This window comes from Eupeodes corollae, chromosome 3 (assembly GCF_945859685.1).
Source record: "Eupeodes corollae chromosome 3, idEupCoro1.1, whole genome shotgun sequence".
NCBI lineage: Eukaryota > Metazoa > Arthropoda > Insecta > Diptera > Syrphidae > Eupeodes > Eupeodes corollae.
In genome coordinates this window covers 109,849,650-109,993,828 of record NC_079149.1, presented here as the reverse complement: position 1 = coordinate 109,993,828, position 144,179 = coordinate 109,849,650, and the positions used below count along the sequence as shown (strand labels likewise).

General features: G+C 33.5%; 1 protein-coding gene across 2 annotated transcripts; it reads left to right on the top strand.

Moving 5' to 3' along the window:
• The first annotated feature begins 27,729 nt into the window (after positions 1 to 27,729).
• LOC129950350 (protein nubbin) lies at positions 27,730 to 116,968 on the top strand. Of its 2 annotated transcripts, XM_056062260.1 has the most exons (7): positions 27,730 to 28,629; positions 39,300 to 40,425; positions 90,131 to 90,385; positions 110,248 to 110,292; positions 114,754 to 115,867; positions 115,980 to 116,381; positions 116,504 to 116,967. In XM_056062260.1, exons 2-6 carry the CDS (start codon positions 39,468 to 39,470, stop codon positions 116,281 to 116,283), a joined length of 2,676 nt encoding a protein of 891 aa, XP_055918235.1. In that variant the 5' UTR covers positions 27,730 to 28,629; positions 39,300 to 39,467; the 3' UTR covers positions 116,284 to 116,381; positions 116,504 to 116,967. The 2 variants fall into 2 exon arrangements, with proteins under 2 accessions (XP_055918235.1, XP_055918236.1); XM_056062261.1 differs by lacking the exons at positions 27,730 to 28,629; positions 39,300 to 40,425; positions 90,131 to 90,385 and adding an exon at positions 102,459 to 103,076 and having other exon boundaries at positions 116,504 to 116,968.
• Positions 116,969 to 144,179: the final 27,211 nt, after the last annotated feature.

Below are 144,179 nucleotides of genomic sequence, written 5' to 3'. Positions count from 1 at the left end.
GATAGCTTTGAATTAGCATAACCCAACCTCAAATGCTCAGGTTCATATAAAAGCCATTATGTCCTTTTTCAAACTTTAGTCTTGAAAAATTATTAAACCAGTAATTTTCAAAATCCTTAGTACACGAAATAAATTTTATTAAATACTCAAAACAAGGGAAACCATAAGCAACTTCAAGAATAATGGGAAACAATGAATCATTGATCCAAGATGAATCAAACTCTGCTATTACTGCACATCATCATCAGAATCAGCATCATCACCAAATTTCAACAGACCGTTTAGCCCAACATGAGTTCTTAAAACGTCTCGTTCAAGAAGCCGATCATTGTCTTATTCCGGAAAAAATATCAAATCAATCGAAGAATTAGACGAAATGGAGGAGAAACTGCTAATGTTTCTAGACCGAATTTCAGCATTTCATAAGAAAATGCTTATTTACAATGAAATTGAAAAACCTAATAATAGTTTCGAACATAGTGAAATTTTGTATTGTGACGATTTAGCAGTTGGAATGATTTCACGATTGACAACACGTTTAAAAAAATTGCAAAGGAAACAAGAACGTATGCAGAGTTTTGTTGTTAAGGTAATTTCTGAATAAGGAAAAATAAATAACTAAGAAAAACTAAGAATGTATGAATAAATTTGAAAATTAACAGTAAAACAAAAAAAAATCTAAGCCAATAGATTTTGTCACTTTTTTAATGTTTTTCGAACTTAAACAAACAAAGCCTAAGCGGATGATATACTTCATATATTACGGTAAAAGATCTTAAGGAGACCAATTTCTCTATGATGAGTGCAGCTTAGAGGGTATCTTTTTTCCAGTATCGGACCGGGAAAAAAATAATGAGGTTTCATTCATTTTGCATGCTTTCTTGCAACGATATTTTACAGAAAAGTTGGTGCATGCTCCTAACAAAATTATCTGCAGCTGCTTAGAAAAACTCGGCTCTTAAGCTATTTGCTCGAACCGCTTTGTTAGACTTCGACATACATATGGCAACCTCTATTTCGTCTAAGTCGGGAAGACAAGAATATTAGCTTTCGTCGTCTATATTGAGTGGATAATCCCGACTGATAAACGGAACTCGGTTCATCGTCGCCATTATACAGTCTGCAAAAGTGATCCTTCTATATCCTCAGCATTGACTGCGGTTCTGCTATGATGGTTCCACTTTCGTCTTTAGCGTTTTCGGTTCGAGGTTTATGCTGTTGTGAATTTTCTACTTCTGCTTCTGAACCTTGTCCTGCCCGTCGACATTCCTGGTTAAGGAAGGGGTTTATAGTTGGTGGCTTTTTGAAACCCAGAACGCCAGAGACGTTGTTTTTATTTTACTCCTGGCTATGTTACCACTGGGTTATCGATGCATTGTGTCGGCAGCTGAGAACCTTGAGTTTGGTTAGATATGATCTCTTACGTTTGAAGCCGTTTGACGTTTTATCTTGTATCTGCCAGCATCTTCTTATTTTGACTTAGGTCGAAGAATACTACCTTGTCTACTACTACGACGTTAGCTTCTCGGAAAGGACAGAAATCCATTATACTTGAAGCGTGTCTAGCGCCAATAGTAATATGGTCAATTTAGAAGTGATCACTTCCAATAAAGATAAGTGTTTTACAGGCTTCGTAACGTTGTCAGAATTTTGAAGCTGAAAATCCCAATGTCTTCTCAACTACTTATATCACAAGCAGATATTAATAGAGAACACTGCCTTTTCATTAACAATCACTTTATTAACTTCCCATAGGAAGTTATTGTAATGGGTCCGATTTGTCAAATTGAAAATTTTGACATTTCTCGACGTTTCAAGGTCCCTAGAGTCAAAATAAAAGATTTTTAGAAAGATGTCTGTGCGTGCGTGTGTACGTACGTTTGTACGTCCGTACGTTCGCGACGTTTTTTTCGTCGTCCATAGCTCAAGAACCAGAAGAGATATGGACTTCAAATAAATTTTGTTATACAGATAATAAGGCAGAAAGATGCAGCAAGGGCTCTCAAGAAAATTGCGTGGGTGGTTTTTTTACTATAGCAGTTTGAAAAAAGGGTGAAAATTTTGGTTAACCCTAAATATCTTACGAACCAAAAACGCTAGAGACTTGAATTAAATTTTATATAATAGATTGTAACGTGATACCAAACAGGTATATTTTTTAAAAAAATCAATATAACGGTTTTTTTTTTTAAATCAATAAAACTGAAAAAAAAAAATTTGTCACCTCCAAAATTTTACGACTGAAATATGATTTTATCTCTAAAACAATTTTGTGCAACGAAGAATAATGTTTTTGACTTCTGATAAAATTTTGAGAAAAATCTAATTGACAGTTTTTTTTATAAAAAATAAAAATCTAAAAAAAACATTACTCAAAGTTCGTAAAAATTCAATATCGATTCAAATATCTTTTCAAAAACTTGAAATTAAGGCTTCAATTTTATTTTATCTTATAAGAAATATTGTTTTCAACATTCCGAAAAATTTTGAGAAAAATCGAATTGACCGTTTTTTTTACAAAAAATAAAAACCTAAAAAAAAATTTATAAAAGTTGGTAAAAATTGATTTTCGACTCAAATATCTTTTCAAAACTTTGAGATATTGGCTTTAATTTACTTTTATCTTTCAAAAAATCTTGTTGTCAACATACAATTTAAGTTTGAAAAAAATCGAATTGACAGTTTTTTTTACAAAAAATAAAAACAAAAAATTTATAAAAGTTGGTAAAAATTGATTTTCGACTCAAATATCTTTTCAAAACTTTGAGATATTGGCTTTTATTTACTTTTGTCTTTCAAAAAATCTTGTTGTCAACATTCAGTTAAAGTTTGAAAACAATCGAATTGACAGTTTTTTTACATAAAATAAAAACCTAAAAAAAAAAATTATAAAAGTTGGTAAAAACTGATTTTCGACTCAAATATCTCTTCAAAACTTTGAGATATTGGCTTTTATTTACTTTTATCTTTCAAAAAATCTTGTTGTCAACATTCAGTTAAAGTTTGAAAAAAATCGAATTGACAGTTTTTTTATAAAAAAATAAAAACCTAAAAAAAAATATAAAAGTTGGTAAAAAATTGATTTTCGACTCAAATATCTTTTCAAAACTTTGAGATATTGGCTTTAATTTACTTTTATCTTTCAAAAAATCTTGTTGTCAACATTCAGTTAAAGTTTGAAAAAAATCGAATTGACAGTTTTTTTACAAAAAATAAAAACCTAAAAAAAATGTATAAAAGTTGGTAAAAATTGATTTTCGACTCAAATATCTCTTTAAAAATTTTAAGTATTGGCTTTAAAGTAATTTTATCTCATAAGAAATATTGTTGGTAAAATTTTTAAAAAATCGAATTTACAGTTTTTTTTACAAAAAATAAAACTCTAAAAATAAAAACAATACTAAAACTTGGTAAAAATTTACTTTCGGCTCAAATAGCTTTTCAAAACTTAAAACTATTGGCTTGAAACTTATTTTATTTCACAGAAAATATTGTTTTCGATATTCAGTAATTTTCATATAAAAATCCAACAGTCCGTTTTTTCATATAAAAATAAAATCTACAAAAAGAGTAGATTTTTTTTTAGAAATACTTTGGAGAGTGGATACATACCTCCAGAAGGGTTTTTATATGTGGATACACATGGCTACCTATCGAATTCGACAAACATGCTTATCTTAGAAGAGTGACTGACAAAAGAATATTATATGAACATACCAGAAAAATATACTTATAATACTGAACGTCTTGACAGAGATAAATATTGGTGGCTCGACTGGGTTGTAGCTGATACTTAGGTTAAGCGGGGCTGGATTAAGTTCGCAGTTTTCACTTCTCTGATTTATTATGATATTTATTATTTATTTTAAAAAAAAAAAACAGATGATAGTTTCGGGTGAAGTTGCGGAGCAAGAACATAAAGAACAACATCAGGAACAGCAACATTGGATTGAAAAACCATCATTCGAAAATAAACAAAGTCTTGCTTCTGATTTTAAAAAGGAAAGAAATAAGTATTCGGAGAAGCATTGTGTACATTAAAAAGTCTTACAAATATTTTACAAAACCTTTGCATAGAAATAGTTATGGACAGAGAAAACGAGAGATGTCGAAGAAACTAGACGACATCGGTAATTGATGTGATTATTTATAAGTCTTCATTTGACTCTATATTGTTTTGCCTTTTTCTGTTTTGAACATTTTTAGCGTAAATAGTTTAGAGTTTCTCCAACATTTTTGTGAGATACGTGAAATCTTAGAACTTATGAATATTTTTCGAAAATGTAACGTGCCCTTAGCGAATAGTTAAAAGTAATATCCCATAAACACGAAGTGATAGAGTTTTGAAGTGTGAATTTAATTAAGAATAACAAAATTCACCAGAAAAGTATTGGAGTTAATACATTTCAAAAAGGAGAATTGTTTTTTAAATTTGTATGGCATCAAGCTTTAAAAATAAATAAAAAGTACGTATACGCTATTGTTCTTCTTTTCTAACATTCGAAATTATTTTAAAAACCATTAGGTTGGTGCTTTGAATACAAAATATCAATGTTTCTATTGTTAATACTTTTATTTATGTTCTTTTACACTGTGTTATATATGTGACGCGTCTGACTTCTACCATTCCTTGAATAAATTTTAAAAGTCCTACAAGCATTTTCGCACTTCAAACATGCCACACCCACTTCACTTTATATAGTTAACAAGCAAAACAACATCATACCTGAATCACAATACTCTGTACAGCAGATCACATAACATATACGACTCTTATCCTTTGCATTGGATTTAACAATTGGAAAGCAAAGGTTATATGGTATTTCTGTAAAAGCCCCCAAAGTCAATTCGATCTTATATTCTCCCTCTCACAAAGATGGCAGCCGAACATTGTAAAATTATTCATTTCAATTGTCGGTAGCGATCAAAAGATCGATCCAATTGCAAAACACCAAAACCAAAGGAAACGCCGATATCAAAGTGACATCGTTATTCTTGATGCCTTAGCAAATAAGGAATTGCTTGAATATTTTATGGTTACGGGCAGCCGTACGCCAAGCGTACGCCGGCCGCCGCCGCTGCGCCATCGGGAACGGGATGGGACGTGTGTTAAAAGTATGGGTATATAGTATAGGACAACAACGTCCGTCGGTTGCAAACGGGTGGGGTGGCCACAAGGATGACGAGCATGATCTTCACATCATGTGAACCAGTCACCTCACATACATGCACGGCACGCATAAATGTGTGCCCAAAGCGGTTCGGCTTTTGGGCTGACAACAAAAGCGGTACGAAGACCGACGACGCGACGTAGCGCTATATCCCAATGAGAGGAGATTGTGTTGTATACGAGTTCTATGATCGTGGTCCAGGTCCATGTCCAGAATCAGTGGGATTCTCTCCTCCTGCGATGTCGTTGCTGCGTTGTCGTCTTCTCTTGTCACAAGATCGACTATACAGCCTATAGGGGCTTCCTCTTCTACTGGTTTTGTGTGTTTGCGATGCCATCAGAACACTAACAGAGCATAGTGAAGAGGGTTTGATTCTGTGGCTGTTGGCCCAGAATTGCATCACGACAATAATCGCACAATTATAATAAAAATAATCACGAAGAATCTCGGCAAATAATGTGCTCCTAGCATAGATACATACGAGTATAAGAAAAAGCATCATGAGGGGCTCTCTCAAGCCTATGGATCCCAATAAGAATGATAGTGCGTCTCGTCGTCGCTCGTAGTCATTGTCTTCCCCACTTCCACGACCATCCAGCTCCAGTAACATGCCTATAGCTAGTGTCCAGTCCACCTCTGGATAATCCACAATTTTCCACGATTAACTGATTTTCATTTGATGGGCAAGTAATTGGTTATTCCAATTTCAAATTCATTTCTGTTAGTTTTGTAACAATCTTTTTGTAATGTTTGTTTGAAAAGCGTTAAACAATGTTTCTCTCAAGTTATTCATAGTTAAGTGTTTTTTGTTTGTATTCTATATTGAAAATGCTTTTGAAAGGAAATACATATGGTCTTAAAATGTATGAAGTAAGCTATAAGATTTTGTATTCTGCACCCATAATGGTATAACATTTTTCATAATTATAACAAAAATTCAATGTTGCAAGTTACATTGGATTGCATTGCATGTGATATGTACATTGTACAACTTGACAACGGTGGTAGCAGAATGTTTTGTAGTAGTTATGTACCTGTTTAGCGAAGCCTTTTAATGGAAACTGTCCTCATTAAACGCCAATAGTAGATCCAAGCTATAGAAAACTTTTTTTGTTTGCTTTGCGTTAATTTTTAGTAGTATCTAATTTTAAAATTTTTTGAACACTTCCGTAGAACTTCTTGAAAGGAGCTATACAAAATTTAAACTCTAACTTACGCTCTAAGCTTCCAAAAATCATTTTTAACTTGTAAGTTCAGAATGATCCAGTTTTAGGTCCATTAGAGAATTCTCAATTAAAATGTTGCCAAAAATGGAATCTTTTGAATCTTTTTCTAAATTCAATTTGTAAGTTTTGCTTGTACGAAGTTTGCATACAAAATTAACTTTAAAGTTAAACAATAAGTGTTTCCTTTTGATAAGCCCTTTATTTAAAATTTGACAAGAAGAAATTGAGCACTTACTAAAAGCTAAACGAAACACATTTAAGGTTTTTAAAGTCATTACAAAAATGGTGAAAAAGTTGGAGACACATTTTGCAGATATTAAGAACATTGAAATGGATCAAAATTAAGCCGATTTTTATCAAAAATGATCATCCTTTATAATTAGAAATGCCGCATTTGATTATTGGAAAACTGAAGAATCATTTTCGATTTTTAAAAAAATATCAGTCTCCTGAAATCGTTGGAAAATATTCTCTGCCGTAAAATAAAAAACGTCAACAATAAGCCCACAGTCAATTAAATATTCACATTACTGTAGTTCCTGGAGAAAAATCAAGAACATCAAATAGGCACCCACCTGTTACAGCATTTACAGGGACGAACTGTCTACTTTGAGCATTCCTGCCAAATTCGTCCGTTTGTGGCACGATGACCACGGAGAATTTACTCTGCTCCATAAAGTTTGGAAACAACTTAACCGAACCTTTCGATGTCAACAAAGGCTTTAGACTAGAGAAAAAATGTGTCCAATAACCTCCAGAATAATGACATCGATGGTGCCATCGAAATTCTGAAAGCGACAGTTGGCAACGCTCTTGACGTTCAAAAGGTGCCCATGACAGCCAAAGATAGGTACTAACATCTCCCGGAATATGTAAAAAAGTTGTATTCGCACCAACAAAGGTTTAGGAAAAGGCTAAAAAATACAGTGAATCGGGAATACCAGACAGTGAAAAGCGAACTCGAATGCGTTCACATCATGTTCCGGAACTCTATTCGACACCATAATGACAACTCTCTCAAGAAGAGATTGCAAGAAATAAAACCCGGACCAGGCGCCTTCAAAGCCTAGGAAGAAATAAACCACTACCGGAAGTCATGATGGACAACATCACTGAGATTACATCGTTGGTTGACAAAGTAGAAGCCTTTGGCAACCACTTCGAAGGCAACTTTATCCCGAACCCTCCGTCTAGCCCACTTTTCATTGACGAAGTGGAAGATTCCATCCAACAAATTCTGACTCCCACTTCATAGGGAAGTATGTTCAATGAAACTAACTTGGCAAATGACCCAATGGATAACCCATACTTGAGCACTACAGAGGAAATATGTGAAATGATAGACCACTGCAAACCAAAGAAGTCAAAAGGGCCGGATGGGGTTTCTAACTTCATCCTGAAGAGTCTCCCGCAAACAGTGTTTGTTCTCCTGACAATCGTCTTCAACAACTGCCTCAATAACGACTACTTTCCCCAAAAATGGAAAGTGGAAATTCCCAAGAAAGGAATTCGGAAGTACATTTCTAACTACAGACCCGTATCTCTCCTGAGCAACATCAGCAAACTCCTGGAGGAACTTATATTAAAGAAACTGAACAAATTCTTCTGTGAAAACAGTTGACATGCAGTTTAATTTTCGGGAAAAACAATCGACACTGCGTCCTTTAATGAAGTTTCAACACGACATCAATACAGCTCTTAATAGCCATCGTGTCACCGTTTGATGCCTTCTGGACGTTGAGAAAGCATTTGATAGCGTATGGATTGAAGGCCTCATCCATAAATTCCCATGCTGGGCTTTCTAATCTCACTTATAAGAATATTTTTTTCTTTTCTCTCTTCCAGAAAATTGTATGTACAATTGTAGAAATGCTCATCGTCAATGAAGAACATCAGGGCTGGAGTTGCCCAAGGATCGAAGCTCGGCCCGTTTCTGTACAGCATCCTGACATCTGACCAACCTACCCCTGTCAACTGCGAGATGATTACTTGACCTACTGCTCCTCAATGTCACCACATATAGCCGTAAGGAAAGTAGAAGCTCACATCCACCGTCTCTTTGATTTTTACCATAAATGGGGTATTAAAATCATCGCAGCAAAGTCGGAACTCATTTGCTTCAGAAGGCCGTCAACTGCCGTCGGTAGAGGTTCTCAAAAAGCGACAATATGCAGAAACTTAAAGTTGAATCTCCCAGATGGACCGTCACTTCAAAAACGACAGAATTTATTCTGAAGCGAGAATAAATACATTGTACAACTACCTACTACTCTTGGCTAACAAGCTAGTAGGTAACTCATCAAGCCACCCGAACCAACTAATAAGAAGGAAGACAACCCAACAGCGACTGCCAGAGCCCAGGTACCTCAGCGTCATGGACATTATGGATGATAATATAATCCAAGACAACAACGAAGATGCCATTGCATTCTACGTTGACCCCGTGTCGGCCCACCCACGTGGCTAAATATGCCAACAACCCTCTAAAATCCAACAAATGACAACCGGGAAGGAACACTCCGAGGAAAACCAAGTCAACCTACTTTTATTTTTAGAACACCACAATATTTAAATTTAATCTTAAGCCAATATATAAAGTTAGGCCCCCTATGTGCCAACAATCTATTTTATTCTAAGACAATGTATCTATTTAATCTCAAGACTATCCAATTGTATAATTGTATAAGTCTTCAATTACTGGCATATACTGATGACTTAGACATAATCGGAAGAACTCAGCGTGATGTCAACGGGACTTGCATCAAGACACCGACCGGCTTCTCGGTCAAAACGTCATCATTGAAAAACCTAACTTTAAGGTTGTTAAGGTCTTTGTCTACCTAGGCTTCACTTTGAATGCAGAAAACAACACCAGCGAGAACGACGAGCTATACCGGGTGAACAGTGACGTTTACTTAGCCAAAATAATACAAGTCCAACGACTCAGATGGCTGGGTCACGTAGAGCGCGTGGAAACAAATTCTCCGGTCCGGAAAATTCTTCGAAATCACGCCCACAGAACAACGCAGTAGAGCAAGACCGCGGACGTGCAAGTGACGTGCACAAGTGGAAATTGATCCCACTCAACTTGAAGGTCCCTTAAAGCAAGGGACCGAGCTAGATGGAGAAGTAAGTTTTGGTAAATTGAAGCTGAAAGAAAGGGGTTTGTTTGTAGATTATGGAATAACTTAGTGTAGATCTTAGCGTGCTGTAAGCTTGTAAGTGTAGTCGTTGTTGTGCAATTGAATTTATATCTTCATTGTAATAAATGTCATAGCCCTTGTTGACAATTTTATAGACATCCATTGAGTTCTCTCAAATAAAATTTCGTTTTTCTCAATTTTAAAATGAAGTCTCTGTTTGGAAAATTCAGTTAAATAGACGCAATCAAGGAACAGAAAATAAGAAAAAAGAACATATAGTCTCAGAAAAACTCCTTTAACGTAAATCTTATTCAAATTTGACTTCAAAACAAATGGAAGTCATATGTATATAAAGTATACAAATTTAAAAACAATTTTCCGGTTAGGAACCTTTGCTCGAAAACTTCTTTTATTTGTTCTTTGTAGATGAAGATAACCTTGTAACAAAATTATTAAAATTATTCAAAAATAACCACAATTTTCTAAATAAATGTACAAGAAGGTAGGTTGAAGGTAGAAGCATTAAATTGAATGTTTTGTTTGTATTTTCAGAGATCTTATCATACTTCAACAATTACCTATAAAACGCATGAGGGAAGCCACAATATAAAGGAAGAAGGTAACCATCATTCTAGAATGACGACGACTGACCCTTCTTTAAAGATGCATAGTAATCATTAAACGGCTTCCGAATTTGGATTGCGTTAATTTAAATTTTTCAATCCGAAGTGTAAACATTTCAATTATACTTTCAATTTATTTACAAACACTTTTTTTTTGTATACTCTTTTCAGTAAAATGCTGGTAGACGTAGAGTGACTTGCATTTATGAAACATCGTGGGTATCTTTTCAATTACATTTCAATTCTGGATGGCTACTTTTCAATGGTGATGATAGATTTATCTCAAAATCTACAACCTATAAACAATTTGTGAATGGAGCATGAACGAGTGCACGTGGTAAAAGAATTTGAGTGGGAGCTGTTATGGTGACTCTTAAATTATTGTTTTTTAAGCTAATGTAATTTGAAGTTATAGATAAATATTTTTGTTTTACATAGTAAGAAATAAAAAACAATTTTGATATATTTTTTAAGTTTCCTAGTGCAAAACAAAACCGAGAGTTGAAAATTATGTTCCTGAGGAATTCAGTATTAATTATTTTCCTTATGCATTTTCTGAAGACAAGTTCTTTCAAAATAACCTAAGCACAAAATTAAATGCATCAGAAAGACCTCCTAAGGTGAGATTTTCATATCATCATAATTATTTTTGTAATTAAAATCACTTATTTTTATTTAAGACCATTCTATATTATATTTAAATCACATACCTGAACCGGAATAGTCAGAGAAATTGAGTGATATTTTAGTGTGATTGTGATTGTGAGATATGACGTTTTTTATATTGTACGCGCTCTGAAGGGGTTATAAATACTCTTATAATGGTAAGACACATCGAGAGCAATTAGGAAAGTACGATAGGATTAAAAAGAAAATATATTCACATTGGAATTGAATGTCTGCCCATTTTATTAAGTTGGAAACATCCTGATTAAGTATTCCACATTCGTGTAGTGCTGCTAAAGAGGGAATCCCTATACTTTGCATTACGTCCGAAATTGGGCTCAATGGCAAACTGATGAGCATTCAGCAGGAGTACGGGTATTACAGTTGAATTTTTTGTGTCAATGTCAATAAAACAATGATACACATGAGGCATTTTTAGGGCATTCTCTTAAATTCTGGCCAAAAAAACCAAGTGCGTTATTCGGGCACCAGCCCAAATATTATTTTGTAAATATCAGATCTTCACTCCCAAAGTATTATTTGAATTAAACGATCCAAAAAGTAATTTATAACCCCACAAAGAAGGGACTCATGGATACCAAATGCACACATTTTCGATAAGAGAGCTTGATGTCAAACTCTATCAAATTCCTTTGAAATATCAAGTGTAATAATATTTATTTCTACAAAGCGATGTAAAGATTTGTTTCACTATTCGGTGAGATAACAAGTGAAGCTATTGCTACGAAAGCTTAGCTGCCGGTCAATAAGAAAATCTTAGAGATTGTGTCTATGGAGTATCGATCGTCAAAATAGTTGTTGAAACAATGGTTGTATTGAAGAAGTTTGTAGATGCTTCATATCTGACTTCCTTGGGTCAACTCTATAAAGTTTGAGAAACTTGCATTTTCGATGCACAGTAATTCACGGAAACCTTCATCCCAAATCTCCATACTTCTCTCTACTAGTTGAACGTTTCAGAGTATTCCCTTTCCCAGCTGGGCCATTACGAAAAAAAAATGGTATTTTTGCTGAGGTAGTTTTCGTTGAAATGATGTTGGGCAACCGGTGGTTTCAAGTGACATTATTTGTTTTATTTGGGTGAGATATCGAATGGGGAAACGCCAGCCTCTTAAGGGGGTATTCTGGTCTAGAGACATGAATTTTATGTAATTTTTGAAGTGCTGTAGAAAAAAGCAAGCTACAATTTTACCATCAATTTTTTTATACATTATTTATTCACATTAGAAGCATACAAAAAAAATAAAAAAGTAAAAAAAAAATAAAAATTCCGTTAGTTATCAGCTGATAGAGTAGTGCGTCTCAAAAATTTGGTGCGTGACCATACCCACGATTTTAACTCTCCTAGAAATCTGAAATCAAAAACTAAAAAAGATTATTAATCTACAATAATGTCGCAATGTCTGGAACTACGGAAAAGTTACAAACATTTTTTTTTACAAAATGGCGGCTGTCTAAAGAAAAATACAAAAAATTTACCATTTTTTTGAACATTCTTCGATTTGTTAAAAATAGTTAAAATAAAAATTTGGGGATGGCCGTAGTTCCGGACGTAGACAAGTCCCTAAAGAAGACTTTCTTAAAATTTCAAGTAAATCGGTTCGGCAGAACCTGAGAAATCGTGGGTATCAGATTCAAAAAGACAGTTCTGAGAAAAACGCGTTTAAAGTACCCCATTATGTCTTTTGTTCTATTAGTTGCAGCCCAACCGATTTGGATGGCTGCTCAGCAAAATACTTATTTCTCCGAAAATAATTTGAATTTGGGAAAATCCTCCAGTAGACATATTCTTAAATAGTTAAACTATGAAAATATGAAAAGAAAAAAAAATCGATTTTTTTTAATTTCTAGACCAGAATACCCCCTTAATGTAGCATATATTGTAATGAAGCATTACATCGTTCTCCACTTCAATGGAATTATTAATGGTAAAATTGGCCTTAATTGTTGTGCCAGAGCTAAAACCTAAACTCCCCCACAGCAGTGGTAAGGGATCTCGCTCGGTTAAAAGCCGTTGAAACGCCTATTAAAGGTCGTTGATAAGCCGGTTAAAAGTCCTTGATAAACTGCATTGGATAAGTATCATGAACCAAGAAACGCTTGTCAAAGCAACTGAGATATAAGGAAAAGCCAGTCATCGAAAAAAAATTAGTAAGGTGATAAGCAACCTGAAGATCAGCCCTTTTAATCAAATACTATAGTAAAACACCGATATCGTACCAAAGAAATTAATTTACAATTTTTATTATTTTAAGTTGCAAAACAAGTGGAATCAGAGTTCTTATTAAAAAAAGACCTTTACACTAAAGTTTTTTCTGTACCTACTTTAGTTAGATTCTGGATCCGACGAGCTTACCTCAGCCTTTGAACCCAAGGCACATCACAACATGTACAGGGTCTGGCAAAAAAACCTCCCGTATTTTAAGACATTTCCGGGTAAAGATAGATAGAGGTCTACGTGCCGTTTTTACCAATGATAATGGCGTGGCACGGTGAGTATCGTGCATTTGTCGTAGGGGAATTTATCCGTATTCCCGTACGAAAAAAATGGGAAAAATTTACAATTAATGCGGATCGTTACTGTCACATGATTGAGACCTTCCTCCAAACAAACTTATATAAGTTTACTAGGGACCACAAAGAAGTCTGGTTCCAAAAAGATGGAGCCACAGCACACACTTCACGGCGTACACTTTTAAAATATGGGAGATATTTTTGCCGGACACTGTATAGGAGTTTCTTCTGTTATTCGAAACATTTTCTTGATGAAGTAATTTAATAGTTTTTCTACCTCGTCATACTGAAGAAGTCCCCATACCTGTCCAGCGTGGCATATGATCGACCATATTATTGTTTTATATTTATTAGTGTGAAGTTCCAAAGACGACACTATTCATGCAGTCTATCATTTAAGGAGTTTTTGCTAGTATGACGTTTTGTCTGTATGCATCGGAGTTTTGATTGAAACACCAGGAAAGAACAGGAGAAATATTTTTCAAAGACAGCTAGAAGACAGTCTTGTTTTATTCCAATTGACTCCACATTTAAGGACTAAAAAAACGGAAGAAGCTCATGAAACTTGCGTTAGCTGTCAGAACCAGTATTGCCAAAAAAAAGTAGTAAACAAATGACCTATTGATCAAAAATTTGGAAGCAATCCTCGAAATTGAATTTTGAGGCCTGCTGAATTATATTCCATTTATTATAGAATTTGCAACTTCATATTCTAGACTATGATCTTACAACTTTTCAGCCCGTTAATCGACTATATTGCTAATGCTAGTTTTTTTGTAATGTCTTGAAGAAGAGTCTTTGAATACATTCAAAATAGGTTCTTTTATAAACAAACATAAATGTCAGATCATTTCAAAACAATTTCAACTAGCTTCATATACCGCTGAGCGCTGCTTCAGCCAGCCAACGCCAGCAGCGGCAGCAGCCTCAGCGGCAGCGTCAAGGTACATTAAAATCAACTTCTTCATATATCACCGCACGAACACGATATTCTATTATATTCACTGGGCATGTGCACAATGACTTAAGCAGTTAGATATAAATTATAAAAAAATCGCATTAAGACTTCCGGAATGCAAACCGCTCATAAAGACCGCCCACAGGTGCATTGTGCATATATCTATGGTAAGCTCACGCGAACGCGTCGCTCTCCTCTTAAACTGTACTGCCTAAAAGATTTATAGAAATAAAAAAGATACAATTTAAATCTTCAAGTTAACTTTAAACTGAAAAACGAGGAAAGAAACTTTTTTGCGTGTAAAGTTTCATTAAAATTGTATTCTTTTTAATGACTAATGGAAATCTGTCAATAATTTGAACTATTACGTCGGAGCCAGGTTGAGATTAGTTAAGCTAATGAAGAATTTTCCTATAGACCGAAAGCCTCCTAAGATGGGTACCTTTGTATATACAGAAGACAGAACAGTAGCTTTACTCACTGTATTTATGCGAAGAGGATAGTCTGATGTGAGAGTTCTGCCTCACCTACAAAACCAAACCATACCTAATCTAACCATAGAGCTATAGGATATTTTTAATGTGCACATTGTTGCAATTAGAGAATAATTCACTTGCCACCATTTCCATTTAGAGAGGATCTTTTTATAATGATGGGTGTACCGCCACCACCTTCGAGACCACATACATCATACTACTACGTGTCGGTCTTTATGGTGTCTCTTCGCTTTATGTTGCTTCCTGTACCGCACGGTGTAAATAGTTAAAATTAATTAATCTTATGCCATTCGTTGCGTTCAAATCCTCAAAGACTCTTATTCATCTGCGACGATATACATAAAACATAAAACATGCCTAGTCAGGAGCTCAAATTTAGATGAAGCTTAACTTCCATATCATGTTGGCTCTGACTATAAGTATACAGCTTCGAAAGTTTGAACCAAAAGAGAATTTCACGAGCACTCTTCTCTGAAGTTTTTTGCCTGTAAATTTTTTTTTGCATGAAAAAAGTCGCCTTTAAATATTGCCTAGTAAACAAAAAAAAGGGGATTAATGAGAAGAAAATAAAGCACCTTTGGTGTTTCCTGAATTAACAGAACGTCCATGTCCATATGTTCAGCTATTTGACCCGGCTTAAGCCCGTAAGGCTCAGCTTTTTATTTTCTCCTTCACAATTCTCAAAAATCAATTCCAAGCAAGAGAATGTTTATTTGAATATTTTAGGAGTTATAAATCTATCATTGGTTTTGATCATTAAAAAATTTGTTTTGATGTTTAGCTATTTTTAATTTCAGATTTCAGAACTGCTGTTCGGCTGAAAATGTTCCATTTTCTTTGTAGTCCCACCTTGTAGTTTACTTTTCAATGACCAACTACAACCTCCAAATTCTTGATTCCAATCAAGAAATGTGTGCCGAATAACAGAAATTTTCAATTTAAGCTATAACCAACCTGTCAAAACAATTTCAATGATTGATTTCAATGATTAAAACTAATGATATCTACAACTGACCCCTTTCACTCCCAGATTTTACCCCGTACAGCAGGACTGGGATGATTAAGATCTTGTCAATACTAAAAGGTTTCTGAGCCCGAAGAAACGGCGATTAGGAAGACTAATTATCTGTCTGATCTCTGGTCGGATGTCGTTAGTTCTGTTTGAACGCTTCAAATTACCGGTATGCAAGGGGTTATTATTACCCTTTAAATGTTAAAAGTTTAAACACAGCTCAAGCCTTAAGAAATTGGAAAAGATTTAAAATGAGATACAGGTACACACGAATCTTAAAGTTAAAGCATTCCACTTTCTCGTTGTGTAGATAAATCCTATAAAAAGTATAGGGCCAAAATGGCTGCCTTGTGGTTACCCATATCCTAGGTTAAAATTGTATTTCTTAGATATTTAATAAGGCACGAGACTATAATACATAAGCTTTTCAATATCAGTATTTTTGGAATGTCAACTGATATGTTTTTAAAAATTAATACACGAATTCACTTGGTTTCTGTTCTGAGATAGTTTTATTGGAATATTAGAATAGGTTCAAAAACATGAAACAATTGACAGTCTGTAGCAAGAAAATCTTTAATAGATATACAGAAGAGATCTGCAAAGGAATTGTTTAAAATCGAACAAGCACTTTGGAAAAAGGAAATAATCAAAATATGATTGAAATTAAATTAATTCTGCGGCTGTGGAAGGGGTTTCGTGATTTTTGTTTTGATAAACCTTATTATTTAAGCATTTCTGTTTAACTTAATCCTTGATGTTTCTTTCATCAAGCTGAAGACATTTGACACGGTGAAATTCCTCTAATTGCTAATAATTATCGTGCGTATAGTCAGTTGATTGTCGTCTGTCTTTAACAAGAAGAAGTATTCCGTTTAAAGTTAACGATTTGTTAAACGGTAATTATTGTGCGAATATAGGAATACAAAAAAAACGCAGTTCTTCTCCTCTCCTGCCTCAGCCTGATGAAATAACCCATCGTCATCGTGATCATAATGATGGTCATAATATAGACATATGTGTGATGTAGGAAAACAGGAGGGAGTCTGTAATTCCGACAATTCACCATCGTACTTGTGTCTCAAATATGTTCATATATTGTAAGCCTCATGTCCATTAAGGCACAGATCTTATTAATTAGTCACAAGGAAGCAGCTACTATACTTAGACCAACTCAAGACATCATTTCAAGACGTATATACAGATGAATATGAGCTAAATACAAGTTGTTGAGGTATAATCTTCCCACAATCATCGGCACAGAAGTCAAAATAATTTCCCATCGTCAATCCATCTACATCCCGCATTCATTCATCTGTTCTCTACACTTTTTTAAGACCAGACTAAAGACCGGGCCGGTACGGTGATGCTTCTGCTGCAGCAGATGAAACCTGGTTTGTGTAATCGATCATAAGCTGTATATTTAGATCCCACGAGAAGTATAACCATTCTACTATACTTCTATATGAACTCGTTCAGTATTGATCATCATCGTGGTCGTCGAGTCGTCAACGTCATTGGTCATGATGTTTCTAATCGAAGAATGATGTCTATAGAAATATGGGAAGATGATGCAAGATGCTTTGAAAGAAAAGGACGTTCTTGCTAAAGTTTTTTTTTGTATTCTAAATTGTTGTGTAATTGCCTCATTAATTACTTCCTCACTCCTAAAAACACAGGCGCTGTCCTTGACTTTAAAAAGCCAATTTCCAAAAAGAACAGGAAGTCTTTAAATTCAAAAAAATATCATTAATTATGGTATGATGTTTTGGCAGCTCTAGGTTTCAATGTAAGTAAGTAATTCCTTAATTTATAAATATTTTAAAACAGTTTGAATAAACATAACGAATTTTATAAAGCCTTGGCATAGCCGTCAGCTCAGTTGGCAAATTATATAAAGCGATTTTAGTTTATATTTTAAAATTTAAATGAATTGTTTTAAATAAATTCATTCATTAAAAGATTTCTGTACTTATAAATTGAATTTAAAAAACAGTACAATAATTTCCAATTGACACCATTTAATAATTCTATTGTTGCTTGCATTGTAAAACCGCTTTTTATGGAAAAATATTAGTCTTTGGTGTCTTAACACTGGGCAAATGCTTACAAAATGGAAGCAGTCTTCTTTTGCTTTCATGTTGCATAGAGTACAGCTGGAAATTTCCGTTGTATGGACTGCCATTTAAGGTTAAGAGCTCACATCTGGATTTAAATATTAACGATATTTCTTTATAGATGAATGAGTTTTCAAAATAATTATTGTTTAAAAGGTTATGATTTAGCTGTGAATAAATTATTTTGCTCTCAGATTGCTCAGCCTCTGCTACTAATTTTTCTCGAACAAAGTCTTCGTGTTTTTGAATTATCTTGTAAAGCTGCTCCTTTAGTAGTCAAGTTATTCAAATCAAATTGGATAACTTTTCCACAGCTATCGCCAATAGTTTGCTATTTTACAACCCACGAGTCCTTATTCTGCATTTCATAAACGAGCATTTTCTTTGTCAAACGAGCATCTGAATGTGAAGCAACTTTATAGATGTAGTTGGCCTGCATCTTATGGGTGTTGATAAACAGTTTTGCAATCCCCGTTTCTAAATAAATGGTTTAGTTAGGTGTTCCATTTGACAGGTTAAAAAATTTCTTTGGAGCTTTTCTATTGCTTCAAATTCATCTGTTCCCTAAACTTGTGCCGCGTAACAAAGAGATGTTTTAACAACACATTCAAATATTTTGTATTTAGCTGACAGCAATACATTTCGGTTTGAGAAAATATTTTTCCATGTCATATTTAGCAAGCTTTGCGAAGTAATCGACTTTTCAATGAGATGATTTTTGAAATCCATCGTTTTGTTCAATTTCACGCCCAAATAATTGTAATCTTTTGTGATTTTAAGACGATGGCCATTGAAGAACCAACCATATCTAACCAAACTGTGAGAAGATCTTGTAAATACCATGATTTTAGATTTTTCAATATTTATTGCAAGTCCCCATGTGTTGCAATATGTTGACAACCGATTCATGACTTTGAAAGGATCAATAGACCATCTGCATAGAGTTGAATATTGATTGTAGTGTCAGCTAGCCGAATCCCACCAGAAAGATATTTGCCAATATCGAACAACGCAAACAGCAAAGCACTCAAAGGGCATCCTTGTTAAACACCAACGTAGATCCATCCCAAACCGCTGCTTATGTACAAGTAAACATATTTCATAATACATTTAAAAGTTTTGAAGAGATTCCGAGTTGAGAGAGTTTAAAAAAGTGCATTTCTGTTCACAAGATCGAAAGCTGCTTTAAAATCAACAAAAAAAGCGTAAATCTTCTTATTTCTGGATTGGAATGCTTTGACAATTGACGTTAAAACAAATATCTGATCCACAGTACAATAGTTTTCCTGAAACCCGCTTGAAAGTCAGTTTAAATGCTGTTATTTTTTATTCTGTTCACTAAAACACCGCAAAATATTTTAGCCATAACATTCATAAATGATATTCCCCTATAATTTTCGACGGTTTTTGGATCACCTTTCTTATGAATAGGAAAAATAACAGATTTTTTGAACAAGGAGGGAATAAAGCTGGTTGAAAGAATGTTGTTGAAAAGCTGCTTTAGCTTATCAATGAAACCTGGTGTTGCATTTTTAAAGTATTCATATGGAATGTAGTACACATTTTAATTTGAGAGCCTCAACAAATATTATCAATCTAATAAGGTACAGGGTGATGCAGCACTTTGGGTAGGGTTTAACGGTTAAAGGCTATAACGGCAAGACGAAGAGCAGGAGAAATCGTAAAATGCAGGGCCCAGCGAGTTATGGAAGATTTGAAAGGAACGGATTCAAGCGAGGTGGGGGAAACCGTATTGTTATGTATGAGTATAGGTAGTATCGATTCGTTGCGAGACGCGATTTGAGTAACTATGGAGCCGTGGTCAATTGCGCATCGTGCGTTTGTTTTTGTTTGAAACACAGAAATCATTTTAATATTTGACGCCAAAGTCGTGTTCCAAAGTTTGATACATTTATGAAGTTTAAGTTTTGAGGAAGCTATCGAATAGTAAGAATTCCAGAAAATATTCAAAATAAAACGACTAGGCAGACGGATTAGGTTTGGGAATCTTGACGGATGACACTGTTTTGATAATGAGCGACGAAGTCCACTTTAATCTGTCAAAAGTGGTTAATAAACAAAACTTCCGTTACTGGGCCTCTGAAAGCCCACTGGAGCTCTATGAACGACCTCTCCACAGTAATAATTCATTGCTTAGTGTGGCATTAGTCGAAACTTCATAATTGGTCTGTACTTTTTTCGTGAAAATGTTCGGACTGTCACTGTCAACACATATCGTTACTAACAGGTGCTGCGTTATTTTTTTGAATTGAGAAGACGACACGTATCAACTTAAATACTGTAGGGTTTCTTTAATTTTTTTTAAAGAAAACCAGTCTCATGAAATCTGATCAAATTTCGAGGAAATATAGAATGGCTCCTCGATCACCGGATTTGTCACATGAGATTAACTTTAACAGGGCTACCTCACGAGCACGAGTATACATAATTAAACCACGTACACTCGAAGCCCTAAGTGAGACAGTAACTCAAGGCGTTCAAGCATAACTTCAAACAAAGTTTCCAGCAGTGTTATAACAAAAATGGAACACACTTGACTGATGTGATTTTTCGTACCTCACCAACATTTTTTAAAAAACTTTTTACAGGTTTTTAAATGTCAACATTTAAAGAAAAAATGAGTGTGTAGCATTTTTTTCAAAGCTTCCATACCTCTCTGCAAACTCTCAATAAGTATCGTCTTGCTCTCGAATAACTGCGAGATTCGTCTTGTCTATTCTATGTTTTATTTCGTTAGTTTTAAGTTATGTCTAAAATGCTTCCCTTTGTAACTTCGTTCTGGGATGTTTAGGGTTTTCACACTAAGCTTATTTCTTAAAATTATTTAATAAGCAATTTTAACAATAAACTTAAAAATTTAAAAGAAAAGCGTTTTTGTACACTATAAAACAAAAAAGTAGTAACAGAACTATCACGGATGTCTTTGAGTAACACATCTTCTCATCTTGGTTTACTTATGTCAAAGTAGAGATGAGACGAAGACTTTTCGAGTTTGGTATCCAGTGCTGCTGTATTTGGAACAATTATTATTGGACCCCATATCAGCGTCAGGTTTTAAATTTGTAAAGTTGTATAAATGTCCTGCCTTAAAGTAAAGGACAAACATTAAACAAATATAATAGCCTTCACTTTTGAACAAATCAATTGGATTTTTAACAATTTCAAAACGTTTTCAACTTAAAAAATTATTTCTACGCAACTGTATTCACTCAAGTGAAAATACGAATAAAACTTAATGTAGGATTTTCTCGTCATCAAGTCGAAGTCATCTGAAGACGAATTGTCATCGATTACCCTGAACCTTATCCTTAGCCTGACCGCTGATCCATTGCACTTTGCAAAATTTAGCAAATTTTTTGAAAATCATCGTCGTCATCATCATCAACATAATTATGTCTAAATATGGAGATATGTTGGTATTAAACCAAAACATTTCTATTGTTAATCTCTTATAATCCTTTCCGAACCATCTTGCATCGTAGGCCTGAGTAAATTTCTACCTCTGAGGAATTAGCATGAACCACGATTTGGCTATATCGAACCAAGTCCATAATATATCTTGGACGCAATTGCACAATTAGTATATTCCCCCTCTTAGAGAGCCCTCAAAAGCCAAAACACGACAATACCTATACAGCTACCTATTCTACAGGTAAACCATATGCCCGAAGTCTCGAAGGGTATTGTTCGCATCTTTTAGACCCAAATTGTCCAATTAAACAAAATACCCCCGGCTTTGATCTTTCTTCCGATCGTCTCGAACGGACGTCACAGTGACAGTACTCGAATGTGTGCCTGTGCATGGAAGTGGAGTTGGAAGAGAGGCGAAGTCCAAGACAATTCACAATTCCGGGGGAATACCATTACGTCAGTTCTTTGGTAGGTAAGGCGGATGGATTGGATATTCTTGCAAGTATATATGAACATAACCCACCTTGGAGCTGAAATTATTCAACTCTGGTGGCATCACTTCGAAGTAATTGCAACTGCATCATGAGCTCTTGTATTATTAAACTTATAAACGTTAACGTAGAATCTATATATACCTTCTGAGACTGAGACGGACTCCTTTAATGACCCAAATGGGATGCTTGAGCTGGATTTGTATGCAAAGATCGCAAATGACGAACTGGAATCTGGTCTTGTGCCTGTGCCCATATGGAATCAATGTGCTCTCTGATGCTTCTGATGTGAGTACGGGTTCTTTCTCATTTACCATTTCCATTTATATATTAAATAAAAACGACGACGATTGTAGCCTGTAGCCTGTCAAAGACATATCAAGCGCATGCGGATGGTATGGAAATTTAAATAAATTCCAATCGAAAATGGAAGTATTTTGCCTGCCTGCTGCTAAGCTCCCGCGCTATCGAGGTGCACTGAACTTAGGATTTCCATTTGAGGATTGCTCATGCCCATTGCCCCAGCTCAGTGCTCATGAAATTATTCGAAGAATGCGCGTTGATCGATTCTATGGAAGGAGATTAAAAAGAATATAAGAATTAATTGTTTGCATAAAAAGGCAAACGAGATTGAGGCAGGTACAGGAGGGGGAGAAGGGATATCAGACCATAGAGAGAATTTATATTCAAGTTAAATTATTATGGTTATAGTTTGAGGAAAGCCGATGGCAAACTTGGCCAAAAGTAGGACACTGTAAGGTATGTAAGTATTTGATTATTTTTAACTTCGTATGTTATGCTATGGTTAAGAGGTGAGAAGAGAAAAGGGTTCAATACAAAAATGTTTGACGAATTTGGTTAATGAGTTTACTTTTTAGCTAATATCATAATTAGGCGTCCGATGCTCAAGACTCAAGACTTAAAACTTTGAAATTTTTAATCGAAAGCACAAATTTATTGATACGTTTTATATTGGGTTTGCTTTAAAGGGTTTTTTTTTCCCATGTTGAAGCAATCACATATTTGCTGAAAAGAGATTTAGATTTCATGGGTAGTCACATTTTAAATAAACTTTTCACGGGTCGGGTCACAGTGAAAGGTCATGATTCGTTATTTTCTGCGAGTTAAAAAGAATTATTGTGTCAAACAGTCAGGTTTGCGGAGCATGAATTTGGTAAGGTTCAAGTCCTATATTAAACGTTTTTTGGAAAAGGGGGAGGCAACTGGGTAGATATCAGAGATTGGTGTATGTATAGTACAAGGCACACCGAACTCTTGTTGGCACGGCTGTTGGAGAATTATTGGTATAGTATATAAGGAAAGACGATTTTGGACTTGGAAGGCGTTATAACGATTAGAAGAAGATTTTGGAAGAAAGAAATTACGTAGTTCGAAAAGCTTTTTGAAGCGTATGTTATTTAATAACTTTTTTATGCCAGAGGAGTGGCTATAACAAAACACCTGAGACTTTGACTTAGAAATACAGGGGCTCTTGATTGGTATGATAGATAAGAGTTTTCGAAGAAGGGGAAGGGAAGTAATGTTTTGTATTTTATTTTTAAATAAGTAAGAGCGAGATAAAATGGAATACTTTCTTGGATGATCAATGAAAGCCTAGGTCTCGCCAAAATCGAGCAATATCAATTTTGTCTATAGTTAACGCCATAGTCTCGTATAGCATCAATGTTCGGTGTCTAGCTTGTAGTTATCTTCGTGAAAAGCTTTAATTTGCAGCCTTGTCTCGTATATAGATAACGTTTCCTAAATTGTGTTTAAGGTTCTTAGACCGTGAAAATAGAAAAGATGTATTGAGGATTATGGACACATTAAACGATAACGCGACAAGGAAAACCTTATTTAACATTTGAATAATTTTTTTAAATTTATATTCAGAAGTTTAAAGTTAAATCTAAAAGATTTTGGTTCAAAAAAACATTTTTTTTCAAGTGTCAATAATTTAGCAATTTTATGAAAATATATAGGGTACGGCAAAAAGATCTCCCATGTTTCAAAAGGCAATGACAAATAAATAAACAATTTAACAGACAAAATTTATTGATTTTTTTAAATTATGCCATTTTACTTTAAATAAAAAAATGTCTTAGTTTTTAACATTATATCCGTTAAATATTGTCCTCTATTATTAATACATTTACGAAGGAATTTTTTCATTGCTCGTTGAGTCATTTGTGGTGTAATGGCTGCCATTTCCTGAGTGATTGCTTCCTTAAGTGCTTCCAAAGATGTTGGGCATGAGTGTAGACTTGGGCCTTTAAATGTCAGAACTCGTTGCTATAAAGTTTGATAATCAAACTTGAATTGTTTTTCTATCCGGAACAGGATCATGTCGTCCAAGTTGAAATCGAATGCAAAATGCTCGCTGAGTAAAAATCGCAGAACCACTATTACTGATATATTATGATTACTAAAAACGGCACGTAGACTGCTATCTATCTTTACCTGGAATACCATTTTATCTATAAATAGCTTTAAATATAAACGTCTAAAAATACGTAAGGTTTTATTGCTGGACCCTATATATTTCAAAGAAAAGATATTTTGAGCATTGACATTATTTATAAAAACTGACGAGATCGGTCAGAAAGTTGGTAAAAATTCATGTCTAAAATATAAAGCTGCGTCACGGATGTAATTTAAAGACAAGAAAAGTTTCGCTCCATAAAAAGGGTTAAAAACAACTTTTATATATTATTGAGAAAAAAAATTATTATAACTTGATTTGCTTACAAAATTTTTCCAAAATCGATACTTTTCAGGTAAAAATCAAACATTTTAGAAAAGTGAGCAAAATGGAAGTAACATTTTAGTAATTTAACAAGGACCCTATTCTATAACTATTTTAAAATCTAAAGCTAAAAAAATCGTACATCTTGAATTTAAAGAAAATTAAATTATATACTCGTATATATACACACAGAAATCAAAAATACATATAATCCTCTTTCTTTACATAAATTATTACCCGTGTTTTGTTGGATAATTAATTTTACACGAATAACAAAAACAATATCCGTAATATGAATACTTCCGATAAAAGTTAATGTAGAATCTCACTACGGATGGGTTTTTGACATTTACACGAGTCTCGAACGGATCTTATGTGATTTCGTTCTCAAACGTTGGTACGATTGGTATTGCATTCGTATCTCGATGCAGTGATGTGCATTTGGAATCAAGTGTTTTCCATTGGCGAAAAAAAATCAATCTGTTACTGTTGATATTATTTAGTTTTGTTAATGGAAATGGACTAACTGGGCTTATTTTGCAAGAACATAAAAGATAATTAAGTTGTGCTATGTTTTCACTAAAGGTTTATCTCAATTAAGATTAAATAAATCTTTTTGGTGTTTCCACCGCACAAGAAGATTTAAAAATGATTAAGTTTGACAGCTCTCCTACAATGCAAATGGTGTTTCGATGTTTCTTATGAAGTGCAAGTGAGATAGTTTGAATCGTGGTAAACAATGAAAAAGTGAATAGTTCAGCATCATATAATAATATGCTACCTACTTCATCCGCAATTTTTTTTTTAATTTGATTAAAACAAAACAATGTTTTTTGTACACAAACATCCAAATAAACAGACCATAAAGCATTATCTGTAAAACCAACTCCTCCACAAAGGTTTTTCTTCACATATTTTTAATCGACTCCGATCCCCAACCGGAATCGAGTCAAATCAAGTTCATTTTAACTATTGAGACGAGCTTCAAGCTCGCTTCAACACTACATGATGCTGTAGTAGTCTACGAACAAAACCCCTTCTTGAAGTTTTTATTTTATGTCAAAGCTACAATTGTTGAATGAACTATTTTTTAGAATCTCAATTTCCAGATGTTTTCTTACAATTTCTTCTTTAAAATTGTACATTTAATTAGTTTTAGTAATTTTTTGTTTTGCTGAAGTTAATTTCAACTTGTGATTTTCACAAAACTTTCTTCTATGTGTGTCTTTTTTGTATTGTTATTCTGACAAATCTTCTTTCAGGTGTACCAACTTTTAAATACAAAAATCTGGCTACTGCCAATGCGTTTTCTTGGAAATTTTCTAATATACTACTTATAGAATGCCAAAAAAAACACGGGTATTTTTCCAGTGTATATCTTTCTGTTTTCCTATAAAAAAAGTTTAAATTTTAAATAAAAAATGGTGAATATTTTGCACTCACAGTCTCTGAAATCCTTCGAAGTAAACCGGATTTTCGTTGAAAAATGATCTTAAGTGAAATGTTTGAAGAATCCAAAAATGATTGTTGGAAAGTCTCTCCATCTTAATCGTGTCCTTTGGTTTTTGTGTGTGAGACTTGTGTGTGCAACTTATAAAATAAAATAATTGAGCTATACTGAGCATAATTGATAATTTCTTATGATTGGAAAAGGAAGAAATTAATGTTGACATCTCAATATTTATTTGGAACATGACGGGGCTACTTGACAGACAAGCAACGAAAATCACAATTTGTCAGAGAAATCTTGTGATTTTACACCTTAATACTTTTTTTTATTTGGCCATGTAAAAGATAAAGTCTATTGAAATAAATCCTTAAAGAATGATTAAGTGAAGATATGGTGGACATGAAGACGCAAATATTTGAATGGTTATTTGGTATCATTTTCTATTGCTTGCATGAAATAGAAGCAGTAAGAAGCAATTTATTGCTATTATTGGATCCATCATTGAAATCAATCATTGGAATTTGTTGATAGGTCAATAATAGATATCACTTAAAAATTTGTGTCATTAGACAAAAATTTCCTGATTACAATTAAGCATATCCTGATTCAAAATCAAGAATTTGAGGTAAGAGTTGATTATTAAAAGTTGAATTGTGGTGGAATGATTATGTTCCTAAAATTCTTTTCATCAAATAAATGTTAGCGTTTTTCCAGGAGGTGGGACATAAATTCCATTATATCCACAGAAAAATACAACTGAAAAAAAGATGGCTTCCACGTATAGAAAGACCTTGAAATCATTTTTACCACCTGCAAAACAAACAAAATAAGAAAAACCGAGCTGTAGACTCCTTGTCTCCCTAAACCAAAAATAAGTCTTATAATCTGCCGTCGGTTTCTTTAGGTCCTCCCTATTTTTGCCATGTATGGTATCGCGATATTTCAATAGCAGAGTACATAAGTACCTATCGCAAATGGCTTTAAAGCTTATAACCCTTAAAAAATTTAAAAAAAGGCACAGATGATAACTTATGTACTTTTTGTACTACACAAATATTAAATATTCCAAATCTTTAAAAAATGATCAAGTACCAAACAAGCTATAATATACGGCGAATTAAATTATACCATAGATCCATCAAGATCGAGCGAATAACGTAATACTATCAACCTCCAGAAATCAAAAACAATAAAAGAACTTACAAACACACTCACAAATTTTCCCGCACACATAAAATCGAAAATCCACAATACCTCCATTGGAGACTGATTTCGCCTGATACCACACCTACCCAATTAAATTACCATAAACCAAAAGTTTCCCCTCTCGGTAAGCACTGCTTAAGATTGAAGAAAAAACTGGTATATCCACCCCCTCCCACATACCATACAACAAAAACCCCAACTTTTTATTCCTGTTCCCATTGGGCGAGACCCATGTTTTTTGTTGCTTCTCTTACTCCACATTTCCCATATTGTGGTGTCAAAAAGAGCCGCTCCGACCAGTCACAGAACTGCACTTTTTTCGATTCGAATCTTAGCACCGACAAGTGGGGATAGGTATGGCATAGAGTAATTCCAACAAGTGTTTTCGCCTCGCGATCATGATTCCTGAAGATCAGTCTCAGTTGTACTCCTATATGCGCTGTGGCTTGCGCATATGCGGTTCGCTGCAGATACTTTTTTTAATTCGCCTCGTTTTTGTTTGTTTTTTGTGGACAGAGCCTCACACGACTTTAAAAAATGTCGTATCTTTTTTTTCATTGCTTTCTGTTCTCTTTCGTAAGGCGCACGATCAGTTTTTTGTGGGTATAAACATTAAGGTGATCCCACAGATATTTTCGCCGTAAACTTTTGTGCGCGCAAAGATACCCACTTTTTTGTTGTGTTGTAGATATTTTCGCTCTAATCGGCTTTTGAATTGTGAGTGAGACAACACTGTGAAGAGATACTGTGAATCGTTGTAGCGACGACGATGTGGCGCAACCCTTTTTTGGATTTTGTTCGCGCAACTTGTCGTAGTCTTGCGGTAACTGCGCACTCGTAGAGTTTAACGGTTTTCTGAAGAAAAAAAAAGTTAATGCATCGTATCTGCATATTATAAAAGAAAAATAAAATCAAATCGCCTTAAAAAAAAAGAAGTGAAAAGGAATAGATATTTAATTAAATTACACTCGTGTGATATCATTTTTGATGAGAACCTGTTTTGTGCAATTTTAATTCGTGTGTTCAATTTATAAGTTTGATATTTCGCCGTCGGGAAAAGTTATTACCTACCAAAAAAAAGAAAAACAGAGATAAGAAAATAAAATTGTATCTTATGAATATGACGTGATGATACAAAAAATGAAAAATTTAGTGGAAAATTAAAATAAAAAAGTATATAGTAACAAGAAACAAGAAAACAAATCATATAATTATTAGTGTTGTGACTTTAAAACAGGATATATTATCACCCTCCTGCCCCTCCCCCGCATCAACCGATTAGATACACTGCGACGCAATTTTCATCTACTCATTGTATCGCTACACCTTTCTATCACCTGTTAATTGAAAAATCAGGTAAACTTCTTTCACCTGTAAATGCTTATAAGTCCGCAACGATCGTTCTTATCAGAATATTTTGTTTGTATATTTACCCAGGGACGTGTTCTTCAATACATAGGTACTTGCTTGCAGCCAATGCTTTTCTGATTAGGTACCTACATAGTGTCTTTGTCGATCAGATATTTAATATTTGAGGTGGTAAATTTGTAACTGTATGTGATGATAATTTTCTTTGAGTTATAGTAAGGTGCAGCGCGCGGGTTTGAATTCAATCTACAAATATTTACTCAATCGATCGTTAGAGTGTATTTTTACTCCAGATAGATAATAAATGTTACTGCATGATGATGAAAGAGTACCCTTACTCCTTACATATATCTTAAGTATAAGGCACATTTAAATAATAATATAAAATCGTAAATATGAAAATATTGAAATATGTATTGAAAAGAGCGCGAACGCAATTGATGACATCCGATGGCTAGTAATACTTTGCTTGCTTGTTTGTTTGTTTGTTTGATAAGGCTTTTCTATATTTGTAGGCATACGTAGATACCTACATAAACAAAAACAACCAAAGCCGTAGTTATAGGGAGGTATTTATGTAGTCATATTTATTGCCGACAAAAATATTGACAGTTTGTACATCGCAATATATGTAGTTGTTGATATTCAGATAGATATAAAGGTTGATGGCCTAATTACTTTTATTTGTCAACTTCAACTCAAAAACAATCGTTTTTTACTATCTTCAATACGGACTTACATTTAAAATTGATATACCTACCTATTTTTAAAATGTTTAATTAAAACATAAATGAATCGGATGTTATTTTTTTTAAACCTTTGAAAAAACAAACAAAAATGGATTAATTCAAATTGTATTATATTGACAAGTGATTAAGTCAAATTGATAAAGGCACTTTTTAATTTTTAGTGAGCAAACAAAAAATACTTTGATCTTTAGTACAGTCAAAGTCTAAAAGCCGTCGTGAATTATTATTTGATATTTTCTTTTTTTTACGACAAAAACAAAGTTTCCTACGAAATTGATCATGATAATGTAGAAATTATTTTTGTCGCTGTTGTTAAAATATATTGAAGATTATTATTGTTGGTTTCCACAATTCAACGTTATAGACAAAAAATAGTACTTTGGTACGACTTTACATAACCAGTATTGCCAAAAAGTTTCCTGGAACACAAACAGTGAAATGTGTATCAATTTATTTGTACATATGATTTCTTGAAAAACTGATGATGATTCAAATTTGTATGTGTTCAAAAACTGGAATTGAAATGTGAAGAACCTACAATGTTTTCATCAGGTGCGTGTGCAAAATGTTGATTTTTATAAACATTTGAATTATATTGAACATATATTGAAGCGAGCTTTTAGAATTTATTTAAAATACATTTATTTTAACATTACCTAAGTTTATGTAAAATTTAAAATTGCTAATTAAAAATACTTAAAAATTGAAATTTATTTTTTATAATGGATTCATATAAAACAACTGCAGTCTTTATAAACACAATTTATTTTGAGCTACATAGAAAATTTCTTTGAATAAAATGTTTGAGATTTAGTGATGACAAAACTTGCATCTGTAGTATCAATAAAATGCATTGTGAAGTTTTATAGAAATAAGTTGTGTTGGTTTTGAGATATAACTGATCTTGAGATTGGCGAAAAACATCGCTTCTTTTGCAACAAAAGCTCATAAGAAATTGAAAGATGAGAAAACTTTTTTAAGCAAATTTTTTCCAACATAATATACATACATAAAGGATAGTTTCTTAAAAAACTAATTAATGGAGTGTACTTTTTTTAATATCAATTTCAAATTTAGCTAAATCAATATAGTTTCATAGAAAAAGAGTATACATCAATCCCGCTTTTTGATAACAAACATTTATTAACTGCTAACAGACTTGCTAATAAAGGCTGGTGCTTTATGAAATGAAATTATACAAAGATGATTGACATGAAATGTACTGTATTTGAAAGATAATTGTCTGGCATTAAAATTCAAATTTTATTTCTGAAGTATAACCGCCACGGCTGGGTCGGACGTAGTTTAATCTGGAGGCCCAATTTCCGACTAATTTTTCTTACATTTGTGGCCGTGTTTCGGCAATAACGCAGCGGATGTTGGGGCCAATGATTTCGGACTTATTAGTGTAAACTTACGACTTGACATATCTCCACAAAAATATTCAAGCGAAGTTAAATTGCACGATTTTGGAAGCTAATTCAGGGGTCCGTAACGTGAAACTATGCCGATACCAAACATAAGAAATCATGACTTCATGGCGTTCACCATTGACTGTACGGAACCATTATTCCATCACCGATAAAGCAAACAAAACTGACAGTTTTGTGGATGTGACAGTTGAGAATTATTAATACTCCAAATACAGCAGTTTTGTTTTATAACGTATCTATTCAACAAAAAGTGAACTTCGCGAACAAAATTCGCTTATAAAAATTTGGATCAACGGTTATCTTGTTTTCGACCCATACCGAATCTACGGCTTTTTATAGGTAATCCTGTGGCTAAAATGCAATACCGAAATAAAAATAAATCACTTCACTGCTGAAAAAATGACCGACAATTAAAAAAATGTTGCCAAGAAGTTCTATACGTTTAAAATATAATAATTTTACCATCTTAAAACTTATATAATTCTTTGTTAAAAAAACTGGGCAGACGAAGTGGGAATATTTATTTCATGCAAATATTTTCTTGAATTTTATTTTAAGGATTCAAATCATGATAAAAGTAGTGTTTTTCCAATGGATATAAAATCATCACGATCCAACCTTTCAAGTCAAAGTTGTGGTTCTTTTCAAAAGTAGTTTTTATGTTTTCCAAATGCCTCCAAATATTGATATTTTTACATAAAAATACTGGCCCAATTGAATTCGGAGCTTGGTGCCAAGGAATTTATTTGTGTATTCTTTATTTTAAAATAAAAAAAAATTAAGCACGTACAAATTTTGGTTTGGGCAGAACCTTTTGTTAATTGTATGATTAGACAATGCAGAGACATCTCCTCAATGAGTAGAAAATCCGATGAACAATTAATCAAGGCTGGACCATTTTGAACTTTAAACAAGATTCACAAATTCCAATCTGAACTAAATGCTTCAAATTTCCTTTGTGTTCACTTTTTGTTTATTTCCGTGACCTTCAAAAGTAGAATTACTATAACTTAAATATAATGAAGTCTGTTTTTGCCCGATGACGTTTTCAATAGATAATTATATGTGAGGTGTTTATTTTGGCAAACAATTTCTGAAGACTGAATGTCTTTAGAGAGAGTTCTTAGAGTATTGAATCACAGATATCATTATCTTATCAATATGACACCGTTACTTAAATGGATGTCGAGAGAAAATACATAATGTTTAAACGTTTTGTTTATAAATCGATACTGAAAAACAAAAGAACGTTCGATTTTCTACTAATTGAAAGTGACAGTACCTAAAGAAAGGTTTAATTATATAGAAACAATATTTGTTTATTGTTTTAACTGATGATGAAATAAGAAAACATTCTATTTATGAGCAGTGTTATTTTTAAACTACATTTTTTTCATTTAAATGTCTTAATTTTTAACTTTTAATGTTTGTTCTTTTTGATTCTCATGAATTATCTTTTCTTTTCTCTGTCTGTCGAATGAAACATATTACATATTTTAATAAAAAGAACCAGTAATACAACCATGTATTTTTGGTATGACATTAGTCTACAGTCAAAAGATAAAGATAAGAGGCTCAAGGCCAATTTTTTATTCTTGTGTTCCTAATAAAGAAATACACATGATAGTTGATATTATTGCAATTTCATTGTTTTAATTTTTATACCTTGAAGTTTAATATGAAATATTTTTAACTATTATTTAAAAATCTAAAAAAAGATGATCTTCTACTGAGGACTTATCTTTCAATCCCCTAAGAAATATTATCTTGGCTACGGTCGCGACATCATCAATTATATATTATAGCCGGTAAAAATAAATCAATTGACTTTAATTTATAGAACCTTATATAAATAGGGCACCTACAAAATTTACGTACACACGAATTTGTACTTGTAATTCTTTATTTTTATTATTTTTAAATCAACAAGTTGTTTTTATTCGATTTGAAATTCAAGATAAGAGTCGAAAGTTCTTTAAAAGCGTCAAAATATGGGGAATTTCGTAATGATTCATAAGTGAACATTTAAATTTCATTAGAAATATATATATGTAGGTATGTACCTATTAGTTGGCTTTTTTTAATTTTGTCTAATCATGCAAGAAATTATATGAACTGATAAAAGGTGACGGATAATTTTCTAACTATAAAATTGTGCCTATAACCTGTATATTAATCGGAAATCATAAAATTTAAAAATGATTAAATAGCACGCGTAAACACTTAGCATTTACATACTTTTTTATGAATGGTGAATATTATATTTTTGATTTTGGTTTTATTTTTAATTTTTAAAATTAAAATTGTATACCTTATTGATATTTTAAACAATTATCTTAAAATAGGTACAAATTAAATCGAAACAAAAATTACAAGTCATTGTGGTTATGTTTAAAACAGGTGTAATTTTTGTTTAAATAAAGATAAAGCTCTTTTGAGTTTTGAATTTCAAATTTATCAAAAGCTCATGTTAAGAGATAACTTTAAATGCAGGCTTATAAAGAACTTCACACGTGTTAAATACACCATTGCCATTTTACAAGTTTAGTTATGTTTTTTTTTAGGATTCCCTACATATCTATTTTTTCGGTTATATAAGGCTGAAACTGTGTTATTAATTTTAACTATACTACAGAATTTTGAATATTGATGTTAAAAATAAAAATTATATTTTTAATTAAAATCATTGAATGGTTATTTCATTGTATTTTTCATTTTTTTATGTATTTCATACAATTAACAATGGAAAACGATATTAACTAAAATGGCAATCACGCCTACGATTGCACATATGTACAATAATTACAAAAAAAGAACCTATAACCAATTCGCACATTTCCAGACGTACGTTATCGATAACATAAAGAACTGTCATAGATCTTTTCTTCTTTCTAAAAGCGTTCAATCAGAAGATCCCTGTGGCCAATTTGTATTATCTCTTCGATAAATAACACCTTCGGCAAACTTTTCTCGCAAAGCTGCGAACTTTGACTGCAAAATTTTCACAATTATTAAAATTTCGTAATTGTAGTAGTCTTTTGACTTGTCTAATTTCAAAAATGACAGCTACCTTACGGATATTAAATTTCTTATACTTACTTATTCCATATTTGATTGGAACTGATATTAACATAGTTTTGGAGAAAGTAAAATCATTGCACTTGATATTTCAAATGATTTTGATAGAGTTTGCCACCGAGAGCTCTTATCGAACATGCGTGCATTTGAAATTGACGAATCTTTTCTTTGTTGGATTAGAAATTATTTTCCATACATTTTCATTCAAGTAGTATTTTGTGTTCAAATCTAATATTCACAAAATAAACGCTGGTATGCCACAGGATTCCCTTTTGTCTCCAACACTCTTCGTATTTTTATAAATGATTTCACTTAATTATTTTGCTGATGGAAATATTCTCAACATTTCCTATCCGTTTTTAGAAATAGCTTTCAGTTCTAGGTTTGTGTACACAAGCCAATTGTTGTAAAAAATCTGGTTGTAATGACATTTTTTTTTAACCAAATCTTTGCAAATGTCATCGATTTTTAATCGTTCTCAATTTTTCGACGTTCACTCTGATAAAAATGTTGTTGCAACGAAATGTTTCGACACAAGGATGCGTTCACTGAGAATGCTCAAAGTTGTCAATTTCCAATTATGGAAAAGCGTTCTTAATGAGTCTTATACTAAAAACTAATTTTTTTTAAATCCGTTAATAACATTTCCTTTCGCCTTAAGCATACACTTTTCTTTATTTATATGTTCATTATGTCAGCAAATAATAATCAATTAACAAATCATTCAACTGATCAATCAGTATCTACGTGACATACAAATCCACGTATCAAAAACCCATAAAAAAATCTTGTGTCATTCTTCAAACTATAGCTATACAGATACTCATTTTCAAAAGTCATTCAAGCACTTCAATAGAATCTACCTAACCGACTCACAATAGATTTCACGTTATAGTTAAATTATTATTATTATGAAATTATAACAATTATTAGATATTGTTGTATTGTTTTTTTTTTTTGATATCTCTTTCTCTATATCGTAGAAATATATATTTTGTTGTGTTATTAAAAATAAAAAAGTATCTAAAGATACACACAATTTTATTTTAAGTATGACAAATATAGGTAAAGTTTTTGGTTTCTCTGACTAAGGCACAAAGTGTAGGTATTCTATTATAAGAGCTCAAGACCGACAAGCAAAATTAGACCAAACATTTTTTTATTCATTCAACAATAAAAAAAAGGTTTATAATAAAATGATCGATAAGTTTATCGGTAATCTAAGTTATATGATTATTATATGGAAATAAAATTGATTTTTACATATAATCTATCTGTTTAGTTGTATTTTACCTTTTTTACAAAATTTATATCGTCACAAGGTGTAATAATTTGAAAACATTCTGTTTTATTTGTTTTGAATATTTTATTGATGTGTATGTCCATGACATGTTTTTTTTTAAATGTCGCCTCCAAGCTTATCAGTTTTGTAAATTGAAATTCTTTACTTTACTTGGAAATTCAGGTGAAAATCAATATACATACTTGTATATTCTTTAATTTAAACAAAAATATTAAATATTTACTTATTGATTATACTCTATAAATAAAGATAATTGAATGCAAGTTAAGTAAACATGTTTATATATGCGCGCAGGGATTTGATTCAAAATAATATCGAATCGGTATCAGGTTGATGATTATCGAACTTACATATATAGAATAAGCACCTGAACTTCGTTCATTTTCATGGTATATTTTAAAATATTAATAACAAGAGTATTTCCGGAATATAGTCAAGAGTGGTAAATGTGAATATTTATTTATCTGTATGTATTCGACAGTTTGATTAGTCAACTAAATTATCATAGTAAAAGGGGATTTTTCATATTACAAAATAATAATGAATACGAGGTACTTGACAAAACTTTAATGAAATAAATGATTGTTTTATTTTAATTTATTTAAGTGCTTTAAAATACTTTACAATCATTTTGTAAATATGTAAAACAAATAGTACTTTAAGTTATTAGGGATATCGACATTACTGACAAATAAAGTGACTCAGAAACAATCACAAGGTTAATAAATGACTTTGATATACTTAAAACAATTTATATCGAAAATTAATGATAACTTAATAAGAAAATTCATTTTTGTAAAGTAAGTTGTATATACAAAAAAGAAAATATGCTACTTTTGTAACCCTTAAATGAAAAAAAATATTATCAAACTTAACACAAAAAAAGGTGAAAGCACCAGAACGTAGATTTTTTACTTTCGATTTTTGGTTTTTCAAAATCAAAATAAGATCAGGTTTCTGATTTGGGATGCCCAAGCTGGGAGCCTAACGAAATACTCGTAATCTACATTCTAGAAACCCGTGCGGTTTTGTTGAAGAAAAAAAAAACACTTTAAAGACTCCAAGTTACGCAAGCAAACTACTAAAATGCTGAAGACGTTATATTTTCTATTGATTATAAAAATGCTAGTGAAGATATTACCTAGACCTACAAATATTAAAAGAAAAAGTTGTGTTGTAACAAGCAAAAGTTTCTCCCTTATGTCTACAGATTTTCTAAAGTCCCTCTATATCATATCATTAGCTTTTTGCACAGATGTATACAAAATGGGAGTTCTTCAATTAATCTATTTGAATAAATGATACTCTGGTAGCTTCATATAGAATTTATGGATTTATAACTTTCCTATTTTTGACTTATGGGCAAAGATAACTGTAGGAAAGTCAAGAACTATTAATTAAAAACGTTGTAAGGGTTTTTCTTTAGCTTACAGCTATTTTAAGCTGACCAGTATTGTCGCAAAATTAACTGTTTATGGATTCCTTCACCTTGCAGAAAGAGTGCTTTTAAAAATGTTTAGACAAAATAAAACAAGATTGAATTTATACATAGTATTTTCAAAACTTGATCAAATACTTACTTTCTTAGGTCCTCAGACCTGTTAAGTCTGTTGGGAACTCCTTAAGGGGCAAACACCCTCTACTGCGGTTACGCGCCATTGTGTGCGGTTTCCGAAGATGTGTTTCAGCTCCCTCTAACTTTTGCCTAGTAAAGCTGATTCCTACTCGACTGCAATTAACTTTTCTGAAATTCCTCTCCCCCGCAAAGCTAACACAATGCACACCCTGTTGTCGCTATCAAACGCACTGTTCAATAATGATCCGCAGGGTGTTAATATGATCAATACCAGCGTGAAATCCCACTTGTTCGGCATCGAGTGAGGCTTCAAAGTTTTGTCTGATGCATTCCAGTATGATTTTTGCTTCTATTTTGGCAACGGTATGAAGCAGTTCGCTCGATGACGTTGGCGCTGCTTGTAAAAGCTCTGCTTGAATTCCATCATCCCAAACGTGACTCTCACACCGAAATGTTTGAAAGTTGTAAGTCACTAGGCAGTAGTGCTTACCACACTTTTTCGCCAACTAATTTAATTTATTATTTAACTACATTGGTTTTATTTAAGGTAAAGTAGAAGGAATGGAAATTTTTGGTTAAAAGAAATTGAAAATCAACTTGACTTTCGAAAATGACAGTGTTAAGTCAATATTTACAATAAAAGTTAATAATACTTACCGACGGAAGTGTAATTAATCGAAAATGACTAAACTTGCTCCATATTTCTGGTTTGTTGGTTAGTTGTTTATGATGTCGACTTAATCAAAAATCCAAGTTTCTGACATTGAAAGAGAATTTTGTTTAATATGCAATTGTTAACAACTTATCTAAAACACTTTTTTTTGAGAGAAAATTGACGAATTATTTCAAAAATAGACAATTTGCCATAAGGTATACCATACTTCTAAAGTGAAAACATTGATTCAAAAAAAATAAAAGTAAGTTAATTTTTTTTTAGAAAAGTGAGTTGACGTGCAAAATCAAAAAATGAAATCCAACCGCAACACAAACATTATTGTGATATGAGTTTTATGAAAGCCAAAGAATTCATTGATGCAGTAACTTTAAAAAAAAATTGGTTTTGTGTACAGTTTTAGAAAACAATTATTTCAATTCTGAAAGTTTAGAACAACAGAAAAATCATATAAGCAAAACCATTTTTTTAAAATTTGTGTGTTTTTTCTTTAGCAAATAATGTATTTGTCAATTATTGATTAAACACCAAGAAGTGAAGCAGTCTTTTCTCGGGCAGTAAGAGCAGTTTCTGTAAAGCTGGTAGATTCAATTTTTGTCTAGGGGTTTATGACGTTGGTCTTCTAAATATTCTTGATTTTCAACCTCGAGGTCCGAAAGCAACATGGCAACAACTTTTTTCAGATATTACTGCTTTGAATACAATCATGTTGAATTGAAAAAAGCAAACTATTTGGAAATAGTAAATAAAAATGTTATGACCATTTTTCGTTAAGAACTTTTAATGAAAATTTTAAAAATCAAGTTTTCGTTATTGCTAGCATTTGGGTACTTAGGTTTAAATTTTCATGTCAAAGTCTTAGTTTTAAATTTAATGAAGTTATCTAAGTGTAGGTTGTTGACAAATTTTCTACTTCCCTAATTTGATTTAATTGTCCTTAATATCATTTCTTTAAACTTCTTTAAAATGTTTCTATTTCTATTCCATCTTTTTGTACCACCTAAGCCATTAAATTTCTAATGTTAAAATTGTTAAAATTTAATCGGTTCAATAACCATTCCTATTTTCAATCCGAAAAATTAATTTCTCAAAACCATGCTAATAGCTAAGTCATTTTGTAGTGTGATGATAATATCACTATCTGCATATAAAAGAATATTGTTGTTGAATGAACTGCGAAAAAATCAAAGAGAAACTAATTCAAAATTCTAATAAGCACTTATCATTTTGAAAAGAACTAAAGAAACCGCTAATTATATCTATCATACATTTGATAGGTAGCAGTTATTCATTTACCTTGCTCTTAAGATAGGTACATACTCGTTTAGAAATATTGCGCTCCAAGAAAGATAAGTGACAGATGGGCGTTGATTATAATTCTTAGATTTGATGTGTAAGCTGAAAAAATAAATCTACTTTTTTTCCATTCATAAGGTGTGTTAATTTGATATTTTTATGGTAATATTGTGAAGTGTGGCTACAGCAAAGTGTTTAGGAGGTGTTGAATAGATATTTTGATTAAACACATACAAAAAATATGAAAGAAAATCACTTGAGCACGTAAACTTAATTTAAATATAAAATTATAGGTTATGGCTTATGGATTATGTGGGAAAAATAATAGTGTTATGGTCTACCCATCTGTGGTAAGGATTAAGGGTTTTAGAAATGGAGAAATTAAATGTTTTGAGGGCATATAATTGCAATAGAATGTGTGCTGAACGATAATTTAGTAATGTTGCTCAAACGATTTCTTGTTGGTTGAATATGATGAATAAATTATTCTGGTAAAAGAGTTTACTATAAAAGCTTTACTAATAAAGAATTTTTCTATTTTTTATTTCAGAAATGAAAATTTTCAACAAAAGTCGCTACAAGTAAACGAGACTAAAAAGAGTAAAAAAAATATTCAGCAAAAATAAAAACAAAAATATTTAAACAACATTAAAAAAACTAACAGAATTAAAAAAAAATAACAAAAAGTTCCTCGAACAAAAACAAACAACACTCGATTATGCCATTACTCTTAGCCAATCATCAAAATATAGTTTCATCATCCTACGGAATGTTACTTGATCACAATAGATACAGCCGAAGCAGAAGTAGTTTCATCGCCCTGGAACATCAGCAACCCATCGACTTTACAATGTCGAAATACAAAACGGATTTAAGCCTCAATAGTCCCATCAATAGCATCAACAGTAGCATCATCAGTAATATTATGACAACGACGAAGACGAAGACTACGACGAGCAACAACGATGACATCGCCATCAGCAGCCATCTGCATCACCATCTATCGCACAATCATTATCCGCTGCATGATCATCTGTTCCAGCCACAGTTGCAGTTGCAGTCACAGTCACCATCACAGTCGCATTCGCATTCCCATTCCCATTCGCATCCGCACTCGAATAGGCCGGGCTCCTCGCCAATGCACCAGCTTAGCCATTTATTTGGAATCGGTGCTGGTAGTGGTATCGGTGGTGGTGGTGGCAGTGGTGTACTTGGCCAGCTTCCATCACAGCACGAAGTTGCACCACTTCCAATGCCACCCACAATCCAGACAACGACTGCAACAGTATCGTCGTCGTCCGCGTCCGGGTCGTCATCGCTTCCACAATTCCATCCCGGCTTCCATCACTTGGTAGCATTCAGCCCGCAACATCAGCAACAGCTGCAGCAGCTCTACACGGAGTTCTGCAACAGCAGCAGTGGCAACAACTGCAGCGATCCAACTTCTGGTTCACTTCCACCATTGGCTCAGTTGCCGCCACCACAGTCCCCATCGCCAGCCATGGTAAAAGTTCCTGTCTCAACCGCAATACCAGTTCCAGTCTCGGTAGTAGTAGCTGCGAGTGCGGGTGGTTCAGCCCCGCGGACCACGACGCCTCCAGTCAATGCCGATCACCATCATCACTATCATCCAGCGCAGCCGGCACTCCCGCCTCCGCCACCTGCACCATCCGAAGGTAAGTCGTTTCTATAATTGTTCTTTCCCTCTAGTTCTGCCCTCCTAGGTCCATCCACATGGCTCTCGGTTTATAATGATGATGACGTTCTTTGTGAGTAGAGAACAGAGTATAAAAGTTCCTCTACCCGGGGGCGTCGGATTTGCCTCTAAACGCGTGACGCACATTTTGACCCGTGCGCCAGACCCCATCAGACCTCATACCCCAAAACCGATTCAAATCAAACCGGAAAGACAAAATGGAATGTTACAGTCACGATAGACATTAGATGGTCTCGTCAGCACAGTAATGTTGTGCTATGGCCAAGACAAGAAGAGGCATCTCGCTGCAGATGAAGTCGGCCATTAGCGGATCATTTTATAAATTTGAATTCTTTTTTCTTCCTTCTGCTTTTTATATGATTCTAAATTATTTTCCCCACGCACAAGCTCAAATCTACATAACGTGTAATTAGAATCTTATTTTCGACTTCTAATAATTATGGTTTTGTTCTCAATGGGATGAAGTGTGGAGGGTATACTTTGAGACGGGGAGAATTGTAGTTTTGATGGATTTTTACGTTTTCGGTCCATTTGTGAGGAAAATTACATTATTTTTATGAATGAGTTTTTTTGTTTTTGTTTACTATGTCTTCTTTAACCGTGACCCTGCAGCGCACCTCTTACACTCACACTCACACTCACACCACGCAGCGTAATACTGTTGAAAAAAAAATTTAATAATTCTTTGGTGAAGAAATGTTGAATCGGGCACATTTAATGTCCAACGGGTGCTCTCGGAAGTTGAATTAAGGAGGAAGTTGTGTGGCTTAGGGCATTAATATATGGATAAAAGCTTTTTATTGTTTTAAGTATTTGAAAGGCTGTAACTGAAATTCATACTGTATTTAATGAAAAGTACACTTTTTTATTAAATACAGGATGCTCTCTTTGTCTTCAAAATCATTGTGACTTAAGAAGATTTACATAAAATTTGTTCTATTTTTTCTAAGGTATTCTTTAAATCGTAGTACTTCTTTTAAAGTTAGAAACCCGAGGAGTTAAGACTTAGTTTTGAATTGAAAAGATGTTATGTAAAATTGAATAAGTAGATATTTAAAAAATTGGAATGCTGATTAAATTAACAAATGACATTAATTTAACTTTTATACAATAAGCTTTCTGTACGAACATAAAAAACTGTTGGCACAACATTCTTAAGAAGTGATGATATTAATGCTTTGGGCATTGTTAAAATTTCGGGCTCTCCAAGACTTACTCGTAATTTGCTTATTTTTTGTGAAATTTTGTGTAATTTTTTGGAAGAAAAAGTTCACTGCTTGATTAAAAGGAATCAATCAAAGGCAATTTCAAAAAGATTTAATCGTTCGTTAATTAGTAAATAATATAAAGACATATAAATGTAAATGTTAAACAATTTTGTTTACTTTTTTTAAGGTTTTACTACTTAATTTGTGTTTTTGTCTTAGATCGTCTACAGTTGGCCCAAGTTTGTTTTTAAATTCAGAAACTTTACAATAACTTTTTTAAATCCAGAAACTTTATAATTTCTCTGGTCTTGGGAAAAAGACCAAAAATTTACTAGATTGAAGCGTGCACAAATTCCTATAAAAGCTTCCAAATTCGACAGCACCAAATTCGTCTGCGCTTTCTCATACAATGAACATGTTTTTGCGTAAATCTTGTGATTCGTCAGCGGTGGGAAAAATAATCTCGGTAAAATGATTAAGGCGTTCGTAAAATAGGAGAAGATTTCCGTAAAATAATAAGGAAACGATTTGAGGAAATCGAATACAAGAAAAAAAAGAAGAGACGAGTGGTGAGCACTTTAAAAAAAAATAAAAAAAATACTACCCAAATTATAAAAAATGTCTCAGAAAAAAACTGAAAAAATGCTGTATCGGTTCTTTTAAGTTGTTAGAATTTTCAAAAAGCTTCTCAGCAGTGTCATCTTTAACATTTCTTGACAATATACATGCATGGACAATGTTTTTAGGATAGCATATTTTACCAACTATCTTTATAGTAGACATTGACAGAAACTCGCTTAGTAATATATTATAATTCTTCCAAAGAATCATCCCAATTCCAATGAAACACGTAGTTAAATTTTATGAATACAAATTATAAAAAGAAAATCAAAAGAAAAAAAACAAGTTTGCATCTCAACTCTTTTGTTTTGCATTCACACAAAAATTGCTGTAATTATCTAAATTGAATCACAAATCAATACAGATGTTCAAAAAATCCTTTTTGTTTTTGTTTGTTATTTATATATATTTATTTCTTCAATTGGTCTTCTGCGCACACACACACCCTCTGTTTTATGGTAAAAAAACACTGTTCAAAAAATATTTAATAGCCAAAGCTATACCATAATCATCATCAGCATCATCATCATCACGGACGGACACTCTCTGGACTCTGGACCGTAGAGAATAATTACCATCAATCTGTAGACTTACGTGATATTTTTTCATGTTCATTCATATTAGTTTGTGCTGAGCTACTCTTCTATATCGTCCCCATCACAGTCGTCCACTCTCCACACCATATCCAACGCATTTGCTTATATTTTAAACCTTCAATAACATATGCAATCACCAAACATGACATTCATCATAACTTACCCAGAGAGACAGAGATTGGGCTGGACTGGGTTGGTGCAGATCAACAGTACAATGTTCTTCAAAACAATCTTCATCACTATACGTATCAGCAGCGGTGGCGGTGGATGTGGTGGTTGCTGCAGCATTGGTCGTTGTGATATGGTCCTTCTGTAGCAAAAGTTGGAGAAGACGATGGACAGACGGTTTATATTCATAAATAATAAACCATGCACCAAGGTTGCAAGGCTATTTTGGACGAAACGTCGCGTTGCTCGACTGAGACTATCACTTGTATCTATAGATACGATGAAGCTTCGACTTATGGGGGTATATGGCTTTAACCTATCATTAGCATTTCCGCTTTTGCATCATATTTAAGCGGTTCCATGTGATTTAAATCACATTTCTGCTGTAAAAGAAACCAGCTAGCAGCTCCGCACCGACCACGGCCGGGCAAAGAGGGGAACTGCAAGGAAGCGCGAAGGTCCTTGCTGTGTTGTTTTATTTTGCATAGTCAAATTAGTGTTCGCCCTCTTTTCATTCTGGCGACGGCCGCAGAGGCGGCGGCGGCGTCAAGCGACTGGTATCCCTTTTAATTTCCATCTTCCATCCAGAATAAACAGTTAACTATGGAATTGGTTTGTTGGATAGCTGCCACACCACCAGAAACGAGAATGAAAGACTGAGCACCGAAAGTGGGAAATTAGATTTGTATCTCTGGCAGATCAAATTAATATCAGTTCCTGGTATTCAATTCGGGGCCAAAATAGATCAACAGAAGCACCGCAAATGAAGGGCAATCAAAAATAGTGCCCCTAAACTCAACCTATGCTTGCTTGTGGAAGCACCTTTTTTTGGTTGAGGATGAGTTAAATAAAATAAAAAACAACATACAAAAGCCAGTAGTGCTCTACCGCACATCATCCAAAAAGATACAAATTCATTTGGTTGCGGTTTAAATTTATGACCTCACGGTTATGGTGCCTCTCTCTCTTAATGTTCCGATGCCGGCCGCAGCTTCATGTTGCTTGGCCCGCGTTGCCTTTTCAACACCATGCCGAAGAGAATTTTAACGTAACGTGAATATGTGAATGGGATGTACCTACACAATTCCATGCACACACATTGCCTCCTTATAGACATCATCAGGCACTAAAGAAGGTTCTTCTATAGGTGCTCATGATGAGGCTAAAGGCATTTTTATGGCGACCTCAGCTAACGAGAAAATTTTCTCACCAACTTACAAAGCCAGGATGGTGGTTGATGATGGTGTGTGCTTGTGGATTTTGGCGCCACTTTAACGGCTTAAGTGGTATGGAAATAATTTTATTACCTGACAAAACCATTGCAGTTGTCTTGAACAAAAAAAAAAAAAAACCCTTTCAAAACTTATTTTAAAGAAGAGCCGCAGAAGAAAAATGCTTCGTGGCTCACAATCCTTTCCAATTCTCCGTTGAATATGTTCTAAAGATGGTTTAGCACGATGGTCCTAAGAACTAATGATTACTCCATATAAACCACTTCATTACGGCAATATGAAGCTACTACTAGTACCTAAATGACCTTGACTCAACAAGTTCAACAAAAATAAGTTATAGGCTAATGCTGATGTTGATGCAAATAATTGAACTGTACAATCTTGTTGTTGCAGAAGCTCAACTTAATAGAGATTAAGTTAATTCTTCAAGGTCTCTGTGTGAGCCAACAAATGACTATCACACTTCTTGGCCCAATTATCTCATTATTTATGCATCAGCCAAAGTTAGCTCTGATGATTCTGGTTCTTGATAATACAAAAAAAAACCAATTGCTATAAAGGATAGAGATATTTTACCAGATTACTATATACCGCTTTGTTGCCGCCAATTACTGCTGTTGCTGCACTCTACTACAGAGTTGTTTTTGTTGCCTGATGATGCGCGTATAAATTAGTCCGTCGCTTGCTCGATCGCTCGCAGACGAAAACAAAAATAACTCATCCTAAAGTTATTAAAAGATGATTTGCATAAAAGTTGAATGAATGATTATTGCCAAAGGGGGCAGACGACCTGTAGAGGCGCGCGGCACGTTGCGGCGCGATGTGTTGTGTAATTATATTTTTTCAAGCTTTGTGAGATTTGCCGCAGTTTAAAGATCATCCCCGGCATTCTCCGTGATAATTATTTATTAATAGTATGCAAATTCGTAAAAAAAAACAGTTTCTGACTCAATGAATCAATGATAGAATTTGTAACAACTCAAACTTTTTAATTGATCATTGATCATTTTAATATAAACTGCATTTTTGGTAGCGTAGAAAAAAATACAGTTTTTGTAATTTCAAATTTAGGATGAGTCTTCAATATTCCAAAAGATAGGAGCACGTGCGTCGGTATATTTAGCATCTACCATAAGATACAGTAGAACTGCTCAAGATATTTAAGGTTTTAATGACTTACAACCAACTTGTCAAAAACGCAGGAGTTTTTATTTTGATGAAAAACAATTATATATTGTACTAAAATGTGACAAATATGACAATGCAAAATATTGTGGTAACCTTTCTATAAAAACTAATTATTGAAATCTTTTGTTTTACAAAAAACGAAAACTTTCAAAAACAACTAAAAACTGATAAGAAATGGTTTTCGACCCAAGTTTCTTGAGAACAAAGAACGATATTACCCATGTTTTTTTGGCCATCAGCAGTAGCCAGATTTTTGTATTTAAAAATTGGTACAACAGATAGAATACCAGTCAGAATAATAAAACAAAAAAAAACTCAAATAGAAGAAAGTTTTGTGAAAATCAAAAGTTTAAAGTAACTTCAGCAAAAAAAAACTAAATAAAACTAATAAAATGGACAATTTTGAAGAAGAAATGGTAAGAAAACATCTGGAAATTGAACTTCTATAAAAAAAGTTCATTTAACAATTTGACATAATATAAAAACTTCAAGAAAGGGTTTGGTTCGTAGATCACTACATTAACATGTGGTATTAAAGCGAGCTTAAAGCTTGCCTTAATTCTTTATATATCTGAATCGACTTGAAATGAGCTTGATTCCGGTCGGGGATCGGAGTCGAGTCAAAATTTTTGAAGAAGTTGGTGCTGAAGGTGCTGAATATTCGGTTCTTGATTGTTTAACACGAATCAAACTATCTCACTTGCATTTTAAAAGAAACATCGAAACACCATTTCCATTTTAGAAAATGCCGTCAAACTTACCCATTTTTAAATCTCCTTATGTGGTGGAAACACCAAAAAGATTTATTTAATCTAAACTGAGATAAACCTTCGGTGGATACATAGAAAAACTTAATTAACTTTTCTGTTCTTGCAAAATAAGCCCAGTTAGTCCATTTTCCTTAACAAAACTAAATGATATCATCAGTAACAGATTGATTTTTCTTCGCCGATGGAAAACAGATGATATTAAAGCACAACTACTAAACGAACACAGCCATCGAGATACAAATGCAATATCAATTGTACCAACATTTGAGAACAAAATCACATAAGATTCGTTCGATACTCGTATGAATTTCAAAAACCTATCCGTAGTAAGATTCTACTTTATCTTTTGTCGGTGTTATTCGTGTAAGATCCTAATATGCTATTAATTGATTTTCCAACAAAACACGGGTATTGACTTCAAACTTGTATTATCTTACAGAATATTGACACTTTTATTTTAAAAGACTTAGAAATATTGACAGTCAGGCACAAATGGAAATTTATCAGAGTGGGTTGCGTCCAAGTTTTTTTTTTTAGAACTATGATTAATTGTTGGTAAACTGAAATTATGGACATACGCTGGAAAAGAACTGGAAACATATTTATAATTTATTAAGAACATCGGTTACAAAAAAAGTATTTTTTTTGGATTTTGGGTCGAAAGTCTGATCGTATTCGGATCCAGACTTTTAATTAGAACGGAAGGTTATCACTGCACATTTAACATAAACCCCAGTATTTAGGCACCGCTTACAAATATTGTTCAATGTTCTGTAAAAAAAATGTTTATCTTGACCCTCAATTTACACATTTTAAGGGGCTTAAGTGACAATTTTAATTACTAGATTTTTTTGAAAACACTTATGTGAAATAAGGCATGGTCTAACTAGGCTACTCCCTATTTATGAAATCTTTGCAAACTTTCAGCAGTTTTCAAAATATGTTACATTTAAGTTTAGAGGGCGTTTGGATGCATTTCATTCCTTAGTGTTAAAAATTGTGTTAAAACTTAGCTTTTTCCAAAAAAATACTATATTCTATTCTTGATGCCATTCAATAAATACGAAGAACGCTACAAAAGTCAAAAAACGAGAAAGTTCTCTAGAAAAATTTGATAATTTTTCCTAGAAAAATAAAATAATATAAAGAATTTTGTGGATTTTTTGGCATATTTTCTTCCGGCGCAATTTTCGGCAGTCTTTTTTTTCTATAATTTTCAGACTGCTTACTTGTAGATAGGAACCGATTCTCGAAGACGAATTAAAAAAATATAACACGGATATAGCTTCTTAAGAAATATTCTAAAGATCAAGAGAAAGTAAGATTATTTTACTTTATATTTCAAATCATTTGATGAAGTTTAGCTTCAAACGCGCAAATGGAAATGTGTGAAATTGGTTACTTAGAATCTCTTCATCGTTGGACTAGAAATCAATTTTCATATAAGTATTTTTGCATGGTATTAAATCCGATATCTAAAACTAAACGCTGGTGTTATGCATTCTAGATTCACACTAGATTAACAGCAGCGTTCAATCAGGAATTTTTAACCTTTACACTCAATGTCACTTTCCATGCGTGACACTTGCACAGGGGAAACTTATCAGTCTTCAGTACTTGGTGTAACAATTGATTAATCACATATGACCTTTAATGACTGAAAAAAAAATGCTGACAAGTTTTTGAATACTCTCAAGAAATTTCTAAGTTTTTCTGTAACTTACAAGGATTTATTTAATTTATAACTAAAGTACAACTCACATATTTGGGCGCATATAAGTTGCCCCTATATGAAATTTCTTAACACAAATAGCTTGCAATTCCTTATCAAAGAATTCTGCCGTAAGTTCACAAAAATCTTCATTATTTTACTCTTAACCTGATTTCAGACATACTTACAAGTATGAACATTCTTTTTGCTACCAAACATCAAGAATGCTGTGTTCAAATTTTAAAAATTTTAAAGGTGTCAATATAAAATAATATTACTTCGCAGTAATAAATAAAATAAACTACTGGGTCGAACGAACTTGTTCTTGTATCTAAAAAGTCGCTTTTTTTTAATTCCTGTATTTTTAAATTTAAAAATATATCTAAAAAAAAGTTGGTTTGAAATAATTTTTAAATGCCATTTTATTTATCATAAAAACCTCAAATTTTTTAAGTTTAGATTCGAAAATTGTTAAAGCGATTTTTTTTAAATTATATTTTGTTTAAAATATTTAAAGAACATAGTTTCGTAAAAAATAGTGACCTATTTTTGACATATCGAGTTTCGAAAGAAATGTTTGTAACTTTTTTTTTAACCCAAAAATAAAAGCTGGCATTTTGGCTTCCAAAAGAAAATGTTAAGAGGTTGTGCAGAACATAAATTATTGAAATCGGTTGACTTACTTTTAAGAAAGCTTGAGAAACGTGAAGGTTATCCTCATTGAAAGAAGATAAGTTGACACAACAAAATAAAAAAAATTAGTTTTTGAGAAAATTCGAATTTTAAGTTTTTGACAAAAAATGTGTATGGGACTACTGTTATTTTTAGTCCTAGATTAAAAAAAACGACACACGCGAATTGGCTTATAACCTTAACTTTCAAATTTGAAGTCAATCAATCCAGTGGATCGGGCTGTAGGGGCAGACACATCATAAATTAATATCGTATTGTCATGTCTGACTGGGTCAAAACTTCTCTGTTGCAATTCAGCGTTCCAAAATTATACTTACGTAAATTCTGATATTAAAACTCAACTGTTCAAAATACTTTAAAGAAAAAGGATTTTTTCAAGGTAAAGCATAATTTTAAAAAGCAAAATGACAACAGAAAAACGAACCACTTTCAATGTTTTATTCCCACAAAATTCTAGTTTTTGTTTAAGTACTTAAAAAAGGTAATGGAAATGGTTTTTCTCGTTTGCGGATATATAAATAATTAAAGATGGGTCTTAGTTCACAAAAAACTAGACTGGACAAGCCTTTCGAAAGGCAAGTTTCGATCTCGTCAGGGTTAAAAAGTTTCGATCTCGTCTCGGCCACACAATCCCTTCTCAATTTCTTTTATTAGATACAAGTCTACAACGCCTGGATGAACACGTGATCATATCCTACATTTGATTTTTTAATTTAAATATTTTAATCCAAGTCAGAAGACAAACGGCTGGTTGCTTAGACATATTTTGAAGATTGACCCCTCTTCACCTTAAATTATTGGACTATGTGTGACTCTGTATATTAATTTTGCATTAAAAGTTTGATTTTAAAAGAAAATAAATTCTTAGTAGTAATTGTTTGTTTCCATTTTAAAAAAAAAAAACTTTCCCCTTCAAATTCAAGTAAACATAATTTGCATTCAAATTTCAAAGTATGTGTAGTAATCTACGAGAGCACACCTTCCAATCAAATACCATCGATCCATACATAATACATAATCTAATTCACATCCCATAATTTGTGCGCAATATGCCCTTTACTCAAAAAATAAAAGGAAACTAAAACTAATTTAAGATAAACATCTTATATCGATGGATAAAGCCTCTGTATAGGTATAGCCTGCTTTCCTATATAATAAACACTGTTCTCATCACCATCACAATATTCTACTCTTGCTTATACCCATTTTACTCTTAGCTAACAAAATTGATCCTTCTCATAATGATAATGATAGCCTTCCACACAACCTGTTGGATGGACTCCAAACTACCAAACCCCATCAAACCAACCACCAATAACACCGCAACAACCATTTGCTCGTAAAAATTCTCCACTGATGGGCCCTCAAATGAAACCACCACTATTTTGAGACCAGATCCATGAACTTAACTGAATTGAACTGAACATCATCTTTCTCCCAATCGCGAATTAACCATGCAAATTAAATGAATTTTCCCATCGCACTGCATCGTGCCTACCGCTCTTGAAAGTCGAAGCGACGCAATGGAGCAACCCACGAAGACCGCGATGACGACGAACGATGGCCAGCCAAGCGGTGAGGAGCTGATATATTCTGCCTCCCATGAATGCACTTTGTTGGCGTCGGGTGTCATAAATCCTCAACGATAATTATATGCACCTTGCTCTCGATTCGGTTTTTTGATTTAACCAAATTGATCCACGTCCTACGTTCATGCAAAGGTATATGGTTATAGAGCAAGCATACGAAGGGGTGCACTTTTCATCTGCATCCATTCAAAGGTCGTTCAGATCTTGTACAACATTTGTATACCTTCTCATTCCTTGTGAGAGTCATGCCTGTGCCAAAGAACGACGACGCACTGACTTTGTAGGCAAAAAAGGCGTTCATTCATTTCGTGCCTCTTAATAAATTGCCTTGAACGCTGGACTTACTGAGCGCGGAGACTCCATCAACTCAACTCAAGCCATAGAGATCCTATAATGATACTGTTGAGGTTTTGATCCATGGAAAGATCCATGCGGCTTAAACTTCAATTTCTTGTTTTTTTTTGTATTTCGACTTCAGCTTCAGCTTCGGCTGCTGCAGGAAATGCATCACAAGGTCTCTACCATTTTGTTTATGGTAAACAGACGGTGTGCGCGCAATTCCGTCAACTGCACGTACGTGCTTCCCATCTGCACTCTCCTACACAACAAAAAAAAACAAAAAAAAACACATCAACAACGAAACGAAATTCAAAAAATGCGGACAACGAATTCGATGATCAGTCGAAGTCGCGAAGATCGTCTTCGACTCGCGTTGTTTAAAAGTTCTTCAGTTCCCATAGCGCATGACTTCTCTTCTTTCTCTTCGTATTTGTTGCAAAAGTTGTTGTTGCCAATTTTGGCTACACGGAGCAAAAGCAGAAGGAGAAGAAAAAAAAAGCCTCTGTGTGTCTGTCAGAATCCAAAATTGGTTGCATCCCCTTGTGAATGCATTTCTTCAGCTCAAAAGCCGGTCTTGAGTTTTGCGGGATTTGGATATAAGGTATACCCTACTCGTTTGCATTTTCGTTTGCATGCCGATTTGTTAAGTCGATACGATCTTGATTCAGGTTTATGTCTACCTTTGGTATCGTCTTGGCCAGGGATGGATTTTGTTGGAGTCTTAAGCGCCTTGATTGTAATGAAAGGGGGCTTAAAGTATTTTTCTTACAAAAACAATGCATTTGTTGTAACTAAACAAATTCCAGTAATTTATGAGGTTTTTCAACATTTGGTCAAAAATGTTGATGTAGAAAAAAGTACAGAAGTAGAGGGTACTTAAATTTTAAGGGCCGATGTTGATTTTGAATAAAACACAAATTATTAATAAAAGTATTGTCATTTTTTTTATTACGATAAATATCCACCTTGACCTAGACGACAAACCTACATCCGAAAGACCACAATTTCGATAACACTAAGGCATAATTGAGGTTCTAAGTACTCATGTGCTGAATTATCTCATTCTTTAAGTTTTGAAGTGGTATACCGTCCTCTTGAAACCACATATCGTTTACAGCCATATCTTTCAATTTGGGCCATAAAAAGTTCATTATCTTCTCACGATAGCGAACACCATTCACAGAAAATGCCTGAACGGCTTAATTTTGGGAATACTACGAACATGTACTGGTGTTTCCACATCTTCTACAGACCCGATCTGCTCAAATTTTGTTCACGCATTTTGATTTGAACACCCGTTTTAATAATAAGCCTGAAGAATCTTAACGCGTTGCTAGATTGTGAATCTTTCCAAGGTTCCAATTAAGTTAGTCGAAAATTTAGAAATATGTCAAGTGAAATGCAGAACAAAACTTGACGTTTAGGTGTGGTTCACATTCAACATCGGCCCTTAAAACTTAACCACTCTACACATGTAATGTCCCTTAAAATTTTAAGGATTGTTTCTACAGGTTTCCATGAAAAAAGTGCTTTTAAAATTTCTGCAAATCTTCGTCCCACATTTTGAGCCTTTTTTGAATTTGCAATCAATTTCAGCCCTGATTCCACCCATGACAGAAAAATGATGAAGTTTCATATATTTTTCGTTCTTCAGCTTGGCTATGTCGATGACGATGAAAACGACGAACGACGACGGACGGGCGAGATGGTGAGAGCAGCACATTTCGGCATCTTCTCATGTTCATTCAGTTATCTTGAAAAGTGATCCTCAATTCGGAAGCTCCGCCCCAAGGCAGATTTTGGCTGCAAACACACTGTAGCTCTTTGCGATCTATATTGTGGTTAAGTTTAAGGCAATTTTATTCTTTTCTCTCTTTCTTCATTTCTCATATTCTTTTGAAGCTTCAAGATTGCAGAATGAAATAAATTGAACTAATATACAAGGAGGTGTATATAGTTTTGTCCATACAAAAATATAATTCATAAGAATCAGATCAGCCTATGTTAAAAGTTATATGAGCCTAGTGAGGGCTCATCGATGCGATTGTAGTGCTCCCTGTGGCTGTTTAAATAGCGTGCTACTAGGAGTGTAGAGATTATAACCAAAACAATTTTCATGGGAACTAATTTTGTTTCTGGTTTTTGGAGAATTCTTTTTTTTTTCAAAAAATACACTTGTGAATCATTAATAAAGGATTTATAATGTTTTCATGAGATTGTCATAAAAAAAGTTAAATATTTTTTTATTGTGTGGAAGAAAAACTTAAAGCCATTTTGCATGGACTTATGTATATACGGAAGTTAATATAATGAGAATGAATATTTAAGACCAATGTTAATGTGTATTTGTATAAGATATGGAGTTTTCGTGTTTAATTAATTTTAACGAAGAAATTCAATAAAATAAAATAATTTCAACGAATTCATTCCTAAAGGCAAATGCGAGGTAGTATATATCGTCACGACTGTTTTGCATGAACAAATAAAATGTATAGCTTTAAGCCAAAAAGTTTATGGTTTTACACATTTCTAGGTATTTATTGTTGTGTTGCTTTATATTTAAGCATTTCTTGAAAATCTTCAATAAAATTATGTTTGTTTATTCTTTCTAAAAGTCTTATTCAACACAATTCTTGAGGCACTCATTTATTGATTAAGTTAGCATTGTTCTTATTGCAATCCCGTGAAGACTAATATACTCCCTCTTTTGGGGGCATATATGTATTGTGTTTGGTCAGTAGAAACTTTATTTTGCATAACTTATATGGTTTTTCAGAGATCACCTGCAATTTAAAGGTTATGATATGATAGATTCAAATGATTTATTCATTTAAGTTTACAATGTACATGATAGTCTTGACGTAAATCGTTTATGCATAATCATGCGTCTGCCCGATTGACATTTATTAAAAAATAGTAAATCAATAAAAATGTACAAAGTTCACTTTTTCTGAGTTTAAAAATCTCCATTTAAAAATTAATTGCGGTAAGACGTTGGATTGGAAGTATCTGTAGAGGTATTTAATACAACATTGACAGTTAAGTAGCGCCCTTACTTCATCGTCTGATTTTAAAATGCTTTTCAAAAAATCTCTTCTCGTTTACCATAAAGTAGTTTATTTTTTAATACAATTGACGACATCCTTCCGTTTTCTAGATAAGATAAGCTGGTATAAAAATAATTTAGCTCTCATTAATTGTGGTTCAAACGCATTCTTGTTTGATTTCCAGTTTTTTGCTCTCTCAACTTGTGTTTCTGTATTTACTGTGTCAAGCGGTCATTTAAAAGTTCTGATATCTTACAGAACGGTTTAAGAAAATACATCACTAAGTAAATGCCTGGATCTGTTATATTACCCCTTCTTATAATTGAAAAGATTCCTTGTAATTATCTGGTATTGCACCAGAGTCTAAAATGTTGCTATACACAGAAGTAAATTAACAATAAACATTTCCGTCCAGAACTTTATGAATCTGCTCCTGCTGCTTTCCCGTCCTTGAGAGCCTGTTCTATCCTACAGAATCCATTATTACATTTAAATGCGTTGGTTTGGCGGAGTCAAGGATTCAGGGTTCAGGATTCAAAAGGATATCAATAAATCAATTTTTAATCTGGTATTTTGTTTGGTCGTCTTGTAATTTAATTTTGCATTAGCATCATGTAGATAACTTTTTTTATATATTAAACGGGCACTCAAGTGGTTATTAATACCCTTAACATGTTTAAAGTTTAAACTCAGTGCGAGCTTTAGGAAAATAGGGAAGGATTTAAGAGAAGATACCGATGCACATTGGTCTTAAAGTTTTGAATATCAAAATGATAGGGAAAACAGAGCCGGGTAAAGCATTCCACATTCTCGATGTAAGCTTAAAAAAAGAATCTCTATACTTGACAGTACGTCCGAAATTGAGCTCAAGGTTGAATTGTTTGAGGGGGGGGATGCAACTGGCTAATGCGACAGATCACTGTTTATAAAAATTTTGGTAGAATAACGAGAGGCATGAAACATTGTGGCAGTGTTCAAGTGACGTAATTGTTTTGGTTATAGTTCCATCGCTTATCATTTTCAAAGGTCTTTTTTGGATCCTGTCCAAAATACTTAAACTTGTTTTAGGGGCACCTAAGAAAGAAGAAATCCTTAGTACCTAGCAGCATTTTTGGCAATATCAAATCATTCCATAAGAGGTGATCTGTGATCTGTGAGGATACCGAGTACTGAAAGTTGATTAGTTTCCTAGATGGAAGTGCAGCTCATGGATAACGTCATCAGAGGTGGGTTACGCTTCAATGCCAGAAGACAGCATTGAATTCTACAAGGTTTTTGATTCCCCATTGTAAAATGTTGTCGAGATCAGAAATTAATGAGCTTATCATACGCTGCTGATGAAGTTTCACATCCGAAGGACAAGGATGAGAATTTAAAAGCGAATATGAAAAGCTGAGGGTAATTTCATCCACGAAACAATTTAGTGGATTAGAAGTTTCAGACAAAACATCATTTATGAAAATAAGGACGGGCGTCGGAAGCAAAACGGATCCTTGGGGCACACCAGCGTTTATTTTATGAATATCAGATTTGAACCCGTCCAAAACTACTTGAATTGAACGGTCCGAAAGGAATTTCTAACCCAACGAAGAAGGGATTCATCAATACCAAATGCGCGCATATCCGATAAGAGAGTTCGATCCCAAAGTATATCAAATGCCTTTAAAATATCACGTGCAATAATCTTACTTTCAGACTATTCTTAACTTGAATATAGAAAGATAATTTTTAGCTGGATGCTTAGTCATTTTAACGTTTTGAAAATAACTTCAACGAGCGTAGGTTTTTGGAATCGCAAAAATAAATCTAACTCAAGATTTTGTTAGGAAACGAACTGTTCGCCTACTTCGACCTGAAATCTGACTAAGTTCTAAAAACATTAGGTTTTAAGAATCTTTCTGTTTTAATAATTTTTTTTTTGAAAATAACTCACATTTTTTTTATTGCTTAAACAGTTTCGTCAAATGAATGGTATAACATTCTTCTTTTCGGTAAAAATAAGGAAGGACTAGTTCACACTCATTGCCTTTCAAGTTGAACTATTTTGCTTGAATTTAAAATATGTCCAACTTTCAAGAAAAAGCTTGAATCACAATTTTTTGAATTTTTTTAACTGCATTTATTTAAGAACAAGATAATGCATCATTAAACGCAATAAATTCTTCTTTTTCTTCCTCGTTTTATTCAATTAATGTAATATTTACTAAAACTAAAACTACTCTTTTAAGATTGCTAACAAGGTAACCAAAAAGTTCTGCGTGAACGATAACAATGCCGTACGACCACACGTTAAACCATGTTCTCATTTTTATGAGGAACTTTTTTAAAAGATTGTCCATAAACTTAAAATATTCCAAAGTCTATTTATATAATCTTTTATCTCTTAAGAACTCTCGCCGCCGCCGCTTACGAGTATAATGTTCTTTTGTTAGATATAATCATTATTTTCGAAAAAATAAAAATTTACATTTACAACACTTTAGATTTTTTAAAAACTTGTATGCAATTTACATGCAATCGCATTTTAACAACTTTCCATGCAAATTGTTTTAATTTCCCATTGCTACTTATACTACTGCTATTATTTTAACCTACCTACCTACATAAAATTGTGTACATCATATGCAAAATAAACGAAAGAGCTGAGGTGCGAACCATTAAAATTAATTTCTGTATGATTTTATAGCTTTTTTGTTTTTGTTTAGTTACATTCTTTTTGATTCGGTTTCACATTAATGAGATTATAAATAACGTGCAGTAAGTTAATAAAAACGTAAATATTGAATTATGTATTGCAGAGTTAATTAATTAAAAATTGTTTTCGTATGAAAATATGCGTTTTAATGTAAAACTAGTACATAGGTTTTATTTTTGTTTTACGCAACGCCGACGGCTGCATCAGCGGATTTCTTCAACCGAGCAGAAATATTTCAAAGAAAGTGTGCACTCTGCTTGTAAAAAATTAGCATGGAATTTTATTATTATTGTGTAAAATTGTTTAAGTCTAATTTAGAACGCATTTGATTTCATTAACTATTTCAAGTCATTTATTGCCGTCCACATTATTTTATCATAAAATGTCAGAACTGACTATTTGTTGGCTAGTTTTTGAATCTAGCATGAGTAAGGTTGATTAAAATTTGCTGTACCATCAATTAATATTAAGCCAGAATTAACATCATTATCATTAACAAAACAAATTTATTATCTTTTCTAACAATAAAGACATTAAAGTTAAAACATATAATTTATTATTTGCTTAACACATTAACATTAAGTTGTTATTTTTCTATTTATTTTTGCATTTTAAATTTAAATACCATGTGTACCTTTTTAGGCTATAGGTTGCCTGCAAGTGCTTCCCCTCGCTATATCTATAAACAAAAATTAACAACTTCTCTCGCAAAACGTACATGTGTCTATATTTCCCTCTTTCGAAGTGATTATACCATATAATTATATGTATGAAAAAAAAATGTAAACAACAACGTCCAATATTTATATGTATGTAAATATAGATATCTGCATATATAGGCAAGACCTGGGCTAAAGCAAAAGACTCCATTCAACTTGAACCCCATACAGAGAGATGGAAGTATACGTTAGTTTGCATGCAAAATTATAAAAATAAAACAAACATTCACATCGAGATAATAATAAATTAAAACAAAAAAAAAAATAAACTATATTAAGGAAAAAAAAGTGAATGCAAAACGCAACTTAAGTCGCGGTAATTAGTTACACGGACGAAGTTATATCTTGTACTAGGTATCGTATACATAATATAGGCATGACGCTTCTCTGTAAGAAATATTACTAACGCCCTCCTCATCGTCGTCGTATGCAAAAAAAGATGCAACAAACCATTCATCAAAATCATTCGGCAGTGAACGAATTCAAATTGCATTTTTAATTCTTTATTCATATGGTTTCATTTGAAAACTCGGAGTATTCTTCATTCAACAAAAATTGTAATATCATTGTCGACCATCGACAAACAAAAAGGCTAATTAACAAAAGCCAGACAACAAAATAAAATAAAAACATTAACAAAACAGCAATCATCAGGTGTCTTTCTATGTTCTTCGTTATACCAAAACAACAAAACTACTTCGAATCGACACAGTCATCATATACGAGTACGATGATAGCCTATCTAATTACGCAAATTGATGTCTTTGACAAGATTGGAAAGTTTTTTCTTTAAATTGAAAAATTTAATTGAAGCCATCATCGGTCGCATGTACTTGCACCAACAAAATTTTAGAGCAAAAAAATACACTCTTTAAGTAAAATTCAGTTCTTTCTTCAACCACACCAACTGAAGGACGGAACCAGACTGTTAATCAGGGGAAGGGGGATTATCCACTTAACATAATACGAGTTTTTGGTCAACTCTTAAAAATGAATGTTGGAGGACGAAAAAATTAAAATAACATATTGTGTATAACGTCTTAAATTTACTTGGACGACTCTTTACATATAAAAGAATTCCAAGATTTCAACAGTTTTCAACAGTTTAGTTTGAGAAGTTTTTGATGCAGAAATTGAAATTGTGTTGAAACGTACCTTTTTCCAAAAATAATATATTTCGTTCATGTACAAATGGAAAAAACTTGGAAAAGAAAAAGTTTGTCAGAAAAGTTGTATCCTTCTTCATAGAAAAATAAAACTGAATTGTCTGTTTATTTGTGTATTTTACTTAAACAGAATAGAAGTACATTTTAATAAATTACTGTTTTGCGTAAAACTTTTGAACATATTTTATCAAAAAGTAATGAAAGAAACTTAAAAATTATAGAGAAAAAGTGTTTGTTTTTTGAGTGTTAGGGAATAGATACATTTAGTTGAACAACTTCTCTAAAAATTAAAAACAAACGAACTAAGGTAAACAAATAATTTTTGGAAAAAAACTACAGTGTGCACTCATTAAATACGCGTGGCAGAATCTATTTTTATTTTAATTCTCGAGATATTTAAAGATTTTTAAGAAAGTTTTAAAGTTTTATGTGCTTCAAAAAAATTTAAATAGAATTGAAGAGAAGTTTCACGAATTAAAAGTCATATAAGCTCGACGATATTTTAATGAATATTTTTCAAGTATTTCTCATTAAAAATCTGTTTTTTTTGCTAGACTGCTCAGAAATGGTTTTATTAAAATAATTTAATGTAGATAAAATTTAGAAAAAAACTAATATTTTTGAAAAAACTATTTTTTTTTGTGTTAAGTTTATTTATAGTATTAGTATTTCACTAGCAAATAATGAAAAGATAGTATAACTCATTTTTATTTTGAATAATAATTGCAAGATATACAAAGTTTAAATTTTTAAACAAGAAAAAATGCTAGGATACTGTGATGTAGAATATTTTACTCAGTGCTTATGTTTTGGTTTTCGAAAAGTTTAATTTTTAAAACAATAAAAGCATAGTTCTTGAAGCCAGAATTTTCAAAAAACATTTTCATAAAATCATTCTTTCACAATACTCAATGATATTTGTATGTAAATAAATAATTGAATAAGATTTTAAATATTTTTAGAAACATGTACAATCTTGCTCTGAAGCAGCTTTTTCTTCTGCTGCCAAAATTGTGGACTAAGATCGCCATCATCCTGCATTAGACATAATTTAAACATGGCTTCATCTCATATGTTATGTAAAAACAACAAACTAGAATTTAACTTTAGAAGGTGTAATTTTGAAAACCGTTTTAACTTATTATGTACGATCATTAGAAATCACTTATTTTGCAACTTAAATATTGACGATATGTGTAACATTTTTTATTTAATTCTTTTTGACTGTTTCTACAAAACGATTCCATTTAAAAAGATTCGAAATAACTTGAGTGTTTCAACATGGTTTGATTCTCACATTAAAAACTTAAAAAACAAAAGGAACAAATGATGATCATAGGACGTTCATTATAATAAAACAACTTTTCACTGACTACTCTAACATCCTATACGATGAATACATTCGGAAAATTGAATTAAACCTTAAAAATAATCCTGAAAGCTTTTGGAAATTCATTAATCGTAAGAAGAAAGCATGTTGGTACCCTAACTTAATGACTGATTCGACATCAAATAGTAATGGACCGAGAATAATTGCGAACATGTTTGCAAACTACTTTAAAGATGCTTTTGTAGATTATAATACTATTAGTTTTCCTAACATATCTACAACTTCGTTGAACTGTTACTGATCTGTTTCACATTACGTCCTTTTATTTATATGTTTTTGAAAAACGTGAACAAGTAGATTGTATATTTACTAATATCAGCAAGGCCTTTGACAAAATGTGTCATAAAACATTACTTTTAAAACTATCACAGCAAGGTTTCAACGACTGTTTCATAAACTAGATCTCCTTATATTTGCAAGATAGACGTTATAGTGTTAAATGTACTAATTAATGTTCAAGTTCATTTGTTGTGAATTCTGGTGTCCCCCAGGGTAGTCACCTTGATCCTATTCTATTTTTTTATTTATAAATGACTTGGTTTCTATGAACCAAAATTCGTCTGCCCTAATATATGCTGATGACATTACATTTTTTAAGAAAATTAACACTAAATATGACTGTCTTCTCTTGCAAGAAGACTTAAAATTACTCAGGGATTGGTGCAATAGTAATCGTCTTGTCTTAAATGTTGACATATGTAAAACCATGAGTTTTACGCATTAAAAAGTTCCAATAGTTTTTGTTTACATTTTTGATTCTTTTCATTTAAGTAGAGCACATGTATTTTCTGACTTGGGTGCTGTCTTAGATCATAAACTAAAATTTAATGAACATATTAACTTCATAGTTAAAAAAGCAAATTGAGTTCTGGGTTTTATTAAGAGATTTGGCCGTGATTTCCGTGATCCATATGTTTTAAAATTACTTTTTGTTTCATTTGTGAGACCAGTCCTGGAATATGCTTGTACAGTATGTTCACCTTACTATGCCGTACACGTCACAAGACTCGAAGCCATTCAAAAAAGATTTTTGCATTTTTGTCTACGATCCCTTTCATGGTTTCATGATATTTATACATTACCGCCTTATTCACAAAGATTTTCTATCATAAATTTTCCTTATTTGACAAATCATAGAATTTACTTGCAGTTTTGTTTTATTGTTGGAATAATAAACGGGCAAATTTCATAATCATCAGTTTTTGGTAGTTTAAACTATAGTTTTAGTCGTTCAAGTATAAGACTCCAAAAACCATTGAATATTAATTTTAGCAGATCAAACTTTTAATTTAACTCTTGTATTTATTCACCAAATGATAATATAAAAAGTATAAATTGCAAATTAATATTTTTCAACAGTCTAGTTTAAATTTTTAGATTTTAAGTATATTTAACGAATTATAAATGAATCATGTAGCTTTGAAAATTAAAACTGAGATTAAAGGTGTTATTTTTAGTGTATTGTGTTAACCCATTCCTAAATCCAGAGTCAGTTCTCATTGATCTAGTGCTATATTGCCAAGAAGCAGTTCTTAAGTGAAAATATAATTTTTGAAATACACATTTATTTTTAAATTACTACAAATGTATAGATTTCAATCCAAAACAAAGTTACTAAACAAGATAAATTACAAAAAAAAAAAACGGCCGTGGCGTGAGAAAAATTAAATTTCATATTGCAAGAACAGACGGAAACAAAATTTATTAAATGAGTTGTTATAAATTAAATACATTTTTTTGCAAAGTTTAATTTTGGTAAACTTAGAATTTCAAAATTATGTCTTGAAGTTGCACTTTAGGTCTGGCTTAGTTTTTTGCTCATTAAGTTTTTACTGCACAAACATATTCTTCGAATATCAAATTACTTTAAAAAGATTATGACTAATATTTGTAAGTCCTCTTTTAAACGCTTTGTACCCTTTTTTCCTAAAAACTTAATATAGACAATTTATTGGTAAAACAAATTGTCTGACAAAAGTAATTTTTTCAAATCTGTCATTTCTGGTTAAAAAAACATTATCATTTTCTTAATCGTTGTCAGATAACTACTTTTTTTTCGAAGTTTTCACGGAACCAAAACCTTGTCTTTAGACTTTTTTAACATTCTAAGTTAAAACATAAAAAAGAGTTAAAAACAAGATTATGTCTTACTTGACTCCACTTGAATCTCCGATTGCCTGACATTTGTAATTATATAAGTTTCATCAATGTGTAGAAGCACACATATTTATATTCGTTAATATGTATACATAAATTCATTCATATTAGTATATGTGATGTTTTGGTTGCGGTTTGTTGGAAAAAAATACAATTATCAGTGCTAATTGGAAAAATTTGTAGGATTCAAATAAGACTACGAACAAAATTTTAACAAACAATGTTTTGTCGAATTTGAAATATAGATGGCGTTGATTTGATGACGGTATTCTCTCTTTACTTGCTTAAGCTGAATGATTCTTTATCCTTATAGGGGCTATAACAACAACATATTTCTTTGAATTAAGCTTCAAGTCAACTAACTAATTAAAGTACAATAATTGCCTGATTAAAAAGTATTCAATTCAATTCAATATCAATTCAAATATTCATTTATTGCAAGTAATCATTTTAAAAGTATATGGAAATGGAAATTGCTTAACTCCGCCTTTATACTGATCGAATAAAGTGATCTACGTTACATGTTCAAAACCTGATTATTCCTTTAAAATATAAGTCAAGACTTAAGAATTAAAAGTTGGAACTTCTGCTACTGTATATTGTGATAATAAAGTTCATTTGAACTTAATTTTTTGTACACAAAACCACTTTGTAATCAACTTGATTAATAGCTATATAACTGTGTACTTAAGGACGATTCTTCATAGGGACCAGAAAAAATGTCCCGAAGAACTTAAATCAATACACACGTGTGTCGCAGAAACCAGGATTTTAGATGTTGAATTGGTTGAAGACCTTTTGCAAACAAAAACTTCTAGAAAGTTAATCCGTTTGTGAGTATGGTCGAGTTTTTTATTTTTTTGTATATTATTCGTGCACTAAAGGTGTTATGAATACCCTTATTATGATTAAACACAGTGCGACTAATTAGGAAACGATGATAGGATTAGAAAGAGAAACCGATGCACATTGGTTTTGAATGTGTGCACATTGTAATGAGTGGGAAATATTGAGCCTGGTAAAGCATTCTAGATTCGTGAAGTGCGGCTAAAGAAATAGTCTCTGTACTTAACTTGGGCTCTAGGGTAAACTGATGGGCATTCTTAGCAATACGGGTATTAAGCTGGAATTGCTTAAGGGGAGAAATGCAACTGGCTATTTCAATAGAGCATTGTTTATAAAAGTAACGATAAAACAATGACGGGCATGAGACCTTGCGGCGGTGTTCAATCATTTTTAGAGCTATTTTTTCAATTCTATCCAGAAGACTCAAGTACATTATTGGAGCACCAGGCCAAATATGAGAGTTATACCCAAGTTTTGGACGAATAAAAGTTTTGTAAGTTATAGCCAGATCAGAATTAGTTTTTCACCGTATTAATGTAGAATCTTTGGTGATATGACAAATATGTCCTTCGATGGTACAGAACTCTGGGTTTCAAAGAAGATTTGTTGTTTTAAACCTTCCTTTACTAAAGAGTCAATTACAAAATACATATACATAGCTTTATAGAAGATACTAAAAAAATACTTTCTTGCACTCATTGTTTTTATTTCAACCTTGAAATTTAAAGGTTCTAAAATTTTGAATATGATTACCAAAAAATCATAAATTTCTCTCCAAAAAAATAAATGTATATTTTAACTACGAGTAAAATAAAGTTTCGCGCGCCATAACTCTAACGCGTTTACTTGCAAAAAGGAAATGCACTTGAATTCACAGAAAGAAGTAAACATTCCATCATCATGATGATGGGAACCGGTCCAACTCGGTGCGGACCAAACTTACAACTTCAACTTGAAATTTGATTTTTTTTGTATATTTTCTTTTTGAAACTTGGAGAACCACAGATAAGCCTTCTTTTTTCATCCATACACAAGTTGACTTCTAGGTATGTGTACCTATATAATGTACGTCATCTGCACCCATCCATCCATCCATCAAATTATCCATTCTTTTGTTTGCGCAGAGATTGGATGCCGTTTGTGCTCTTGGTTGGCTGTGGCTATGGCTAAGGCCGAGACATGGTTCCGTTTGGTTTTAATAAACAGCGCTACTTCAGAAGTTCCACCGCTGCGCTGCTCCTTTTGGATCTACTGTGTCGTTATACACAACGTTGAACGTTGTTGTTGTTGTTGCACTATTGATCCTTTTATGAATCCGCGACTGCTGCTGCTGGATTTTATATGGCAGACCTTGTTGCTTAAATTTAACTCTGCTCTTTAAAAGTGCTCAATTCTGGTGGTGGCTGCGCTTCTGTTGTTCCAGAAATGACGACTATACAACTACAGAGACAATTCAGAAGATGATGATGATGATGTTGTAAAAGCCGTCGATTAGCCGTCACACTCATTAGAGGGCGCTCGGTGGCTTATTGAGTGGTAACCATGGCTAATTGCTTTAATTTTAGAGCATCGCTCTTTGCGCCATCGCATCTTCGTCGTCGCTACCGCAACCATCACTGTTCGTCGTCAGGAGTTCGCGGCGGCGGCGGCGGCGTCAGGGCCAGTTTTCATGCGATAATTACATTCGAACGAAGTGATGGCGCGACTTGAAATTAATTTGCTTTTCTCAGGCTTTAAAAATTATTAATCGCTCTGGCTCTCGCTCTGGCTCTGTCTTGCCGTAACCGTGGCCGTCTGCATAAATAGTGTATTTGGCCTCTATGAGGGCCGCGGCCGTTGTGCTCTTTAAAATTGGATTCAGTGCGGGAAGCACTCAATGCTTCTCAGTTCTCTCAGTGCGGCCACGTCTCTGATGGAACGTTTCAATTTAAATTCTTGAGATTTGTGTGCATCCTCTTGCCATAAAATATATAGCTCGTATGCAAATTTTCGATAAATCAGATCGCAATGTGCTCTATATAGATACGCCGATGCGCTGATGCGCAATTGCAATTGGAACCCCATTGCGGTAGAGTCGATGGAAATTGAATCATATTTTGCACCGAGTTCAAGCTCAGACTCAGGCCCAGAGACTCGAGCTGATGCTGCAGAGAAAAAGAAACACAGCCATCAGAGAATGGAATCAATTTATTGGTCAGTAGTGAAGTGATTCAGGTGGATGCTATGGCGATGAAGCGACGACGGTGGACGCGACGGGTTCTACGGATCCCCAGTCCCATCATCTTCATCTTGGTTGGGACTTGGGATTGTCCAAAAGTCGAAGCACACAAAGGCATATAAGAGCACTTAATGTTGTCGGTTATTTGAACGTGAGAAGAGGAGTCTCCTTCGTCTCGAACTCGAATGGCATTCGCCTTTTTTTGATTCACTTTATTATTTGTTGTCTTGTCGACGTGGACGACGACAACGACGATGATGTCCTTTTTGTTGTTTTTTGTTGTTTCGAACAAAAATTTAATCGCGCCGGGTCCTTCTGTATATTGCCACTGAAAAAAATAATATTTTTTGTTGTTGTTTTTATTTTGGACTTTTTTGTTGCGCTTGCGCGGCTTTTGTGCGCGCTTCAATTTTGCTGTGCGATGTGATGAGTTTTGCTCTGTCTGATGTGACGGCCGTCATAATACCCCCGATCGAAGTCAAGACCTCGTGAATTGTATACAAGTACGAGGAAGTAGGTAAGGCAGTGCAGAGGTCGGTCGGTTGGGTCGGTAGGATCAAATAGATCGGCTGTGCGACTTTGATACGGTTAATATTGTTGTTTACTTTTGTTGCAATTCGGGGCGGCACAGCCGACGCGGTATTGTAGGCTTTAAGTAAAAGAAATGAAATGAAAAGGACTGTAATTCAGTCAAACAAAAGAGGGAAGCAACCAAAAAAAAAGAAGATATATAATGAAATGGTTGGTCATTGTGCAGCGAGATGTTTAATATTAAATTAGCTGCACACAATAGGGGGCTGGTAAATTGGTATAATTTTGTATCGAGAGCTTTTTTATCTTGTTTTTGTTGTTGTAGGTTTTGATTTTCTTTGGATCAAATATGACCTTGAATCGTAATGAAGAGTTTTATATTCTTAAGAAGCATGGAATGGTAGACAGTGCAACTCTCACAAGAAATCGATAAATGTATTTGATTCAAATGTCAATTCACTTAAAATTAAGAAAAAAGTTTCTTTCCGATGAGTGGCGACGGAAGACGAGAAATTCATCTAAAAAGTTTTACTTTTTAAACTTCTTTTATACAAATAATCTAGGGTCACTTAAATTATAACGTTTATTAGTCATGGACACTATTTACAAACTGTTAATAATATAATAAGTCAGTGTGTTCAAAGCGGCAAGTTTTCAACCCCAACCATAGAGGGTCGTAGTCCAATCTCGAGGTCCAATTTATAAGACTTTTCCTAACATTTGCGGCCGTATATCGGCAGTAATGAAGTGACTGTCCTCTAAGTGATCAATCGCCTCGGGCTTATCGGTATAAGTTTCAGGATAGCATAGTTCTTTTTTTAAGAAGAGTCGGTCAGGGCTGGATTGAGAGGAGAGCAACCGAGGGGGTAGCCCCGGGGCTTTCTCAAACGGGGGGCCATTATAATAGAGACTTCAGAAAATTTTTGTTTCAAATTCCAACTAGTAAACATCTTTTCCTTTGATATATATTTTTTTTTGTGCTCTTTTACCTTAACCTACAGCCTACAGTTCTTTGTACATACATGATTTTTAATTATATTATCTTAAATAACAGAAATAATTGATCTGTATTTGTTCACTCCAATCAAGCAATCAGTGAAATATCAAAATCTCAAATGGCCCTGATTATAGAAGCAGTTCCAATTCATTACGCATCTTGAAGGAGTATCCCAATCGCTTTATGGCTTAGTGGGGTGGTACTTGCCCGCAACCCCGGAGGAGTTTGGGGTCTTGAAAACGAATTCTGTCTTTGGCCTGCTAATATAACAAATATCAAATATCGGTCGAAAAAAGGTTTCACAGAACTTTAAAATTGCGATCACATCCAGTACTGAGCTGCACCGAATTCTGATTGAGAAATTATCGGAGAAGCAAAGTGGCCAGTTTTTGTCTCGAAAAAGCTCAGCGATACTCGTTAGCTGAAGCTACGAAAGCCTTAGTAAACGGTTTTTTGAAAACCGAAGGAGCTCTAACCAGCATATCTTCCAAAAAAGAGCAAAAAGACATCGTGAGGAATGAAGCAACGCACCTTCTACAGAAGATGAGTGGTCTCGAAACCGCTTTGTTTTTGAACATTTTGGAACGATATCTTTGAGCGATTTAACGCTACAAACAAGATGTTGCACTACCCGAAAATGCTTTTTGAATCAGCAATGTGTGCACAAGAAGCATTGAAATCATTCGTGGAATCCAAACGAAATGATTTTTATAAATACGAGCCAACAAAATATCCTATACTGATGAATATGTGCAATCACGCTGCCGCAAAACAAGGAAATGTGAGGTTGAAACCGCTCGGTTGTGGGAAAGCACAAGACGCAAATCTGTCACCTAAGGAAAAATACAAAGTATCCGCCTTCATCCCATTGATTGACCAACTATCCGTTTCTCTAACTGAAAGATTGCTTAAATCACATTGAGAAGATGGATGCTGAAAATGTGCACGCTGCAGCAGAGGCATTGATAAAAGTGTATCCGGATGACTTACAGCATATAGTCTTGGTAATAAGCTGGTTCAATTTGTATCTTTAATTGACTCATACAAAAAGGAAAAGGACTATGGAACAGATCATTCGCCGGAACTATTTTATTACAAAATTCTCGAAAATCAAAATTTCAAAGCTACGTTCTCAATCCTCGAAATTGCATTGAGAATGTATTTAGTTTTGAGGGTACCAAATTGCACTGGAGAGCCCTTATTTTCAAAAATAAAAATTATATAGAAAAGGCTTCGGTCAACAATGGGACAAAACCGTCTATCGAATCTTTTTCTCCAGAGCATTGAAAGCGATTTACTCCGAGAACTGGATTTCAACGAAATCATCAACTATTTTTCGGAGAAAAAATCCCTAAAGGTTCCGTTCGTTAACCCTAAAATCTAATTTCAGATTATTCTTTTTTCCGTTTACATTTTTTTTTCAATGCTATAACTTGGTTTATTAAAAAACTCGAGACCTCGCTCCTTTATTCCCAGAGGTCTCTGGAGCTATAAATCCGGCCCTGGAGCCGATAAAAATTTTACACACATTTATGCATGACTAAAAATTACGGCAAAAAATGCTATTAAAAAAGTATTTCATAGTGTTTGAAATCGGGCTCTCTTATCGAAACTCTTTTGTAGGAGTAGAAGCTATCTGCGGACCGTTATCTAAGTAGTATTGATTGGGTTAAAGTCTGAAAACCTCAAAATTTTGCTTGGCTGCAACTTCTTATCCAGTCACTCACATCCCTCTTCTTCGGCTGTAACACAGGAAAATTGTAGTTAACGCTTTTAAAGTTGCGGTCCTCGACTCCTAAATTCGGTAGACAATTTTTATAATTTTCAGGCTTTGCTGAATCATATACTTTACGATGGAAAAATGTAGAGCTTACTGATTAAATTGACAATTCGATGATTATACTCAAACTTTATATATCTTTATTAGAAAAAACACATCGAATTGTGACAAGGAATTGTGAAAGTTCAATACTCCATTTCTAAACACACAAATGTCCTTTATAATTTAACTCATTTACCTTAACAAAGTCACTTGTCGTGTGAGCCTCTCATTTCTAAACAAAAATTATTGCTCTTCTGCTTCCCTATTTTACTACGACTTTTTCCCAGAACTCCCCTTAAATTATCACTTCATCTAAAAACCTTCTTTTCTTAAATTGACTTTCTATATGCATATAATTTTGGTCGGCATAGCGATTATGCCCAATAAACAATTGTTCATCACGAAGAGTGTAAAGTTATACAAAAAAATTCCATATGCAAGGATTCCCTCGAATAGGTAATTAGAGTTTAGACCCCACATAATAATTCAAAGTTGTATGCATACGAAAGTGTTTTTTTTGGACTTGAGTTTAAATTTTTATTGGCAACAGGGTGACTTAAAACTTAAACTCAAAATACAAAAATATAAGATAAAACTTCTGCATCAAAGTGTTCGCTAAAGATTCGAAAATTTTCGAAAGACTTTTTTTATCTTAAATTTTGAAATAATTTCAATTCCTCTGTATTCCTGTCCTTTCATTTTTAGAAAACCCCAAAAAGATTAAGATTAGTATTTAATTGTTCAGCATTTTGTTTAAATATGAAAAAAGTTATTTAGTTGTTTCAAAAACGAATTTTTTCTAGACACCCTGTGAAATTCCAAGTTCCAAGCTTGGCTGCTTCAGTTTTGCATTTATATTTGGCCCCTTTCGCTTGCCCGTTTAATAGCCAAAGACATCCCATTCACCTATTGTTGTTTGTTGTTGTTATTGTTGTTTTTGCTAATACTACTACGATGCCTTCAGTATGTTTGTTCATTGAGGCTTCAGATTGCGGCCTCGATTAACTTTATGCAAATCCATTTGAATGCAAAAATGCTTGCATTTGCACACTTTTTCTGTTTTCTTAACACAGTAGTTCGAGTGTCTGGCCGTTACAAGAAAAAAAAACAATATATAGCTTCAGCAGAGCTACTGGACTCTGCTGATGATGGGGCACGCATTTCACATACTCGTTCTGTAGGTGCTTCCTAGATGTTCCATGGCTAACCTGTTAAATTTATTGCGTGGAACATCTTGATGTGTGCAGTGTGCGCACCTCGCCTGTGCAAATTGTCGGCCTTTTGATAAAAACTATATAGAGTCTTTTGTGGGATGATTTATATTATAAACTGATAATAATAATTGGAGCTGTAAAAGCGAGCAAAATACTTAAACCATTAAAATGGTCAGTTGCTTTTAATGATAATAATTTTGAACCTTTATGAGTTCTTGAAGCACACACAATATTGTTTTAATAAACACTATTATTGATTATAATAGCTTTTTTGTTTAAAGGTAAGGCATTCCATATTCGCAAAAGAACAAATCTCTATATGTGATGAACATTCCTAGAATCGCGATTATTACGGTGGAACTGTTTAAGGGGAGGAATGTACCTGGTTATTTCTCTAGAGCATAAACCGTTAAATTAGCCGTAAAAAAAGAAAGAGAAAAGAAATCTTATGACAATGTTCAAGCAACGTAAATGAGTCAACGGTGATATTATAACCAATCAATTTAAATGCTCTACGTTCAATACTTTTCATGAGTCTTTAGTAATTTGCAGGAGCACCTGCCCAGAAATGGAAGTAATACTTAAGCTTTGGTCTTGTAGATAACAGCCAGATCAGTGGTAGAGAAAAACTTTTTGCATTGCCTCAGGAAACATCTTGAAGCATGTTTGAAGAAATCGCGTATATGATTGTTCCACAAAACGTAATTGGTGATACGCATGCCGAGAATATCGAGATTTACAGTCTCATTGATTGAAGTAACATCTATCGATAATGGCAAGTACTTAAATTTTTGCACGATGCAGATTGTAGGCACCTTTGAACGATTGAATTCACCAACAAAATCACGCTTTTATTTAAACTCAAATTTTCATAATAAGCCTGAATAACTTTAACTCGTTGTTGGATTGTGTATTTGTTTATCGTTTAAATTTAAAAATGTCAAATAAAATCCGGAATAAAACTTGACGTTTAAGTATGGTTCATATTCAATATTGGCCCTTAAAATTAAACCACCCTTTACAAACGACATTCAACTATTTTCTTGAATGAAGGCTTAGTTTTACAGCTTTTCAATGTTCAGTTAAGACAAGATCTGAAGTCAGTCCATCGTTAACAATGACGTTCATTTGCGGATCGTCATCAAAATGATTATTGAGGTGGCTGTTACTGATATTGATGTAGACGTAGTTGTAAAAGGATGACATTTCTTTTGCTGATTTTATTTGATATTTTTTAAGACCGCTTCAAGACCGGTCGCCTTATGTATTAAAAAGATTCTGTCTTAAAACTCTAAAAATTGAGAAGTACATAATGCTCCAATATTTTACCTTAAATTTCTTGGTTGTAAGAACAAAATTTTTAACTGAATTTTGGCAAAAGAAATTATCAAGAGAGTTAAATATTTTGTCATCGGAAACAAAACTACAAAGGATAATCAACTTCCTTTTTTTTAATGTTTACCTCGACATAGGCTTTGTGTCATGTATAAAAACAGGCTTATCTTACATGAATGTTGTATTGCATTTGAATTTATGTTATCTAAAAAATTCCGCATTAAGTTACTCAAAACTACATCCTCATTGATAGAGTCACAAATTTGAATCTTCGCAAAGAAATTATATGCGCCGGATTGACATTCTATGTATAGATGCTTCCTTTCACTTTCTCTTACCATAAAATACAAGGCTAAGATATCGGAAACCAAAAATCCTTCACACGCCTGTCAGTCAAATGATCAATTTTCCATGCAAATCATTACAAATCTTTCATAATGTTCCCGTAGGTAGAATTATGTAGACCGTAAGGATTCAATGACATCTATGGATGAAATATATCTGAACCTGAAGGTGTATATAAAATGTATGGGAAAATCTAATGCAATCACCTGCAAATCATGCAAAATTATATAAAAACATCCTTCCTTGATGCTTGCACAATCAGCAGGTATTATAAAAATGAAAAAAAAGAAGTACAAGAAGGAACTATGCACCTATTTCACAGCAGGTAGGTTAACTAGGGGAGAACCATATCCTTGAAGACAATAATTATTATTATCCTTTGCACCCGTCTCGTTGTCGTGTCGGTCGTATATTTTCTCTTCGATCTTCGATGTTTGGCAGAGTAATCATGTAAATTCTTCAAGATATTTTGTACTTTCGCTTTAGAGGACAATAGAAAAAGTAAAATTTTGAAACTCCTACTACATGCACGATGGTGGACCTAAAAGGACCATTCAATTGGTATTGATCCCTCATTATTGGGACGTGGGAACGTAAACATAAAATTAGTGTACAATGCAATTGAAGGATAAATAAATCGACAAAATGCATCCAAAAATAAAAAGAAAAACAGGGACGACTTCCTTTTAACATTTTTCCTTTAACCGAGTTTGTGTACCTTTATAGAGAAGAAAAATAATGAAAAATTGAATATTCACTTTGGATTTGAAAAAAATCATATTTACGATTTACCTCCCTCCCCAATATCCATATCCATATATAGGATATAGCCATGTACCTTACTTCGCTTTATAAATAGGTAATTGAAATCGATTCTTTTAAAAGGATATCAAAGGAATACGTTTTTTTCATTTATACTTTTTTTTTTTAAAGGAAATTCACTTTACTGAATATAAAATTCGTATTTCTATACAATCAAAATGCAAGTGGCTATTTATCGGCGGATAATTTGATTGACTGGTCAAAGGAATATTTATAGAAAATCGGTAGTGTATAATATTAAGGTATATGATATAAGTAAGGTATGCCAGGATAATGGATATCCTTATTGCGTTATCGTTCAAATTGAATATTCAATAAATTATAATTTTAAAAGAAAAGAAAGGAAGTTGTACTTTAATGTGCCTTGATATGAATTAAAATAAAAACTGCCCTAGATTATTTTTATACAGGTACGTTTTTATTGATGATATAGATAAATATTGAAATATGATCGGATATGGAAAAGGAAATGGAGAAAGGGAGATTTTTTTGAGTGTTATTTTTTTTTCTTGAAAACAAAATCTGTATTGAAGCATATTTAAAGAAGTTTAATTTGATAATTTTGATGTTTTCCTCATTCAAGCAGTTTGTTTGGATTTCAAGACAGATTTCAAATAAATGAAAAATATATATGTAATAAATATCGCATGATAGCTTTTTTAGTAAAAATTAAATTTCTCCGAATTTTGTACTTAGGAATTTTTCATTCGTGAAAGAAGATAAAAGAGCATTGAGTGCAAACTTTAAAAATTGACTCTTTTTTCTACATAATATTCCACTGAAGGGTATCTGCGTTCTTGGTGATGACATACATTTTTTTACGATAGCCCTAAACGAAATGCGACCTTCACATATTTTTTTAATGACAACAAAACGGGATCCAAAATATTCTTGTTGAGTCCCCTCTTGACATAAGTATTTGTTTAAAAACATCAATAAGAACCTGGTTTTGACCAATTCAATATTAAACTTCTTCTTCTGAATACTTCAGCGAGTTCGGTGAATGGAACACGTTTACGCTCGTATACCGAAATTTCTTCAAAATTAGTTTTACGGAAAAACTAGATTTAATGGGCTTTCGGGCTATGAAACATTTTTTGAATTTTTACAAAACAGTTTATTTATCTATAATTTTTGACAATGTTCTCAAAGGGATTGTCAGAGTAGGTGAATGAAAAAAAACACAATTTAATTTTCTATTCTATCAATTAAATTATTTCCACATTTCTTTTTTTCCTTTTTTAAACTTTGCGACAGAGAATTCTTGAGAAATCGAATCATAAAAATTCTGTTCTCAGAATTCTGACACCAAAAGTGACGAATTTTTAATCAGAAATGTTGTTTATATTTTCAAAAATACGAAAATCTCTGAAATCTTACAAATATGAACAGGAGTAATAATTTTATTGATATTAAAATCAAATTCCGGAAATTTTTTTAAAATCGAAAACATTTTAAAATAAGTTTTTCTGTAAGGAAATTGAATGCTATGGGCGTTTAAGTTTAAGTAACTAATTTCTTTTGTTTCTTAAGATTTTAAAATAAAAAGGTTTCATTTCAAACTGCCTGAAATTTGAGAATCTGTCGCTTTTGACATTTGAAAAGCGTTCAAATCATAATTACTAAAAATTGAATTTACGACGATTAACGCACGAAAAATTCACTATAAGAATATTGAACATTCTTTTTTTGTACTACAGACAAAAATTGATGATTACGATTTTTTAATTCCAAATCTTTTCTTTAAATTTTTTTATCACAACATGTTTTTAAAATATGCGACTATGCTTAAAATACCAAAAACGATATTTTTAAGGCTAAGTTAATTCTGAAACTATGTGTCAACAATAAATGCTATGAAGATTTTACAAAGTACGAGTATTCCTGTTCTAGAAACAATACAAATCATTTTCGTATCTTACTTAGTTTCTGAAAATTTTCATTTTTTATGAATCTTTACTTGATTGTAAATGAAGTTTTGAGATGACCTTAAATTTGATACTTTCATAGTTTTGAAAAAAACGATTCTGACTTAATTTTAAATATACTTAATTACTTATTTAAGGTGGCGCTACAGTCCTGGGCCTCAACCAACATGCGTCTCCAGCCAGCTCGGTCCTTAGCTAGCTGTTTCCAGTTTCGAACTCCAAGTTGGTTGAGGTCCTCACCCACCTGCATGTGCCACTTAAGGCACGGTCTTCCTCTTCTGAGCCGTCAATTGGATTCGAAGACCTTCCGGGCTGGAACGTTGATATCCATTCACTCTTCATGACCAGTAAGCTTATAGCAAGCGTCAAAGTACGATCAGAGGCTCATCATAAGTATAAAGATGGTGATTTTAGATACTCGAGAGAGGGCTTTACTACTCAATTGCCTTCAAAGTCCAAAGAAGCAGCGATTTGCAAGAGTTTTTTCTTCGTTTGATAGTGGCTTTTCCTTGGTCTGAAGCCACATTGATAAGGACCTTAGGTTGTTGACGGACGGCTCCAGACGTTCACATAATACGGAAGAAAGTATCTTATATCCAATGTTAAGGAGACAGATGTGTCTGAGATTCAAGTCATCCATACGGCGGAATTGTGGATCTGCATTGAGTTGAGTGGTTCTATCTCCCTTACAGTGGAATTCGGTTCGTCATCGCCGTTATATAAAGACTGCGGTTGTACTACGATTGTAATTATAGGCTTCGGTTCGTGGCTGGTACCCTTGGGTTAGTTTCACACTACACGGTTTTGACTGCGGCAAAATACTGGCGCGAAGAAGAGCATATACGCTTTCATATTAAACGTAGCAACCGTCTACTGCCACTACAGTATACGGCAGCTGGACGGCGCGATAAGCTTAGTAGCGTACTTGACGAAATGCATGTTTTCACATCATACGATTTTATTCGTGCGGCAGAGTTCGATCAGCCACTTCAAGGCACAATGAAAAATTAACAAAGAAACCCTTCATATATCGCGTTTTACCGCATGGTTAAAACCGTATAATTTGTAATTAGCCATTGATCCGGTTTATGCAGTCCGGTTTTTTACCGTGCGGTCAAAACCGTGTAGTGTGAAACTAGCCTTGGTATTTTTTTTTACATTTTGGTAAAATTTCGAATCCACACTTAAATTTAACGCTATTTAATCAAGTCACGTTTACAAAATTACTATTATATTTTTAAATTTTCAACAGAACAAAATTTACTTTCAAACCGTTTTTCCCTTTTCTATTAAAAACTATTTTAACGTTAAATGCTTAGCGTTTCTTTCAAATTTGTGTAAGACAGGTGAAATCTAACAACTTATAAAGATTCGCATACTATATGAAATAATATAAATATTTTAACGGAATGTTACAAAAAAGGTATTGTAGATTTTAAAAACCATTACGGCTTTTATTGAAAAAGCTAATTTATAAATTTAGATAGACTCAAAGAGCCTTATATTTTAAATAGTAATATCATAGAAACCTGACGTGATATATTAATTTGAAAATCGTATTTGAATTAAAGCTATCAAAACCCATTGGAAAAGTGCCATTTTATTGCAAGGGAAAAAACCTTCCTGACTGATCGGCTTGCAAAATTTTAACCATTAGAAGAATTTCAGCTGTTGGAACAATTGATGCCAAAAATCGAAGCCGTGCACAATGCTCAGGAACAACTTAGAATTCTGCTGGTAAATTTACTTCTCTTTTGTCTTTGGAATGAGAAATTCCATAAAAGAAATGAAGCCAGTTGATCATCAGCAACATCGTACCTTCGCTGATTGTTTATTTGAAATGCATCAACTTGATTGAGAATTTCATCGAAAAATCATTTTTCGTAATTAGAAACATTTTTACGTAGAAAATGACGTTAACGAGCAGAATTTTTATGCTTGAGGCTCCGGAAATCTAAAAATGATTTTTTAACAACGTCTTCATTCTCATAACATGTAAGGCTTTTGATCTAGAGATGGAGGGATGATTGGATCTAACATATTCGAAAATGGAGTAAGGTCAACTATATCATAAAATGGATTGCGCCAAAAGCCAATGATTAATAGTTTTGTAGAACAAAATTAAAAGATATTGATGTTTTCAATATATTCAAATAGGTTGAGCTTCGTGCCTCAAAAGTAACAAAACAATAGCAATTTCGCAAAACTTAAGAATTCTGACGTTATATTTCTTGAATAAATGAATATTTTCCCCGATTTTAATAACATGACAAAAATTATAGTTCTCCACTTTCTTTACAATTTTTTATCCATGAAATTTGTATATAAAGTAAGAGTTTTTTTTTGGTACCGTCAAGGTATTGAAAAACTGTTAAATCATTTGGCATGTGTCAGTATCATAAATCTTTAGCATAGCTGCCACCAATGGCAAAAAGGATACCTATGTCAAACAACAACAACTGTTAAAAGTGTGTCCTCTTCCCTATTTACTATATCATTTCAATTTAAAGCCTTTATAGATAGGTTAGGTAGATATATGTACATAAAAATTCAGTTTTAAATAAAATTTCAATTTTTCAATACCTTAAGTATTATACCTTACCTATACTCTTTGATTAAACGGTAAAAAATAGAATGTGATCAAACAAGAAACCCATATTATGATGATGATCAATTCAATAAAAATGGCACCCTTTTATTCACGTCACGTGTTCGACGCTGCGCCTGCGTTATATACAAAAAAAAAACGAATGTACAAAATTATGTAAAAGGGTAGTTTTGTTGTGTTCTGCTACATTGAAAACGGATCTACCCAACAGCGCATTCCAAGAGTGCACACCTTGATTTTGAAATGTTTGGTTTTTCCACTTTTCCCGGTAGCGATTTTTATCGAAAGTGTAACTAACGGCATCCGAATGGTGTGGAAATAAAAAAAGGAGAAAAGACTGAATGGGTGCGTGGAGATAGCACGCAGTTAGCATCACGCATTTTTAAGGGTTACCCTTACCTTTAAAACTCAAGCTACCTATGTTTTACCTATGATGTGTAAATGGAACCATGTATGTTTAAAAACGTTTGAATTTGTGTTCCTTTCACCTTCTACAAGGATTTGAAAAAAAAAATGAAAGGGATACAATCGCTAACATAGAACCGAAAGTGAATCAGCTTGTTAATGGAAGCAATCTATCGACGACGCGTGCGTAACTTTGGTTTCGCTGCGTCTACGCCATTCGATTTTTGAACCTTTGACTCGTGCTGCAATATGATAGGAAATCGTTTTTTTTTTTCTTCAAAATTAGCAGATGGAAATAAATTTTAGGAAAACATCGCGTGCTAATGGGAAATATGATATGCGCGCGAAAGGATGCTCGAAGAATAAACATTCAATTAGCCTTTTCTTCCTTTTCTTGTCGAGGAATTTGTGTGGGTCATGTGTCACATCTATGGGGTCCAGTATGTCACAAAACAACAACCTAAATTTAGATCTTAAAAGACTGGTAATGTTTAGTTTCCGGATAAATCCATCAACCTCTCACATAAGTCACACATCAGGCAGAGTGCTATTTTTCAAAACTAATTGAAAATTGAAAACCAGTTGAACTATCAGTGTCAGCGATCGGAGTGATGAAGAATATGGAAATAATGCGGTTCGGTGAAGAGGTTACGATTGCGCTTGCGCGTTGTCCATCAAGCAATAGATCAGCATCAGATCAACCATTTTCGGTCAGGAGAATCTGTTTTATTTTATTTTTATTTTTATCTGAAATGTGAATGCAAAAAAGTCCATGAATGAATCTGTGAATTTGCAAGTTTCAAGATAGCCTTTTGCATACAACACACACTGAACACAAACGTTAACTCAAAACGTTATTCTTCGATTTTGTTTGGTTGTCGTTTTTGTCGTCGAATATCGCCCTGGGAGAATTGACTGAAATGTTGTGCGTTGCGTTTGATATTATGTATCAACCTTAAGGCCTGCCTCAATGTGTGGTATGGAGATTGCAAACCTCGAGCACTGTTTACGGGTTTTATAACATAACATCAGGTATCTAGCTATACCTGCGGTATTCTAAAGCCTAAACAAAATACGAGTTACCTACCAATGTGCTGTGCAGGCTTATGGGTTCTGCTTATGTCATTTGCATTATTTGATTGATTTGTTGAAGTGGTTGCAATGGACATTTCAGCTTTTGATTTATTTTTGCATTTCATTTGATTTAGAGATATACATTTAAGTATTTTTGTACATAGAGCTATCCATATAAAAGTTGAAGTTTTTTCTTTTTTGCATTGGATTTTCCGTGAAAGGGAAAAAGTCAGGTTTTTTTGTTTTTCTTCTATTTGCAAAATAGGAGAATCACATCGCTGTACTCATGGGAATAAGTATTGGTATAATATGGCAATCGCGTATGGATATTGTTTCTCTTTTTCCGAAGTGCTATTCGAGCTATAAAATAACCTTAACTTTTTTCGATATTTGAATTTCAAAAGAGACGTTTGCCATGACTTTAAGACACAACAAAAAAAAAACACCTGCTAAACTGCAACATTTTGTACTAGAATTTTCGTGAATAGTACCAAAACGTGATAGACTACAGTTCGGCTATATGTGAACATCAAAGGTTTGTGGCTATCAGGCTTTGCGACTGCGACCTAGGCGCTGATCAGCAGGTATTAGAGCTAGTATCGGGTTTTTCAATAAGAGATTCGATCGAAAATAGAAATCAATGGATATTTTTTTAAATTTTAAGAGGAAGAGGATAAAGAAAATAATATCAGTAAAGGACTTTTCAACGTCAAATCACTCATGAATCGATTGTTGAGTATAGGCATGGATCTTGTCCTTCAAGTGGTCTCAAAGACAAAATTCTGAAGGTTTTATATCACACCATTTCAGAAGAAAATTATTATGAATTAAGGGTTTGAATTATGTTTTTAAGATTGATTTTGAGAAAATTCCTCCCACCGCTGCAGCTGGCTCAATATAAATTTCGGCAGATATGTCCGATTTTCAACTACTGTCTTACAGCAATTGTGATCAAACGTGAGCAATAACGCAACAAATATTCTCTTTTAAGGGGTCACAAAAACCCACAAAAATTAGTCCAGCGGTGTTTAATTGTTTGATCTTGGAGGCTATGCAACAGGCCAAAAGTTCCCTTCAATCAATTGATTGTTTCGTTGCGTCGCTTTTCGTCGGTCAATTTGAACGATATGAAAAATTTAAAATGCCAAACCCAATTGAGCATAAATCAAGTGACAGATATCAAAAAAATAAACTCCAAAAAAGTACCACCTACTGTCATATTGAAAACCAGACCTTTAAAAAAACACCGTCAGTAATGACGTAAATAAAAAAAAAATCTTGTCAAATATCAAAAGATGACAGCTACAAAAGTGACAACTGTCTAAATAGCGAGATATTTAAGATGAACCCCTTATTAGAAAATTCTCAAAAATGAAGTACCTGTGGAGTGATGGTTAGTCATGCCAGAAGTCTTGGGTTCAATCTCTGACTGCAACTGACTTTTGCGATTAATTTAAAAATCCTCCAGGAGTTACTCTTGTTATGAAAAGTACCTTCTTGCATTAGCCATTCAGATTCGGCATAAAAACTGTAGATCACCTCCATTACTGAAATGACTCGCACACAGGAACTCAAAACCTGCATGGTTTAATAAAAGGCTTTGTAATTTGAGTTACAAAAAAAAGCTTATAAGCTTCTTCAAATGTTACTTAATAACTCATTGGTTAAAGACAAGTATATTCGTCTTTTGAAGGGAATTCAATATTCTTAACAAATTTCTATATAAAACGTATATAATCTCGGTTCAAAGTAGTTTAAAAGGAAAAAGTAAATGCTTTTGGACGTTCTTTAAAACAAAACAGTTGAATTCCAAAAAACATGCAGTATAAAGGTGCTACCTATTCCGATTTGACTACGATTTGTAATTTGTTTGCTGAATACTTTGACTCAAACTATGCAAGTACCCTTAGGTTAACAACAATCTGTTTATGGGAACGACAATCCAGTTACTGCGATCAATGTGGAAGATTAGTTATTAGCAGTTCTGAAGTTGAAGAAGCACTTTTAAATCTGAATAATGAAAATCGTTCGGGTCTAGATAGAGTGGCTCCAATTGCCTTAAAAATGTGTGCTGCAGTACTCTTTGAACCTCTTCCTTATATTTTTAATCTCTCTCTTTCTAAAGGTGAATTTATTTCTGAATGGAAACAAATCTTTTGATAATTCCTATTTATAAAGCAGTCCACTATTCCAAAACTTTTTGAAAAACTTGTGTGTGATAAGTTTTCATTTTTGCTTAATTAAGTAATTGTATTTATTTTATTGAGCTTAATACAAGCTATCAACAGTAATACCGCCTTTCCAGCATGGTTTTGTATCGGGCAGGTCGACAACTACTAACCTTTCTATTTTCACAAACTACGTTCTCAATAGAATTGAGACAGTGTATCAGGTTGACGTCATCTATACAGACTTGCAAATACCTTTGATAGAGTCAGCCACACTATTTTACTGAACAAACTATTAAGAATTGGTTTTAATTCAAATATTTTTTAATGGTTAAAATCTAATCTTATAGGACGCATTTAATTTGATTCCATTGGTAATTTTCTCTCTACTCCTGTGCGTGTGTAATCAAGAGTGCCTCAAGGTATCCACCTGGGACCCTTACTTTTTCTTATTTTTATCAATGACATGCCTGATATTTTTCATAATTCTCTTAGACTGTTATTTGCTGACGATCTTAAGTTTTATAGATATATAAAACAATCTGATCCGCTTGCAAGACGAACTAAACATGCTTATTGAATGGTGCAAGAAAAAAAAAGCTTTAAACCTTTCAAAATGTCAATGTTTTTCATTCTATCGTTCTTACTATCCTATTTTCTTCGAATATAAAATTGGAAGTAGTGTTCTTGAAAGAGTCAATGAAAAGAAATATTTTGGTGTTGTTTTTGACCTCAAAATCAATTTTATCAAACATGTTGAATATATTGCTTCTAAAGCTAACTCCATGCTTGGTTTTATTAAAAGAAATTTAACAGACTATTGAGATATTAAATTTCTTTTTTTTTGCATACGTAAGATCTATTTTAGAATATTGTGGTGTGGTTTGGAACCCATACTATAAAATTTATTCATAGGTTTGTTGTATGGAAACTTGGATGGAATATTGAAATTCCTTCATTTGCCACGAGATGCAAACTTATCGGTTTATAGTCACTTGAAAATCGACGTAAAATCTTTTCTGTTTTATTTATTCGTGATATTTTGTTAGGGAAACTAATTCTGTCTCTAATGTAATAGACTTTACAGAGAGACTTTAATAGAGTCACCTTGAAAAATAAACTTGTGTTCCATTTCCTAAATATAAATTGAAATTTATTTATTTATTTATTTTTTGCTTTGTTTAAATATTAATTTAATTTTCATTTTAAGAAGTCTGTAAGATGATTAATGTAATCTCTGTTTGATGAATAAACTAAACCAAACTAGTTGAGAGTTGTAAACCACTGAGTCTGAGTTTTCTGCGGATTGTTGCGCCACCTAATTCATTTATTTTGTTAGCACCTACAATATCGTCAACAAATTGTGATTTCAATGAATTGTGACATATTCAATATGACGTATTTTTACTTATCAAATGTCCAACGATGACAGCTTCAAAAGTGATAGCGGTCTAAATATTAGGATATTCAAGATGAAACGTCTAGCACTCTCTTACAAAATGCCGATAGTTAAACTGAAGAATTTTGTATCAGATTTTTCTCGCACCGTTGCTAGTTTCGTATAACAAAAGTAGATAACTCATAAAGCGCTAGACACAACAATGAATAAACTTTTAAATCTTGAAATAAACTGTTTGTTTATGATAAATAAATGAGCTGGTAAATATAGAGTACACCGGTTTTTTCTTTGAGTATATATTTAACTTAATCACCTAAAGTGGATAACTTTACGTTTAACCCTTCCTTATTCTTAAGAAATTTGAACAAATTACTAAAGTACACACGATTCTACCTTTTAGTATAAAAAGGAACGAATTCTCATATTCAAAAATTCAAATAAGACAAAATATTATTACTACTTGCGTGTTGTTAGAAGACTTTCTCAAAATACGTATCTATCTACTTTAAACAAAAATGTATACAGATATTTCCTTACAAACATCATGCAAACAGTTCCTTTAGCCCTTCATCATAAGAAATATCTAAAAATAGAATTAATAAATTATTACGCTAAGTATTCTTCCGCCATGACATTCAAAACAAAACTATAAAATCTACATCTATGTATCTACATACGAATATAAACTCACCAACATAATTATTAATAAACAGAAAATATGATAAGAAAAAAAAATATAAATAAATAGAGAATAACATGCAACATGCAAAGGCTCAATCAAAAATGTGTTTCTTCCGTCAGAACTTAAAAGTGATAGCATCTGTCAAAAGGGCCCTTTCAAGCCCCCATCATCGCGCAACGTGCATACTCTGACTCCGCACTATTCTGCCAGACAAACAGACTCCTATGCGGCAGACAGACGTGATGTCGCGACTTGCTATAGTGGCCAAAATGTCCCTCAACACTCTGCCACCGAGCGCCGACTTCACACAATTTGTTTAACTCCGCGAGGAAGGACCAGAGTATTAGTGTCGTTGCGTCGCGTCGTGTCGTCAAGTCTTCGTCGCAGTCGTCACCATAGTCATCGTCTTACAAGAAAATTGCATCAAATAAAACTATAATAAAAAAAATACCCACAAATAATAAAAATAAAATAAAAAACAAATTAAACTAAAAATAAAAATAAAAAAAAACAACTTTGAATGGAACGCAAAGTGCATTACAACAAACGTATATAATTTCACACTCTGCGCGCTTCTTCTTCGCGCATTGAATTATTGCCGCGTATCACGCGAAATTTCTCTCTCCAATACACACACTCACACTCTATCCCATATAATCCTAAAGGCTTCTAGGCTATATTGCATTTTTAGGCGCATATTTATATCAACTTAATCCACCGAGAGCCAAGAAGCAATAAAATAAAATTAAGAAACGAATTCAAATGAAAATTAAATAAAAAATAATAAATAAATGAAACTGGGTTTTCAAAAAAAAAAAAAATTAAAAAACTACAAAACCAACAACAACTCCACGCGGTCGCGCATGCTCATCATCATATATGTACATAGGTACCCTAGACTTTAGGTGAGTTTTGAGTGAGGCTTGGAGCTTGGGTTTATTTTGTTTTTATAATGCGAATGCACACAATGCGAACCCAACTCCCTCTATCATTCGTATATAGTTATAGTTGCTGGTCGGATGAGAGCTCATAAAAACTAATTACATACATAAGTTTAATTTTTATTTTATTTGTTCATGATGTCTGCTCATTTGAATGAACCTCAGCTCAGGCGCAATAATCACATCACATCACATAACAAGTTGTATATATATTTTCTAGGCACTAGGCTGATGGTATAAACTATAAAGTTATAGTAAAGGCATTGACATTCAAGTGCAGTCGCGTCAGTGTATAAAATGACAGGAAGAGATTGTCTGATGGTACTTATAGTACTCATACTCGCAAATATATATTTTGCAGACTGGGTCAAAGTACTCATCAAATATTACTGCGCCGCACGATTTGGAAAGTATTTAAAAAACGCCATACTAATGGCTAATATGCATATAAGCCATTAGTATGGAGTATGTTAGCACTTAACTTCGACAAATATTATTTTTCAGATACATAGATCTAGGATTGTTTTGAGGGAGATATCGTAAGTCCAAGTTTCCATGAGAAAACATTTCAAACTCGATTTAAATAAGAGATTTATGAAGACAACTTAGTAAGGTTTCTTTATCGAAGATATAACTTCTTAAACTTTTTTTTTGACGAACTTGAAGATTTATATATTCTTAAGTTCCGTTTAGATATTTTTAAAATTTCTAGTAAACTTACTTACTTACTTAGGTCCTCAGACCTTTTAAGTCAGTTGGGAACCCCTTATGGGGCAAAGGCCCTCTACTACGGTTACGCGCCATCGTTTGCGGTTTCTGAAGATGTGTTTCACCTCCCTCTTGCCTAGTGAAGCTGATACCTCCTCGACTGTCCTGTGCCATGTGTTCTTCCTTCTTGTATGAGCGGATTCCACTGCATTGCTTGGCCTGCAATGTAGTCTTTACCTTTTCGAAGTGTATGTCCAATCCATTGCTACTTATTCCTTCGTATAATGGAGTCTAGCTTCTTGACCTGTCCTTCTATGAAGAACCTCATTCGACATTCTGTTTGGCAAGAAAGTCCTTAGGATTTTGTGAAGACATCTATTCACGGAGGTTTGTAGCTTTCTTGAAATGGCTGAACTAACCGTTCAAGTGCAACACACATAAAGAAGCATAGATTTGACATTTGTGCGAAACGGTCGTAGCTTTGTTTCTTAAGCTAATAGAGTTATACCTCAACATTTTCAACAGCATACCGAACGCCGTTTTTGCTTTGCAGATGACGTCTTGTTCGGTTCCGCCTTCGATTTGGACGATACTTCCAAGGTATTGAAAGCTCTCCACTTTTTCCAATGATTGCTAGGAAATATTTATTAGCGAGGATGGTCCGGTTCCGAGGCTAATCATTTTTGTTTTGCCGGAATAAATTTTAGCCTGACGACTTCTCCTTCTCTTTCAACACTTGTCATTTGATGGAGATCCATGGTAGTATGAGAGAGTAAGCAAACATCGTTTGCGTAATCAAAGTGATTTTAATAGGATGTCAAAGTCCTTTGGGTCCTTCCGCTACCTATAAAAGCTGCGCGCAATACATCGCTTATCAACAACAAAAACAATATCGGTGACAGAATACAGCCCTGTCTGACTCTGCTAAGGATTTCAAAATCCTCTGACAACCTACCATCGAGCAGAAAGTAACACTTGGATCCGTTATATGTTACCTTTATAATAGCAATTAGTTTTTTTGGAATGCCTCTCCTCCGCAAAGCTAACCAGATGTACTCCCTGTTGTCGCTATCAAAGGCCTTTTCGAAGTCGGTGAACAGCAGGTGTATGATCAATATAGGAGGATCCAGCGCGGAATTCTGCTTGTTCGGCATCAAGTGTGGCCTCAAGGTTTTCTCTGATGCGTTCCAGTATGATTTTTGCTGCTATTTTGGCAACGGCATTTAGAACGAACATTCCTCTCCAGTTTTCGCACTTTATAAAATCTCCTTTTTTGGAAGCTTGACGATCATTAACTTCACGCATCGGGGAAGTTTTCTGTGGTCCAGGTTTCTTTTATGAGCGGACGAAACAGTTCTCTTGATAACGTTAGCGATGGGTGTAAAAGCTGTGCGAGTCCTACCGATTTGTTGTTCTTAAGTGCTTTAATTGCGGCAACGATCTCATCTTTACTGGGAGGTGCTTAACATCGATACGTAGATTTAGTTTCTTTGTTTTTTTTTTTGTTTTGAGAAAATATACGCTTACTGTCAGTTTTTAAGTTATTGAACAGCTGAAGAATCATTTATGGAATCAGCACAATAATTCTCATTTAACATGCTCTAAAATTCACTTTTTGGTGGAGTGTATGAAAAAGGCGACAGTTGTCCTCCAAAACGAATTAGAGACTTTACATATCCCCACAGAAATAGTCAAGCTTCGATCATGGAGCCAATAAACGGGTCTGTAACGTGAAACTATACGGTAACCAAGCATTTACTTCAGTAAACAATTTGTGGCAAGAGCTGTGTGACATGTTCCACCATCAGTCTTGTTGAAACTGTAGCTCAATCACATTATGGTTTCTCAATTACTGAACGAAAAAGACAGTAATAAATGCTCTAACATCTTGTTTACGAAAAACTGGCCTATTATTTCACCATGGATATTGACGTATTCATTCAGCAAATTATGACGATTAGGTTTACGACAAAATGGACGCAGTATTTCGAAATGAACTATGATTTAAATAAAAAATAAATATAGTGAACTAAACTAAAAATAAATAACTTCTAACTAACTGATAAAATAGCAGCCAGTTCTTTTAAAAAAATCACCAGTAATAAAACCGAAACAGTGTCAACATTACCATGAATGTCGAATACTACAGGAAAATGGTTCGAGGTTTTTTAAAATACCTTATGCCATTGCAAATAATTTGGAGAGAAAATAGCGAATTCAATTATCACTTTCTTGAGATTGTGACAAACGTTTTTTATCGAAATCATCTTAATCTGTCAACTGACCAACTCAATAGTCTAATTTTGATACATTTGTTCTATGCTGATAAATCAAAAAAGAATTACTAGCAATCGATTCGAGTCACATTGAGCTACATGCCAGAAATTATGTTCATTGAATGCCATCAAGATTGTCTGAATTAATAAGGCCGACATTTGAACTTCTTTTTCGTGTTGTATTTTCAAAAAAAAATCCATGCCACTTACAAAAACTCCATTCTGATTATTATCACTGTCAGAGTAGAATTTCAATCAATTTCTGGACATATTGAATTTTTCCATAAGATCTTGACAATTTTTTTATAATAAAACGTTAAAAAAAATTCTTCCACAGAATTGTTTCCATCTTCAAATTTTTCAATTCTAAATAGTGTCAAAAGTATTAATTTAAGCTTATTTAAATCATGAATAAGGCATCTAAGAGACTTGGCTATCATTTTATGTTAAAATTCAAACTCATAAGGAGAAGCATTTCAAAGCATTATAGTCTGGAAAATAGTATTCCCGATTCGACAGAAGAGCCTTTTCTCTGGCCTGTAAGCTACACAATCTCTGTAGTTAGATCTTTCAACTTTAAGGTGACGATTATTTGGCTTAATAGTATATTTTCCAGCCAAATTGGCTTCTTCGCTTCAATGCCAATCAATGAAAAAGTAATTGACACATGGATATGATGATATGGAATTTCAAGAGAAACGTCTTTCATCAAAATTCTAGAAGAATGTTCTTTGTTATGACGAATTTAATATGGTACAACTTTTTCGACTTTAGATACCTGTGCTTATAATAAGTCTGCTCACTTTTTGATTCATTATATTAAAAGGCACCGTCATAATCTTTATTGATGGACAGGACACCTTCCTACATTTGATCGTTATTTTATAAAAACTATAATCTGTTTGTACGTTGGTGTTCTAAGAACTGTTTCGTTTTGGCTTATTTTTTCTTTCTTGATTTTACACACCCGACTATAAGAAAGATTTTGTCCTAAGTCCAAATGATTACCTGTCACATGTTGCATTTTTACTAAATCATACATAAATCCTAAAAGAAAGCCTATAAACCATAGGTAAGGAATAAAAAAACTACACACACGCACCGAATTACGGTATTACGATTTTAATTGAATCTTATTTTCCTGACTTTTATTTTCATCACCGTCACCCATCAGCAAAATTCTATTGTGTAATTTTTTCATACATTTCACAATAAAAATCAACTATACGCCATCGCAATTATATTGGTATCTATACCTGTTAACAAAGGATGGTGTTTTTGAAAAATTGTACCTAGTTTTTAAGGTAGTTCTGGAGAAGGCATCCAAAGAAAAAAAAAATAACCCATAAATCTCGTTTTAGAAAAGGACAAAAACCTAAAGTGTCCTCCTTACCCAAAGACTGTATGTTAAGTCCAAAATCCAGATGGATATTTTTATCTAATACCGCAAAAATGCTTATACACAAAAAAGTGAAAGATACCTTGCTTCTATACCCTCACTCAATCCCCAACGAAAAAAAAGTCAAATCAAAGGTAGTGTGGGAACTGCATCTTGCGCAAAACTAAATGCAGGTCCTTGCACAAGTGATGTTGTGTTCCAATAAACAACAACAACAGCAACAGAAGAAAAGTTGAGACAATTTTTTGAGATATAACAAAAAATCGTAAAGTGAAGAACAATTGCGCCTATAATGGCTTCGTTCGGTCGACACATCCGACTGTCTATTCATATAAAGTGAATAAACCAAATAATCGATTTCGTCATGAATTATAATTCATTGCTGATCCTTTGAATTTATAAAAGACCAAAATCTGCAGGATATCATCAACAAGACTATGCAACTTACTACCTGAACCTGTATGCAAGAAGTAGAAAACGAAGTTGATTTTACTAAGTTGTTAATCATTTGCTGCGCGCCAAATTATTTTTAAAAAGGCGATCTTCTTCCAGAGTTAAAACAAAGTTTTTAGTCACGAAATTTGGCCAGTAACTTCCAATACAGGTTAAGTTACACAAACTCCGAGGAATTTTAGGCCTACAAGGTACCCTTGATTTTACCAATCAATCTTGGAAATATAAAGCATTATTTTTTATCAATTTAACCCCAAAATTCTGATGAAAATCGTTTACAATTTAGCAGGTTACTACTATCTAAATATTTCTAGCATTTAATAAAACAAATTTTGAAGTTGTCTTCGAGTTTTGACCAAGAAAAGTCGTATATTTAACTTAGAGCTGAATTCTGAAAAATCAACTTCAATATTTTTAAGACTAACACTAACAATGAGGATACAACGTCGTGATTTCAATTTTACCTTAAAGTTCAAATATAAATCGCCAGTGAAATACTGAAACATCCTAGAATGTGGTTTTACCAAAATAGCCTTAGAACAACGTTTGGCGCAATACGAACTATTCCTTTATTACTATTCTAATACTATGTTTAATATCACATCCACTTCATGTACCTAAATGAATTTTGAATGTGCTTGAAATAAAAACATTCTACAAAAAAACTGAAGGTGTTTAAAAAACAATTGTTTTCAAAACTATAAAAAAAGACTAATTAAAAATACCGACTTATTTTAAAATTACTTTAATTGTCTACAATAGTTTCGGGACCTTCCAGTGAACTTTTTTTTTGTCTATATGGGCCACATTACTGAGTACGAAATTCTACCAATAAGTATCGAAAAAGAATGTTTGCTCTATTACGTGTTACATATTTTACGAGAGAGATTTCCTAAATTTAAGAACTTCTCCTAAGCCTTTGACAAAAAATGCTTTAATTTTATTGCGCTGTTTCTTCAAAATCTCAAAATATTTTAACGTCTAACACAAGACTTTAAGTAGATAAAAGATATATAAGAAACATATTGCTAAATATAAATGAAACAAGAAAAACCGTTAACTGTCAAAAAATGTAGAATTATGAGGAAAAAACCCTTTGTTTAAAATTTTAAAATAACAATATGTTGAACTACCGAAGGGGTTGGGTTTTTTTTGCTTTTATTTTTTTACATTTTTACCCTAAAATCTTTTCTTTACTTCGAGTTTTATTTACCCCTAAAAAAAGTAGACATTTTACACCAAATGTCGTCTTTTAATTCTGAGAAGAATACAAAATTTCAATTGTTTCTTTTTCGCGCCATTTTTTCTTTTTTTAAAGATCCTAAACATCTTAAAAAACTAAAACCGTGGATTATGAGTTTATGAGGACCTAACCTACCTACCCGTGACAATGGCGATAAAAAAAAACGACGACGCATAGAAGAAGCAAAAAAGCAGTACTTACTTTATAATGATATACCCCAGTGTGCAAATCAGGTTCGTCATACATAAACCTTACCTATATTTTCTATACAATCCAGACAACAAAAGAGGAAAATCACTGTTGTTCTGCAGCCAATCGTGTGCTCCAAGTCCACATGCCAACAAAAAAGGAACCATTATGCGTTTTTTTTATGATTCAACCAATAGAACCACCTTCCAGAACCATAGAGAACCCGAACTATCATCAGCATTAGCTTTGTACTATACATTGAACCCTTCAATTTGCTTCTGCTCCCACTGTGTGTCGAGAAGTTGAGAAACCCTCTCGTCGTCATTGTCGGTATACCGATTCCCTAAAAAATAAAATACGTGTGAATGGTTATCGTTATGCGTATACCTCCTATACGTGAAAATACTTACATATACAAATCCAAAAAATCTCTTTGATGGCGCTTAAAAAACGAACTTACCCCTCAGGGGAAACATTATGTAAATCAACCCTTATCCAAAATACAAAATTCTGTATACCAGAAAAGAAAGACTATTTCACACGTAAATTCAAGCTCATAATAAAAAAGGACCCTTGTTTAGGTATTTGAAAAATTATGTAAATTTTCAACCCTTTTTCTCTACACTCTGCCAGCGAAGCAAGGATTTTTGAATCATATCTCTGATTGGGTGGTTTTGATTTGACGGTTTTTTATTTGAATATAAGAAAAGGGTTGATAGTTGGGTTAAAAAAGAAAATGGCGAATTCTAACAAGTTTTCATTTTCATTACAGATTCTTCTTGTCGTTCGGAAAATTGGCACCAAATATCATCAACCAAAAACAACAGAATATCACCCCCACCATCATCAGTAGCATCAGCTTCAGCTTCAACAACTAACCTCCTCAATGAGTCTATAATCATCGATCATCGAAAAACACCTTTAGCTGTCAAAAGAGAAGAAGATGCATCCTCGAATGATGACCATCATCACCATAACATCAGACCTGCAATAGAAATCGAATCAACAACAACAACTAAACTTGATGGTAAGAAAATGTGCATACATATATATTTTAATCGCCGATAACTGATAGAGCCCGTCCATCACCTGAAGCTGTCAAATTAAAATCATTTAAAGATTCGCCTCTCTTTATCGCTGCTCTGCATAATAGAAGACCATCATCGTAAAGTTGGTGTTGGTGTTGGTGGCAGAGAAAAAGAGGCACGAATTAATTAAAATTGAAGGCAGTAGTCGAAGTCGCAACTTGCGATTCTTTGAGATCTAAGAACTTTTATAATTAAACCGCCCTTTTTGGTTGTTGGGTATACATATATAAAATTTACGACGAACTGAACTAGTTTCATTCTGGATGTTTGATGGCTTCACAGAAAACTCAGAACTATTATAAGAGTTCCATGGTTAGACCTCGTTTATTTAATCGCCATACAAGTCCGCCCTCTTTCTCTTCTAGGCTATTTTATAGAATCTGCGTGTGGACTTTAGCATGCAATCTGCATGAGAAGAGTTTTGCGTTTTGGGTTGGGGTGGAATGGGTTTTGGGAAAGGCAAAGGGAATTGAATAAAATTGAACTTTTTAATGTTTATTTTTGGTCTTCTAAGAATTTATTTGTACTTATGAAAGTAGGTGAAGGATTTTTGAGAAGGGATAAATAAGGGTAGGTGTAAGCAGAAGAGGACCAGTTCAAAGAAATTAGTGTCACTTTTATGTCGACTTATGACTTTTTTACTAGTTTTTATTTTGCTGTTACAAAGGGAAATTATTCTGATTTGGCAAAACATTAATCAATAATCAGGATTAAAGTGATGAAATGATGGTTAATTCAGGAATCCTATTTTAATTCGACTTATTGTTCTTAGACCTTCAAGAACTGATATCTCCTAATCAAGAAAGGGAGACTTTTTCTTTAATAAAACGCTGATTATTTTTGTAAAAAAAGTTTCATTGGACTTGTTGTTTGAAGTAAGATTAAAATAGAGGGAAAAAAAAGGGAAAATTGAGAATTTTAAAAATCGGGATATTTGTATGAGGAAGAAAAAAATCATGTTTATACTTTTTAGCAAAGGAAAATCTCTGAGACTCTAAAAGAGATACATTAAAGTATTTTTGACTCCTTATTTTTGTTTCTAATGTTTTGAAAACCTGAACGCTTAGACGTTTACGTACGTTGCTGTACAGCTCGTAGTTCCATCTTCTAATCCACTCCCCTTAGATGATCACGTGTTTAATAGTTTTGTAAACTCTTTAAAGTTGTACGTTGAATCTTATATTCCAAGATCTCCCCCTACACCGAGCTGAAATGAAGGTTTACCTAGACAGCTAAAAAATATATGCATCATCTGTTTAGATGTTAGTGTACCGCTTCCCTTCAAAATTAATAAGCAATCCGCTGAAAAACTTCTTTTAAAAACCAAAATAAATATAAAAGTCATGATCATTAATTTCTGGTTTTCAAGACAAGAGAAATCTAAAAATAAGAAAAAGTAATCAAAGCTTTCTAGTCGGGGGTCCAGGAATCTTTAAATGTTTGCAGCTTCAGCTAAAATCTTCTAGCTTAAGCTATTATAAGTCATACAGCTTAGAGCCTAAGCTTGAAAATGAGTAATCTAAATCCACAAGAATTTAGCTTTAGCTATTTTAAAATATCTATCACAAGAAGCCTTTTTTTATTCACATGAAACCTGGCTTTGACTTAAAAGTGTAAGGTTTCAACAAGAAATGTTAAAATTACATGGATTTTTTTTATAATAAGCACACACTCAAGAGGTTATTACTACCCCTATATTATGCAGACACAATGTTAGCACTAGGAAGACGAGAGAGGGTTTGAAAGGAGATGTAGGTGCAATTGCTTGGTTTTGAATTCCTGGATATTGCAATGACTAGGAAAGACAGAGTGTGGTAAGACATTCCACATTCGCATAGTACGGCTAAAGAACGAATTTCTGTATTTGACAGCACGGCCTAAGTTTGACTCGAGGGTATACCGAGAATATCGAGATGTAGAGTCTCATTGATGCAAGTGCCATCCATGGATAATGGCAAGAAGGGTAATTCTCGCTTTACGGAACAAGACAGCATTGGGTTTTCGACGCATTAAATTCCACGCGGTTCCTTAATCAGTATTGAACAGAGCTGTTTAGGTCGGAATTTAATGAGCTTATCATATTTTGACGTTGCAATTCCACATCCAAAGAAGAGGGATGTGAGTCTGAAAACGAATATGAAAAGCTAAGAGTACTATCGTCAGCAAAACAATGTGTTGGATTAGAAGTTGCAGGCAGGAGATCATTAATAAAAATGAGAAAGAGTGTTGGCGATAGAACAGAGCCCTGGGGCACACCAGCATTTAATAACGAAGAAACAATTGCACTTAAAGTTTTATGACAGTGTATGAAAATTCGATACTTGAGACAAAGGTCAATGACAATGCTCTACATAATAGATTTAACAACTTAAAGTTATAATTTGTGTGGTTAACGATTATGAAAAGACTATGGTACTTGGAACCGAAGCCAAACCTGCCATTTAACTACCATAGTTTTTCATTGCTAATGGTATATCTTTTTCATTACAATGGCATACACATCCATCTTTTTTTTCAAAACCCCGTATCAAACGTTAAATTGGATTCAAACCTCAAATTTTACTATGATCATAGGTTTTGAGATACACTTTGTTAAATTAAAACATTTTTTTTTATTTAAAATTTTTTTTGAGTGACATCGAATCATACAAATTGTTCTATTTAAATTATTTGTTTTTTTGTTCTGAAAAAGCAAATTGTTTTAAAAATCTAAAAATTGAATCATTTCAATGGAAAATTCTTAAGGATATGATTGTAAGAAATGTATCTAAAAAAAACATATCCTCAAAACTCATACTAAAAACTATTTTTTATATAAATAAATACACTATAAAAAATGATTTTTATCTGATTGAATTCTTGGAAAAAATGGCCTTGAATATTTCCCGAAAAATAATGATTTATGAAGTAAACTTACCAAAAAGTATTCCACATTTCTTTTATAAAAACTAAGCCAAATATGGAAATTAGATATGCAAATCCCAAAACCAAACAAAAGTTTCCCGCAATATTGAAAATCTACAAATTTGTTCTCAGGTAGGTACCCGCCCTGTAAGACAAAAAACTGTCATAAAAAAAATCAAACTATTTTTTGGAAGCAGCCGTTTTTTGTGTATTCTTGTCTAATTTTCATCTGAAACTTAAATAAATCCTGTGGTGCGGGCGTTTAAAATATGTATAATATACAAAATTGAATCATAAAACATCTCACGCATCCTTTTTATGGATGTGTTCCTATTTCCACCGTCTGTTCTCAAAAAATCAACAAAACAAAAACTAAAATAAAAAAACCGAGAAGAGTTACCACGCACCGCATGACCTTCTTAGAATACAGGTCTATATGCATACCAATGTTAAAAATCATAAAAAATAAAATTCAAACAAAAAAAATTGACTTAAAAATTCTATTTAAGATCAAGGATATATGCATGAATCGTAAAATACAAATCGTATAAGTAGGCGCGTTAATTGCGATTCGCATTGAGATGTTAAAAATTATATAGCTTCTATTATCATTCTTTTTAAAGTATGTAGTTTTTTTAAACTATAAAATTCTGTTATATCCATAAAACAATAAAGTCGTAAAAAACTACAAGTAAAATCCGACACGTCGTCGTATCTTTACCAGGTAAGAGGATATAGGTCAGATGCAAAGGTAGCAAATCCTTAGAAATTACCACAGGACCAAACCAAATGTCATAAAACAAAAAACTAGACATAACTAAATAAAAAACTGACTTCTGGTTATCTCAAAGCAATAAAATTTTCAAACAATTGCCGAGCTACAGACATTCAAATTAATTCTCATGCATCCTTGAAGGTAAAAAAGTCCTTTTTATTTAAGAAAAAAAAAAAAACAATCTTATACCATCTTTTTGTATCTTCTTTGCATCTCCGGAAGAAATGACTTGAGTGATAACTTTACGCATACATTTATTATAGGTAGACTTTCTTTTGTGCAAACACTACATTTCCTGAGGACATCGTTTCCTTAAATTTTTAATCTGATATTTCTGTTTCCTTTGATAATTCCCCAATCTGCCTAAGAACAACTACGAAAAAAGTCATTAATCAACGAAGACGCTGTTTGCGTGCACAATTGCAATTACTATGAATATCCTTATCCTTAGGTTCAGGTAGGTATAAAAAATGCATCAAAAAATTCAATAAAAAGTACATAAAAGGACGAGAAAAAAAAGCGCGCGCATTTTCCATACTCAATCACTATAAGAATGATAGCCACAGCAGGATGTGGATGTACATAGATGATGATGTTGTTCTCTCTCCCGACATCCCTATTCCTATACTTGTTTGTGTGGCAGGACATTGATTGCGTTTAAGTAGATTGATATCGGTAAAATCAGTTCAGGTACCAAAACACAGCAAAAAAAAACAAGGACCTTTCAGTATATAAAATGAAATAAAAAAGTAGTTTCTTACAAAAAAATGTTTTTAAGGATTTTTTACCGTAATTTCTTCGAAATATATTTCCAGTCCTGCATAATAGGGAGATGCAATATAAATTTTCTTAGGGTTGACGTTTAAGGACGATAGATTCTATTTTTTTCATCTTATTATTTTCTTATAGTTTACAGTAAAAAGTGGTTGATTGCGCACAATTTGAAATACGTTTTTTTTGCGCTGTGCCTTCTGCGGGGTACAGAACTGGGGGAATAGTTTTTTTCTTGCTTTTTTAAGGTAAAACTGAGTTCAATTTTGTTGGTTATGTACCAAAAAATAACGGACTTTCTCACGATTTTTAAGGATTTTTCATCGGGTTTATGTATGAAAAGAAATTTGCTGTTTTACGGTTGTGTAATTTTAGTTTTTTTTTTTTAATTTATCTTTTTCTTTTGAGAAGGATTATTTACGCATTTTCGAAAAATCAATACCTTGCAGGATATTTTGAAGAAAAAGGATTTTTTTAACCCAAAAATTTAACTGATTTTTGTATATTTTTTGACTTAAGGGTTATGTTTTATTGTTAAAATATATTATTTCAAATACAGATCTTAATTCTCTTTCGGAACAGTTTTCAATTTATTGCAAAGGGGGAGACAGCTGTCTAGAAGTTTTGCGGAGTTTAATTATTCCCACGGATACAGAATTGTCGAGTCTTATTATTATTATTTTTGTAAAGCGTCATGACAAAGAAATCTAATTTGGCTTGCGTTTTAATAACTAACGAAACAGCTTTTGAAAAACGTATATTAACAAATCAGTAGAAGTAAGTTTACTAGATTGGTTCCAAAAGTATATGCACAGGTGTCAGGAAAGATGTAACTTTTAAACGAAGCAATTGGTCAAATCACTGATTTTGGAACTAAATGATAATTTGTTTTTGTATATGTCAAAAAAGCTTTCGGTATAACACATTACGCTAAAATAATTAACATATACTGAAAATAAGTTTATGAAATTGGTCACTGTTTTTAGTTTAAAGCTGTTTTAGTTTAACCAATTTTAGCTGAAACAAGGAAAATAGGATGGAAAGGAATGTGATAAATTTCTATTTTCTGAAAATAGCTTGTAATATTCGTTTGAATCTAAAGCTTAGCCACATAATCTCCCGTGGCTTCCCGTGCCTAATAATTTCGACAGCACATAATCTGTAACGAACATTGAATTCTTCTGGATGCATTGTTAGTTTTGATGGCAATGCTTCTAGCAGCTCTAAGGATGTTTTTCTTGTTCACGAATCTATTCAAACAAAAATGACCTCCATCACTGATTATAATTTGTTGATATACGAGTAAAAGTGGATCTTTGGTTAATTTTTCAAGAGTAAATTCACCATAAATGTGATGTTTTACACAGAAAAAAAAAGTTGGCATATTAACAATCGTCGATAGTCAACCTGAAATTTCGCCAAATTGTCGCATTGACTACCAAAATAGTCAATATGACAACCATTTTTTTTTAATTGACTACTGGATAGTCAATAGAACAATTGTTATATTGACTACCGCAGTTGTCCTATTGACTACCGCAGTTGTCATATTGACTACCGCAGTTGTCCTATTGACTACCGCAGTTGTCATATTAACTACCGCAGTTGTCGTATTGAATACCATAATAGATAATACGACAACCGTAGTTTCAATTTCTTTCAACCAAAGTTTTTATATTGACTACTGCAGTTGTTATATTGACTATCGCAGTTGTCATATTGACTACCGCAGTATTGACTAAAAAATTAGTCAATATGACAACCGTAGTTTCAATTTCCTTCAACCAAAGTTGTCACATTGACTACTAAAGTTGTCATATTGACTACCAAATTGTAAAAAAATTTCGGATTCCGAAATTGACAATCGAAAATTGTTCTATTGACTATCGCGGTTATCAGCTGAAAATTGACTACCAAATAGTCATATTGACTACCAAAATAGTCAATAGGATGACTGTTTTCGTTCTGTGTAGTTGATTGTTCGGATTCAGTTCTTTGACCAATATTTTAAAAAGCTTACGAATGGAGCTGAGTCGACATTTCACGGTCATCACTAACACTGGTCGATACAGCTTCAATATTTTCCTCAGTTTGCACTGAAAGTAATTGTGTTGGCGGGTTAATGTTTAACAATGGAAATTTGCTGTGAAATTTAGTCAAAATAGCTCAAATGTCTATTTTTACCCCAGTAAATCGATTTAACTAAATTAGAAGAACCGATCGATAAACTTTCTTAACAGCATTCAATTTGATTATCAAATTCGATAATTTGCAAGTGTTCTCAGTTCGTAAGACAATTCAGGGTTAAACTGTAGACGAAATTAAAGGTATTTAAAAGTAAAACAAAGAACGAAATGTATGTGACCTGTCAAAACCAGCGTTACCAAAAACAAAATAAAAACAATATACATCACTTAACTTAGCTGCATACTAAGTTTTTTAAATATCGAAAAATTAAGTGCTAACTTGACACTCGTCATAAATTGTATTTTATTTACTGAAGTGGAATTCCTTCCTGACCCTGATAACCAGGATTCTGAATTCACCAAACCTTTTCCACTTTGCAACATTGCAGTTTTACTTTGCAAAAGAAAAAATGTAAATTTGCAAAGAGGATATTATTGAATTGATAAGTTTTCCTCATTGCAAAATACGTTTCACCAAAATCCAAATTAGAAAAGTGCAAATGTCTTTTCTGAAAGGGAAAAGTTTTGTTACTTTGTAAATTATTTGTTCTTGCTGTTTCAATAAAACCTTTCAAATTATATTAAGAACTTTAAAAACTTTTCAGTAATATGGAAAGAAAAGTTAGTATTTGCAAATAAGAAAAAAAAATAAGTGAAAAGTTGTCGAAAACTTAAAAAAAAAGAATAACCACTTTGAAAATGAAAAAGTAAATAATAGTTAACAAGAATATGGAAATAGGCTATTTTTGTTTTTAATTTTGTGCGAATTTACCAAAGACCATGAATTTTTAATTTTATAGGGTTAACACGTTGAATCGTCTACATTTCACAAATATCTGATTTTGTAGAGGTTTTTTAATCCATAGAACTGACAATTTATAGCGAAAAAAATGTTACATTTTGAAAAGATGTTGTAAAATAATGTATAAATAAATTAAACCTTTTGAATAATGTTTTGAATGCAAAAAAAATAAGTTAATATTGACCAAAGAGTAGAAAAACTTGGAACTAACTTCGATATCCGAAAATAAAGTTTTCTATTTACGAAAAGTACCAATAAAATTGTGTTGTCTAAAATTGGAAAAAAAACTATAATTTTCATAGCCAAATGAATATAAACATAAAGATTGACTTAGCAACCCTTTATAATACGAATTCATTTTAAAATTGTACTTTAAACGAGTTAAACACTTCTAATTTTCACATTTCAGATAACGTCTGAATAATTGAAGAGTCTATTCACTTTTCAAAATTTTGTGAAAATCTTTGCGCTTTTTACTTGAAAAAAAAAAAACATTTTACAATCAAAATAATGAACTAAAAGATTTACTTTCATACAACAAAACTTAAATAAGTCTAAAATTTCAGACCATTATTAGACAAACGAATAGAAATGTTATTTTTTTTGATTTGCACAAGTCGATTTTTGAAAACTCTTTAGCTTTTAAAATCAAGACACTTCGTTTCATTCAAATGGTAATTATTTGTGTTCACAATAATCAGCAGCTTGAAGTAGAAAACCTTTGAACAATGTGGAAAAACATCAACGCACTCAAAAACTAAACAATATATAAAAAAAAACTAGCTTAGTTCAACGTGTGTATATTTGTTTCGGACAATGATTTTAAAGTTGGAACACTTAGAGCGAGTTGACTCCAGAATTCGAGCTTGGAAAGTCTTTCTTTCTAATGCCAAGTTATATTTTTAGTAAAAGGGTATCAGTGGGATGCAGTGAAGAATGAAGAAGTGAACTCATTATGAAGTCATCTAAAGGAACTGTTATTACTCATAGACCTTATTTATTTTATCTAAGAATTATTACTCCCTTTAATTTTTGTTCATACTACGTAACACTTACGAGTTTTTGTTTCAATTTATTTTAAGCCTTAAGGAGGCAGTGAGTCTTGTTAGAAAACAGTATATAAAAAGCAGAATCTCTATAAACAAAATACTTATCATATAATAGCCTTCTAAACCAACCAACTTTTTCAACTTTTTTTTATAAAAGAGGTAAATTTATAGTAAAATACATTTCTGCGCCTTGGACCTATGAATATGGGAAGCTAAAGAGACTTATTTTTCAATAATTGTTCTATTATCTTAAAGACTTCAGTTCACTGTAGAAAACTTTGATAAATTTTGTCCTTAAAATAAATTAAAGGAATCGATTGAATTTTTTGGTAAGTTTTGATCTCCGAATAGTTCATAACAACTGAACCCAATTTTTGGCTGGCTAAGAATAAGAACTAAGATCTGTTCCCTTCCACTTCTTTCATTTGCAATAAACATGCATACATTACAAAGGCGACTTATAATCTTTGTTTTATGTAATTTCACTGTAGTTGAGAATAAAGTCAAGCAGTGAGACAAGGAGATGTCTTTTCACCAATTCTGTTTTTGCTGGCGATTGACGATATGATGACTGGCACGGTGGGTACAAATGAAAGGCACGGTATCCAATGAAGTCTGTTTGACAAGCTTTGCCACATAGATTATGCTGACGATATATGTCTCATGGTTAACAACACGGCAGGTTTAAATCAGATGTGTCATTCACTGCAATTAAATGGAGAGGTGGCTGGCTTAAGGATTAACACAAATAAGACCAAAGTAATGACCACGGGTAAAAGCACACAAGTTATTCTAAGGCAGGGGACCATAGAGGAAGTCGAGCAGTTTAATTATCTGGGAAGTTTTACAGCTCTCGATGGCGGAACGGACCTGGATGTTAACAGTAGAATGAACAAAGCCAGTAGTGCATTTGGAATCCTTTCTCCTGTGTGGAACTCTAGCAAAATATCGCTACGCACCAAGTTGAAACTCTTCGAATCCAACGTCAAATCAGTGCTGTTATATGCTTCTGAAACATGGAAATGCTCTGCCAACATCTATAGCAGACTACAAGCTTTCATTAACCGTTGTCTGCCCTCGATTCTGAACACCCGGTGGCGTCAAACCATTTCTAACGTTGAGCCTTGGAATAGGAATAGGACTGAGTAAACCGGACTACAATATAGCAAAACAATCCGTCCAATGGAATCCCTAGGGTAATAGACGCGTTGGAAGACGCAAGACAACTAAGAGGTCACCAGTTTTGAAGAAGGCTCGGTCTCAAGGTATTCAATCGTGGCCACAGCTGCGGTCAGTTGCGATAAATCGAGATAGGTGGAAGGATCTTGTTGCTTCCCTATGTTCCAGAAGGAGTTAAAGCGGACAACATATATATATAAGAATTAAGTAAAGTAGATACATTGAACCCGCACTTATTGCTTATGCTAGATACTTTGCAATTCAATATTCTCCATGTCAACAACATGCACTTAAAAACTTGCTTCTATTTTTTTTTCTTCAAAAACACGAACAAAAAGAGGTATGCGTTTTAACTATATGGACTTAATATAGATAAATATAATGTACAATTGTATACAAACATCCACCCCACCCCGCCCACGAAAATATATATATGTGGAAAATCGTTTTTATTTTATCACTTGTTAGAATCACATCATGTCCTTCACATAATCAATCCCTGCTCTGATCTGCTCTGCGCTTCTATTCCAAACTAGTATCCTTTAAGTTAAAAAAAAATCCTAACCCACATTCTTCCAGATCGTTTCCCTTCAATTACACGCAGCATCGAAAACGAGTGTTTTACTTCCCATTACAACTAAAATCCAAATAAATATTAAGTAAATAAAAAAAGAACAATATATAAAAGACAAAAACAAAATATATAATACAAAACACTAAAGACAGAACACACTTTATACCGTATAAGGATTTCCCTGGTGTCCTGTCTCCTATATCCTGGTGCTGCTGTGCTAAAAAGAACGTAAAGAACAAGTGAACCAAGTCGCCATAACAACTCACAAAAACCAACAAAAAAAAAATGATAGAAAGAAAAAAAAAACGAAGAAGTGGTCTAATGTCCTTTTTAATATGACATCAAGTGGAAACACAATTTTCTTCTTCTTCTTCTATGATGGTGGTGATTTGGTCAACCCTTTTTTTTCGTCTTCTTCTTATTGTTCTGTTGCTTTTTTTTTCTTCCTTCAAATGTCCTTCCACAAGTCCATTTTCGTAAATATTAATCACCCTCGCACCTTACAAAACCGGAAATAGCATAAAGCATGTGTGTATACTGTATAGGTAGGTATACAACTTATGAAGCTTGTGAAAGTCCTTTTTTGTTTTATACTTTTGCAAAGATGCATATAGACACAAACGTTATATGTACGTTCATAGCTACCTATAGTCACCATTATCATTTCCATAAGATTCCAAAGTCTCAACCAAACTCCCCCGACTCATAATCCTTAAAGGATTAGAGTTGGAAATTACCGACCAAACAGGCAATGGCGGGTGTTATAGATATGTAGAAGTATAGGTATCTAGAAATGCAAACTTTTACCAAACACCCCCCTAACCTCCCCTCCCAACCCTTGCAGCAACATCTGCTCTCAACTGAAACAATAAGATGGAAAAAAGGATGCAAACAAAAAAAGAAATAAGAAAACTTCCATTCTCGCTGGTTAACCCAAAGTGAATCCTAGTGGTGGTCTTCTTTTGCAAAGTGCAAGGACCATTGGCTGCATTATACAGACGAACGACCGAAGTATAGGAAAACCTACACCTATACGACCTCTACACCACCCACATGAATTCTACTGCTACTGCTGCTGCTGCTGACCCCCATCGGGGGAAATAAACCCCCCAAACTAAAAGAAGAATTCTGTAGGTAGCTCTGTTCTTTTGTGTGCAAAACACTAATGTATGCACCAACAAAACAACAAATAAAATTGAAACATAAATCATAATCCACATGAGAAAAGAGAGAAAACGGCCGGTAGTGGAGTGGAAGGAAAGTTCTTTGGGTTTTTCTATACGATCCACATCCAAAGTAAGTTGGAAAATCTAATTTATTAAGCCACACCCACTAAAATTCTAAAACTACATCATAAATTCCCCTCTCTCACTTACACACTCACAGAATCCACTTTGTGGATTGTAAATAGGAAAATTCTTATTTGATTTTTCATCCATATGCATGTGGAATCTGTTAGGACTGTGGTCTGTGTAACGGTGGTGCAGAAAAATAGATACAAAAACACATATACTTACATTCGTTATAGTTCTGTCGTGGATACCGTACCGTACCTTACCTACCTACCATCTCCCTTAAAAGAAGAAAAACTATACACAGGACACACGGACGACGACGGAAAAGAAGAAGGATTTTTTGAATAATTTTCGGTTTTTTTCGTGTACCTATAGTAGTTTCCCCGTTACAATGTTGTCTCGCGTCCATAGCAAGGATACTCACACACATTCACAAGAAAAAATAGTCCCATGTCTGTATCCTTGTGGTTCAGATGTGTAAAAATCTCTGACTTACCTTATTTTTGCACACAGAATATATTGGACCGCAAAAAGGAATAGAACAACAACAAAAATAGCAACAGCAAAGAAAATATCGAAATTGCTCGGAAAGGTGTCCTGCAGGAATTTTGAAATTTGTTTTTTTAGTTTTGAATGAAACACGAACGCGTTTAGATCGAGATTGTGTGACAAAAATTCAAAATAAACAACAACAACTAAACAACTTAAATAAACTATACATAAGAAATAAAAAATAAACCCAAAGTGCGTAAATGTCCTTTAAGGAGACATAGAAGAAATATTATTAAAGAAAAAAGTGTGTTTTATTATTGCGTAATTTAAAGAGAAAAGGATTGATGTAAAAAAACCAAAACAGTGCACAGATTTTTTTTTAACGAAAGATTGTTTTGTGTGAATTAAACGAAAGTTTATAAAAAGAAAATTGTTATAAAACAAATAAAAAAACTAAGGACGATAAGCAACAACATTTATAAAATAAACTATTAAAAATGGTTATGTCTGAAATACGATGGAACAATAGTCCCGAGGATAATAATAACTCGTTGAAGCGTGACTTATTGAAAACACCAACGACAGGACATATGCAAAATCGATGTATGTACAAATTTTTGAAAATTTCTATATCTATTTATAATGAAAATTCTATACCTACACCTACATCTGAGGGTTTTCTTATGTTTATAAAATTTATTTTGTGCGTGTTTCCTTTTTATTTTTATTTTGCAATATTCTATAGGTGCCCATTTAACTGATTTTGCAGTTTTGCAAAACCCATTTTCTAAAGATTTGCACACTTTCTTATTATTATTTTCAAGGATAATTTTCTTATTTTTCTTCCATTCTTTTGTTTGATTTGTTTTGCAATTAAATGAGGATCATAATGCCTTTACATAGATTGCCTTCGAAACGAGACAATGTGATACCTGTGGTTTCGTCTTTTGTAGTGTTCAAGAAAAAAAGGATATGTTTAAGATGTTTTGTGAAATCTTATTGGTATACAGAGGGCGGGTAGAGAGGATTTGTTATGCAATTGCAGGTACTTTGCAAAGATTCAACTACCTAGATGGGTTCTGTAAGGAGGTCATGAGAAAAAGGATGTTGTAGTTTGGGGAGGTAGTGATGAAGTTTTATGTCTACCTACATCTTAAGATAGGTCTATGACTTTGTATATAAAGAAATATTGAACTAATCTTTTTATTATCCTGTGTAATCTGATTAAACAACCGAATTCAAGATTATAATTTATTATTAATAGTTTTGAGATTCTTTCTTTTCAAGTTCTTTATTAAAAACCTGTGGATTTTGAACATTTTAGTTTTTAATTGTGCATAAACTTATCAACAACTGAAGAAGTGAAAGTTTAGAAGTAATATTTTGTGAAGATAATGAGGTTATAAGATTGAGATAAGAAAGTAGCACTTGTCGTCAAGGTTTTCTTACTGGTAATAAAATTGCCAGTTTTTGGTGGCTTTAATTCAAATATGACTTCAAAATGATTGTATCTCGTTAAGTTTTTGAGATATTTCTTTTTAGAATACGAAAAACTCGTTTTTTGAGAATATCTACATTTATGAAGCAGATTTTTTTTCAATAAAACTCATGATGGTTTTTCAAATCTGTAATCCCTTTGTTCAATATTCAGTAGACATGTTTGTAGTATTTCATATGATATTCGAAAAATAAGTTGTTCACCTGCCTTACAAAGCTCTAACCACTAAAGCTAAACGGTTTTCAACATAAAAAGGCAAAACGGTTTGAAATTCAGTTTTATTCTTGTAATTTGTTGTTTACACAAGTCTATTATGTCAAGCTTTTGAAAACGGGTATTTTTAAAACTTGAGCAAATTGTTGAAATTAAAGTTTGAATTAAAAATCAGCTATAAGAATTAAGTCCAAAACGTATTTTTTAAAACTATGAAAGTAACAAAAAAATCCTGTACATCAGAGTAAAGACTCATAAATAATACAAATTTTAAAATTAAAGTTTAAATTAGAAATCAGCTTCAAAAATTAAATCCAAAACGTATTTTTCAAAACTATTAAAGTACGAAAAAATGTATATATAGAGTCAAGTAAAGTCCCATAAATTTTCTGAAACTAAATAAGATACTAAAATTATTTAAATTGTATTTAGCAGAGAAGGATCTTAAATTTGCAAAATCATTATACAACTTATTGTAAAGAGATATTTTGAGTTTTAACTTTTATTATTAAAAACCCGTCTTCTATTGTTTTTATAATTGTTAAAATGTGTATATTCTATAAACACTTGATGTGATACAAACATTTTAAGGTGAAAATCTAATTTCGGACATCTTAATCCTTTATATAAGTATTGTTTTGTTTGAGTGATATAAAATGCATTCTTATTCTAATTCATGAAAGGTTTATGTATGATTCATATCAGGTCCTTTCTATACTGAATTTTTCAAACAAATAGATTTTACGTACTTGCTTTGATCGACTTCAAATAAATTATAAACTGAACTTAACATTTTGAATAAATGTTTCAAGTTGTTACCACACCTTAAGGGCTTGAAAATGGAGCTACATTAAAAAAAAACGTGAAAATAAGTACTTGATTATAATAAAGCAATTACTTTTTCGCGGGTAACATTTTTAAGTAACAGAGTCTTAACTTTTAAAAAAATCGAAAATTATTCGAACATCGATTTCAGGGAAAACACTAGATCCCCTTGAATTAAGCAGAGTTTTGAACGATTTGTAAAGCTCGTACACTGTTTAATACTTACTTTATCTGAATCCAACTACGGTTTATTTAATAATTGATGACTTTTTTAAATGCACTACAGCGGAGGTAACATTGAATTAATATTTTGATAGCCTTAACTCAAAACTGTTCTAAGAATTTCTCTACACTTTTAAGTAGACTTTATAATTTGTATGCTTAAATTATTAAGTCTACTTAAGAGCAAAGAAACATATTTTTTGTTGTTTCAAAAACATTGCTTTTCAAAAATGACCTAAATACAGTTTCCGTTTTATCTTTCCTTAGACCTCACTTTTTTAAATTTCTGCATTTTATTGACTTTAAATTAAATTATTTCAAATGGTTTTTAAACTTCTATTTTCTATTTCAATTTACTTAAAGCTTTGTTTTAAAAAATTAAAATACATTACATTTCACACTACTCAGCACATAAATAAACAGAGTAGAGAACACAGCACCTTGAGCGACTTGACTCTGTAAGGTGATAACAACACAAGACATTAATACAAGACAGAAGGACATAAGAGAAAGAACAACAGACAGGAAGAACACATGACAAAAGCACGCGGTAGGTTTTGGGACGTTCCTCCATCTGTGTACTAACCACGCTCACTGATGCTTGATTAAGGTGATCGATGGGAACCGAAGCTTTATTTGGCCGTTGCCCAAAATTAAAATAGAAATGTTACATTGTAGATAAGTTTTGTTATTGTGGTAATGTCCAATAAACGATTATTTAGACCAACTTTTGTGGCTTAAACAAGGTTTAAATGAAAGTTTGATATCTTATTTAAAAATGTTTGACATAATTTATCAAACTTTGGTGTCTTCTTATACACTTTTTCTTGGTTTTTAAATAAAGTAAAATATAGTTTCATCTACGAGTACATCTCCTTCTTTAAAAAACATCACTTTTAATATTTTCACTCTCAACAAATGAAATTTCAAACTTAATGTTGACTTTTAACGGTGACCTTCAAAACGAACATTTAGTTAATTTTTATTTTCGGCTTTTGTAGTTTAAATTAAATTAAGATCTTGTAATAATGACCTTCAAGATCTAAATAAACCTTTAATTTAATAACTGATTCAAAATCGTTTTTATCTTGAAAGTATCAATGAAGAATGTAAAATGGACGAAATATCTTTTGGCTCTTAAACAAAACAAGCTTTTGTGTTTTAAAGCAAGTTATTTTTGTTGTTTGTAAAAGAATAAACAAAATTTAAAAGGTTATAAATAATTTGAACAAATTAGAATTCTTAGGAAAGAAAACGTTAAAAAACCATTTCCACTCATAAAGAAATATTGTATCAAATGTTCGTAGTTTATATTATGAATGATTTTTTAGGTCAGTAGTTTTTCTGAATAGAATTTCTTAGGTAACTCTGAAAATTTTGAATCCATGCCAAAATTCTGCCTGTCTGAAATACATCAAAAACAAAGTTAGGCTATTCACGTTACGGCTGAAAAACATTGCACTCAAAGGACTTTAATTTAATTTATTTTTAATGTGAGCTTTACCGGGAAAATGAAAATTCCTCTTTTTGAGCTATCATTGAGCTACTAGATGTCATATTTCTTACTTGCAGTTAAAATTCGTTCAAGTAAAATATTTTTCGAGTGGAATTCAACTTACTTACTACTACTTAGGTCCTCAGACTTCTTAAGTCCGTTGGGGACCCCTTAAGGGGCATAGAGCATCTACTGCGCCTACGCGTCATCGTGTACGGTTTCCGGAGTAGAACTCAAGATAAGACTAAACTTATGTAAATTCACTTTTTATGTTCCACCTCCCAAAATACATATGTACAATCTAAGCAAAAATTATATGCAAAATTTGGTATAACTAAATGAATTTAAACAAACTGTTTTAAAATTGTTTAAGGCTCTCAGTATTGGGAGCCGTGAAATACAGCCAAGTGAAATACAGCCCCCCTTTTGAGAGTTTACTTTCGTAAAGTGCAATAGGACCAATTTTCAACAGTTGGTCTTATTACCCTTCATTAAGGTGAAATAAAGCCATATTGGTTCTATTTCACGTTTATTATTTGTATGCAATTAACTTCACACTGCCCCAAATAATGAAATTTTTAAACTCTTTAAAATAAGGTGGTCATATTGCACTTTGTGAAGTGAACTGCTAACAATTGGCCTTATTTCACTTTTTTAAAGTGTATAAGGTCAATTTGTATAAGTTGGTCTTATTTTACGGTAACTCAGTTTTGATGTCCTTGTAGGGAATGAGAAGCCAAAGTATTGAAACTAAAATAAATCTTTATAGCAAAACCATTAATCCTATAACATATCAGTCTAATAATTGATAGTATAGGTCATGAATTTTCTTAAGGATTTAGAGTGTAAATTGCCCTTATTCTACTTTGTAAACTTTGATACATTTTCTTTTACAATTGAAGACATCATAAAGTTAGTTGCTCCATCACCATAAAAACATTAAAAACCTCATTAAACAATTTCTATAATAATCGAAATTAGATCATCCATGAAAATGGACATTCATAAAAATATCACCTACCTACCTAACCTACCTACCAATAAGTCCCTATTATAAAATTTACCATATTTCAAACAAAAAAAGGCATTAACAATTTTATATTCCCCTCAAACGCCCTTTCTCACCCCTCTTCATTTATAGTTATAGTCCCAAACAAGTAATAAACAAATTTTGACCTTATGCCCTGCACCCTCTACATTCTACATTTAACACACAACAACAATCCCATATCCAATTGAAATGCATAATTTATGTTAAAAATCTCACTTTACAAAAAAAAAATTAAATGAAAACCAAAATCCCATTCTTACATCTGTCATTCTATACTTATACGAGTACATCGCGCGTCTGGCACGAGCCATCAAGGATGAAAAGCATGATGCAGATCGGTTGAGTTTGGTCCGGTCGAAAAAGGAGAGTGAACAGGAACAACAACAAAAAATCAAATGGGACCCTTTTATGACCGAAACGAAATAAATTTAAATTTTTAAATACAAACTATACTCGTGTATGTACCTCACCCATATCCATATTATTAAAACCAACACACACAAATGCTCACACCATCAATATTATGCAGACGAATTATCCCATTTTTAAAATTTGATCCTTGGCTTTGTTGCATTTTCATTTCAACAAGGACGAGCGACGCATACCTAATTACCCTCTTTGACCCCTTGGACATCAATAAATATACATACGTACCTAAATATTGCACATCAAGTATAAAAAGGTCCTTTTTGCACTGCAATCATAGTGTGATGGAGAAATAAGCAATAAGGATATTGAATTTATCCCTTGTGCATGGGTGTAATGTAAATCCTTTTTTTGCATGGGTCTATTTAATGTTGTCGCGTGTCAAACCGAATTTGCGTCCACTAGAAGGGGTCTCCTCACCATCACCACACACAACTCCAAATATTGACCACCATATTAAATTCAAACAGGATATGGCTACATTTATGTATATATACGAGCAGTCTGAATGTATACAGCATCAAGGATATCGATTTTTATGTCTGGTATTGATTTGCCAAAAATGCACATACAAAATTCTGACTGAGGGGATTTCTCTTGATAAAGTTGGGGTGGGTATAGTTTTTGTGGCAAAATTAGTTCCATTAACTACCATATAGACATACATACACATACATATTATATATAATAAAATCTATAAACAAGGACTACGAGTACGACTGCTAAAATAAAAGAGGATTTCTTTTTCTATTTTTGGAATCTAATATCCCCCCCAAAAAACAACGAAAAAAGGAAACAAAATTAAGAAGAACAAACCCAAAATAGGATCCAATTCCACTTGATGAGAAGAAGAGAAAAGAGGCAAAAACTCTCCTCAGACATAAGTGGAATGGGTTAACGTTTTTCTTTCTAATTATCTCGTCTAAGTAGGTATTTGTTTTTATTTTCATATATACCTACACACAAAACTACTACTATATAGGGATTCCTTTCAATGCGCATTATCCTTTTACAGAGGTGATGTTATATTAGCCACCAAAATAATGAATCTTGAATCTTGAAGATGATGAAGGATTCTTATGTTCGCTCTTTTCTCTCTGAGTTGAATATTTATAGAGTTTTGTTTAATGGTGTCGATGTCCTTTTTTTAACTCCATTTGAGTTGATTTTTTTGTTTTATGTCCGAACTACAAGCTGCACCTTGGGACGGGGTTTTGGTAATAAATTATCTTCAAAGTCCTTAAAAATGAACACACTTCAAATTAATACAAAGAAGCAAACAACCAAAAACCATCCGCTCAAACAACATAAACATATCCTTAAATCCTTGGTGTTAATGAAATAGCTACTTGAATGGTTGAAAGTCGTCTCGCGACGCGTCTTATGGTCTTCATTCTTTTTTGTATTGTACGAACAACATGTCCATATTTTGTGCTCTCTGACTCTGACTGAAATGTTTGTGCTGTGCGCTATGTGTGAAAAAGGACTCTTTTCAAAAACCAGGTGGTAGGTGTAGATGTGTGTTCTTGCTTGTTGCACGTTTTGGTCAGCTGGTGTTATACTCTCGTCATTGTCAATACATTGTAGGTAAACCTACAAAGTGTTAGTACCTTTAAGACTTGTCTATGTCCATATCAAGTCGATGGCATTTGACCGGTTGATATTGATTTTTTTATTCTCACTCATTTCGGGGCCAAAACAAGACTTGAGGACCTACCTACAAACCTATCGGTCTATCTATCTATCTACACCTAAACCTATATAGAGAACGTATTAAAGTTTATATTTTACGAGTGCATTGCGATGTTATGACCGACAGGGACGGCTAACGTATACTTTTTACATTATGCAGCGCAATATGGTCATAAGAGAATGAAAGTCGTAAAAGTATCCTGATGGCAGTTGCATGAGTCATAAAATTAATTAAAATGTTTTCTTCGTACATTTTTTTATTTGGTTTTATTTTTTGTTGATGTCATTGATCTAATGCAATTTTGTGGTTAATTTCAAAATGTTAATTTTTTGTTTGTATTTTTATTTGCAGATATCAGTCGGTTGTCGAGATCTCCATCGCCACTGCAAAGTAATGGTAAGTTCAACTTTTTTCTTATATATAGATTTTTACATAAAAGGCACTGTTTCCAATTAGAGGTTTCATTTTGATATTAAAAAAAGAAGAATTTTTTAAGACAAATCAATAGATTTTTATTTTATTTTGTAAAGGAAAAGGTATGCTATTAGCTTATGAAAAACAATATCAGCCAATTGGTAACTGCGGTTAGGGTTGCAGCACCATACCCTTTTCATGAAATTTTGTATGTCCAATTCTAACATTGCTTGGATGACACGTAGTGATACCGCAGCGCCACCGAGTTATTCGTTGAAAGAATGTTGATAATATCTTTTAATTCACCGCGAATGTTGTCCTTCAAGTGGTCAATAGTTTCTGGCTTATCGGTGTCCGAGGCCAGTGACTTCAGACAGGCCGATTTACTGCTCCGTAATATGAAAATATGTGGTTACCAAACGTTTCCTTCAATTTCTCAATTGTGGCACAAACTGTGCGACATGTTCCTCCCCGTATTATTAAAACTACATCCTCCACACAAGCATGCGTCAGTTTATGCAGGAAATGTACGGCAGCTTTTTTTATTTACGTATCCAATAAACCAATAGCTTCATCGCTAAACACAATTAGCGCGAAACGAATTTGGAACAGAAAAACGGTTTCCAAAATTTGGTAAAATAGTTCAGGTATCAGCCTATTTAAGTTTAAATGAGTTAAACGAAAATAAAAATAGATCACCTTACAGCTGACAAAATGCCGGCCAGTTGAAATAGAGTTGCAAACTTAAAGTTCTATACCCCTAAAACAAAGATAAGTACTATTTTAACAAGGGAAGATCTGACAGTGCTATTGCCGGTCAAGAAGTTCACCCAAAATAACTTTATAGCTTTTCGAATTTGTGACTGAAAAATTTTCACCATTTTAGTAGTAAATTTTAAAACTTTCAATGCGTTGTTGAAGCACGTACCATTCCTTACATTTTTAGTAATGACGTGATTTTCACTTGTAAAATTCTGAAATACGACAGTTTCAGAATTGAAACTATTATATTAAAAATCTGTTAGAACAGTCCTAAGTTTAAGACTGCAATTAAGACTGACTTAGTTTATTAACGTCTTATGTTCAGGTAAAATATGGTTAAATTTTAAAGGCCGATGTTGATTTTAAATTAAACACAAATTATATATGGAATTACTGTCATTTATTATTATTATGATATAATTGGTTAGTTCAGTCATGAATGAAACAAAATATTGGCCAAATGGCCGCGAAAACTTCAGCGACACACCACAATCCTATATGGTCCAAATAACTTAGATTTTTTGCTTTTAATGTGCAGAATAATAGCATAGAGCTCTTTAACTACTGCTGGCTTATTGACGTACAACTTGTTTTTCCGACAATGAAAAGTTAATTATCATCTCACGATAACAAACACCATTCACAATAACTGCCTGACTGGCCTTATTTTAGAAAAAATACAGCCCGATGATTCAGCCAGCCCATAAACCGCACCAAAAATTCAATCTTTGTGGGGCAATTGGATCATCCACTGTTACCATTCCTTACCACCATTCTGGCTATTGATGACAAACTGACGCTTGAAATGGTCAAGAGGCTTTACTTCTTGAGTCAATTGCGCCTTTTAAGCGTGTAAATTCAAGTATTAATGCATAATGTTCATCAACGACGAGCATGAGATGTGCAGTAGCACGACGACTAGTTGAAGTGGACGGTTCTTCAACCACTCTATCGCAAACATCGGCAATGTTTTCAGCGGTACGCTATGTACGAGAATGCACTGGTGTTTTCAAATTTTCTACAGATGTTTGCTCGAATTTTATTAAATTGGCCGAAAAAATCAAGGAGTGAATTTTGGTTTGAAAGCCCATTTTCATATTTCCATGGTTCGAATTGAGTTAGTGTGAAATTGAGAAATGTCAAATGAAATGCAGAACAAAACTTGATGTTTAGTTGTGGTTCATATTCGAACTTCGGCCCTTAAAATTATACACCCTTCACTTTTTAAAATTGTTTACAATTTGCTTACTCTCTGCATTTCTATAAATATAAAAATTTTTACACTTATTTTCAGTAAAGTAAATTTTTAATTGAATATCCTTGTTCCAAAAATTCCAACAAATTTATGAGTACCTACCTAACCTACATATGCTGGACTCGCGTGCCTAAAATTTTATTACTCTTTTTCGAAGACCCTTTTCAATTGGTTTAAAATTGACACATCACTAAAACGATATTCTCACTTTTCAAAAATCCAAGAAACCTCTTTACGAAACGATTACACATTCGAACCTAATCGATCCTCTTAAAGAAAACACCAAGACCCTCTCTCGCACTTACTTAAGCTCTCCTCCATCATCAATAAATTCGTTTCAGTCTTCATTTTTAAAATTCTAAAAGTGGGCACCCTCTCGTTTTTGTTGTGAAGAAGATGAAGATAGGGGTAAGAATATCCATTTTCTGGATGTTTTGAAAAACACCCCTCTGTCCAAAAATTAACATCTGCTTACAACAAACAAAGCAAATCCAAAAAAGAAATCTAAATCAATGTTGTGATCCCACAAAGAATTCATACCAAATAAAACCTTTTGTTTAAAATAAAATAAAAAGGATTCAAATTCACTCTATCTCTCTCCCTTATATTTGATTAAGGGTTTGGTTTTTGTTTTTGTCGAAAGTGAGACACAAGTTCTTCACACTTTCTTAAGGAAGATCGTAAGAGGATTTAATATACCCATAGCACCCTTTCCATCGTCGAAGTTTTAGCCTACTGCATAACTCACTTTTTCTTTCTTAAGATGTCAATTTAGTCCTTTTTTGTTGTTGACAAAATATTTACAAGGACGAAATTCAGAGTGTGCCAATCGTTTGTTCTTTTTTTCAAGTTCCAGACGATACAGATGTGCATAACCCTCAAATTAGGTATAATAAAAACCTAGAAAAGGAGTTAGGGCATGTTCGAGAGAGGTACCTTTAAAAGCAAAAGGATAAAACACCAAACACACATGTGAATTTTGATCGAATCCTTATAGACACATGAATAAAAAATGACTTCGGAGGAAAAACATATTTACATTTTATTTGCATGGTGGTCAGTCTATAAAGATTCAAATTCAAGAAAAAGAAAACGAAGAAAAAAAAGGACGAATTTTATAGCGAATTTGAATTCCAACAGGACATTCACTGTGATTTGATGGTATATAATGGTCAGTGATGCAGATATCGAGTTCTTTTTTGTTTGAGTAAAAATATTTATAGTACAAACTCAATGCGGAACATCTGTTTCTCATCCGCACACATTATATATTATATGGATTTCCATATTGAAATAGGACACGTTTCGTCCTTTTTGCAGTACGTGATGATTTTTCAAGCATTCATATGCAGAATATCGCCAGGATGCGGTATATGTTCGTATATAGTGGCTCCATTCAAATGACCATTTGAATATTCGATGAATGTGTATATTTTTGAATTTCAAAGATTTTTCTCCTTCTCCTGCTCCTTTTTCTATGCTTTTATACGATTATTATTCATGTCCTTTTTTGGCTAACCTATAAGTGAGTCTATATATGCATCAGAGGAGGAAAAAAAGGATACGAATTTGCAAACCTAGTTTCACACCTTTTGAACATCGGCATCAAGGATAAATGTGTATACAGCGGTGGCGAGTACATTTGAATAAAACCAATCGAATGAATTCAGGGGTGGAATTGAAAATTTGTTTTTCATCTGGCAAACTCCTAGAGAAAGGATAGCAAACATTCACAAAGAGAAAGAGCAAGAAAAAATATCCATATAAATGTATAAATGTTCTTTTTTGACGATTGATTATTTATGCATTCGTTTGGTGTTTGAAAATGAAAATAAATATCCTTTCAGCACTCCCAAGAAAAAAAATAATATATACATTCGTCAAGGACTCGTCAGTCCATCAGGTCTCTTTGAAAAACGATCGAAAACATGAAAACTCAATTTCCCATATACTGAATGTCTATAAAGTATTCTTGTTAAGGTAAATGTTTGGAACCATATGCATTGTGTAGAAAAAGAGTCCTTTGAAGTGTATGCGAAATGTTTTCTTTGAATTTCACTCTTTTTTTCGTCCTGAATTATTGTTTTTTTTTGCTACTGTGCGGTGATGGTAACCAGTGGACTATGAAATTGACCAATTTCCATTCCAATATCACAAAGAGGTATATCTCTGGCTATGGGTAAGGGGTTTACATATATTTGGTTTTTCTATATGAATAATGTCCATTAAGCAATAGGACTCAAGGGACATAGTTTGGTATCCTTCTCGAGAGTGACGTTTTGCATAAAATTTTAATTTTACCCTGACTCCTTAAAGGGTCTGGAAAATCGATCAAAATTATTCTATGTGTCATGCATATCAATTCTTGACTTTTATTGACGTTTGATTTCATATTTTTCTTTCTTTTTTTTTTCTTTCGTTTACAGTTTCTGATGATGGGGATAGTGTTGGAAATACAAGTGACCGTTGTCGGTCACCTCTAAGCCCACCCAGACACCACCACCATCACCTCCACCATCAAGAGAATGAAACTACAGAAGCTCTTAACCTCACCAGCGACAATTCTCGACACAGTGAAACCCCACCTCCTGCATCGGCGATGGTTATGAACACAACTCCAACTTCCTCCCTGCAGATTCCCAATTTGCAGGCTGGACTTGTGCCGAATGCATTGGGTTCCCTAATGATGCAGAATCCTCTGTTGGCTGGAGCCGGTCTGAATACGATCTCGCCGCAGGACTTTAGTGCTTTCCAGCAGGCTCTGCAAGCACAACAAGTAGCCCTTCAGCAGCAGTTCCAGAACTACATGGAACTCATTCACAACGGAGCGGTAGGAATGCCAAAGGATGACCCTGCAGTTGCAACCCAAATTGCAGCCGCCCAGTTCCTGCTTCAGAATCGAGTTCAAGCCTTGTCACAAGCAGCCCAACAGTTACAAGCTCTGCAGAAGCAGCAGCAACAACACACCCAGCAACATGAGATCCATCAACAAATACAGCAACTTCCAAATATTCCAACGACAGTCAAGTCTCACATAACATCGACGTCAACGCCGACACATCGCATGAGTCCATTGAACAGTCCGTCGAGTAGTCCTCTGCACCATCAGAACACACCGATTGGTGGTAATGGGGGTTATGGTGTTAACAATCAAGTGACTCCACCAAATAGTGGGAGTCTGAAGGTGGGTGGCATTCTGACACCGGGCACTCCTAGTGGCGCACCACAAACACCGCAAATGCCAAAAAATATGACTGTCAATCAGCAGCGTGCCGCTGGTGAACCCTCCCCCGAAGAGACCACCGACCTGGAAGAGCTAGAACATTTTGCGAAGACATTCAAACAGAGACGGATAAAGTTGGGCTTCACTCAAGGCGATGTGGGTTTGGCGATGGGAAAGCTATATGGCAACGATTTCTCACAGACGACCATATCGCGTTTTGAGGCGTTGAATTTGAGCTTCAAGAACATGTGCAAGCTGAAGCCGTTGTTGCAGAAGTGGCTGGAGGATGCTGACCGGACTATATCAAGCACTGGAGGGTAAGCATCATGTTTCTTATATTTTCATCACTGTAGAATTGTGATTTTGATCTAGAAACGAGTGGACCAGTTTTGCTAAAATCGAAATATTTTTTTTTCTTTTTGTCTTTAGAGTTTTTGATCCAGCAGCTCTTCAAACTACCGTCACGACTCCTGAAATCATGGGGCGCCGACGAAAGAAGCGCACCTCCATTGAAACCTCCATCCGAGGTGCTCTCGAAAAAGCCTTCGTCCTTAATCCCAAACCAACCAGTGAAGAGATCAGCCAACTAGCCGATCGACTTTGTATGGAAAAGGAAGTTGTCCGTGTGTGGTTCTGCAACCGTCGGCAAAAGGAGAAACGTATTAACCCCTCGATGGACAGTCCGACGGGAGCGAATGGTGGCAGTGAATCACCTTATATGATGATGCACTAAGTCAACAAGAAAAGAGCAGATTTTTTTGCAATCGAATGAAGAAAGCAAGCGAAGAGACACCCTTTCTTGCTAATCTTTAAAAAAAAATACATGTACAGGTAAGTTAAATCCATTATTTCATTTTTTTTTACATTTATATCATATTTTAAATACAAATATTATTAACAATTAACTTAAATAATAATTTAATATTGTTTATTTTTAATTTTTTTTCTAATAGGTAACTAGACACACATCAAACCTAAAATAGAATTAAATAAAATAAAATAGAAATAGCCCTGAATTAATACTAATCTTAGTATTTTAAGTATGTGTAAAATTTATATTAATTATAAATAAGAATATTTAAAAAAAATTATAGAAGTATTAAACTTTTATATGTTTTTTTGGCTCATTTACTGAGTTTCTAATTGGAAAGCAAACATAAAAACAGAGACCGTAAAATTTAAAAACAAAATAAACTAACTTTCAACTAAATTTAAACAAAGTTTAACAAAAAACGTAATTATTTAATATTTTTTTATATAATTATTTAATTTTTTTAATTTTAAAACTGTCGTTTTTTTATTGGTGTACCTCTGAAACTAATTTACTTAAAATTTTTATTTTAAGTTTTTTTTTTTAATGTAAACGACTCTTGATGTTTTCCTTTAAAGTTATATAAAAAAACAAAAACTTATTAATTATAGTAGCTGTTGTGTCCAAATTGTAAAATGTATAAACTGATAAGATTAATAATTTTAATTTTGTTCTTTTGTAAAAGTATTAAAATTAATTATTGTATAGTAATGAATACTGTGATAATAAATAATGATTTATGAAAAAAAAAATAAAACTAAGAAATAAATCGCAATTGGAGAAATAAAATAAAGAAAAGAAAAATAAAAAGTTACAACTTGATAAATTAATATGATATGTTTTTTTTTAATGTTTTGCTTTGATTCAAAAATTAAAGGTAAGCTTAAAACGATTTTTTTAAGACAATCTTAAACTCTCACAATCAAATGGATTTTAATGGCAGTTTTAAAAATAAATACACTAAAATGTGCTATGAACGGATCTAGTGCAGTGGAGTGCAATAATGTGGTTCAAATTTTAATTTAAATACTTTTGAGGGCTTTCAAATGGTAAGTAAAAGTGTTACCAACCCTTAAGGACCAATGAAAAAGTGAAGTTTATAAAACCTAATAAAAATTGAAAGCCTTAAAACGGATAACATTCTCAAAATAAGTTTACTAAGTTGCTTTTAGAAAATAAAGATATTTTATTCGAAAAATTTAGTGAAACCTTGAGCTATGATATAAAAGTTTATAAATGGAAATAAACCTCAGAACAGGCAATAGTTTGAAGCAAGTAATAGATGCACCTTCGCGATACCATTTAACGATTCAAAAACATTATTTATACTTTGTTTACAATTTTTAGTGAGCTCGGCCGTGGTGCGCGCCGGCGATGTTATACACGGAGACTCAACTGAGAATCGTAATCACTTTTCTTTCACTTGAAAATACATCGTTTATCATTTACTACCAACAATTGGCCTTAACGAAATTTCCTGCCGCAAATGTCAATTAAATATTGACAAATATGTAAACTGCTTTTTTTTATTTTATACAAGAATTTTAAGTATAAATTTATTGAACATTTTTTGAAAACTAGAAATATTCTTGACATATCACTTTTTAATGACAATTCCTTTATAAATCAAAAAGTTCAAAATTATAGTTTTTTTGCGACATTTTTACAAAATTGTCAAATTGTTTATGGAACAGATTTTGACAGTTGTTGAGTGGTAAATTAACGAATTTTCAGCTGTTGCAGTTGTCAATGTTTATGAAATAGGCCAAAGCACTTTCAAGAATGCATTTCTTCCATTGTACTTAAAAAAGAATCTGTTCAAATTGTTCTGTTCCCACCCTTGACGGAAATGTTGGTGTAATGAAAATAACGTGCGCGTTTCCTGAACCTTATACAAGCGTCAATATGGTCCAAACTTAGCAAAGATTTTGTGCAGGAATATTATGAATTCCGAAACTTTCGAGCTGTTGAGAAAGATAACTTTTTGCATTAAAGGAAAACAGGAGCGGTAACAACTTCATTTCGAATTACACTTCTTTTCAAAAAAGTCACTATTTAAGCTTCAATTCGAAAATTAGTTCATACAAAAGCGGGTAGGGAAATAAATAAAACAAGTTGCTTTTAAGATATCAGTAGGGTTTAATGTATAATTGATAGGACTATCAATGACATTTTGAGTGAAATATAAAATACCAACGTTTAAATGGTCTCCGCGGCTTCATTGGGGGGTGGCGTGCATTTAAATCGTCCAGTTTTCGATGACTTTAGCGCATATATCAGACTGAATTTAACCGATTGGATCGATTATTATGTCTTTGAGGGCTACTGTGAAATTGCGAGATCTGGTTGCCTATTTCCTTCAACACAGCTTAAAATAAGTATGTCATAAGACCGCTCGAACAGAATATCGATTGTGTCTTGAGCTGTGTCGAATTTGCTGAAACCATATGTCTTCGGTATCCATATCATCCCATTGAGGCAACGAGAAGTTGGTGATCATCGAACTATAGGGATCAACGTTGACGGTGATGGCCCGAACAGCATTATTTCCGAACAAGTAAGAATCGATGACGCCTCCAGCCCAACATCCAAACCAAACAGTTACTTTATTCAAATGAATTAGTACCGCGGGAATCTCGCTTGTTTTGGTATCGTTTCAAAGCCAAAAATTTGTGTCATTCACGTCCCCATTAATGGAAAAATGGGCCGCATTGTCGAAGATGATTCTCATCCAAAATTGGGATCAACTTACAACCCGTTTTGATTATGAAATTTTATCATTTATACTTTTTGCAAATAGTTGTCAAAATCAAACCGTCCCAATTGGAAAACCCTTTATTTCGCAATTTTGTTTGTTCCGCTGAGCTTTGATTTTGGTTTCTGTAAAAGTTTCGATCAGGAAACAGCTGTAAGTGTCAAAATAATGTATGAGTAACATAAAATCAGTGAATGCCTTACGCTGTACGAATAATATTAAATGTTGTCCTTTAAACAAGAATAGACTACCACCTGAACAACTCTTTAAAATTGTGCAAATTTATTTTAAAATTCATGGTTCTGTTCAATACGAATGAAGCTCAGTTTTGGTTGAATACTTACTTACTTAAGGTGGCGCTACAGACTGTGTGAACTAGGGTCTCACCCAACAAACTTCCCCATCTAGCTCAGTCCCTAGTCTCCAGTTTGGCGCTCCAAGTTGGGTGAGGTCACTTTCCACCTATGAGCACCACCTGATCAGCGGTCTTCTAGTTTCGGTTGAATAAATACTCCAATACACAAAACTGTCTAGAGCGATGATAATCCTCAAGTGTATGGTGACCCACTGTTCATACAAAAAACTTACTTTTTGGTGTGCCATAAGACGGAATAATTGGTCCGTACTTCTTTAAAAACAATGCTGGCCAGAACTTTACAGTGTCTGCCAATAAAACCATGATTACTGACCTCTGCGTTCATCAATTGAACAACCTTGATGTGCAAAACTGGGATTTTAACAGGATGGCGACAACATGTCACACAGCTCTTACCACAAGGCATTTATTGAAGAAAAAGTTTGGCAATTGCATAGTTTTACTTTGGGACCAGTGAATTGTCCTCCAGGTTCATGCTATTTAACGTCGATTGACTATTTGCCGTGAGTTTGTATGAAGCCGCTACTCTAAACCAATAAGCCCGAAACTATTGACCGGTTAAAGGACAACATAATACGACGCATAATTGCCGAAATACGAAATACGGCTATCAGAAACGTTGGAAAAAATCAGCGAAAAATGGACCTGCAGACTATAGAATACTTTCGAAGCAGCAATTTCGGTCATATGCGTCATATGTCAAGGTTCTGTGCAGAAACTTTAGTCGCTTTCTTAATATGTACTATATGAGCCTATAACGATTTATTTGTCTCTAAGTATGTCTTGCATACGCAAAGAGAATTTGTTCCTCACGCACCCTCATTCTCAAATATGTCTCAAAGTATTATTAGGCGGTGAGTAACAAGTAAGAAGATGTCAGAAATACGTTGAATAGTAAAATTTGTACCGAAAACGCAACTTTAATACTAGGTACATTATACAAGTAGAAGCTGGTTCTAGGACAAACACTTTTTTCAATGAAATATAGTAGAGGTATACATTTAGTGGAAATCAATTCAAAAATCATTGATACTTTAATTTCGAAACTAAATTCCTGGTTTACGGACCACTGTAGTTAAACTTAAGACTGAAATGAAAGGCTGTTTTATTTTAATTGCTCAAAACCCAATAAACAAATTATCATATATTAATTTTTCATAGTTATCAGAGAAAGCAAAAACGCAGGCCCAAACTTAAGACACAGAGTATACCAGTAAACCTTAGTTCAAGATGACTGAGTAAAGTACTTCGAAATGAAAATCGTTGAGTGTAGAAACTATATGCACAAGTACTTTGTCTCAGACTGTTAAGTATTCTTCATAAGTCAGTAGCCTGTCAAAAAAAGAAGAAGATCATTTAAATTGTGTTGACAGAAAACGCAACAAAATATTCAAAGAACTTCTTAACTGTATCACTACTTCCATAAATCAAGAGACTGTGCGTGTTATTTTTTTAATACTAAAGTTCCATTCCTCTATCGTTGATATCCTCCCAAGCATATCTTTTAAATAAAAATTAGCATTCCTTACATTTGTGTTAATTGCAAAATAATATTCTTCAATCTATCTTAACTGTGATATGGAGTGCTCTCGGCTATCATTGAAATTGTGTTGAAAACGCACCAAAGTTTTTTTTATTGTAAGTATTGTTTTTTTATAGGTAACAATAAATTATAATAAACTATCATTTATATTCTTGTGTGCTTCTTCTCTTAAATACTTACTTAATTAAAAAACAAAAGAAAACTATTTTGCAATTGCTTTATAAGTCCATTAAATACAAGTTTCTATCTGCATCTATAGGTTTACAGATCTTCCCTTTTATAATCTTTTTGTTGCTGAATATGCATTAAGGAAATGTCAATTCACCTCCACTGCCATCTATCGGGTTGAATCTCCATGACTGATGCATGTTCTTATATATGATTATAATGATAACTATAAATTTGAATTCGAGACTATGCCTATGCCTTTGACTTTGGCTCTGAAGCAAGAAGCAAAGAAGCCTGAAGATATATCAATGTGCATGAAAGATACTCTACTTTACTTAACTGACTGAGTTAGATGCCAATCTGCACGTTTTCCTCCTTAAATCATCCACTCTGATGATTTTAATTGCTCATACTCAGACTTTTCCCTCTCCAACTTATTTTATATTTCCATTTCCAGACTTACAAATAAAAGATCCCCTCGGGTCCCACTTTGCATCAGTGCAGTGCAGTGCAGTGCTGCTTCCCTCCCGCATATTATATGCATGCATCTATCTTTTATATACGAATACGAAGATTCCATGAATTAATTTCAATTTTGCATGTTTCGTTATTAATTTTATTTTTTTTTATTATTTTATTTGAATTGCGGTGTCGCTTTAATTTCCATGGAAGTATATTAAAAACTTTTGTCTGATTGTAGCTTTATTATTGTTGTTGTAGTTGTTGTTTTATGGATTTTAACTACGCGCGCGGCTGCCTTTTTGCAAACGATTCGGGTTAATTTCCACCCTCGGCTTCAGATGAAAGAGCGCTAACGCTAAGCCTCTGTCTCATTCGTCACACTTGTCAAGTTCAGAGATGCATCCGCTAAATATAATATGACTATTTATAAAAGCAAGCCAACCTATGCTAAGGAGGTCTATAATACTTTGTGGGTATAAGTAACGTATAAAGTGCGCGGCTTGGCGTTGGAAATTGTGAAGGCGGATTAATTATGTTGACGCGCGGTTCTCCCGAGACGGCTAAACAAATGAAGGCGCCATTTGTTTTTGAAGGTTAAGACACTTCAAATGGTGTGACCATCAGCATGACACAATTTAACTGATTTTTTTTAATTTAAAATTTAAACAAAAGTTTTATAAAAATACACTTAAATATTATTATTATTTATTATTTTTTTGTATCAATTATCCATATTAACATTTTAAATGCGAAAGTAACTCTGTCTGTCTGTCTGTCTTATAATCAATCACGCCTAAACTACTGAACCAATTTGTTCGAAATTTGGTATAAACATATTTTGATACCCGACAAAACTACATAGGATACTTTTTAAGCCAAGAAAATGGCACATTCAGGTGGGCCGATCGCTTTTTCAAACTCCACAAATAATAATTTTAAACCTTAACTTTGCTAAGCTCAACCTTTTATCGACAAACACGAGCCATGAGGGTACAACAAATAATTCACTGGATCTGTCTTCTACTTCTGATAATTCTGTTTTGGCTGAAGTGCGGGGCCAGTGCGTGGGCCGGGGTCACACGCGGTAGAATACCCAATAGAGTTTCTTAATTCTTTGGAATTATCAGTGGTGCCTTCTCATAAGTTGAGATTTAAGGTTGGTGTTCCAGTCCTGTCAATGGGAGATCTTGACGCACCAAAGTTTTGTAATGGTACACGGACGAAATATTTTAAAAGCTATAATCATGACTGAAATACCAAAAGGAAAAAATGTTTTAATTCCCCGCATTCCGATAATTCCAACCGATTTGCCGTTTCAGTTTAAGAGATTGCAGTTTCCTCTGAAAGCAGCATTTGCAATACCAATAAGTAAAGCTCAGGCATACGCTGAAAGTTAAAGGTGTAAATTTGGAAAAAAACTGTTTTCCCCATGGGCGATTATATGTAGCGTGCTCACGAGTCTCAAACCAACAAATTCTTTACGTTCTGGCTAAGGAAGGAAAAACAAAAAACGTTTTATATTAAAATGTATTGCAGTAACTTACCTTCGTCTTAAAATGTTTAAACCTAACCTTAGCTATGACAATCACACTAAGTATGGCCTCATCCCATGTCAGAACAATTGAAACATACGTACAGCTCAGGTTTTTTCATTCTACTATCCAAAAAAAATATAATGCGGACAAAGCCGCAGGTAAAAGCTAGCATTATTATAAAACTGAATTTTTATGCAAACAAAGTCTATTCTATTCGCTTAAAGGTTAATGTTTAATGCGACGAAGGACAGATTCTACTTTAAATGGAAGGCGTGCATTTTTGTTAAGGGTGCAGCTTTTGAAATATAAAACGCAATAATTTTGGTTTATCCAAAACAACGTAAGATCTTTTTTTTGCTCGTTGTGATTAACCATAAGATCACTAGTAAATAATAAACTTAAAAACACTAGCAGCAAGACTATCGGCTCTTGCTTGAAAGTAATTTTGAAGTTTCAAAGCTTATAGCTTAATTTAAATTACACTGGTAGACTTTTTGTCCGTCCCACAACCAAAACAATACTTTTTTAAATGATGAAGATGCCCTTAAATGTCAAATCTCTCTCTGTGTATCACAACAGCTTAAAAAAATGTTGCCCTTTAAAATGCTAAAAACAACCAAAAACGAAGTTTAAGTTTAAACTTAACATTTCTCTTTCTTCTAGACACAATTTAAATTATTTTAGTATCTTACTTTGTTTTTATAAATTCTCACTAGTTATGAGTTATTTGACTCTGTATAAAGTTTTTGAAAAAAACCTTTAATTTGATACTTTCAGAGTTTTAAAAATCCAGTTTAGACTTAATTTTTAGCGCTGATTTCGATTCCAAACTTTAATTTTAACATTTTATTCAAAATTTAAAAATACTCTATTTTCAATATTACTTTCACACTGTTTTGAAGCCGAACGAGCTACAAACACAACGTTTTTAATAAACTGTCCACTCAAAAGTTGACCGAAAATCCAATTTTTATTTAAAAATAGTGTTTAGTGACGAAGCTCATTTTTAATTGAATGGATACTAGTACAACCAAAACTGCTGGTTTTGAAGTAAAAAAAAAAAAACAAAAGCACCAAAAGAGCTACGAATGCATTGGTGATGGCGGAATTATTAAGCCATTTTTCTTGCAAGAAAATTGTGAATAAGAGAACTGGACTTGCAAACAAGACGGGCGAATTCGTTAAATGCTTTCTCTAGACTATTTTTGTGGGGCTATTTTAATTTTCATGCCTACAGCGACAAGCCCGCTCCGATTGACGTACTGGAAACCAACATTGAAACATGTGTTCATAAGATACCGACCGAAAAATATGTATCGAACTTATACTACAGATTCAATTAAAGTTTGACAAAGAGTGTGCCAAGTCAAGTCATATCTCCACTACACCAAATTTAGTACTTTAAAAATGTAATCTCAAACGAAAAAGACACTTAAAAATAGAACCGTTGGTAACACTGAATAAAGGGTATGTACTTTTTTATGTCATTTGCTGTTTTGTTGAATTGATTTGAAAGCTGTGATAAAAGTTGACACGGAAAGAAGTGAATGATAAGTAATTTCATTTTACGAAGTCTAATAAAATACAATCAAACAAAATTAGAATTATCAGAAAGTAGGTTTATACAAATGATAAAGAAGAAGAAGAAGATGAAACAATAAAAAAAACTGCTACATTGTAGCATTTTTAATTGTTCTTTTATATTAATTATACCTATGATTTAACAACATGCAAGTCTCCAATTATTAATGAAGCTACATGCATAAAACACGGCAACATCATACTTTATAGCTTTGCATTCTATATTGTTAAAATAAATCTTACTATCAAAAACATGAAAAACTGAAATTGATATTGTTTAAACATTTATATGGTTTTTTCACACAGTTGTATATGTATATACATACATATGTGATATATGGTCAACTCTAAGGACCATAGAATCTTAACACTTTTTTATAATTGAAATTTGTTTTTGATATTTAGAGGCAAATGCCATTACGAAAGTTAAATTTGTTTCTTTTGATATCAAAATTTAGCTAAAGAGTTACAAAATGTTTGTACTTAAGAGACTAATTGATTTAAACCACAAATTTTGTTTTATAGTTCATTTTTGCTCTGTTCGTTGATGAGATCGTTTTCAATGAACAACCGATTTTTGAAATTATATTTCAGGACACAAACGTTCCCTTGAAGGCATTCCATTTTATTCGTAAGCTCCACCATAGTCATTGAAATTTTAATTTTCAATAATTGCTATTTTGTCAAATGGTTCCCAATAATTGGTTTTAATGATGAAAACCAACGATGTTTGTAACATAGACCCTAAAGTTTAAGCCCTTTCAAAAAGTAAATGATGTTTTGAGAACATATGATCCCTGGCACCAATTTCTTTGAAATTATTTTTAATTTTGGTAAACCAAACTTTTTGTCACAATAATCTACATACATTGGTTTTCAGAGTCCTCACTCACTCACCAGCTGCAGTAAAAAAAATAAATTAAAAAAATAATAAATAACTAGACTTTGTACTCGCTTATCAAGACACTTAAACCTTCTTACACCAAATTTGGTTATATGTTCGCTCACACAATTTCATATCGTCACTTTGACTATTTTTACAGTATTAACTAATCTTGAAACTTGTGCTGGATGAAAATGTAGAAATATCGAATAACCATCAAAAGTTGGTATTTAAAGCACTGAAATCCTTATCAAAAACGTCCTAAGGCATTTTCGGCATCATTTTCCCAACTATTATATTAGAAATTGCAAATCAATAATAACAGATATACGAAGTCCTTGAAGTTTGTCTCTACGTATAATTATTAGTATATAACAAGGTTAGGTGCGAGGATTTAATTCAAAGTGAAGACAATTTCTGAAAAATGTTAATGTGTTAAAAAAAATTAAGTAATAAAAATATGTAAGACCTTAAAAACTCATCATATTAATCATTAATATTATTCATATGCATGGAGAGAGTTCACCGATGTTAGTTCAATTTATTGATCCATCTTCGTACACATCTTTAGAAAAAATATCTACGAAAATATCCTTTGAAAATTGCTTAAATTAAGAAAACTTATTCTTACCAATTCTAGGTTAAAAAAAGACAGAGTAAATTTTCGTACAAAATAAAATGCATATTACGAAGTGTTTTCAAATCAGAGCATATCGTTTGAATCGTGTTTGTTCCGTGGTGTGATGGTTGTGATTTGGACTTTTGTGTTTTCTAAAATCAACAAGATATTCAGAAAAAAGAACGATAATGACCATCCGTGTCTGAAACTCCAAAGAACTTAAGAGATCAGAGATGTACTCAGGACAGCGCAAATAGATCCAGAAGAAGCTACCTTTGACGATGACTTTTATATAATTGAAGATCTGAGGAAAAAGTGCAGGCGGTGGGAGCTGCTTTTCAGCAAGTGTAGAAGGTGAATGTAAGCATGCGCCCCAACCACGACCTGGAAAGCAGAGCCCTACTTAATCACTTTTACCATCGAAATGATATGACACAATGACGATCTGAAAACCGCGGTTTAAGGCAGTTCAATGACGATTCCTTGGCAAATGCCATAATCGCCAAGCAATTTGAACCAAATCCCTTATTAGTGAAGAAGGTTGAGCTTCAGCTCATCTTCAACTCAATGAAAAACAAAAAGTCAGCAGATGTCGATGGTATCCAACGTTGTACTAAGACATTTACCGATGGAGACAATTGAACTTTACACCACGCTCTTCAAAAATGCATATTATTCAGTGCATTGGAAGAATGCTGTGGTTCATCGTCTCCCGAAAAAGGGAAAGGACAACTCCAACCCGTCAAATCTTCGGTCGATAAGTCTTCTTCCGAGTATAAGCTAAGTTTTCGAAAAGATCATCGATAGGGCTCTGAATAAGTGGGCTGCGGACAACAAAATAATTCGGGATAAAAAGTTAGGGTTCAAATCGGGTCATGACACAATTCATGCTGCGTCTAAACTCGTTTCTCATATCCAATGGAATAAATGAAAACAACAATGCACAGGTGCTGTTCTGGTTGATTTGGAAAAGGCCTTTGACACTGTATGGTAAGAGGGTCCTTACCTAAAACTGAGCAGGCTTAGCATAAGCAAGCCATTGTTGTAAACACGTTCTGATATGCTTAACGGTAGAAAGTTTGTTGTCAAAAGTGGCAATGTAACTTCTACCACAACGTTCTTAATTAAAAATGGTCTTCAACAGGGATCGGTGAATTCACCAAATCTCTTCAACATTTACACCAGCGATGTGATAGGTAGTCTTAAAAAAGGCAATTGGGTACGCCGATGATCTAATTGCGTCGTGATTTCGACATGATTCAGTGATATTGCGACGACTGGAAACTGAAATAAATGTCCAGAAGTTGGTGACAATCCTGTTCCGGACTATGTTGGCTAGGGCCACGAGGGATACGTGCGAGAATTGGCGCGAGATGGTCATCGCTGATCTTCACGAGCAGCCATTAGCGAGCAAAAGTGTCGTGAAGTACCTCGGTATCTGGTAAGATCATATTTATATTTCGACAGACACATAAATGCTGCTCTGACCAGGGCCAGAGGAGCCTTCGATCTGAAGAAACGGCTGTTTTTTAGCAGTCGGCTTGACCCCAGAGTGAAAGCCCTCATACGGCCGATGATCGTTTATGGTTGTCCTGTGTGGTTCAACGTTGCCCCTTCCCAGATGGAGAAGTTTCGTGGGTTCGAGCGGCAGTGTTTACGACGCTGTACCAGTTTATATCGAACAGCCGAATCTTCTTATGTGAATTACTATTCCTATAAAACGGAGCTCGAATCAACAGAATTGACAATTTCGTGATAAAACTCTTTCGAGGTCACATTGCAAGAGCTATGTTTTCGACTAACAATTCAATTTTTGGGGCATTCTATCCGAACGAGGAGTATTTTTAGAGTGCACGCTTCAGCTACATTCCACCAGAGGCATTTCTCTTTTTGGATAGATGCGGTCTGATATAGGATAGATTGGCAGTTCTGTTAATCTACCACGTCAGACGACGAACCGTGGATAGGGGTTTTGTACAATCAGGACGTCATGGCACAAGGTGGAGCAGAGCTCCTTCGGTTCAGTAGGGCTGTGTCCGAACGGGATTTCGGAGATAAAATAATTCTGTGTTCGTAAAATATTCGAGGTAACAATTTTTTCTGTAAGTTAATTTTTTGATTTTTAAAAGAAAACCTAAATTGATTTTTATTTAAATTAGACTAGTTTGGTATCACATCACATTTTAGAACAGAAAAATGAATTGAATTCAGTATTAAACGTTATAATCTAAATACAAAAAATGGTTTGAAGTCAATATTTCTACTAGAATTATGAACGATGAAAAACACGCAGACATCTCTCTAAAAATATTGTATTTCGATTCCAAGGACCTAAAAACTCCGAAATATTTCAAAGTTTTCAATTCAGAAAATCAGACTTGTTACCATGCTGGACTTTTTTTCAATTGGGTTTTGTTAAGTCGGTTGTCCGGGACAATTGACACCTTGGAATAGAATATTTGGCGCGTTATTGTTGACGAAACGCCCTAATTGCTAAAAAAATAGAAAATAAAGAATATGTTTAAATGAGTAATGTGCTTCCCATCTTTTTGGTAATTACTGTCATAAAACTTGTGAAACTAATGGCCTTGTTAGATGTTTCATAAGGAAACAAAAATTAACATCAATTCCTATTAATTTTTGAAACCTTCCTCCGGAATTTTGATGAACTCCCAGTTGAGAATTTTCGTAAATTGTTTCATCGATATTTTTAGATCTTATAAACTGAACTTCTATGTTTATTGTTAATACAATTTCTTGTCCACAACAAATTTATAAAATTCAGTTCGTGTGACCTCGATCTGCTAAATTTGTATCTTATAGGTTTATAAATTCTGTTCTTATCTCTAAAAAAATATTTTCTAAATGTCACCCAAAAAAAACAAAAAAATATTATTTGATTTTCCAAAAATCACATTTTAGTCCTAAGGTCCTCTCCCACCCCCACCCTGCTCTCGTAACTCTTATATTCGAATTCGAACATAATTTCTCAAATGACAGAATCCAATTCCAAAATTCATGTAAATAGCCCTCCTATAATCCCATTTCTGTTTGCGTATTGAAAGCCATTATTTAGACTAATACAAAAACTAGCTTTAGCCATTGGATTAGGTTGCAAAATTGGTTTCCATGTATATTTTCCATCGTATGTATACCCACACCAAAAAACTATACTTTTCTGAATGTTGTATAGATATGTTTGTATCTGCACCTCTTGGGATAAGCAAATTGCACAAGGACAACCAGGCATTTTCTATAAAAGATATATATACGCAAAATCACAATCCATAAATATTCATAGTCACATTATTCGAAAAATGCCATTTCCGGGCGGTCCAAAAATAGGTATACAACATGAAAATAACCTTATACTCGCTTTGCTTGGTCCAGCTTCAGGATCAGCAGCAGCAGCAGGTAGAATTCCCATTCCTTTTAGTGGGGGTGGATAAATGTGAATCTGAAAGAAAGTCCGTCGAATGGACATAAATTTACATGGCATTATGCTGGACTAAATTGCGGATGTGGATGTAGATGTAGATTCGCATTCGGACCAAGGATGTGCGAGGATCTGAGTTCAACTGACTACGACGACGACTGACCAAGGGGTGCCCGCAAAGGAAAAAAAAATCATTCACTGAACAAAAATAACACCAAGGACTTTGCAAAGAGTGTGTGGCTCTCTATCTGTGTTCCTGTTTGTCCTAAACACGAAATGGGTAATGAGAAGGAAAATTATACCCTCTTGTCAGAGCTCGCAGGAGAAGCCGTTCAAAACTCTCTATAAGGCCAACATAAATACATTAAATGTGGGTGAACAGGAACACCGAGGATTGAGCAGCTAAAAAAGGACACTTTCAAACTCTTCGTCTCTTCGTTTGTCGTCCTTGTTGAAATAGTAATTGTTTTCCATTTCCATATTAGTCGAAGTCCTATACCCACCCTCGCAGCCTGATAGTTGTCAATAGTTTCATTTTGTGTGCATTTTTATAGGACTTCACCATATCACCAGGTGTTTCGCAGGCAGGACCATCATCAACCATCATAGAGGTACGATATGGTGCATCACCATCAGGACATCGTTGCGCTCTGCGCTGGCTGGGCAGTTGTTCATAGTCGAGTCGATGATGGTTGCTATGATGTTTTGAGATCGGATTCATCTGCGTTTTTGTTTCCTGGAGTATTTTGTTTTGGAAATTTTTGAAAAAGTGTTTTTGTTGGGCATCCTTTGAGTCCTTTGTGCGAGTTTGTGTGTGTGTATAAGGTTGTGAGTGACCAAGTGATTTATTGTCGTCCAACAGTAGTGTCTGCAGGGTGTAGGCGTCGACTAATGGCCGAGCTGAGCGTTCTCTGCTTTATTAGTGTTTTGAGGATTGTTTTGTTCTATTCCTTTTTCTCTAGGACTCTATTGATATAGTGGCAATTGTTATAATATCATCCGCATTTTTGGCACGCTCTTGACCCGAAGTCAAACCACGCTTTCTTTTAGAGTTTAGAGACAATGGAATCGAGAGTGGACGCATTTAAATTTATTGCTAAAGCATCAGTATCTAAAATGTGATGTGATGTATCCTTTGCATCAGGAAGAGGGGGCGAGTGTGATTTTAAAGGGCAATCTAGATGAATTTTTCCCGTCTGTTGTTTTGTTGTTATTGCATTTTTGAGAGAGTTCTGATGTGGCAAAGGATCGGACGACAGCAGACAGACGGCACGAGCCTTGAAAGTGCTAATAGAGACGCACATAGCAAAAGTGATGCAATAAATTAATTCTTTGAATTTGAGTGAGAACAAAGCGAAAATCGATTGGGAAGATTGATTTTGTTGAAAAGGAGAGCAAATAAAAAAAAGATATAATGCATATGTTTGACTTATGGTTTTGGCTTGTGGCGCTCAATTTTTCGTTAACTCCCTCGCTTCCTGTTATAGTTTTTAAAATTGAATGCGAATTATTGAAAAAACCCAACGGTGTGTGTAAATTGTGTTTTCAAAGAAGAATTTTAACTGTATTGAAACCTTTATTCTTCTAAATCAATTATTTTTCCTGGAGGTAAGACTGTCAATGGGCTTGGATTTTGAGAGGATATAATTATATAGATAGGGACTCTTAAGTTCATTAAAAATATCTATATAGCATATATGTACTTATGTGTCAGCAGCTATACATTCCCTTCATTTAATGTTGACAGCAGTTAGAAAATTCTATAATAAAAACTTGTCTTCATTTTTTTTTTCAAATAAGTCTTTATTTGTTCATTTTGTGTCTTTCGCTAAAAGAACGCCGATTTCCAGAAGTTTTTATCTGTTGAATTTTGTCATGTTTCAGTAAGGTGATTAAATGGGATTTATTCATTACTTGGATTTATTTGACAATCGGAGAACTAACGTCACTTCAAATGATCCATCTTCTGCAATTTTTAAGTCAGTTTGAATTTTTATGGGTTGAAACCAAGATCGTTATACATATGTATGCCCATTTCTTAAGAACGCCTTAAGTTGAATTATTTAGATTGTTTGAACGGCAGTCGTATTTTTAACACTCCAACCATCCTGTTGTGTAACTGACACGACAAAATCCGACCGAAAATTGGAGTTAACGACCTTAAAGCTGATATCACCGACTAGGAATTTCGGTAGAAAATTCTCGTTCTTAAAGCTGAAATCACCGACTCAGAATTACGGTAGAAAATTCTCGATCGTTTACTTTATAATGATGAAAATATTGAGCTTATGGAATAAATTGACAATGACAGTTCAATGATTATGGTGAAAGGGTGTGTTCACAAAGTAAATGTAAAGCTGTCAAGTCCCTATTAGAAACCCCGATATGAGGGATTCTTATTCGTTTTGGTCTTGAAGCAAAACTTAGCTTTTCGAATTACAGTTTTTACAATATATTAACATGCATTTGATCGAGATTGGAGGTAAAAATGCGTTTTTTCCGAAATTTCTCAGAAATGTTGTATTAGACCCGATTTTTGTGCACTTAAATATCTTATCTTGTTTCCAAAAGACCACTGTTTGTATTAATCAATTGTTTTTTCAGTGCGTTTTACCTTATTAAATAATACAGTGTTCGTCCTTATCGATTTCCATAGTGGTTTCTGGTTTAAAATGCGTTTTTTTTAATGCGAGCTCGTAAGTGTGATGGCTACAGTCAAAAATAAACTTTCTTTTCAGCTTTTTCTTCAGAAAGACACAGTTGCAATTTATTTTTCCAGGGTAAGAAGCTGTTGTTGTGTAGGTTCCACAGAGTTCTAGGGTCAAAACGACTTTTTCCTGATCACAAACTAATTTCGAAACAGTAAGCAACTATTGAAGAAACAATTGTATAATGGCAACTTTGGGAAAGTTGGTTTCATTGGATGATGAACTTGTTGATTGAAAAGTCATAAATATCAAGTTCTGATGATTTATTCGTAGCATTGACCCTCCCCAGAGTAACTTTTTCTGGGCATTTTGACTACCATTCTAATATGACAAACTTACTTACTACTGGGCTTCAACCAACATGCGTCTCCAGCTAGCTTGGTTCCTAGCTATATGTCTCAAGTTGGTGAGGTCTTCACCCACATGCGTGCGCCAACTGAGTCGCGGTCTTCCTCTAATGCGCCGTCAATCAGGATTGGATTCGAAGACCTTTCGGACTGAAGCGTTGATGTCCATTAGTTCTACATGACGTAGCCATCTAAGTCGTTGGACTTTACCAAAAATCACCCGAAGAATTTTTTAAGACGCTCTCATCTTCCTTTGACAGGGTCCAGGCCTCAACACTATAAATGAGAACCGGGATAATGAGTGCCTTATAGATACCCATCCTCTTCGCTTCCATCGCAATGCTGAAAAAGACTCCACTGATATCACGCTTTGATCTTCCAATTATGTCAATATCATCTGCGTATCCGAGTAATTGGATGGACCTTTGGACCTCTGTGCTTGACGGTTGAGTTGAGCACAATTCTTTCCAGAAAGATGTAGAAGAAGTCGCTTGACAGTGTATCGCCTTGTCTATAACCATTTTTGATATTAAATGCATCGGTAAGATCTTTTCCGATCTTGATAGAGCAGCGTGCATTCTCTATCGTCATTCTGCATAAACGGATAAGTTTGACAGCGATGCTAAAATTAAACATTGCTCTGAAGAGCTCTTCCCTATAGATGCTGTCATACGCGGCTTTAAAATCGGTAAAGAGATGGCGGTTATCAATTTGAAGTTTCTGTTTTTTTTTTTCAAGATCTGGCGAAGTGTGAATATTTGGTCTTATATGCAATGTTAAGGAGACTGATGCCTCTGTAGTTGGCGCAAATTAGAGGGTCTCCTTTTTTATGTATCGGAAAAACTATGCTGAGATTCCATTCATCAGGCATGCTTTCTTCCGACCATATTTTGCACGTGAGTTGGTGCATGGTCCCTACTAAGTCATCGCCTGCTTTTTTGAATAATTCAGCAGTGATGCCGTCAGCTCCAGCAGCTTCGTCTGCCAATTCTCCGCCTAATTTCATTACAAGTCGCAACTCTTTGAATAGAGAAAATAAATTTGAGTTTTTCCAAAGGATCTCAGAACTTTGATTTTCTAGCGGAGATACACTCCGGGTGTACGACCCAATTCCCGTCGCAAAATGAAAAGTTTTTTTTAAAAAACATTACAATTTATCCTCTAAATTTGAAAAGTTACTTTCACTCTTTTGTTTCATCAAGATTGTTCTGCAATCGAACATTTGTGTTTATGACAAATAGATGCATTTTTTAACACGCATTGACGATATTTAATTAAAGGTAAAAAGATATTAAAAGTATTTTTCAGGTAATATTTGATTTTATATTTATCTAAACAGTTCCTAAAAATAGTGCTTTTCCCATGTTTTGCAAAACAATTAAATCTTTAAAATATCATTTAAAGAACAAATTCTTTAAAACAAAAATCACATTAAAATGGGAGTCGGCATCAGAAAAAAAAGTTGCCAACCTATACCCAACCCATCCACCATTAACCCAAGAATTCCTATGTAAATCTGCCTCAAAATAACTTCATATACAACCCAGTCAAGAGCCCAGCGCGTCCAAGCCATCAACCATCAACGCTTTGACAAGTGCAATCTCAAGACAAAAAAGACCAAAAATGAAAGAAGTAGCAGCAAACAAATGAAATGGATTCAATCAGTTCCATTGATATGTAGAAGGCAGAGGTAACTACGTACGTACAACATATACCCTACCCCTGGAAGCTAATCCCAGAGTTAAAGGATGAGAGGCTTCAGGAGGTATACTGTACAGAGTCTCCTTCTTCCTTTCTTTATCCAACCATGCCATGCCATGCAGGAGTATGAGACTGGGCAATCAACTATGAGCTGGAGAGCGCATCAGCTCACATAGTTATGCGATCACATTATGCGAATCGGTGCGTCTTCAAAGTGGACGGCACCTTTAGATGTTTTTGACTTGATGATGACGACTCTGGCCGGCGCGGCGTGTCGTTCGCTCCGCGGTCCATCGTTCATCCGTTCGTCAGTTCGTCAACATCACAAACACACACATACACACACCTGCAACAACGAGTTCCTCAACTCTATAAAGAAAAACTCTTCAAAGTCAAATCAAGACCGAGAACCTTTGCATCAAATCAGAGAGATTCTTTTCTGATGGCCCTGGCTTTGCTCCGATCTCTGGCCATGGAGGCTTTATTGTTTGCAATCGCCTTATCCTTCTCCTCCCCAGCCATCAACTGTGTATGATTGTGCTGCGTGTTGAGGACATTGTTTTGTGCTACTGGAATTCATTGTTGCTGTTTGCTATCACTGTTGGCTGTTTTGTTATTCGTGGTTAAAAAGTTTTCGAACCTTTTTCCAAACGAAGGTTATGCTATACCTACGCGCCACACTGAAATTGTGGCGGCTACTTAAGGAAGGAGCAGGGAGGGGGTGCAACTTTATTGTTGTCCCATTGAGGCGATACGATACGTTAATATGAGATGAGATGTGATCGGAAAGTGCGGCTTAATGTTGGATCGGTCGCGCGGTTTCTATTTCTGTTAATGTTCCAACTGGACACCGAGCGGTGTGCGCGGACTTTGTCAAGAATGTGGCAATGAAATTCGTTACACGGGATGTAAAGAGGACACCAGTCTGGATTATTTGTTGCAGCTTAATTGTTGATTAATTGTTTTTTATATTCATCAGGAGTTCTAAAGGAGTCCACAACACATTAAAGATGATAATGATGATGCAGTTGTTGAATATCTTAAGGATGACAATGAACATATAATGTGTTCAGAGGAGAACTTATAGGCTTTAAATATAACATCGTCAAATAGACCGCACAAGATCGTTTTCGGAAAAAATGGATGAATTAAGTGAAATTTTATTGTGATTCACTTAAATTAGTTTGCTATTTATTCGAATGTGAATAAACTCATAACCATTACTTGGAAGCAGTTACTTTACTTCAAGAGCAAATCCTGAAAAAAAAAATATGTTTATGTATGTATATCTTTTGATTCTTCAGCTATCGCCTGTCTTAATTAGGATTACTAGGGGAAGAGATGGTGGCTTTTTACATTACCTAAATGACAGCCAAAAACTTCACGGTCATGGTTGTGTTTTCTCAGAAATTGTTGAGGTAAAACTATAACCTTTTCAAAAGTCAGACATTCACCTCGCACTCATATGACATTCAAAATGTTCCCACCTTTTTGAACACCTGAAATCAATTTCAATAATCGGTCTGCATTGAAAGCAAATTTCCTTCGAATTATAAAAATTAATATTTCAAAATATTTTTGAAGGTCTAATTTAACCATCATCATACTGAACTCAAGTCATACATATTCGGTAAGAACTTATTTTCCTCCACGAGTTTATTTGAAAACTTGTGGTTGTGGTTTGGGTTTTGCGTGACTGTCAAAATTGTCGATAAGTCTGTTCGAAAAGAATGATAAAAAAGTCCATTGGTTGATATGTTATTCAAAATTAAAGAAAAGGATACGAATAATTAATTTCAATTAGTCAAACAAGTTCATAAATAGTTATAAACAATGTGAATAATTCAGTGTTTGTTGAAGCGTGAAGCGTGATTTCCTGCGGCAGTTTGAAACTTATCGAAATGGACTGATAATTGAATTTATACATGCAATAATAGTATTTTGCTGATATATATTAGAAGTGTATAGAATTTTATGTTCAAATGGTAGAAATGTGCATTTCAAGAGGACATCAAGCGTCCACAGGTTTTTTCTCAAAACCCACCTATGTCTATCACGTACTTCTATCAATCGGGTATACTAGGCACCCGATGAACTCAACTGGAGGTTGGGTTCTAACCCCAATGGAAAGTTGTTAGGTGCAGCAAACGAGAGAGGAGGAGAGGTGCTTCCACTAAGGCACCATTCCTTATCCAGACGGTAGCGGACAAATTCTCAAGATGGAATCAACGCTGGGTCTACAGTTCCAGTAAAGTTGAACTACTTAGTGAACACCTTATAGGGCTTCTTCGACTTATTCAGAGCCCAGGCACATAAGGAGTGGTTTATCCGGCTCCCCATCCTTGGAGTTATACTTAGGATCTGGCCCTCCAGATTGGGGGTTGTGCCGTCGCGGTGACTTCCTGACCTCGTAAAAATACTTTAGTTGCGAAGTACCAACAAGCCTCGGATACGGACGGATTTACTGTTGATAACCCAAGCAAACGAAATAAGGACAACGAACTTCGGATCTGTGCGTGGAATGTTTGGTCCTTTAACGGATCACGTACAGCCGAACAATTAGCGGAAGCCCTAAACTGCTGCAAGGCAGATATTACCGCCATCCAAGAAGTGCGGTGGGATGGACCAAGCAAACGCAAACTAAAAGACTGCGATGTATACTACGGCGAATGTTACCGAGAACAAATTCAGCGTCTATCTGGGTGTGGATTTGTTGTTGGGACTAGACTCAGGCAAAAAGTCTTGAGTTTAAACAGTGTGAGCGTTGTAGAACCGAAGTCTATGTTCAGAATATGGAAAGACCACTTTTCCAAATTATATAATGGTGATTACGAACCGAATTATGCTGGGGAAATGGAACCACTCAACCCAGGCGACGCAGATCCACAATTCTGTCAACCCGACCTCGGTGAAATGAAGATAGCTATATCTTAACTGGAGTCAAACAAACCTGCTATAGCGGACGGCATTGCTGCCGAACTATTCAAGCAGCAGGCGATAACCTGGTAGGGAGCATGCACCAACTCATCTGCTAAATATGGTCGGAAGAAAGCGTGCCCGATGAATGGAATCACAGCATAGTTTGCCCAATATATAAAAAAGGAGACCCACTATACTGCGCCAACTACAGAGGCATCAATCCCCTTAACATTGCGTATAAGATTCTCTCTGCCATATTATGTGAACGTCTGAAGCCGTTTGTCAACAACCTGATAGGTTCTTATGAGTGTTTAACTGGACCAGGAAATACCACTATAGACCAAATATTCACATTATGGCAGATTTTGGAAAACCCCAGTAACTTCAAATCGGTATCCACTATCTCTTTATAGATTTTAAAGCCGCGTATGAGCAATGTCTAGTTTTGGCATCCCTTTTAAACTTGTCCAGAATGATGGTGTAGAATGCAATGTACTATATCAAGGTCGGAAAACATCTCAAAGATGCATTTGATATCAAAAAAGGTTTTAGACAAGGCGATGCACTGTCATGCTACTTCTTGAACATCTTTCTTTAAAGACTTGTGCAAAACTCAACCGTCAAAACTAGAGGCACAATTTTCTCAATTTTTATCCGATTGCTCGGATACGCAAATAATATTGACAAAACGTCACCATGGCAGCAATAACTTTGAGGTGGTTGAGGACTTTGTCTACCTAGGTACTCTTATGAATTCAGACACCGACACTAGTGCTGAAATCAAGCGACGAATAACTCTTGCAAATCGCTGCTTCTTCGGGCTTAGAAGGCAATTGAGTAGTAAAGTCCTTTCTGGAGCATCTAAAATCACCTTCTATAAGACACTCATCATCCCGGTCCTCATTTATGGCGCTGAGGCCTGGACCCTGTCAAAGAAAGATGAGGGCGTCTTAGGATGCTTCGAGAGAAACATTCTGTGGATGATTTTTGGTTCCTTCTTCATAGATAAAGAATAGAGGAGAAGATATAACGACGAACTGTACGGGCTGTTCAGCGACATTAACATAGTTAACAGAATTAAAGTCCAAAGACTTATATGGCTAGGTCATGAAGAGCGAATGGATATTATCGCTTCAGCCTGGAAGATCCTCGAATCCAATCCCAAGGAACGGCGGCGCAGTAGAGGAAGACCGGTACTCAGGTGGCGTACGCAGGTGGGTGAAGACCTCAACCAACTTGGAGAACCTCTAACGGCTAGCTAGGGACCGAGTCCGCCCCGGATTGTAACGCTACCTTAAGTAAGTAAGTAAGTAACTGTTCAACGATAATGCTTAAAAATACAACTATAAGGAAGTCGAAAGAAGGCCAAACTACGACTTTTAGGTTACAGAAGAAAGTGCAAAGTGTGACTTTTACTAACATACAGAGTTTGTATCTGACTTTAGTTTGAAGTATCGAGCTAAATAGAGAAGGTTGACAATCTACAATACCAAGCAAGTACATAAATAAAAGAGAAACTGAACTTTTAACTTGAATTCGTTAAATTTTATGTTCGTACTAGTTCTTTGAATTGAAATAATATTTGGCAATGTCTGACAGCAGAATTCGGATCGTCGTCTCCGACAAACAGTCTGCAGAAATTCTCCTTCCATATACTCAGCATTAACTGGCGGTTCTGCTATGATGTTTAAACTTTTGTCCTTAAAGCTTTCAGTTTCAGCCATTTTTGCACTTTTTTTACTTTAACTGCCATCTGTCACAACATGTTGTTCAGTTGCGAAACAGCGATTTATCTTATACAAATTCTGAAGGAAAGTTCAATTTCCTAAAATGTTAAGACTTTCTGTGTACAAATCAATGCTCATTATAAGAATTCTGAATATATCATAAGGGTCACTAAAGTAAGTATGTAAACAAAAAAACCGTCAAATTACCATTTTTTAATTTTCTGTGTAACATTAACGAGTTTGACAAAAGACTGTAACTAAGGCTTGTTAAGCAAATGATGACCTAGTTATCTTTACATTATGATACTTCTTAACCCTCCTGATTAATTAAATTTAACGGTAGTCAAATTAACGCAGTCAAAATTTGTCAAAAATCATGTCTAACAAATTTTGTGGTTTTGAGGTTTACGCTTGCGCTCACACCAAATATGCCAATGAGGTATATTCTTTGGGACATCTTTCCAAATTTTAATTTTAATCAAGTTTAATATATCACAACACTCTCATTATAAAAATAGCCCCCAATGTATATCACAATTCTATTCTTAGCTAGATTACAATACTATAAAAAGAAGCCTTCCGCATATAAGGCTTTCCACTTGGCTGAATTTTCCTCCCAGGTAAAGGTAGATTCAAAAAGTACGTTGCGTTGAGTTTGTCTGTTAGCGCAGAGGCGGTTCACGGCGTGTAATGAGGTAAAATGGTAATTTTTCTCATTAAAACTAAAGGTACCTATAAGCTCGTACTCGTATTCGTATTGCGTATCTACATAAAGGTAAAAGGCATCCGACAGACATTAGGCACATAACTACAGCGGTGGTGAAAATGTAATTAATTTATTTATATTATTTTTTCTTCATTTTCGTTTCTTTTGAGTATATTTTTGTATAAAGAGATGAAAATGAAAAATAAGAAAACCTGCCGATGAAGATTGTTTTACAAATTGTTTGGTGTGTTTAAAAAATGTTAGGAACAAGTCGAAAGTGTGTTTGGTGTGCATTCTATGCATTTTCGATACAATCTTTAACTAAATTGTTTTTCCACAGTTAACATTTTACAAGACGATAGGAACTACACACATATGTACACAATATTCGTATGGTGATGGTTTTGTAGATTTAAGTGTGGATAAGTTATAAATGTGGATAAGGAGGGAATTATTTGCGCATTGGATTAATACTTTAGATGAAGTTTTTAACTCGTATGAAGTTTTAAAACAATTAAGAAGGAAAAAGTGCTGATTGAGTGAGCCAACAGGATTGCAAGTTTAGTTTTTGAAAAGTTGCACTTTCACTATAATGTTGTTTAAAGCAATTTGTTTTATAATTTGTGGTTTTTGGATTGAGACTATTTCCGTCTTAAAAGGTAAGATGATGAGGAGATTTTAGAGGACTTTGAGTCTGCTCTACTTGCACTGTATTGGAATCAAAAGTTTAAAATTCAACCTTTTGCGAGTGGTGTTGGCGTCTTGTGGAAACAGGATGTCATGCAAGTCGATCTCTTCTAAATTTGACCAAAAAAAGCTTCTACCATATTTTAGTGTATGATGCACGTGAGTTTTTGATATTTTTATAAATGGTTTAATTCCATTTAATTCATAGGGAATAAAATAATAACTTAATAATTATATGTTTTAATCTATCAAAGTAGTCGTTGCGATTCGCATCATCTTTGAAGAAATATGGCCCAATGATTAAGACACCCTATGATCCCCACCAAACAATTAATGGTTTATATGATTACATTCTAACAGGATTTTTTTAACTTCCCATAGCAAGTTATTGTAATGGGTCCGATTTGTCAAATTGAAAATTTTGACAATTCTCGACGTTTCAAGGTCCCTAGAGTCGTCCATAGCTCAAGAACCAGAAGAGATATCGACTTCAAATAAATTTTGTTATACAGATAAAAAGGCAGAAAGATGCAGAAAGTGCTCTCAAGAAAATTACGTGGGTGATTTTTTTTTACCATAGCAGTTTTTAACATTTTAGTTAACCCTAAATATCTTACGAACCATAAACGCTAGAGACTTGAATTAAATTTTATATAACATATTGTAACGTGATTTCAAAGAAGTATATTTTTTGAAAAAAATCCATTTAACGGTTTTTTTTTTATAAATTAAAAAAAACTGAAAAAAAAAAATTTGTCACCTCCAAAATTTTACGACTAAAATATGATTTCATCTCCAAAACAATTTTGTGCAACGTAGAATAATGTTTTTGGCATCTGATAAAATTTTGAGAAAAATCTAATTGGCCGTGTTTTTTATAAAAAATAAAAATCTTAAAAATACATTACTCAAAGATGGTAAAAATTGAATATCGGTTCAAATATCTTTTCAAAAACTTGAAATTTAGTCTTTAAACTTATTTTATCTTATAAGAAATATTGTTTTCAACATTCGTTAAAATTTTGAAAAAAATCGAATTGACAGTTTTTTTTACAAAAAATAAAACTCTAAAAAAAACAATACTAAAACTTGGTAAAAATTTACTTTCGACTCAAATAGGTTTTCAAAATTTAAAAACATTGACTTTAAACTTATTTTATTTCACAGAAAATATTGTTTTCGATATTCAGTAATTTTTAAAATCTACAAAAAATAGTACGCAAATTTGGTAAAAATTGATACGAGTACATATAGACAAACTTTTAAGCAAGACAAATCGACAGACGGGATGGGAAGTTATCAGTGTGGGTCGCATCCCAGCCTCTTTTTATTTTTTTAAATCCGGCGAAGCAGTAGGTACTTTTTGCTGCACTTTACCCCAAATATTTAAATATGTTGACGTTTCCATTTCACCCAGGAATGAGAACATCGCTGAACACAATTTTCTATAAAAAGGTTGATCTTCGATCTAATCTTCAAGAGCCCGTCGACTTAAAATTCCGCATTGTGGTAGGTCGCTTCAATACTTGCACCAGTTGTGTTTTGAAATGCTTGATAAATCAATTCTTTCGCAAAATTTCCACTTATTGTGGTAACGCAAGACCAATTTCTGCGTCGCCTCGCCGAATCGATTTTTTACGGTCATCATTAATACTAGCCGATACAGCTGTGTTATTTTCCTTAGTTCGCACTCTACGTGAGTTTGTTGGCGGTTTGATATCCAATAATGTAAATTAAGTCACAATAGCCCGAATAACCATTTCAGTGGGCCGATTACATTGACCATAGATGGAGGAAGCTAGATGAACTCTTTTAAATTTTTTAATTAAAAAAAATTCAATGATTTGCAAACAATGTTCTTTTTTTAGACGATTCAACGTTGAGTTATAGACTAAATTGAAGATTTTTAACAGTGACAGAAAAATGAGCTTTCAATTCAATAAAAACCATTGACCAGTTCACTATGTGTTACAGGTGAGAAATTTATAACCCATTAGTTTTACTAAACGAAAGTAAAAATAAATACACAATAAATAAGGTGGCCCAACAGTCCGTTGAGAACTAGAGTGACTTACGACTCTCAACCATTCCTATGTGCGAGTAATGTTGTCAGGAACGGAGGTGACCTACAGTTTTAAGCCGAATTGAAACGACTAATTTGAAAAAGTACTTTTCATAACTAGAATTACTCTTGCAGAATTTGTAATTCCTCGCAAGAGGCAATCCCCGTAAAAAAAGGTTTAGGTTGGCAAAGCAGAGATCAAACCCAAGACCTTCGGCATGACGGTTCAACACATTAACAATCATGCCACGGGTACTACAATAAACGAGGGTAGCAGCGGTTTTTTAAGTAAATTCTTGGCGAAATATCTTTTCTGAGATAGGTGATCTAGTAACGTTTTGTCCAGTTCGTAGATAGACGATTTAATGTCTGTTAATGTTAATATCTTTAACTTAAGTTCCTCGCATTCATATGGTATTCAATCGCCGCCGTAAAGGGCTAATTTATGGAACGTTGGGACTGGCCGAAGTTGTCTGTGTTGTCTTCATAGATGTATACTTTTAAAGATCTGTTAAAGAATTTGTCATCTGCTTCAGAAAGATATTGAAGGAGAATTATCGTTCAAGCACCTCCTTACCGAAACGCTGTGCATGTTTTCAAAAGTTCACAATTACTATATAATTACATTTGCACATTGCAGCGCATGTTTCCCATTGTTACACGGTACAACTCCATCAATTTTCACGGGATGGCCAAGGTCATACAGAGCTCTTATATATGGACACTATCATAACCGCCCTTAAAGAAGTTGAAAAGACTTAAGACTCCTTGGTCTTTTGAAGAATTTGTTTTAGTGGTAAGTTTAAGAAAAAAATCTATCTATATGGCGGGCCAAAAGCCAAGCTGGTATTGTTGTCAAAAAGTTTAGTACGTTAGGTAGGGTTTGATATACATAGAACCTTTTTTTATGTTGCATTTGCACAGAACGAAAAAAGACTATTTTGGTAGTCAATTTTCAGCCAAAACCTCGATAGTCAATAGAACAATTTTCGGTTGTCAATTTTGGGATCCGAAATGATTTTACAATTTGGTAGTCAATATGACAACTTTGGTTGAAGGAATTTGAAACTCCGGTTGTCATATTGACTAATGTGGCAGTCAATACGACAACTGCGGTAAGCAATATGACAATTTTTTGTTAAGAATCGAAATCTAATTTGACTACCGGGTAGTAAATATATGTTGACTACCGAAGTTGTTTTATTGGCTACTTTTGTTGTCATATTGACTACCCAAAATTGATAATTGAAAATTGTTGTATTAACTATCAAGTAGTCAATTTTTTAAAATAAGGTTGTCGTATTGACTATTTTGGTAGTAAATACTACAATTTGACCAAAATTCAAGTTGACTATCGACGATTGTTAAATTGACAACTTTTTTTTCTGTGAAGAGCTAATGGACCATTATTTATTTAGCGTGCTTGAAGATATGTCGCTGAAGTATATATATATATATAAAGCTTATCTCATCTGGTGGCTCAGATTGTGGTAATTTTTTTTCTGATCAAGGATCCTTTTTGCCATGGTGGCTTTCTTTTATAGTTTAAGGTACCTTTCAACTCTTTACACTTTATATGACACGTTTTCATTCATTTAACAGC

Bases quoted from the DNA above. Each gene is read 5' to 3' on its own strand.
- LOC129950350 (XM_056062260.1), top strand. From the start codon at position 39,468: ATGCCATTACTCTTAGCCAATCATCAAAATATAGTTTCATCATCCTAC. The intron at 40,426-90,130 runs GTAAGTCGTTTC...TTTTCATTACAG, and splicing joins GCCACCTGCACCATCCGAAG to ATTCTTCTTGTCGTTCGGAA. The intron at 90,386-110,247 runs GTAAGAAAATGT...TTTTATTTGCAG, and splicing joins AACAACAACTAAACTTGATG to ATATCAGTCGGTTGTCGAGA.